General features: G+C 51.1%; 9 protein-coding genes and 3 non-coding genes across 15 annotated transcripts in view; 4 read left to right on the forward strand and 8 right to left on the reverse strand.

Moving 5' to 3' along the window:
- Positions 1 to 5,354: 5,354 nt before the first annotated feature.
- On the reverse strand, positions 5,355 to 7,778 carry LOC115406554 (60S ribosomal protein L13a-like). Its single transcript, XM_030116664.1, is given in 8 exon segments — positions 5,355 to 5,608; positions 5,747 to 5,806; positions 5,979 to 6,064; positions 6,252 to 6,353; positions 6,537 to 6,602; positions 7,011 to 7,083; positions 7,690 to 7,757; positions 7,760 to 7,778. Coding segments are annotated over 8 exon segments (684 nt in total). The 3' UTR covers positions 5,355 to 5,398.
- On the reverse strand, positions 6,138 to 6,211 carry LOC115407349 (small nucleolar RNA SNORD50). Its single transcript, XR_003933621.1, has one exon. It is a non-coding gene; the product is annotated as a small nucleolar RNA SNORD50 (small nucleolar RNA).
- Positions 6,419 to 6,500, reverse strand: LOC115407346 (small nucleolar RNA Z195/SNORD33/SNORD32 family). The gene has a single exon (XR_003933618.1). It is a non-coding gene; the product is annotated as a small nucleolar RNA Z195/SNORD33/SNORD32 family (small nucleolar RNA).
- LOC115407344 (small nucleolar RNA Z195/SNORD33/SNORD32 family) lies at positions 6,670 to 6,750 on the reverse strand. The gene has a single exon (XR_003933616.1). It is a non-coding gene; the product is annotated as a small nucleolar RNA Z195/SNORD33/SNORD32 family (small nucleolar RNA).
- A 9,391-nt stretch (positions 7,779 to 17,169) lies between the features above and the next one.
- Positions 17,170 to 18,924, reverse strand: LOC115406559 (ATPase inhibitor B, mitochondrial-like). The gene is made up of 3 exons (XM_030116669.1): positions 18,750 to 18,924; positions 18,342 to 18,454; positions 17,170 to 17,551 (listed from the first exon to the last, which is right to left on the reverse strand). The coding sequence occupies exons 1-3, from the start codon at positions 18,816 to 18,818 to the stop codon at positions 17,410 to 17,412; spliced, it is 324 nt and encodes a 107-aa protein (XP_029972529.1). The 5' UTR covers positions 18,819 to 18,924; the 3' UTR covers positions 17,170 to 17,409.
- A 996-nt stretch (positions 18,925 to 19,920) lies between these two features.
- LOC115406548 (CAAX prenyl protease 1 homolog) lies at positions 19,921 to 24,647 on the reverse strand. The gene is made up of 9 exons (XM_030116656.1): positions 24,266 to 24,647; positions 23,079 to 23,225; positions 22,620 to 22,823; positions 22,381 to 22,533; positions 22,163 to 22,304; positions 21,891 to 22,066; positions 21,557 to 21,661; positions 21,345 to 21,485; positions 19,921 to 21,242 (listed from the first exon to the last, which is right to left on the reverse strand). Exons 1-9 carry the CDS (start codon positions 24,371 to 24,373, stop codon positions 21,018 to 21,020), a joined length of 1,401 nt encoding a protein of 466 aa, XP_029972516.1. The 5' UTR covers positions 24,374 to 24,647; the 3' UTR covers positions 19,921 to 21,017.
- Positions 24,648 to 28,699: 4,052 nt separating this feature from the next.
- LOC115406542 (zinc finger protein Rlf-like) lies at positions 28,700 to 44,769 on the reverse strand. The gene is made up of 8 exons (XM_030116650.1): positions 44,563 to 44,769; positions 41,794 to 41,948; positions 39,888 to 39,969; positions 39,656 to 39,791; positions 39,367 to 39,569; positions 37,219 to 37,355; positions 34,437 to 34,578; positions 28,700 to 33,663 (listed from the first exon to the last, which is right to left on the reverse strand). Exons 1-8 carry the CDS (start codon positions 44,743 to 44,745, stop codon positions 29,143 to 29,145), a joined length of 5,559 nt encoding a protein of 1,852 aa, XP_029972510.1. The 5' UTR covers positions 44,746 to 44,769; the 3' UTR covers positions 28,700 to 29,142.
- A 4,051-nt stretch (positions 44,770 to 48,820) lies between these two features.
- LOC115406558 (zinc finger protein 593-like) lies at positions 48,821 to 51,252 on the forward strand. 2 transcript variants are annotated; one of them, XM_030116667.1, is made up of 4 exons: positions 48,821 to 48,887; positions 49,082 to 49,296; positions 50,141 to 50,203; positions 51,018 to 51,252. In XM_030116667.1, exons 2-4 carry the CDS (start codon positions 49,097 to 49,099, stop codon positions 51,142 to 51,144), a joined length of 390 nt encoding a protein of 129 aa, XP_029972527.1. In that variant the 5' UTR covers positions 48,821 to 48,887; positions 49,082 to 49,096; the 3' UTR covers positions 51,145 to 51,252. The 2 variants fall into 2 exon arrangements, with proteins under 2 accessions (XP_029972527.1, XP_029972528.1); XM_030116668.1 differs by lacking the exon at positions 48,821 to 48,887 and adding an exon at positions 48,888 to 48,955.
- Positions 51,253 to 53,876: 2,624 nt separating this feature from the next.
- Positions 53,877 to 58,474, forward strand: LOC115406545 (selenoprotein N-like). Its single transcript, XM_030116653.1, has 12 exons — positions 53,877 to 54,270; positions 55,016 to 55,133; positions 55,216 to 55,346; positions 55,721 to 55,933; positions 56,022 to 56,146; positions 56,409 to 56,546; positions 56,657 to 56,738; positions 57,112 to 57,297; positions 57,375 to 57,480; positions 57,575 to 57,687; positions 57,784 to 57,885; positions 57,981 to 58,474. The coding sequence occupies exons 1-12, from the start codon at positions 54,082 to 54,084 to the stop codon at positions 58,149 to 58,151; spliced, it is 1,674 nt and encodes a 557-aa protein (XP_029972513.1). The 5' UTR covers positions 53,877 to 54,081; the 3' UTR covers positions 58,152 to 58,474.
- A 3,495-nt stretch (positions 58,475 to 61,969) lies between these two features.
- Positions 61,970 to 89,701, reverse strand: LOC115406544 (nuclear receptor coactivator 7-like). Its single transcript, XM_030116652.1, has 15 exons — positions 89,672 to 89,701; positions 87,121 to 87,298; positions 86,723 to 86,880; positions 83,220 to 83,287; positions 68,800 to 68,946; positions 66,723 to 66,854; positions 66,442 to 66,626; positions 66,141 to 66,364; positions 65,882 to 66,071; positions 64,426 to 64,582; positions 64,202 to 64,318; positions 63,535 to 63,687; positions 63,363 to 63,458; positions 63,172 to 63,245; positions 61,970 to 62,219 (listed from the first exon to the last, which is right to left on the reverse strand). Exons 2-15 carry the CDS (start codon positions 87,177 to 87,179, stop codon positions 62,084 to 62,086), a joined length of 1,896 nt encoding a protein of 631 aa, XP_029972512.1. The 5' UTR covers positions 87,180 to 87,298; positions 89,672 to 89,701; the 3' UTR covers positions 61,970 to 62,083.
- A 2,809-nt stretch (positions 89,702 to 92,510) lies between these two features.
- On the forward strand, positions 92,511 to 96,920 carry LOC115406553 (mitochondrial fission regulator 1-like). The gene is made up of 8 exons (XM_030116663.1): positions 92,511 to 92,758; positions 93,865 to 93,921; positions 94,123 to 94,230; positions 94,314 to 94,423; positions 95,020 to 95,231; positions 95,762 to 96,170; positions 96,239 to 96,358; positions 96,481 to 96,920. Exons 2-7 carry the CDS (start codon positions 93,886 to 93,888, stop codon positions 96,354 to 96,356), a joined length of 993 nt encoding a protein of 330 aa, XP_029972523.1. The 5' UTR covers positions 92,511 to 92,758; positions 93,865 to 93,885; the 3' UTR covers positions 96,357 to 96,358; positions 96,481 to 96,920.
- Positions 96,921 to 124,956: 28,036 nt separating this feature from the next.
- Positions 124,957 to 136,918, forward strand: part of stac (SH3 and cysteine rich domain) — an 18,574-nt gene continuing 6,612 nt past the window's right edge. Inside the window, exons 1-4 of one of the 3 annotated variants that reach the window (XM_030116659.1) lie at positions 124,957 to 125,074; positions 125,105 to 125,318; positions 128,455 to 128,788; positions 133,346 to 133,479. In XM_030116659.1, the coding sequence (XP_029972519.1) occupies positions 125,205 to 125,318; positions 128,455 to 128,788; positions 133,346 to 133,479 (582 nt within the window). In that variant the 5' untranslated portion in view covers positions 124,957 to 125,074; positions 125,105 to 125,204. Of the gene's footprint in view, positions 125,319 to 126,609; positions 126,643 to 128,454; positions 128,789 to 133,345; positions 133,480 to 136,918 lie in introns of all 3 variants that reach the window. The other 2 variants (XM_030116661.1, XM_030116658.1) reach the window with 2 other exon arrangements.

Here is a 136,918-nt window from a genome sequence, read left to right on the forward strand (position 1 = left end):
GTTGAGCAGCAGCAGAGGGCGGCGGCCGACACCCAGCCGAGTCCAGACCTGCTCCTGGAGCAGACCAGGTCTTCCTTCAGTCTGCCAGCTGGAGGTCCGATGATGGAGGAAGAAGGATGAGGGGGTTCGGGGGTTCGGGGGTTACAGGATGAGGGGGTTCGGGGGTTCGGGGGTTAGGGGGTCAGGGGATTAGGGGGTTAGAGTGAGGGTACGGGTTCCCCTGTGAACCAGATGCTGGACTGGACCAGTCTTGTCCAACCTGGTGCAGTGGGCCTGGTTCTTCAGGTGGGAAAGCTCTGGCTCCTCACTCTGATACAGGCCAAACCAGGGAACTGGTCTGGTTCTCCCTCCCAACAAATCGACCCCTCCCACTCCCCCACAGGCCCCTCCCACTCCCCCACGGGCTGATTGGGTCTGGTCTGGTCTGGTCTGGTCTGGTCTGGTCTGGTCTGGTTGGACTGGATTAGGTCTGATTGGATCTGATTGGATCCCTGATGTGATAGAATGTCTCCCTGGTTGCCATGGTTACAGAACAGGTTTTATGGCTGAAGATGGATTCATTCAGGGGGAACTGGAGCGAACAGAGAGTTCCAGAATAAAGAGTGAAGCCTGAGCAGCCCGATTCCTCCTGGACTCAGTGAGACCCGTCCATCAACCGGAATGAACCAGAGGGACACGAGGCCTCCCGTCCTCACCAGGGAGACGTCAGAGAGGTGAAGGGAAGCGGGGCCCCGGTTCTGGGTCCAGGCTGGATGTGTCTGAACGAGTCTCGTTTCAGGAGAGATCATCTGTACTGAGCGTCTGTCCCTGTCCCTGTCCCTGTCCCTGTCCCTGTCCCTGTCCCTGTCCCTGTCCCTGTCCCTGTCCCTGTCCCTGTGCTGCCGGGTTCATGTCTTCAGCGTGAAGCAGTGAAGGATCCTGGCAGCAGCTCCCAGGCGACGCCGCCGCCGCTCGCCAACGCCGCCGCCGCCTTGAAAGGCTCATTAGAGGCGAGCGCGGCGGCGTGTCCAGACGCGCCGGCCTCTCGCTCTGTGTGAGTCCTCTGAAATCCGCCGAGCGCCGAACCAAAATAAACCCGTTTGAAGCCGGTGAGGCTGCTCTCATTAGAGCTGAGGCAGAGCGCCGCTCCGGAAACCATTCCTGCTGCACCCTGAAGACTCACCCACCTGCTGCAGCTCCGGGTCCAGCTCCAGCTCCAGGTCCAGGTCCAGCTCCAGCTCCAGGTCCAGGTCCAGCTCCAGCTCCAGCTCCAGGTCCAGGTCCAGCTCCAGGTCGAGCTGCAGGTCCAGGTCCAGGTCCAGCTCCAGGTCCAGGTCCAGGTCCAGCTCCAGGTCCAGGTCCAGCTGCAGGTCCAGCTCCAGGTCCAGGTCCAGGTCCAGGTCCAGCTCCAGCTCCAGCTCCAGGTCCAGGTCCAGCTGCAGGTCCAGCTCCAGGTCCAGGTCCAGGTCCAGCTCCAGCTCCAGCTCCAGGTCCAGGTCCAGCTCCAGGTCCAGGTCCAGCTCCAGGTCCAGGTCCAGGTCCAGGTCCAGGTCCAGCTCCAGGTCCAGCTCCAGCACTGCAGATTGACCGGCCTCAGGGTCACGGGTTCAAGTCCCAGAGCCACGCTGTGAGGAGTCCACATGTTCTCCCTGAGGAGAAAGCTCACAGACTGCAGCCTCTCTACAGTTGAAGTGTCGTCTTCTCTTCCAGGCGTTGAAGCTGCAGATGGAGCTGGCTCGGCGCCGGGCGACGCCACCTGAAGCAGCGTTCCTCGACACTCAGGTGTCGGTGAGGCAGCCTCAGGTGTGAGCACCAGTGGAGTGTGTCCGCTGTGCAGTGAGTTGTGTTTCTCCACACTCAACACAACACTCACATATCTCTACAAGCTGAATCAGAGCTGGAAGTCCTGCCTGAGCGCCTGCTGCAGGCCGTCTGTGTCTGGCAGCACAGCGGCGGACTGAAGAAGCCTGCAGGGTCACAAGAACGGCTGAGAGGGTGATGGGCTGTCCACCCCCCCCCCCCCCCCCCCCCCCCCCCCGACACCATCGCCAACTCTCCAGGTGCCTTACCAGGGCCAAGGCCGTCGTGAAGGATTTCCACCACCTGCTCTGCATGCTGGCCTCTGGAGGAGGGCTCAGATCCATCAGACGGGCTCAGAAACAGCTTCTACCTCTGGGCTATGAGAACCTGAACTCAGCATGAACATCTCCTCCACACATCACTGAGACCGTCGCTCACCTGCAGCACTGACACCACCTCCTATGCTCCCATATTACCATGTGCAATACCTGCTGTCTTATTTTCCAACTCTGTATTTTTCTATGTGCAATGTGACATTATTTATTACTCTGCATATCGTCCCTCTCCTCCTCACCATCACCGAATACTCTGTTAACTATTGTCGACTTTTGTCACTCGTTGTGTCTTATTTGCTCGTTATAATGTAGAACTTTAATGAATTTTATGCACTTTAGTGGATCTGCTGCAATTTCGCTGTCCGGGAAACTGACCGATGACAAATAAAGAATCTTGAATCTTGAATCTTGAATCTTGATATCAGCCTCAAATTAAAAAACTTCACTCAGTTTTCTTCTATTTGGTGGAAAACATTTGTTCCTGAATGACTGAACTTCTTCCAACTAAACCGTCAGCGTGTTCAGACTGAGGAGAAACGCAGTGCCACAGCCAATCAGAGCGGAGGGGCTTCAGTCTGTCAGCCAATCAGAGCGGAGGGGCTTCAGTCTGTCAGCCAATCAGAGCGGAGGGGCTTCAGTCTGTCAGCCAATCAGAGCGGAGGGGCTTCAGTCTGTCAGCCAATCAGAGCGGAGGGGCTTCAGTCTGTCAGCCAGTCACGAACAGGCCTGAGCACCCAGGTCTTCCTCAGCTGGACCGTGGTCTCGGGCCTGGGGGGTCAGCAGGTCAGTCCTGGCGGCTGGTCTCCTCGGGCCCCGCCTCGCCGCCGCCTGCCGGGGATCAGGACCCAGACAGCTGGAGCCTCGCTGCCTAAACCACAACGTTCTGAGCAGAGTTCCTTTATGGCACTAAGTGGGCGGAGCCACACCCCTTAACTTCTGGTCCTGTATTTGTGATTGGCTGCGTGGGTTACGTGGTCGGCCTCCTTCAGCTGGAAGCAGCTGTTTTTCAGTTTGGAACTGGTTTTGGGACTCCGTGGCAGTTTGAGCTGTTTGCTCTCTCCGCCCCCCTGCAGTGGTTTTCTCTGCTCAGCTGGACCAGCAGACTCTTCAGAACCGTCTGCTCATCTCTGAGCTGCAGGTCGTCAGTCAGAGTAATCCAAGCTTCCTCTGGTTCGGACTGGGTCCTGCTCTCTGACTGTGAGGAGACCGGGTGAGGGATCAGGACTGGACCAGGTCCTGAACGTGATCAAAGCCTCGACTCCACAGTCGGTCTTCAAACAGCCTGGTCACAGTGTGTGTGCCTCTGTTTGGACGCTTCTATGTAAATCTGCACAGAAAAATCAATAAAGCGAAGCGGCTCCTGGTCCTGGTTTTAAAATAGTCTGCGCTGAGGATCCGGAGGAGCGAGCCGTTCCTGCTCTTTACCCTCCTCAACGGCGTCGGTTACATAAACAGTTCAGCACGAAGGAGAAATCAATGCTGCCAAAACATGAGGGGAAGAGGAGGGCTGCAGAGCTGGATGTGAGCCGACGAGGACGGCGTCTCTGTCTCCGAGGCCCGAGTGGGCGCCGCACGCAGCCTGACCTTCCCTGACCTCCACCGCTGCAGAGGAACCTTCCAGCGCCGACACCGGGCCAGGGGAGCCCGGAGGTCAGGAGCTGCCCCCCCACCCCCCGGCCTCAGTCCAGGACCGGATCCCTGGCCTCCTCCGGCGTGGATGGTGGGCCCCCTGGGCCCCCTGGGGTGTCCCGGTGCGGCTCCCAGGTGGGGGGCCTGATGGCCTGGTGGTGGGCGCCAGTTGGGAGGCTGGTCCCAAAATGCCCGACTCCACATGACAGGAGGGCGTTCATGGGCCCCCCCTCCCCAGGCCCCTCTGAGGGTCTGGAGAGAGAACCGGTCTCTTGGGTAACTTCATGGTCTGACAGCAGAGGGACACCCAGGCTCTGGCCACGCCCCCAATTCTAAAGCACGTTAGTGACACAAAAATGTCAAAACAACCTCAAGACTCACACTGGAGACGCACTGCCTCCTGGTGGAGAGACGCTGCACTGCCTCCTGGTGGAGAGACGCTGCACTGCCTCCTGGTGGAGAGACGCTACACTGCCTCCTGGTGGAGAGACGCTGCACTGCCTCCTGGTGGAGAGACGCTGCACTGCCTCCTGGTGGAGAGACGCTACACTGCCTCCTGGTGGAGAGACGCTACACTGCCTCCTGGTGGATAGACGCTGCACTGCCTCCTGGTGGAGAGACGCTCCACTGCCTCCTGGTGGAGAGACGCTGCACTGCCTCCTGGTGGAGAGACGCTGCACTGCCTCCTGGTGGAGAGACGCTACACTGCCTCCTGGTGGAGAGACGCTACACTGCCTCCTGGTGGAGAGACGCTGCACTGCCTCCTGGTGGAGAGACGCTACACTGCCTCCTGGTGGAGAGACGCTACACTGCCTCCTGGTGGAGAGACGCTACACTGCCTCCTGGTGGAGAGACGCTGCACTGTCCAGTGATGTTAGGAGTTTCCTGTGTCTGGTGGCTAAAGCTTCATAAGGCATTTTATAAACTGAATACAAGACATAAAATATTTTGCTTAAACACTAAACTCTCACCGTGCATGGCCCATCTCTTCTTCTGAGGTTTAGAGGATCAGGGTTACAGATGTGTTACTTTACACAGTGCTCCAGAAATCTTAACTTCAGCTAGTATTAGTTTCAATCTGAACTCAGTCCTGGTGTTAACGCACTGAGCTTATGAAGAGGTTTAAGTTTTGAGTGTTCTTTGTTCTACATGTTCACAATGAAAAGCCTGATCCCTCAGTGTCAGCTCAGTCTGGATGAAGCGATCAGCCTTGTTTCAGTGAAGCGGACGAATTCTGCAGAACTCTGTCAGCATCAAACAGTCAAAGGGAAACTAACCAGGTCATTTGCTGTACTTACATGGCTGCTGTCTCAGGCCGTGGGATCGTTTCTCTGCAGGAGTGACCAGCCCGTTTCCTGTTTCTTAGTTAATGCAGTGTCACTGTGTTCAGAGTCTCATGTCCTTCCTAAACTGCTGACAAACCACGATTCCACTCATATTTCACCTGCTGTTAGGTCAACTCCACCAGTTACAGTCTCAACAACCAAGTTCCTGCGTTTCTGTGGAAGATTCCTTTAAAACCTGAACTTGTTAAAACGACTTTCAGTGACATGAAGGTAAACTCTAGACGACATGAACCTTTCAAATCACGAGCAGCGGAATCAAAGACAGAAACTTTGTATAAACATTTACTCGTTTATTATCAGAAGAGCAGTTCAGACGATGACCCCATATTGTTTCAGGACGTCTGTGTATTTGGAGATCTTGCCCTCCACGTTCTTCTCCGCCTGCTTGGTCAGCTTGACCAGAGTCTTTTTCTTGTTGTAGCGGAGCTTGGACTTCTCCTTCCTCTTCTCCTCCAGGGTGGCCGTGATGGCCTGGTACTTCCAGCCCACCTCGTGAGCCAGACGGCCCAGCAGAGCGAACTGTGGGGGGAGAGCAGCGGGTCAGGAGGCTCTGGGGGGGCCAGGAGGCTCTGGGGGGGTCAGGAGGCTCTGGGGGGGTCAGGAGGCTCTGGGGGGGGGGGGGGTCAAACCGGCCCCGGCCGCAGGACGCTCACTCACCTTACGAGACGGCTTCAGACGCACGATCTTGAGCGCGGCAGGGACGACCATTCGCTTCCTCTGCAAACCAAATGACAGTCAGACAGGAAACCTGCGCGGCGGCGCCTCCTGGAGGAGGACGCGTCTCAGACAAGACGTCTTTTCAGCCACAGTTCAAACAAGGTGGATAAAAGCGTCATCACAGACGGCGGCAGCAGCAGGACACAGCGGGGGGGGGGGGCGGGGGGGTTACCTTGTCGTACGGCGGGGGGATCCCGTCAAACACCTTCAGCCTCTCCAGAGCCGCCTGGCCTCGCTTGGTTTTGTGGGGCAGCATGCCTGGTGGAGAGAATCCCGGTGAGTCAGATGAGAACCGTCGGGGCTGAAGCACCCCCCCTCGGCGGCGCAGCTCGACTCAGCACTCAGATCCGTAATTTTGGTGGCATCAACAGGTTTCAGCTTCGGGATAATTGCTCATCACTGTCGAGCGAAGACCGGCTGCAACCCCGGACCTGCCGGGTCTCACCTCTGACCGTCCTCCAGAAGATCCTGCTGGGGGCTCGGAAGTGGTACGGGCCGCGGGACGGGTTGGTGTTCATCCTCTTCCGCAGGAACGCCAGGTACTTGACTGGAGGGACAGGACAGGGCGGTGAACAGGCTGCAGACGGGGCGGCGGCGCCCTCGGTGGAGGACGCCGTCTCAGATGGGAGTGCATGTAACGTCTTCTCATGGTCAGTCAAACTCAAATTATTGGGGTAAAAACATCACGGACGAGGCTGCAGCACAGACGCTGCTCGCAGGACACACTCACGCTTGTTGCGGTAGAAGTTTCCAGAAATGTTGATGCCCTCACATCTCACCACCACCACTTTGTGCCCTGGAGGAGAGAGGCTGGTTAGAGCTGCAGCCACGGGGGACGGGGACAGTCCGGGCGGGCCGGGCCTCCGGTCTCAGATGGTAGTGCATGTGAGTCTTCTCAGAGTTAACACTCGAACAAGGTGGGTAAAAGAATCATCACCGACCGCGGAGGCAGCGTTCTCTGCTCCACACCCGGACGCTCTCCGAGACTCCTGCCCTAACGGAGCTCTTCAGTCCAGGTGTGGGCTGATTTAACAACTTGTACAAAACTCCATCGTCAGACCTGGCAAGGCTGGATTTAATAATTGGTTGTAGACTTCAGAACATGTTTTCATCGTGTCAGGGCTGTAAACAGCTACAGGCGCTCAGATGGAGCTGGACAAACAGATCATCAGCCGAGACTCCGCTGGTTCCTGCTCAGACTCACCCAGAAGAACCTGCTTGGCCACGATGGCAGCCAGCCTGCCGAGGAGGTGTCCCCTGCCATCCAGCAGCAGAACCTGTCAACACAGCGCAGCGCACATCAAGTCACGTGCTGCAGGTATCAAACCCACCGGACACGGCGCCCCGAGAGCAGTCTGCAGAAATACCCGACGAGTCACGTGACACACGGAGATTAAAGTCCTGTAACGTGGTAATCTCAGATCACTTCATCTGTAAACGTTTCAGATCATCTGATCTTCACTTCATCTGCGGCACATGGACATCGAACCCCACGTCCATGCTAACGTTAGCTTAGCATAATGCTACATTAACGATAACATATTCTACAGATCAAGCACAATGTAGGATTACACAAAGAACGGTGTCGATGCGACAAAAGCTCATTTATAACACCGCCCCATTCCTAGTCCAGAGTACCGGAGTACATTAATCCAGAAGCTAGCCGGCTACCGGAGCTAACGGCTAACCGCGGCGCCTGCCATGATGGAGACACGCTCGCCCGCTTCAAGGATCAAAATCTTCATCTGCAGAGACCAGACGGCCAAACCGCAAACATATACCCACTACCGGCAGCTTCCCCCGCGACACCAGGCGAAGACCGCGCCGCTTCACGCCGCGAAATGAGGAGAAAAGACCAGAAAGAGCGCGCTGCCGGGGATCACCTTATTGAAGCGGTCCGCCATGATGAGCGAAAAGAGAGAGCCACGGGGCTTCCCAGGGTAAAAGGCAGGGCGGCCGGAAGTGACGACATGCTGCACTTCCCGTAGGTTTTTTTTAGCCCAGCCGTTAGAAATAAACTTTATTAACATTTATTCTGAACGGATCTCCTGGAGGCGGACGGTTCCTTTGGTTCTATTGGACAAAAAACTGCAGCTTTAGTCCAGAAAGTTTGACTGAAGCTCCGCTGAGAGAAGAGCTGTTGGATTGGTCCACCTCATTTGCACAGAAACAGCAGTTGTAGTCTATGTTTAACTAAAATCTTTTCAATGTTTTTTTGGCTGGATAAATATTATGAAGGATTTTAAAGGTTATTTCTTTGATTTTATTATTGATGCAGACCTTCTCTCCAGCCTCCAGGCCTGGTTCCAGGCTGTTCCACCGGATCTGGAGCTCCAGCAGGATCTTGTTTCTGATTAATTTGAACATTTATTTATATCCATTCCATTTATTAATATCTGACTTTCAACTTTCTGAGTTTGTGGGTTGAATTTTGATCCTTTTAATAGATGAATCAAGCCTTTTGGAATCCCTGAAACAATAATGTTATATTCTGTTTGTGGAAGTGAGATTTTGTACTTCATGATTAATCTGTTACAGCTGATTATTTCACCTCGTTTGTTTATTATTTGATTTGTCCAGATAATTCCATTATCAAACCAGGTTTTGAAGAATAAAGTTTTGTTTTTGTGTGTGATATTTTCATTGTTCCAGAGAGCAGCTGGTTGGAGATCAGCCTCCAGGAGAGCAGCGCCTGTTTGTGAAAATTAGAGAGCGCAAGATGGGATTTTCTCTATTTTATAATTACATTTAAGCAGGAACTGAATTCTGCCCACCATATTAAATACATATTTTGGGATAGCATTCCACATGGTGAGCTCCTCTTTTATTAATCGGCATAAATAATTTTAAATGCATTATTAAGTGTTTGAAAACTTAATCCTTCCATCCCCCTGTCTGCTTTCTTACTGCACATGACTTCCCTTTTTATATAGTGGACCTTGTTCTTCCAGATGAAATCAAAAAGGATCTTGTCCAGTTTTTTCAGAACATCTGGGCTCATCTCCATCGCTAACGACAGATAAACAGATCTTGATATTCCTTCTGCTTCAGTGAGCAAGGTTCTGCCATGCAGGGTCAAATCTCTCATTAGCCACATTCGAAATGTATTAGTTATTTGGTTCATTATTGGGTCAAAATTTAGAGCACAGCGCTCAACCTGATGTGAATCAATGATCACCCCCAAGTAAGTAACTCTAGTTTTAACAGGAATATCATGGATCTGTTGGTCTTCACCAGTTTTCAGTGGGAGTATCACAGATTTGCTCCAATTCATCCGTCGTCCCGAGACATTTGAAAATTCTTTAATACACTGCACAACCTTCCTTACTTCCCTCCATTCTGCACAAATACAGCAGTATCATCAGCGAACTGAGAGATCTTAAAAGAATTCCCAAATGCTGGAATACCCTTAAAATGATGCTTTTTAACATAAACGTTCATGATTTGTGTTACTAATAAGAACAGAGGAGGACTCCGGGGACAGCCCTGTCTTATTCCTCTGCTGATGGTAAATCGGGGTGAAGTTCCATTTAGTAATTTCACTGAGCTGTTCGTTCCTTTTCATCAGGTTTTGACCATGTTTATGAAGCGTTTGCCAAATCCCAACATTTCCAGAGTTTTAAACATAAACTGATGACTGACTGTGTCGAAAGCTTTGTAGAAATCAACCAGTAACAGCAGGCTGTCCTCTGGAATGTGCTGACTGTAGTCCACCATGTCTAATATTACTCTGATATTATTAATAATGCTCCTCCTTGGCATGAAACCGAATTGTTCTACATCAATAATATTGTCTAACCCTGTTTTTATTCTTTTAGCAAAGACTGTAGAAAATATTTTGGCATCATTGTTGAGCAAACTGATGGGCCTCCAGTTTTCTTTTCAACACCACCTTCCAGAATGGTGTGTGTCTGTCTAAATGTTTTATGTTTGTTTGTACTGTTTAGTCTCTTAATAAATTTAAAAAAAAAAAAAAAAATATATATATATATATATATATATATATATATATATATATATATATATATATATATATATATATATATTCTAAACAGAAATACACGAACACCAATATCATTTAACCTGTGAGATTCTCCTTCAGAGGATTCTATAAATGAGGAACCACAGTGAGTGAAGCACTGGGCTCAGACTGAAGGCAGCTGTTCCTCTGCCGTAAAGACCAAACATCTGAACATTCTGACAGTCAGAGCCTCACGATGCCAAAGAGACGAAATAAACTCAGTCTCCACCACTTATACTGGTCCAGTCTTCACCCTGTCACCAGCTCTGTACTCTTGAGAGTTTTTCCCCTTGTTGCTGCTAAAATGTGTTCAGAGCCAACAGATCTTCATTTCCCCTTTTAACCTGTAACCATGGTGATACTAACACAATGTTTATCATCAATAAAAGTCATATTTCTGTTATTTTATTAATCTTTAAATGTCTTAACGAATTGGCCATACTGGTTTAAATTACTCTCTTGCTAAAATAGAAAAGCATCAAACTGGAACATGTCTGTATTGTGATCAGCCAGAGACAGTTGAGCATGTGCTGCTGCAGCGTGAGCAATATGCAGAGCAAAGAGCGATGCTTAGTGCTGCTGCAGCAAAAGCAAAAAGGCAGTTACAAAAGAGACGCTGCAGGCAGATTCTTCTAGGGAAATACAGAGAGCTTTATTTAGATTTTGACGGGAATCTGAGTTGTATAGTTTAGGTGCCCTTCCATCTGACCTGTCTTAACACTCCAGCCCAGTGGGTGGCGGTAATGCCCCGAGATGGTGGCTAGCCATCGAAAGAAGAAGAAGAAGAACAGCTTCGCTCCTTCTCATTTAGCCTGTTTTTACCATAGATATATATAGAAGCACTAGATGGCTCATGCGCGCTGTAACCCAATGGGGACTAACATCGTCACATGGCGGCCATCTTGGTACAGGGCCGCTCACTCACTCATCACATTAATGTCAATTGAGCGTCAACTTTGAAATAACTACTGATTGCTCAATTTTCAATCGATTTTCAAACGACTTGGTTTGTTATAAACGTCAGACATGTAGGCATTTAACTGCATGCAAAAAGAAAAGTTGTGATATTAAAATTTAGTCTGCATCATAGCAACGTAACGTTAGTAATGAATCAAACTGTCTGTAAATCCATGAAGAAGTCAGTGAGTTGAGTATTTTAATTAGTGTAAATCACTCACCTTCCCTTAGATTACCCAGAGCGCCCCAGAGTGGTCCACTGTCCTAAGATGGCCGCCAGTGAACGACGTTGCTGACTCCGCCTTAAGGCATCTAGTTTTTATATGATATCTATGGTTTTTACGGTATGGACCCTCGGGGCCCTGAGGTCCTCTGGCAGCGGCTCACTGTGCTCCTAAAGCCAGAACCCAGACCCCCGGCGAGGCGGCCTGGAGCCACTCCGGCCCGCCTGTGGAACAGCCTGCTGGAGAACCTCAGGACCGCAGAGACTGTTGATGCTTTTAAAGGGAGGCTAAAGACACACCTTTTTAATCTGGCTTTTAACTGACCTTTTATAGTTCTATTATTCCATCATTATTTATGTATTTTATTGTATTTCATTATGTACTTCTAACTTATTTTGCTTTCTTACTTTATAATCTTATCTTATAACCTTGTATTATCTTTGTACCGCATCCTCTTTAGTTTTTATTTTATTTATTTTTTTTATTTATTATTATTTTTTTAGTTTTATTCAGAGCAAGAACATATATACACATACAAACAAGGCACATGAGTATTATCAAAAACAACAAACTACCATTATAGGTTGAGCAGTCAGTGTAAATCCCAAAAAAAAAATAATAATAATAAAAACAATAATAAAAAATAAAATTTGTGAGGAAGCTTTTAAGTTAAATCAAAATTTTCTAATAAAGAAAACAAGTGAAGGGCTTTTCTATTATCAACCAATTTTAAAGATTTACAAAAAGAGAAGAGAAGAACTCATTCTTCCAGTGAGTAAAACAAGGTCTAGACTTAAAATACCTGCATTTGTGAATAAAAAAAATCCCCAAAAGCAATAAAACATTCAGTAAAAATTCTAGATTCTTGTCGTCTTTAAACACACCAAACATAACAGAATCTTCTGTCAGTGAAAAAAAACACGGTTCAGGTTTTCAACATCCACATCACTGAACACAGTCATTTGCATCAAAATTAAATCTTAGTCTTAGAAACTCATTAGTTGGTTAAATTTCATTCAAAGGTTTGAACTGGAGTTCTTTGGTCTTGGGAGGTAACAGAAATGAAATATAATTTTTTCTTATGCTTTTAATTTTCTCCACGTCAAATTGCTTCAAAATATAAGACCTTTTGATTGGATTTGGGTCGATTTCATCGAGCAACAGTCTTCTGATAGTTTTATTACATGCATGATCACCAAACTCAAGCCCCCCAATGCACAACTGTCTCAGTCTCCGGGAGACTTCAGAATTTCGGATATCTTCTTCTTCTTGTATTGCATTTATTACTTTTGTGTATTCCTTGAAGTTACATTGTATTTGGTATTTTTTTCAGAAGTCTTCCTGTAATAACGGGTTCTTATTTTCATCTAGCAGGTGAGCCACAGCCCAGACTCCTTTTGAATTCCATTCTGCCTTATAAACTGATTTCCTGTGCAACAAAATATATCAGTTATTCCAGATTGGTGTATTGTGTGGAGTAAAATTATGGCAGTATAGTAATTTCCAATAGAGAAGGATTTGTTGATGATAGTCAGAAAGTTTAACCGGCAACGATCTTCATTCAAAGTCACAACGCAACAAAAAGTCTATCCCTCCCACCTTCTGAAAAATCATGTGAGGAATAGTGAACCAAAATGAATCCCTATTTGTGCTGAACGATTTTAGCCATTTTAATTTTAAGACGCCATTCATAATATCAAAATCTATGGCGTTTATACCCCATCTTCATACCCCTTGACCGTATCATTTTTCCTTATGTATTGACATCTGTTTCTCCATATAAATCTAGAGTTAATAGTATTTATCATTTTGATCACTTTATTCTAAATCGGTAAAGAGAAGGCGGGGTAGATGACTTTTGACAGACTATCCATTTTTGCTAATAAAACCCTTCCATAAATAGAGACATCTCTTTGTAAGCAGCACCTTGTCCTTGGAGATAACAATCCCGAAGTATTTGACTGTCTGTTTCACATCTATATTACACACAGATTGTAGTCGACAATCATGTAAAGTCAGAATCTCACATTTTCCCAAACTAAGTTGTAAACCAGAGGCCTTTGAGAAAGAATCAATAGTTTGCAGAGCCAGTGAAATTTGATCAACCTTCTCCAAAAATAAAGTTGTGTCATCTGCGAACTGACTTATCACAATGTCTTTCTCCATTACCTTCAACCCCCGAATCCTACTGGTTTTGATTAAAATAGATAACATTTCAGCAACCGTTATGGACAATAACGGTGAGCTCCCACAACCTTGTCGAACCTGGGAGAAGGACCATGACCTAGACTTACTGAACTATTAATCCCATTATAAAGCATTCCAATAACATCTATGAACTTATTTCCAAAACCAAAATGATCTAAAGTTTTTAAAATAAAGGAGTGCTCCACCGAATCAAGAGCTTTGTAAAAGTCTAAAAACAAGATAAATGCCTTTTCATGAACGACATGCCGATAGTCGAGCAAATCCCATATAAGTCTAATGTTATTGTGAATTGACCGGCCTTTTAAAAAACCAGACTGCGTTTCGCTAATTATTTCAGACAAACCTACTTTTAGTCGTGCAGCAATAGCCCCTGAAAAAACTCTGTAGTCTGTATTCAGCAACGTAATTGGTCTAAGATTATCCAATATCCTTTTGTCTTTGCCAGGTTTAGGAATTAGGAGGATCAGACCTTGTTTCATGGTAGGCATCAATTCTTTTTTCTCTATACATTCCTTGAGTGCATCAAACAGCAAAATTCTGATTTCCTTCCAAAAGTACCGATAAAAATGAGTTGTGAGCCCGTCTGGCCCTGGGGATTTGCTTAAAGCCATCCTGGGAATAACAGAATCTACCTCTTCCACTCTTAAATCTGACTCACTTCACTCTTTACAGGACTCTTCAATGTGAGGAACAGACTTCTTAATCTTGTCAAAAAAAGCATCAGCATCCTCCATAGAATGAAGTGAGGAGTAGAGATCAGAGTAACAAGAGAAAACTTCCTTTTCTATACTCTTCATGTCTTTGTTTTCCCCTCCATTGATAATCAGACTTGAGAGAGAGTTTCTCTGTTGTCTACTTTTTTCCAAATTACTAAAATAAGAAGAATTTTTTCCCCTGCCTCGATCCATTTTGCCCTCGACCTAATAAACGCACCCTGAGCTCTGTTCAGATAAAGATCATCCAAATTAGTTTGCGGCTCTATTGACTTATTCTTTTCCTCTGGACTTCAGGCTGGTTTATTACAAATCAGAGTTACATCTCTGAGCAGCTTCCTTTCATTGTCCCTTATCTTCTTGCTAAGATCTTTGCCAAATTGAATAGAGAACTGTCTAATCTTAAATGTAATAAATTCCCACTTGCCTATTTTGCTTTCAGGTGAGTCATTGCTGCCATTTTCCTTTATCAATTCTCTAATTTTGGTGCAATATTCGTCATTATGCAACATTCTGGCATTAAATTTCCAGTATCCCTTGTTTCTGATTTCCTTTCTGGTGGATTCTGAGATCAAATCAGTGAAACAATGATCTGACAGGGCGGCTTTAGAGATTTTAGATTGTGAAACATTAGTCAAAACACTATCACTTCCTAACCAATAATCAATCCTGGATTTACAATCTCCATTAGGTTTAAACCATGAGTAACTTTTAACATCTGGGTTGAGGTTTCTCCATATATCTGCCATAAAACCATGAACAATGTCATTTTCCTGAGATTTCTCTAACCTTGGAGGCATCCCATCCACCCACTCATCTGGAGACAAGTTCCAGTCGCCTCCCACCAAGACGTATTCAGTAGGATATGAAACCTTAAACTCAGAGATTAGTCACCTTTTGTAAAAGATTCCGATTTTGCCGATCATTGTTATATCCATAGATATTCCTTAAAACAAAAAACAGACTTTCCACTTTTAACACCTCCGTTAACCAATGAGCCTCTCCATCTGCTTCATGTGTAACAATCTCTCCTGGGAATCTGCTGAATGCCACAGCCTCACCTCCTGACCCGTCAGAACCGTGGCTGAATAAAATCCTGTCTCCCCGCTGATTAGTCCAAAACGATGCATCTCCCTCTGCAGAATGAGTCTGCTGTAAAAGTAAACAATTAGACTTTTGCCCTTTACAAAACAAAAAGAGTGCTTTCCTCTTCTCGATGTCCTGAAGGCCCCTCACATTTAATGAACCAAATGAAAGTTTAACATTTTCCATGAACACTAAGGAGGAAAAAACTGAAAGAGAAAAAGAAAAAAGAAAAAAGAAAGTGCAGCTGTAACCTTTATGCAACCTCCTCAGAGAGCGAGCCAACCTAAATTCAACAAAGTTTCCACTGTGTTATCAAGAAAGTTATTCTTTTTCACTTGTTGTCGATTCGGCGTCCCTCGATGAAACCATGTGCTCCCTGGAAAAAGGCCACCTCTCCTTCTTTTCTCGCCTGTTCAGTTTGTGGCCAGAGGCGTCTCCTCTGCTCCCAGTCCTCCCTCAGCAACACTTCTGCAAAGTGGATCTTCTTCTCCTGGCACCTGGGAGTCCTTGGTCCAGCTCCAGATCTCATCTTTGATCCATCTCCAGGCCAACAGCACGATGACCTGCCTGACTCCGTCATCCATCTTCCTTCCAGCTCTATGAACATCAACTGCTTCCTCCATTTTCATCTCCAAGTCTGGGGCAATTTCCCGGAGGATTTCAGCAGCTTGCACTCGGACATCCTCCCCTCTCTCCTCCAGGGCTCAATGCGGAGCGACCTCCTCATTCTGTACCGTTCTTGTTCCTTCACTCTTTCCTTTAGTTCACAGTTGTCTCTTCCAAGCTGGGCGTTTTGCTTTTCCAGATCCTGAACTTTCTTCTCTTTCTTCACTCTTTCAGCTCCTCAGCGCTGAGCGAGCCAGCATCACACTGCTTTGCTTTGTTTGATCACTTAAATCCTTCAGCTGCATCAACTCCACTTTCAAGTGTCCGTGTTGCTTCCAGTATGGCACTGTAACAAACTTCCTCATGCTCCTCACCAGACTTCGCCTTTTTCTCCGCCGGATTCTTCACTGGTGTCTCTGGGCCCGAGACACAGCCGCGGCCCGCTCGTTTACCGCCGCCGTCTCCATGGCGTCGTCGTGCTCCGCTCATCCGCGGTCATCCTTTTGTTCCCCGTTCGGGGAGGATTTTGAACCTCTATCATCCATCTGAAGTTTGGCCGGCTTCATAAACCTCGTCTTGCATTCCGTCACTTCAGTGGATCGTTCAGTTTGACTTCAGGACTTACTGTCACGAGCTACAAACAAACACTGCTGCTCAGTCCGCCATCCTGCCCCCTCTTTGGCTTTTAGCTGTTTAACTCCAGTGTTTCCTGAGGGGGGGGCCTTCACACTGAGGGGGGGGGGGGGGGGGGGGGGGGGGCCTTCACTCTGAGGGGGGGCCTTCACACTGAGGGGGGGCCTTCACACTGAGGGGGGTCCTTCACTCTGAGGGGGGGCCTTCACACTGAGGGGGGTCCTTCACTCTGGGGGGGTCCTTCACACTGAGGGGGGGCCTTCACTCTGAGGGGGGTCCTTCACACTGAGGGGGGTCCTTCACTCTGAGGGGGGTCCTTCACTCTGGGGGGGTCCTTCACTCTGAGGGGGGTCCTTCACTCTGAGGGGGGGTCCTTCACTCTGGGGGGGTCCTTCACTCTGAGGGGGGTCCTTCTCACCGGGAGTTGGTTCCGGTCCTCTGCTGGGGTTGCTGTTCTCGGGTCCTCTGGTCCAGCCTGACCTGGGGGGTCATGACCTTTGACCTCTCTTAGTGTGGGTGGCCCCACTGGTGGTGTTCCCCATGATGCTCAGTGCCATGCCATCGTGTGTGTGTGTGTGTGTGTGAGGATTGTTTGGAGACCTGATGCAGACCCAGCAGGGCCTCTTCTTCTTCTCCCGTTTCTCTGACAGAGTGTTTGAAGCGTCGTCTGAGGCTCACCAGACTCTCCAGGTTTCCTCAAAGTCTGGGTCAGTCACGCTGAACCAGCCTCAGCTGCAGCGGCTCCACGCCGCCTTACCGCCACGTCTTCACAGAGCCTTCTGGTCAGTGTGGGGGATCAATCAAAACGGACTGAAATCCTCCTCCGGTGAAGAACATTCAACAATCCCATCGTTCTCCTGACAGGCTGAATCAGAACAGCTGCTGACTTTCTAAATGAAGCACTTTACAGGAAAATGGTGATCAAAATAATTTAATTTCTGTTCATCAACGGTTTGATACACCACAGAAGCTTCATTGTGATTGGCTCATCACGTCAGAGGTGAACAGCAGCGCTTCAGTGCTTCAACTGCTTCCTGCTGGACTACAACGCAGGAAAGAAAAGGCTAAAAACCGTGCACACATGGGAACAGCATCTTCTCAGAAGTCAGACGCCACAGCAGTCAGGACGGGCGTCGTGCAGCAGCGGCGGGACGCTCAGTCGTCGTGCTTCAGCTTCCTGATCTTCCCCTTGTGACGGTCGATCTCCCGCTGCAGGCGCTCGATCTCCTTCTTATGGTGGTCGATCTCCTCCTGGTGGTGCTGCTTGAGGGCGGCCAGCTGCTCCTGCTCCTTCCGCCTGGTACACACACACACACACACACACACACACACACACACACACACACACACACACACACACACACACACACACACAGTGAGGCGGGCCACCAGGCTCCAGCTGGACCCACACGGCTCCGGTCTTCTCTCCTCGTGTAACCGGTTACACCTGACGTCACAGACTAGCGATCTTTCTCACAGCAGTTGCGCCATGCAGCCACCAGAGGGCTCCGTCTCCACTGAAATACAGTCCCTCATCATCCCGCTAAATCAAAGACATTCCAGTAGTTACTGGACAAAAGGGACAGCATTCCAGCTGTTAGGTTGATGATATGTTCACTGACTATTCTGTCACACTTCTTTGATTTGTTGTATCTAAAATCCCTCATGCTAGCTTGTGAACCTCTAGCGCTAGCTAGCTAGCCAGCGTTAGCAGCAGCGTCTCTCCCTCCAGCTTGTTGGCTGTTTCCATGGAAACTGGTCCCTGCTGTTGTAAACCAGCTTTCCTGACCCAGCCTCCACCCAGCAGGGTTTCCTCTCAGCCTCCCCCCAGCTCCTCGTTAGTCTTTTCTCCGAGTGGACTTGAACGCAGCCCTGACTGTTGTTTTGTCATGGTAACGTCGCTCCGCCTGTCTCTGTTCTGAATGAGAACTGCACTGGAGGGAACTTTACTGTCTGAAGCTTTCAGGAAACACCGTCACCACAATAAACATTTCATATGTTGGTGAAACAAGCGGGAAGGAGGGAAGCGATGTGAAGACGGTTACTGGTTTATCCTCCGTGTAGCCGCCGACACCCCGACTCCCTACCTGAAGTACAGCTCCTCCTCGGCGGCTTCCCTCTTGCCCAGGGCTCCTCCGGCCTCCCGGATGGATCCTCCACCTCCTCCACCTTTCCCCGCTCCCTTTCCCAGCTCGCCCAGCTGAGACACAGAAAGGCTCCAGTTATCATCCTCGTCCCACTGCGGGGTCAGGCGAGTCCAGGAACCCAGATCTGCTGAAGGTCAAAGCCCCGCAGGCCTCTGCTCGGCCACCATGGAGCCAGAGGAAAGGTCCAGAAGGCTTGTTGACAGACAACAGGGCCTGGGGGTCCAGAGGAGGACCTCCAGGAGAACCGTCCTCTCAGACAGGACAGTCCATGGGCCTGGCAGGCACGGCGGACCGGCCTGAACAGGGTCGGCCTGTACCGGTCCCTGTGACTGCCAGCGGCTGTCTTACCTGGTCCGACGACATGTTCCGCTGGCACGTGAGGACAGTCCTGACGCTGGGCCGCAAAACCCGCCACATGTCTGCTCGAACGGGACACCTCACCCGGACTGACCGGCTGGCTGCTGGCTGCGGTGAACGGCCTGGACACCAAAACACACAGCGGACCGTACCACTGCGGGCCGGGGGCCGGGGGGGGGGGACCGCACCACTGCGGGCCGGGGGGGGGGGGGGGGAGGACCGCACCACTGCGGGCCGGGGGCCGGGGGGGGGGGACCGTACCACTGCGGGCCGGGGGGGGGCGAGGGACCGCACCACTGCGGGCCGGGGGCCGGGGGGGGGCGTACCACTGCGGGCCGGGGGCCGGGGGGGACCGTACCACTGCGGGCCGGGGGCCGGGGGGGACCGTACCACTGCGGGCCGGGGGCTGGGGGGGACCGTACCACTGCGGGCCGGGGGGGGGGGGGGGGGGGGCGCACCACTGCGGGCCGGGGGCTGGGGGGGACCGTCCCACTGTAGCTTCGTAAACCCGCCCCGCCCACTCCACATTGTGGAACTGGGACCACCTCAGGATGTGGAGTGGAAGGGGGACGGGTCCTCAGTCCAGTCCAGAATGGACCAGGAAAATACATTTCTCTCAATGTAGCATTCTCACAGGAACAGGTCCCTTCCGTGCTGTTCCTCACTTCTGACCCCCATTGACTTCTTTTATTTATTCTTTCTCTAAACTTGAGAAACCAAAGATCCACATCATATGGCCAAATATAGACAAGTAGTCATAGATGGTACAGTCTCAGGATCTCCGCCATCTTGGATGAGGAGGACCTCTCTTCCGGTTCACGCGAGTCTTTTCCTGGTAAAATCATCAGACCTCACCGAATTTAAAGCACATTGTGGTCCTCTGGTTTAGTCCGTTACAACTGAGGTCACTGACATGGCAGCTCATGTTCATCTTCTACAAACAGTATCAGTACTACACAGGCTGTGTGTGTGTGTGTGTGTGTGTGTGTGTGTAAACTGTGCCTTAATTCATCCAGAAAACCAAAAACAAGACAAACAGGAAACAGAAAATGTGTGACTCAAACCATTCTTGTTTTTACTTTTAACAAGTTGAATGTGTTTTTACGCCATGAAGAAGTTTTGAAACACTAAAGTGCAGAAGAAGCAGGCGGACTGAGATAAATGCTTTAAAGGATTTTAATCGTTGCAAAACAAACAAACCAGACTTCCTCCGCCTGTCAGGCCACAACCGCCCCAAATGAAGAGAAGAAACTAAAACACTGAGTCAACCCAACATTTTAAACCACATTCAATATTTTAACAACTGACTTCATAAGTCTTGAATCGCCAAAGTTCCATATGTACAGGCGTGTCTGGACCCGAGGTGGAAAGCTAGTGCTTTAGAAAAGTGGAAAGAAGGTTCTCCAAACGCACTTCGGAAAATAAAGATCTACGCTAATCTCAAATGAAACTCTGCACTGCTCTGGTCACCAAGTGTCCACTCAGAACAAAAAGAGGGTTGGAGGCACTCGCACGTCGTCACTGTGACTAAACACCCAGAGCTCCTCTAATCACAGCTGGACACTGAGCAACAAACAACCATGCAGCAAATCCCGCCTGTGTCTGCACGAACCCACAGCAAGTCCCCAGAACTCAACCCACCGGCTCCACAATCAAACCAATAAAAGTCATTTCATGGTGTAGAAAACATTGATTAAAACACTTCCAAGATGTCTGAAAAGTCTAGTTTTGCCATTTGTTCACATCAGTCATAAAGAAAAGAATCAAATCTGGGAAAAGTAAAAACGTAGAGGTTGACGCGAACATTCTGAGGACCGATCTCTTCTAAACACACACAGTCTGCAGGCGTCCGGCAGGGGCGTCCGGCAGGGGCGTCCGGCAGGGGCGTCCGGCAGGGGCGTCCGGCAGGGGCGTCCGGCAGGGGCGTCCGGCAGGGGCGTCCGGCAGGGGCGTCCGGCAGGGGCGTCCGGCAGGCGTCCGGCAGGCGGGTCCGGCAGGCGTCCGGGTTCCACTGCTCAGGCTGATATGTTCTGGTTTGGTTAAATTAAAAACTGTACGGGGGAAAGTCCAGTACGGCAAGATGAGAATGGAGGAAGAGGAGAGAAGAGGAGGGAGGAGGACCGAGCAGGAGGCTTCAGGAGGAGGAGGAGGAGGAGGGAGGAGGCGCACCTCGCCGCTCCGCCCTCAGAGGTGGAGCAGCGGCCTCCGGAGGCCCTCAGGAGGACGCCCCCCCCCTCGCCGCTCCTCCTTCCGGCGCCGTCAGTCCTGCTTGACGTGGCCCAGGGCGACCAGGCGCTCCAGCAGGGGGGGGTGGGAGTAGTGCCACATGGAGAAGAGCCAGTCGGCCACGGGGAAGCCCAGGTTGTCCTTGTTGAGCTTGATGAGGGCCGAGTGCAGCTCCGACGCTTTGCCCAACCCACGAGCAAACGCGTCCGCCTGGAACTCGAACCTGCGGCTCAGGACGGTCAGACAGAAGGACAGGAGCTGCGGGGGGGGGGGGGGGGGGGGGAAGAGAGAACCGGGTTTAACGGAGGAGCTGAGAGTGAGTGTGAGAGTGTGTGTGTGTGTGTGTGCGCTCCCCCTCACCTCGTTGTACGGGGAGAAGATGAACTGGAAGATGATCATCAGGCCGATCAGGGTGGGCTGGCTGCTGAAGCCGAACGCCAGGAAGAGCTCGGAGCGTCCGATCAGCACGGCGAACAGCGAGAAGCACAGGAAGGAGTTCATCTGCAGAGAGACAGCAGGACGTCCTCACTGCCACGGCCGGGAGGCGGGGCTTCACGCCGCTTCATGCTCACCTGGCTGATGATGATGTTCTTGACGGTGTGACCCAGCTTCCAGTGGCCCAGCTCATGGCCCAGCACAGCCAGGATCTCCGGGTTGTTGCAGCCTTGCTTCTTGTTCTGTCAAAGTTCACGAAAACATCTCAGTTGAAGGACGAGAAGGACGAACAGGAGCAGTGTGAAAAAACTACACTGGAAATTCTATCGAAGCTGCCCTTTCCCTCAAGCTAAACCCGTCCTGAAGCTAAAGCTAAACCCTTCCTGATTCTAAAGCTAAACCCTTCTAGAGCTAAACCCTCCAGGACTCGGTCCACAGGCGACCCTGAGCCCGGGGTGTCTCTGCTCTGACCTTGGCCTTGACCCTGGACTCGCTGGACGTCTCCTCGGCGTCGGCCGGCTCGGCCGGCGGATCTCCAGACTTGTTGAGTGGAGAGTAATCCTCCAGCAGAGTGTCAAACAGCACGATGCGTTTGTTCTTGAAGAAGCCGTAGAAGTAGGCGTTACTGTGTGAGGAACGCTTGGAACCTGGAAAGATTCAATATTAAGCCCAGGACTCTGCTTCACCCGCCGGGTCCTCACGTCCGTCTGGATTCTGTCCGGCAGACGCTGAACGGCGCTCACCTTCCACCACGTAGACCTTGGTGAGGGGGAAGCTGATGCTCTTGGCCATGGCCTCGATCTGCGTCTTCAGCTCGCCTTCGGGCAGAGGGGTGAACTTGTCAAACAGCGGAGCGATGTAATCCGCATAGATGGTCACCAGAACCTAGAGAACCAGAACCAGAGCACACGTCAGAACCGCTGCCGAGGTTCCCCCAAACCCACCGGGGCGCGGCACCGACCAGAGAGACGGCCAGCGTGAAGAGCCAGGCGTAGATGAAGAAGTAGTCTCCGCCCATCTTGATGATGTAGAGCAGCAGCGAGGTGACGGGCAGCAGGATGCACTGCGTCACCACGAACTTCTTCACCGCGTCTTTCAGGAAGAAGCCCAGCGTCTGAAAGGCGGAGCAGAGACCTTCAGCCAGAGCGTCAGGAGCCGGGCGGCGGCGGCGGCAGCGGCGGCGGCGGTCCCTCCCAGCACCTGCTGGTTGAAGCCGTGCTTCTCCTCGATCACGAAGGTGCTGTACAAACTCCAGGGCAGACCCGTCACGGCGCTGAACAGCGTGGCGAGCGTCAGGAACACCAGCGACTGGCTGATCTCGTACTCCGGACCCAGTCCCAGCCGGGCCGTCAGAGAACCGGCAACGTCCCACAGGAAGGGGATCCCGCCCAGCAGCAGGATCAGCTGAGGGGGGCGGAGACCGGACACCGAGATCAGCACCTCTCAAAGCTCAGATCTACAGAAACTCTATCCCTCTGCAGACGGAGGAGGCGGAGCTTAAGGGACAAAACAGAGGAACCAACGGAGCTATCAAACCCTCGTTTTCCACTTTACATGATTAACCTGCTGAAAAGCATCAAAACTCCCAGAATCACACTGACTTCAGAGGCGTCCCGGAGTCCGACCAGGACAGAACCGCAGGGTTAAAGCTCGTCTTACCGTCCCCTCAGTCTCTGAGTACAGCCCAGACCAGAAGCTGAAGTTGCTCTTGTCCAGCTGGTAGAGACGGGACTTCTCGAACGTTTCCGAGTCCATGATCTTGCTGAGCTCGTGAGGGACATGTCTGGTTGTCCTGTAGATCCTCCTCTTCATGTGGACAGACAGGAGCACAGCGTTAGTTTCATGATTCCACTCATTTCTCTCACACACCGTTTCATTCCTCATCAGTGAGGACACACATGAACACTGACTCCAAACAGCTGGTAAAGAAAGGCTGAACAGCTGATCCAGTAAATTCAGTCTCCTGCAGGCTGACTTTCACTTCAACTGACATATCTGTTTGTAAAGTCCACCCGAGGACTAAATCCAAATAAAGCCCAGTGTCGGGGGAAAACCTTCAGTCTGCCTGCCGAGCGGGAGCCTGACCTGAGGACCCCAGATGTTGGATTCTGGGACTTTCATCCGTCTCCTCCCAGCTCTTTGATTCTTTACTTGGTATAACAAATGCCTCTAGATATTACTGTTAACTGAAGAACAGCCAGATGGACCTAACTGAGGACTGTCCCCCGGGGGTCTCCCCAGAGCGATCCGGAGCCTTCATCTAGCAGAGCTTTGATTCCGTCTTCTTCTGGACAGCCTCCACAGACAGGCTGGACTTCCATCACAATCTGACAGTTCAGTGTTGATGTCCGAGACGCTGGTGTGTGTGTGTGTGTGTGTGTGTGTGTGTGTGTGTGTGTGTGTGTCTGGAACATGTGGTGTGTTTAGTTCCAGCAGAACATCTCATGGTGCACATGAAGCAGAGAGCTGCTGACAGCTGTTCTTCACCTCATCCTGACAGCAGACGAGCTACAGGAAACCACGAGGCCGCTTTAACGCCGCAGCTCCGAGAAACCCGCCAAACCGAAGTAACGCAGCGGGAACGACCGGAAGTGAAGGGAAATCAAAACACTAGATAAAGACAAGGTGTCCATGAAGCGGGAGCTGGTTTTAAAGGTGAACGTGTTCAGCCCGACTTCAGCACACGTGGTGGTTTCTGGAGACTTCCTGGACCAGGTCTGGGTTCAGTAGAGCACATGAAGGAGTCTCCAGTCCCTGTCTCTGGAAGACAAACCGCCCAGCTGAAGCCAGGCTTCATGCCAGCTGGCTGTCCCGGTCCCCGTCCCCGTCCCGGTCCCAGCACTCACCTGGCGGTAGGAGAGGTACGCCTCCCACAGGTACACCGCCCAGGAGAAGCCCAGGACGGCGTAGAAGATGTGTCTGTCCAGCGGGAGGTCGGAGACAGAGTCCAGCATGTCTGGAGCGAGGACGGAGGAGGACAGAGGACAGACAGCAGCAGACCGCACAGTGTGGCTCTGCTGTTAGCTTCAGGCTAACTGCTAGCCCCGCTCTTCACACACACACACACACACTCACACACACCTTCAGCTCAACCCGGCGGACAGCCTGCAGCCTGTCTCACTGTGGACCTCCGAGTCTTTTCGCCATCACCGAGTTAAAGCTGTTAGAATAACACTCCATCCATTCAAGCCAACCGGAACCTGACGCAGCACATCCGTCCCCCGGAAACGTCCGCTGAAATTCGGTTCCGCGTTCAGTTCCGAGCGAGAGAAGTGTGTGCCCGGACCGATATTCCAGATGCACAGTGTCTTCAAACATAAGCCAGACTTCTTAATGTTTAAACTGTAGGAATTTAATTTAATAGACCTTTTACAACAGCATCCGAGTAACCGTAGTTTTAAAGTTTTATTTAAATTTTTGATTGATACTGGTTTAGTCCGCCGAATTTAAGTTTATCTTTCCTTATCCAGATTTAGTTTAGCCGTTCCATGTTCACACTCCTTATCAGTTGGTGGCGGTAGTGCACCTCAAAGTTGTTTGCCAACCGCCAGTAAAACACCACAAGAAGAAGAAGTTTAAACTGTAGTTTTCTTCTTTTGTCTCGTCGAAGGTCCAGCGGCTTCTTCCTCCCAGATTTTCTGGTTTCAGCTGTGAACAGCAAACATCCACAGGACGACTGAGTCCAGGGTTCAGGCCTCTCGGGCTGTCAGGTCCTCTGCAGACACTGAAACACTTTCTTTCATTTAGAAAACCGCTGACACCAAACTGACCGGGGCTGCTTTTGATAGAATCGGTATTATCACTGCACGGCGTCAGTTCAGGCCGGGTGAAGACAGCACTGACCGCAGCTCTGAGCGGGGAACACAACCGCCATGCTGCGCAGGAGGAACCAACACTATAACAAAGTTAATGTGATGATAAATCCTTCAGCAAATCAGTGACTTCTGAAGTACAAACGTTTCTCAGATGAGGGGCTGAGCTGTAGCGATCAGTGTAGAAACTCAGGAAACAGCAGAGCGCTTCAAACCAGAAGAGAGGTTTTCTTTTCAGTCCGTTAAAATAACGTTTTGATACACACAGACCTGCGCATGCGCAGTGCTCCGCGGAAGGATATACCAGAGCACACCAGTAGAGGCCATACAGTACATGTACATGCAGCCAATAACCCTTTTCAAACCCTTTTCAAACTCGAATATTGGCAATAACCCAGTAACGCGTGCAGGGCCGGCTCTAGGCATAGGCGAACTAGACGGCCGCCTAGGGCGGGTGGGGGGGCCACGATCGTACAAGGGGCGCCACGACACTCCGTGTTCCGTGCGCCCCGCACTGCAGCGCTCCGACGCACCGCGCTGCTCGCCACTGCTCGGCATCGTTCGATATCGCTCCTCAGCCCCCTCCCCCCCCTCCCCGCCCACGCCTTTTCAAACTCAAAAGTGCCGCCGTGTAAACAGATATCGAGCAATGAAACATTGTTTTTGGTTCTGCGCATGCTCCATCCGCAATGAATCATGGTCTTTTGAGTCCAGCAACGAGTAGGCGTGAAACTCACCGGAAATATGCAGTTCAACCACACTTTTGTCCGTGTGAGGCTTCCGTAACGCACGATACAAACTGTTATTCTGAGCGCGCACATCACACATGCTTCTTTCTGAAAGTCAGCGATTTGTACGGCCTGCAGAAAAATCATGTACAACAGAACAACCGTTCTGTCTGCGTTCCGTCTACAGAACGGAGTCACCGCAGCAGTCTGCCTCTGCAGTCCAGTGGAGGAGGTTGCCAGATCTGTTGATCCAGCCCGTAAAAGCATCTGAAACTCGTAGAAAGCAGCCCAAACCTCCATCTCCAAATGCACGTTAAAACCGTATTTGTATGATTAAAAAACACGTCATAAACACAATCGTTTAATCAACCCATCCAATGTGTTCAAAAAAGAAGCTTGCTTTGGCGGAAACCCCACCGAATCTGGCAACACAAAGCCGCTCCGGTCAGAGTTGTTTTGTTTTGAGAACACGATGATGTGCGCTGTGGTTTGGAAAGGGATATCCCGATTGAATGCGCTGACTTGTAAACGGGGTAACTCTCTGTCTGTTAAAGCGTGTAAACAGGGTTTTCTGAATGTTTCAGAAACCCAGATATGGACCTGAACCTAGATATTAGCTGCATGTAGACGTAGTCTAAGCCGCTGTGCTCCGGTATATCCTTCCGCGGAGCACTATGCTTGTGCAGATCTGTGTGTATCAAAACGTTATTTTAACAGATTGAAAAGGAAAACACGTCTTTTAAAATGTTTTATAACCATTCGGATTTACTTCACGTGCTAATACGCCGTCCCCTGGACCACTGGAAGGAGGATTTTGTCCACTTTCGTCAGTCCGGCTCTGTCTCCTCTTCACCTCCAGCAGCTGAGCTAAGCTAACTATGATGCTAACAGCTGGGATCCAGCCGCTGGATGCGCAGACACAAAAAGGTATTTATGAGCTTATCTCACTTTGTCAATGATAGGGATAGGGCGTGGGTCCAAAATCTACGGAGTATTCCTTCAAAGATGCATTAAGACGTTTTTCAACTTTAAAAATACTTATTTTCCACAATAAATATGTTACAAATGTTCAATGCTGTGTACAATGTGCCCTGACATATTCATTGTAAGTACCTCTAACAGCGCTAAATTGTCACTTTAAAGTTTCAGTGCCGGTCCGGCTCCAGAATTTTTTGGGGGAGAATTTGAGATGATGTGATGTAATGCACCTCCCGCTGGCCTGATATCCTTAAGTTTCATTTTGTCCGCCATTACTCCGCCAGATGCTTAACGAGCAGCAACCCAGCAGTATGAGGATGGATCTTCCAGAAAGTAAGAAAGGACCGGCTTCTAGCACTGCCACAGCTCCAGCACAGACCAACCAGGCAGAAGAAAGTTAAATTTTACTCGAGCGCTACTAAAGAGCGAGGAAGGAGTTCCCCTCTTCCGTGGACGCGAGCCACAGACACAAGCTTTTTATTAAGCTGCAGTTATGCCTAAGGCCTGCAGGGGCCGGTGTTTCACATAAAACGTGCAAACTCCTTAATGCACCTTTAACACTTCATGGAGCACTCGAGGCTAAACAAAGCCAATTCCAGAGTGCCATGTTACTTACCTCCACCAAGGAGGTTATGTAATCACTTCGGTTTGTTGGTTGGTTGGTTTGTTAGCAACATTACGGAAAAGGTAATGGACGTATTGCAATGAAACTTTGTGGAAAGGTGGGTCTTGGGCTAACTTACAATCCATTAAATTTTGGTGATGATCCGGATCACTATCTGGATCCACAAATTTTTTAAAGGATTCTTTTATCATTGACCGATAGGGTGTACCACCCAGCGGAACTTTAGTTTTAGTTCCTAGTCGGACCTGTTTCAGACGGAACAGTCACGCAGCAGCACGAGAAAATCGTCACAACTTGGCTTCTCTTCAAAACTTGATCAGAGCTTCGTCTGTAAGTGATTTCACCCGATGTTGGACTGTTTGTTTCCTTTGTTCTGCATCTGCATGTCTGTGACTGTGCTGTTTCTTTATTGCTGAGTTACGTTAGGGTGACAAGTTTCATTTGACCAGTGTAGTACTGTATCTATCCAGCAGAGGGCCTCAGTACTACGTCTTAAATTGATGACAGGCTTTGTTTACATCTGCTTAGTTATATTTATACATGGTGTTCTTATTGTTGTTGGTGACTGATTTGAGCTGTGGCGGAGGTCTGCGCTGAGTGCCACATTCTAATTTAAAATATGCACGATTGTGTCACTTATTGCAATAAAATGTATTGATCAGCATCAAAACTGACCACTGCACTTTTTATGTTTGTCTCCATTTGAATTTACAGAAGAGTTAGATCTTCCTCAGTGTTTCATGTTATTTTTCTGTTATCGACAGCCTAGACTTCGCACGGCCTGTTCGTCGTGGACTGAATCCCCTGCTTGATGACAGTCAGAGGGCTCTGGAAAGACTTGATCTGGGTCATGAAGCCTGTTCCTGCAGTCAGTTCACCGTTACAGGCAGAGCGGCCAACACCGACGGAGCACATGTGGCTGCACCTGGACCTGATGGCCCCCCAGTCTGCCCTCAGCGTCTCATTTTAGGGTTTATTCTAACTCAAAAGAACAACGCAAACATGGGGAGACAAAGCTGAGTGCATAATCTGTAGGAAACCAGGGAAAACGCAGGACTGAAATGAAGCCGACTTGAAAAAAGGTGAATGTGGAGTGAAACAGAAACGGAGGGACACAGTTCAGACGGGCTCTGAAATAATTTACATTATTTATTTAGAAAGTGTTACATACACATCTGGCATCAGTCCACTGCATCCCAACACAGACTGAGTATAAACCGAGGTGAAAAAGAATCAGACATACTCAGAACGTTCCGTAGTCAGGAGATATTTCTACAACGGTTTCACTGAAGTGAAAAAGCCATTTGATTCTCTAACGACTTCCAACAAAATGAAAAGCTGTACTTTGACTGGGTCTTAGAGAACTACAATATGTACACATGTGAGTTGAAACCGACGTTTGTGCACCGTTTCAACTGGTTTTAATCCTAAGACTAACTTCTACGACTCTTGATTTTGGCAACTTGGAAGAATAAAAAAAAAAAAAAAAAGCCTGCAAAAAGCAACACCATAAATGTTGGAAGAAAATCGTAATACTGCAGTGTCCAGAGGCGGCCGGCGGCCAGCGGAGCAGCGGCGGCTCAGCTCCCCAGCAGCAGCTTGCTGCCGCTCATGTCGGGGGGGAAGAGGTGGGGCGGCGAGGCGGCGCTGACGGGCCGGCCCAGCACCACCACCGGCCGCAGGTACTGCAGCTGCTTGATGGCCAGGTCTCCGCAGCCGGCCAGCGCCCGGTCCAGGATGGACTTCAGGTTGTGGACCGACGTCAGGTCGCCCGCCGCCGCCGGGGGCTTCAGCGGCGGCGAGCGGGAGCGTCTGCTGCGGGTGAGAGACACGCCCAGCTGGTTGTTCTCCTTGACGGAGCAGCTGCGTCTGAAGGCGTCCCGCCGCCGGGCCGGGGCGGAGCTCTTGTCTTTCGGGGAGGTGTCCTGGATGAACTTCAGGAAGGACGACTCGAAGCCGATGGGTTTGTAGGCTTCGATGTTGAACGGGCGCGGGGACGGGCTGCCAGTCGGAGGGTCTTTGAGGTTGGAAGGCGCCTCGGACAGTTCGTTCTTGCGTTTGAGCGGCTGGCGGAGAGGCGGCGCGGCGAGGGACAGCGAGCCGTTCAGCAGCTTGCCGGACGGGTCGTGGAAACCCTCGCCGGCCGTGAAGCGCAGCGAGCACGGCGGCGACAGGTCCACGGTGAGCGGCCGCAGCAGCGGCGTGATCTGGTCCAGACTCAGGCGCTCCTCCGGTCTGTGGGCGGGCGGGCTCTCCGTGGACTCGCCTGCACTGGCCTCGCCATTCAGCACCTCATCTGCTCCCACCAGGACCCCCTTCCTGTCCACAGGGGGCAGCTGCTCCTGCTGCTCCTCCTCCTGCTCGTCCTCCTGCTGCTCCCCAGGGAACCCTGGAGCAGCGCGACCCTCCTCCTGCTCCTGCTGCTCCTCCTCCTCCTCCTCCTCCTTCACGGCGGCGGTCTTCAGGGTGTGCAGGCTCACGGGGGCCGTCTGGCCTGAGTTGTCCGGCTCGCGGGCCCCGATGGGGGTGACTTCTCCGGCCGCGGTGGGGCGGGCCGACTTCCTCTGGATGAGCTCCTCCAGCTGCTCGGCGTTGAACACCAGCTTGTCCTGGTGCCGGAGCAGCAGGTCGCGGGTCATGCGGTGCACCCTCAGGTAGTGGCGGTTCAGGCTGTGGGTGGAGCTGACCACGGAGTGGCAGTCCTGGACCATGCAGGGGAAGGAGATGCGCGCGCTGCGGTCCTGACACATCTGCAGCGCCTCCTCGTGAGACCGATACTCATAAGAGCTGAAGGTCCTCCGCCGATCTCTCCTTGGTTTCTTGGCCTTGTCGTCGCCGGTTTTCTGCGGCTCCGGGGCGGCCGGGCCAGACTGCGGGGTCTGCGCGGGGGGCGGGGCGGGGTCTTCGGTCTTGGGGGGAACGATCAGCTTCTTCTGGCAGCCGGTGATGGACTTCTTGTGGGTGCTCTGCAGACGCACCACCAGGGAGTCGTAGCACTCGTAGTGGCTGTACAGCGCGTGCTTCTTCAGCGCCTCGTCGTGGCTGAACACCTGCGTGCAGCCGTCGAACGTGCAGCGCACGAGCGCGGGCGGCGGCTGCGAGTGGATCTCCCGGGTGTGGCGCACCAGGCTGCTCCTCAGGTGGTAGGAGGCGCTGCAGTTCAGGAAGTGGCATTTGAACCGGGGCTGAGGCTCGTCGGAGCTCGGAGCGGGCCTCTTCTTGGCCGGCTCCTTGCGGACCTCGGAGGTGCACTGCACGTCCACGTCCTGCTCCAGCAGCAGCTGCGAGCGGTTGTAGTGGTGGACCAGCTGCAGGTGGCGCACCAGGCCCCCCTGGGTGGAGAACGCTGCGTCGCAGTTCTTTGCCACGCAGTGGAAGGGCTTGCTGAACTTGTCCAGGATGTAGCACAGGTTACCTTTGGCTACCAAACGCCTCGCCCTCACCTGGGACGTCTGGTGGTCTTTCTTCCCCTCCTGCTGGCCGTCTTCAGGCCTGCGCTCCTCGTCCTCTCTGGACGCAGGACTCTCAAACTTCTGTCCATTCTCACTGACGGCCTTGACGCTCTTGGCCTTGTGCAGGCGCGGTGCCTTGATGTCTTTCTTCTTCAGCTTCAGGCTGTGCCGTGCCATGGACGCTTGTGTTTTCAGAGACGAGGCTGCTCTGCTGCCCTCCTGCACCGACGTGCAGATCATGGACTCCACGGAGGCGGGGCTGAGCTTATGGACCTGGATGTAATGAGAGCGCAGCACGTTTTTCTGCCGGTGGCTGTTGGAGCAGAGCTGGCAGACGTAAGGCTTGAAGGAGGTGGTTTTCAGGGAGGTCAGTCTCTTGGCCTGCTCCAGCGTGCGGCCGTGCCTGGTGTTGTAGTGACGCTGTAAGCTGTAGCTCTGCGCCGTCCTGAAGCCGCAGCCCTTCGCCTGGCAGACGTACGGCTTGGCGGTGCTCAGCAGCTCCAGGCCGTCTTCTTCTTTGACCGAGACCGTCGCGGCGGACAGATGTGGTCTCTTCTGAAGCAGCACCACTGGAGGCTTGGCCATGATCGCCCGATGAAGAGCCACCTGAGACGAATTTGAGTCGGTGTCGGACGCTGAAGACTCCTTTGGTAAACAGTGAGAAGACGTAGAATTGAGATCCAGGCGACTGAGCCCCATCAGGATTTCTCTGAGAGGGTCATTCTTTGTTGCTTCGGTGCTTTTGGACACAGCGAATGCTTTTCTTTCTTGGTTTGCTTCTCCGGCAGCGGAGGGCAGATTGTGCCCGGGGCCGACGGGGTCCGGCTCGGGTTCGGTCTTGATGGCTTTGGACTTGGAGCCGTGCTCTTTTTCATGCTTGTGTTCTTTGTTCTCCAGCTTCAGGTGTTCTGGGTGAGCACATTTCAGATGCCTCTGCACGTCTCTGGCTCTGGAGAAAGTCATGCCGCACTTCTCAAAGCCGCAGGTGAACTTGCTCCCGTCGAAACACACGGCCACCAGGGTCATTGTTGCTTTAGGTTCCGCGACCTCTGACCTGTGCGGCGGCGCGTCGCAGCCGGCCGGGTGGAGGTCGTCCCCGTTGGTCAGCCCCTCCGGCTCCACGGACCTGAGGCGGGCCGCCGCTTCGGGAAGCGTCTTGAAGAGTTTCCGCTTGGCTCTGCGCTGAGCTTCGAAGTCGGACTCGGAGAAGGTGATGTCGTGCGAGGCTAAGTGCTTGACGAAGTCCTTCTTGGAGAAGTGGTACTGGCGGCAGTCCGGGCCGCTGCAGGTGAACGCCGCGTCCCGGAAGTGCTGCGCCTCGTGGTGGTAGATCTGGCCCAGGTCGGAGTACGTCACGTAGCAGCCCTGCAGCTCGCACTGGTAGTTGAGCAGGTAGCCGTGGGTCTGTTTGTGCGTGACCAGCTCGTTGGACGTGGTGAAGCGAGCGCCGCAGCCCATCACCACGCACATGTAGGGCCGCTCGCCGTAGTGGACCCTGCGGTGTTTGCGGTGATGGTACGCCGAGACGAAGTGGCGTCTGCAGAAGACGCACTTCTCCCTCTTGTCCCTCATCTGGTGGAAATACTTGACGTTGTCGTCGCCGATGTGCTCGGACTTCAGGTGCACGTACAGGTACTTTGAGTGCTTGAAGACTCGGGTGCAGCCGGTCCCCGGACACGGGTACTCGTCTCTGTTCTGCAGCTTGTAGTGCCGGTCGATGTACTCGAAGGTGACGTGCTCGTCGTCGTCCACGTGCTTCTCCGCGGCCGTGCCGACCTGCTCCACGATGTGGTGCAGCACGTCCGGGTCGTGGGTGGACTTGTAGTACAGCATCAACGAGGGGTCCACGGTGATCTCGCCCGGCTCGATGTCGTCGTCGTCGTCCAGGCGCTTCTGCACGTCCTCTTTCTTCACGTCCGCCGCCGTCCTGCCCTCAACGTGTTCTCTCAAGTGAGGAACCAGATCCTTCCTGCTCCTGAACGCGTCCTTGCAGACGGGACACGGGTGGTGGTTTTCCGCCGCGTGTCTCTTGGAGTGGTGGACGATCTGCGAGTCGGACACAGACCTCCTGCAGAGCCGACAGCACAGCTTGGGTTTCTGAGCCTCCGACTCTCCGCTGGGCTCTTTCTGCTCGCCGCTGGGCGGTTTGTGGTGCTGCTCGGGACCGAGTCCTCCGTTTACTACACTGTGCTGTTGGGGTTCTGCTTTGACGGCGGCTCCTTGTGGCTCCGGGCTCTCCCGTCTGTCTGCCGCCTCCTCCTCCTCAGCGTCCGACTCGGGCTTCAGCCCCAGCAGAGACGCGCAGTGGTACTTCAGCGTTTTCCAGTCCCAGAACTCGGGGTCAAAAGGCCAGTAAGCTTTCAGCGCTAGAAGCAACTCGCAGCGCAGCGAGTTGGGAATCGACCCGCTTTCCTGGTCGTACTTTTGGTCCGGGCGTAGGTAGAGCTCCTCCAGACGTCTGAAGGAGTCCTGGCAGGGGCCGAGCAGAAACTCCGTCAGCTGGCAGGCTCGCCACACTTCCAGGTCGTCCTGCAGGAGGCAGGACATCGTCTTACAGATGGAGATCCTCGTTTCGGAGTCGTCTCCCCTTGGAAGTTGCAGAGCTTTGACACAGAGTTCAACCGAAGCAGAAGTCCCAAGTTCCTCTGCCTGAGGGGGGAAAAAAACATTTTTAATATCAAACAGGGACAGAAAGCATTTTGTGTCTCATGAAAACGAGGAGACTTCAAATTCAGTATTGACAACCAGTCCAGGGCAGGTCGGAGCGGAGCGTCCATCTACACACTGCAGCTCGCTGCTAATGAGTGGATCACTTAGACTTTAATCATGGTTAGCATGTAGCATGTAGCATCACTAGTGTGTGAGTCCTGAAGCTCTTTAGCATGTAGCATGTAGCCCGGCTCAGAGCTACGTAGCTGCTCCTGATTGGACAGAATCATCTCGGGCTCTGTCTGCTCCTGGAGGTCAAACTGGACCAAGATGGCGGCTCGGTCACAAACTTTGTCTTTTTTTACTGAAACATGAGGAGAGGAAGCAGCTGCAGCTGGTTCTGGTTCTGCTGCAGCTGCTTTAGACCTTTAACCAAAGGTTCTCCATACGTCACACCTCTGCTATCTGCGACTCAATTGCATAAATTAGCAAGATTCTACTTTATGCAAATGAGCTGAGAGCAGTTCTGGGCGCCGCAGCAGTCCCAGCATGCAGTGCGGTGCGTTTCGCATAGACAGTGAATGGGATGCTGGAAACCGAGGGATCCTGAGGACACTAGCCTCCAGCAGCGTTGACTCCGATCCACATCGATATCGGCACTGGCAACATTCTAAAATATCAGCACGTTGGCACAGAGATTGGGCCATGGTACATGAAACTACAATGCTTTAAACTCCCTGTGACCAGCAGGTGGCGCTAGTGCTCCCACTCACCTCTGTCTGAATGACCCGAACCAGGTAGAGTAAGTGATGGACCGTTTTGGCGATGGCGCCCAGCTGAAGGCATCGCTCCAGGAGGGACAGCAGCGACGGGTCCAGCCTCCTCTGAAGCTTACTCCACAGCAGAGTCAGCTCCCTGCGACGACAGGACAACGGCTCAGCACAGGCCCTGCAGCCGGGCGCCAGCAGGGGGCGCCGCCAGGCCGGCCGGGCGCCAGCAGGGGGCGCCGCCAGGCCGGCCGGGCGCCAGCAGGGGGCGCCGCCAGGCCGGCCGGGCGCCAGCAGGCCAGCCGGGCGTCACTAATGCTGTATATAGTAGAGCTACACACTCACTGCCCCCTGAGAGACGGCAAATCGGAGCTGACTTCCAGTGGTGGCAAGAAGCGGATTCAGAGTGCCAGATCCAGATTCAGATTCCAGATTCAGATCCGCACATTCACTACGCTGTGGAACACCAACAAATAATATTGCAGCATTACGACACTGAAGCAAATACTGGGAACTACTTTTTCTTTTGAGATCACTACGCCCAGACGCCATGTTTAGTAAGTAGTTCCGTCTCAACAATCTTCGCATAAACAACTCAATCTGGTCATTTTGCATTAATATTCCACAGCGTAGTGAATGTGCGGATTATAACATGTCCACCAAAGTGTTTTGGGGTTGTTGGATTGTGTATTTGATGAGTTTGACGAGGGAGAACAAAAATACCATCCACTTCCATTGTGTCCGTCCAGAAAACCTTCCCCGACTCACCACTGAATAAACAACAGCTCGCCTCACAGAAACAGTCAGCATGCTGTTCTAATGACTGAGGAGTTGTGCTAAATGGGCCAATTTGCCAAAATGTTGAAGTATCCCCTTAATTGTTAATGGTTGCTCATTATTTTAATTTAGTACTTTTCTTGTCGTGTGCGGCTATGAAAATGATCGAGGATGGGTTTTTGGCTTTCATAGTGATTTGCAGCCATTCATTGTGAGAATGTTTTCTTCCAGGTATTGTTGAAACAGAGACAAATCTTTTGGAAATTTGCCATGTTAATTCTTTTATCAAATGTTTTAGATCGCAGTGAGGACAACCCAGACCAGCCTGGCAGCAGGGGCATTACACCAGCACTGAGCCTGAACAAGAGCCTGAAGAGGGCAGTCCTGCTGTGAGCGAAGACCATCCATACCGTACAGACAGCGACCACCCGAAGAGGAAATACGACCATCTCACTGTACATCATGACAAGCTGAGGCAGGACTTCAACCATGCCCAGCGTAGAGAGAAGCGCTGCAGACTGACGCTGGAGGCCATGCTATCCAAAAGCAAGGAAAGACAAGAAGCCCTGTCCGATGATGCTCATGCCATGCTTGAAGCACATAAAGGTATTTCTTGTTTAGAAGTACATATGAGTGACATGCAGCCTATTTAAATATAATAATTATGTAACCGCACACCGCCCACCCACACAGTGCACTAGAATCGAGATCTTCATGAGATGATGACTGGTTCACAGATAACTGTCACCTTTTTCACCGACTGTAAATAAACTTCTATTTTTTGTTGCAATTACTGTGTTTCATGCTTACATACATTTTATACTGTAGTTATATTGTAATTATTTTATTATATAGTATATATTTATGGGGATAGCTATATGGTATGTGTGGGTATATATTATGTATTTATATGCATATATATGTCATATTATATGATGTTCTAGGATGTATGATTTTAAAACTTGGTACTAGTTAAAAAAGCGTAGGAATATTAAAGACTTTACTTCTTCCTTCTCCTTTCGAACTATGCTGTGTTATGTTGTTTTTTCTTTTTCTTTGATTTGCATTAACTTTCTTTTATCATTTTTTCTTCTGTATGTACAAATTAGCTACATACCTTATACATGTTCAAAAAATACATTCATTTTTTCCATTTCTTGTCTTCCTTTGGCTGTTTCACTCAGTCAGTTTTAATTATTCTAGAAATGAGTGTCCATTGTATTCAATGAAGCTCTTCTGATTAAATTGACTTCATTTTTTATTACACTACTGACTTTATTTTTTACATTTTATTCTGAAAACCCTCTGTGTATGTTAAGGTATTACATAAATAATGTGCTGTTCTGACTGCAAGAATTGCTCCTCCAGAAACTTTTTATGGCCATTTTAGTGGGAGGAAAAGAGCAACCAGTCCAAGGTCTGTGGGTCTGAGCAGCTGTGAAAGACCTACTGAATCATTTGAATTGGAGAAAAGTTGTTTAAAACATGAACTTTCTTATTTGGCAGTGGTTGAAATATTTTCTCGAGCCCATGCAGTGAAACGCTCCTGCTCCAGAAAGTATGAAACATTTATTATTGACACAGTCACTGCATCAGCATGCAGCAGTGGTGACTGAGCGGTCTCTGTCTGCTGTCGCCTCATGGAGGCAGAACGTGAGACGAGGCTCAATATGAAGGATACTGGAATGGAGGCTCCGGGGTTGTTGTCATATGAGTGTGACTGCTGTAGAAGCAGGCTTTGTTTTTTCCTGTCTGTGAGGGCTAAACAACGCTGTGGTCGCCATGACAACGTGCCTAGGACAGAGATTTACTGTCTGCTAACAGTCAGAGCCATAACATAACACATATTGTCCCATCAGTGATGACCAGCAGCCTTGAAGTCTGTATTTACCCAGGATTCCACAGCGCCCACAGCTTCTGCCACTACCGGGAGTCAGCGCCGGTTTGCCGCTGCTGTCCGCCGAGCAGCGAGCGGTCTACTACTATACACGTCAATGGGCATCACACTCACCAGGAGCTGTACAGGCTCTGCTGCTGCAGCTGCTGGGTGAGGAAGGTGGTGCACAGGATGAAGGCGGTGTTCTCCTCCCCCTCCGTCTCCAGGTTGCAGGTGATCTCCAGCACGTCCTTGCAGTCCAGTCTGGAGATCTGTCAGGCAGGAAATCACAGAGCTGTGTCTGAACAGAGCCCGACAACACGCTGCAGCTCGCCTGCCAGGCCACTAGTGGGAGCTGTGCTGTTTAATACCATGAGCTCCACCGAACAGACCAGGCAGGACCTGCAGGACCCGCAGGAACCCGGTCTCCATGACGACAGTGGCTTAAACAGACAGAACTCTTCTAAAAAGCTGCTCTGAACAAGCAGCTAAAACAAAGCTTCGTCTTCTGAGGGGATGAAAATCTCTGTGGCGTTCCTCAGGGCTCCATCCAGGGCTCCTTTTATTGAACACCAGGAAGAGGTTCTCTCAGTGATCCAGACTCTGAGGTCCTCAGGAAGAGGTCCTGTCAGTCTTCTTCTCTCCTCACCTGTGGACCAGACCTCCTGCTGGCACCAACTTCTTCTACTACAGGTTGTACTTCGTTTCCCACCTCTGTGTGAATAAAGTTAGTATTTTAACTTCCCCATCAGCAGGTTTGCACGCTCAGGCTTCAGATTAATTAACTTCATATCACCAGCTGAACACGCTCTGTGGTAGGCCTGGGCGATTATATGATCGTGATTGGTGATCGTGATTAATTTCCAGTCGATCACGGTGATCAGCTGTGAGTGCATTTACTCGATCAGACATGGCGGAAATGTCCGTGACACAGTCGACTTTTTCCTGCTCAACTTCCGCCTGCAAGTTGTCTGAGAAGTAAACAGAGATGGAGCTGAACGTGGAGCAGCGAAGCAGATGAAGTCAGCCATGTATTGGCGTTATCCTCTGAAGATGAGGCTGCTGCTGACAGGACAGGCTGCTCCACCCGCACCGCTGCTAGCTCACCGCTGCTAGCATACCGATCCGCAAAGAATCTGGTCTTTTGAGTCCAGGAACTACTTGTGATACAGTTTAACTAACGATCGTTCAGTTCTTCTCTTTTACTGAAAATGACGGTGCATCGCATCATTGAACATATCACCACTTCTTGCCGCTAACGCTCTGTTTCTAACAACATGCAGAGAGCCTGCAGGCTGCAGCGCCGGTCTTCTTCTGTGGTGTCTGTGTAAAATAAGGTTGAACATGCAAACAGCACCCCTGGTGGCATGAAGTGCAAATGCAGTCATGGCGTCGCCTGTGGCCGTGGTCTGAATGAGGATCTCCCTGGAGTTACTCCAAATGTTTCAGAAACCAGAATATTTATCTTAACACTAATATTGACTGCACGTAAATGTAGCCAGTGCTGTCTTTTCAGGCCACTGCACCATACGAGCAACATTGTAAGAGGAGAAAAATGATTAATTTTGTCTATTTTTTTATATTATTGTAGTTTTGCACCGTTACATTTTAAATCTAATCTGTCCAATCTAGATTATTTAAATTTTGTACATTTGATGCAAGCATTAATGATGGCAGCAGCATATTTAGCATCATAACTTGAAAATAATGTTTATATTCTAAAGCACCTTCATTATCCCCAGGCGGTTTCTTTAGTTTTTTAATCTTTTATAGCAACAAAAGTCCTCAGGGCTGTAAACTGTCACACTTTAACTAACGATCGTTCAGTTCTTCTCTTTTACTGAAAAAACGGTGCATCGCAAGATTTTATTGTCTTGGTGCTAGATTTTTTTTCCCATTTACTGCACTGTTAAGTGAGATTGTGCTTATAATTTTCTATGTTTATATTATTTAATTTGCATTGCTGTTTGCTTGGTTTGTTAATAAAATGTTAAACTATTCTATAGTTCTAGTTTTCAGTGCAGATGCATTAAAACTGGTTTAAAAAACAATATAGCATATCGTGATTTTAATCGAGATTGAATGATATGAAAAAAAATATCGTGATCATTTTTTTTGCCATATCGCCCAGCCCTACTCTGTGGTTCAGGTTTAAACTCTCAGTATTTCAAGGATCTGAAAGGGAATGAGGGATATAAACTTGAGCATCTTCAGGGTGCGTGTGACCTTTGACCTGCAGTGACCCTGACGGTCTGCAGAGGGCAGCGGACCCGGCCGGGTTACCTCCATGATGGCCTCTTCGTTGGGCAGCAGGTGGCAGAGCAGCGAGATGTAGGTCTGCCGGAACATGGCCTGGTTGGAGATGCAGCTGCACTCCGTGCACGCTTTGGCCAGAACCACGGCTTTGGCAACCTCCCCCATCTTCTCCAGGTGCTTCACCCGCATCTCCATGAAGCCCTCGCCCTCCAGGCTGATGTACGTATTAACTGAAGACACAGTGAAGCAACACGTGAGGCGCCGGCGTGGAGAGCGGCGAGCAGCAGAGCCTGGGCGGGGTCGGAGGTCAGCTCACCCTCCTCGGGGCTGGTGGTCTGTCCGGTCAGCAGCGAGGTCAGGACGGGGTTGCTCCAGGCGCCGCCCTCCCCCGTGATCTGCAGCAAGGCCTGCAGGTCGGTGCTCCCGTAGCGCAGCAGGGTATCATGGGCGATCTGCGAGGAGGAAACCCGGTCAGCTCAGCGAAAAGACTCATCAGGGACCGGGTCCCGGTCCGGGTTGGACCCGGAGCCTCCCCGGGCGGGGCGTACCTGGACGGAGTGGTGGAACTGAACCCAGGCCTCGTACGGGATCTCATTCTCTGGCACCGACAGCAGCAGCTCGAAGCAGCTCCTGGAGGACAGAAACAGCTGATCAGAGCTCCAGACACACACCTGGTGGGCGGGGCCAGGGAGCAGCAGGGCTCTCCTGATTGGTCACATTTATGAGGGAGCAGCAGACGGTGTGGCTGGATGCTGATGGACCAGGGGAACGTGTGAGGAGGGTTCCTCGCCTCCAAACAGAGTGAGGTACCGGAGCAGAACCCGACCGTGAAGCCTGGTCTCAGCCCCGGAGCGGGACGTTTCTGCTTCAGACCCACTGAGCGAAGCGAGCCGTCGCCACGGCGTCAGAGCTGAGGCAACGCCACAAACTGTCCTCTTTCCTGACCCAGGTCCCCGGCTGATCCAGAACCTTCCGACAGGCCGCTCCCCCAGACCAGGGCTCCACGGAGCCACTCCCATGATGCAGCAATGAGAGAGGGGGCGACGGGTCTTCCAGATGTTTGCATTAGCAGCTCACAGTGTGTCACGTCACTAATCAGTCTATTTTCAGCCCGACTCGTCTGCACTTCAATAGAGAGGAGGTAAAAATAGCCTCAGCCTGCTGCATCCTGCAGGCTCCTCCTCAGTCCTGCTTCACATCAGACAGGTGTGAACAGCAGACCTGTGGTTCCTAACACAACACGTTCCGGATCCAGGCAGACCGGTCATCATTACTTCATGTCTGACATTCAAACCAAGAGTCAAATAACATCAGAAAGTCAGGAAACAGCTCAAACGAGGGGTTTCGCCTCCAAACACACAAAACCTGCTGTTTGAAAGCAAGAGACGGGGCTTCATGTCAGAGCCAGGAGAACCCTCACTCCTGGGATGAACGGATGAAAAATCCAGCAAAACCACGTGTGGCTCCACAGACTGCCCTGAGACGGCCCTGGGGGGGGGGAGCCTCCAGCCCCAGAGGACAAGGACCCGACGGTGCACTGTGTGAGGAGACAGCAGAGAAACTGCACCTGAGAGAGCAAACCTCTGAGCCTCCAGCACACCGCAAACACCTGGAGGAGGAGGCCCAGCTCCTGCATCAGCTGGACAGCTGTAGAGCCGCTACAGAGCAGCTGTAGAGCCGCTACAGAGGAGCTGTAGGCCGCTATAGAGGAGCTGTAGAGCCGCTACAGAGGAGCTGTAGAGTCGCTATAGAGGAGCTGTAGAGCCGCTACAGAGGAGCTGTAGAGCCGCTACAGAGGAGCTGTAGAGCCGCTACAGAGCAGCTGTAGAGCCGCTACAGAGCAGCTGTAGAGCCGCTACAGAGGAGCTGTAGGCCGCTACAGAGGAGCTGTAGAGCCGCTATAGAGGAGCTGTAGGCCGCTATAGAGGAGCTGTAGAGCCGCTACAGAGGAGCTGTAGAGTCACTATAGAGGAGCTGTAGAGCCGCTACAGAGGAGCTGTAGAGCCGCTATAGAGGAGCTGTAGAGCCGCTACAGAGGAGCTGTAGAGTCTCTATAGAGGAGCTGTAGAGTCTCTATAGAGTCACTATAGAGGAGCTGTAGAGTCACTACAGAGGAGCTGTAGAGTCTCACAGAGCGAACAGAGGACTGCCGCTGCTCACAGCTGCAGAGTGGAGATAAGGACTGAGGCCTGCAGAGTTCACATCTCTGCAGCTGGAGATAAAGAGTTTCCTCTACAGGCAGTGAAGATTAGTAAAAGCATTTTGACAACCATCAGCTGAATTCTAATTTCACTCAGTTTGCAGTTACTGTTGGAATCAAAGCTGAAATATACACATTAGTGTTTGATGACATTTTGTTGAGAGCTAAAAACTGGTTGGAGATGAACTGATCTGACAGTAGATCCATCTGGTGTTGAGGACCGACAGGGACGCTGTGCTGGCCCCGGTACTCACAGAGCCAGCCTCTTCAGGACCAGGGCCACTCTGTCGGAGTCTGCAGTCAGGTGTGAGCGGGCCGCAGCGAAGCAGTTTATGGACAGGCAGTAGACCTCCAGCAGGGGAAGACCGTGCTCCATGGAGTTCCTGCTCCCGGCATAGTGCATCAGCGCCTGCAAACAACACACACACCGGCATTAGACACTGGGAGGAAGCATGTGATCACACACACCGACATCAGGTGGGAGGAGATGATTAAATGAAGAGCAGGAGGTCTAGCCGAGCGATCCCAGCTGACTCTACGGTGTGAGGCACACCTGATTGGGCCGGGGGGGACTGCGGAGCGTCTGGTCGCCCCAGACCCGCCCCGCAGCACCCGCAGGAGCGCCACGGCTTCCTGACCGAGGTGTGTGAAGCCCGTGTTGGTGGATGACGGGGTGTTTCGGTCCCGGTCACCTGTCTGCAGGTATCACGGGCTGCAGCGCTCCGTCGGACCGAACGTCCCGGGAGTCTCATTTAGCAGACAGCAGGAGCCTGGCAGGGCGGCGGCGTCCACAGAGACGCCAAATTAATCCCCCTCTGCCTCAATATACCAAGCCTGTGGAGGGGAGCAGAGAACGCAGCCCTGGCCCCAGGGACCTATGGCAGGGTGCTAATTACATCTGGACGACTTCCGAGAGGATCGACTGCTGTCTGCGTGTGTTTGGAATCAACCTGAAACAAAGAGACCAGAAACTAAACCCGACCAGACATGAAGCAGTCCTCACTGCAGGGACAACCTGCTGTTCATCCTATAGCGGGGATTTTAACCATCGACTCCAGCGTCAGAGACAGGAGAGGAAACAGACGCGCTTTAACGCCTCAGACAGAGCAAAAGGAGAGAGTCCAGTTTAACTGAGGAAGCCGTCCGTCAGGTTGGACTCCGGCTGCAGGTCGGCTTGTTAAAGACACATCTGAGTGCAGAACAAGCAGGAGGAGCTGCAGGATTCTCTCTTTAAAAACACTTTCATCATAAACAAATTTCACAGGCAGCTTCATTTGTAATTCAAATACCTGCACCGAGGAAACGAACACGACCGTCAGCTTCTATATTCAGGAAGTACCACATCACGGCTATGCTTGAGACCTGCTATTAACGTCACATTTCTCCGTCATCGCTACAACATGTTGATTTGCAGATTCAAAACAGCAGTAAACTGCATTTTAATATGGGTGGGAATGCTAAGTTATGGAGTATTATTAATAATAATGTGTACCTTAACACTAATGTTAACACTGAACACGTTTTGGACAACATGATCAGTAACAATGACTGGAGTTTGAAATGTCAGCGATTTAAGGGAATGGCGTTTAGAAGAAAGAAAAACATGAGCTATGTAAATATAACAGATTCTAAAAGTGCCAGTGTGACGAAGGTTTAATCCAGAACAGAAAGACCGTCCACTGATGGGGTCTGGTCACAGCTTTACATCTGAGCCAACCTGATCTGGTCCATTTCAAGAGTTCATAGCAGGAACTGGTAAAAACCCGAGCTGTGAGCTCAGGGCCGATACAGCGAAGCTTCCCTGCCTTCAGCCTTTAAAGCTACAAGTTACAGAAAACACCTGTGTCTGAAAACTTGTGCCCCAGTGCAGATTTGAGAAAACGGCCTGAGACGGGAGAAGAGTTTAGAGACAGCATGAGACAGAAGCATCATCTGAAACGTGTGCGTTTGCAAGGAAACACGTAACACTGAAACGTGTGTGTTTGCAGTCCTCCAGGATTCTGACCGGCCAGCACCAACCATAACCCCCCCATAGGTGTGGCGTGTTCAGTCGCTCTGAACGAGGTTCAGCTGAGGGACTGTGTTAATGGATCCTCGTCAGAAAATGTAGAAAGGGGAAAAGTCTGCTGTAGTAAACACTGCTGTGTTTTTACGTTTCCTCTGAGGCTCGCTGTCACGATTAAAGGTGAATTCATGTTTGTGGCGCCCGGAATATTTGCTTTTATTGAGTAACGGACCATCCAGCCCTGCTTAACTCTGTGTGTGTGTGTGTGTATGTGTGTGTGTGTGTGTATGTGTGTGTATCATGCCTGTTATCAGATCTGACCCCTGTCACCAGCGTTTAAAGGCTCACTCACACACCCACACCCACACACACACACACACACACACACACACACACACAGAGGAAGGGCCAGGTCTTTACCTGTGTGTGTGTTGCTGAACACAGGTTGAACTTCCTCAGTGGCCTGTCACACACATCCAGACATGGTGAACAGCAGTGTGTGGACTGCAGCTGCAGAGTGTGTGTGTGTGTGTGTGTGTGTGTGTGTGTGTGTGTGTGTGTGTGTGTCGCTGAGCAGGACTGACAGTCATCCTCGGATCAATCACCCCGGATGTCTCCCTCATAAACACTCCGGACACACAGAGGCTCCCGCAGCCCCGCCCAGGTGCATGCAGTCTGACCAGGTGTGTGTGTGTGTGTGTGTGTGTGTGTGTGTCCTGGACATGTGAACGCCATGAAGAGTTGCCGACATGAACTTCAGAGCAGATGAATGAGTGAACGCGGCTCCGTGGGAACTTGTCATTAGCATGGCTCGGCTCGGCTCCGCTCGCCGGCCGGACCCGGGCGGAGCGCACCCTGCGAGCGGGAGCGGGACGCGGCTGGAGCGGGGCTAAAGAGAGGCGGAGAGCCGGCAAACGCCGCGGATCGGAGCCGCGTGGAGGCCGGGGCCGGGGCCCGAGCCCCGGGACCGGCTAACGGTGCTAGCCGAGCCGCGGCGCCCGCCGCTTGGACACACTACCTGGCAGAAGTTGTCGCAGTACTCCGTGGAGGACGCCGTGGACACGTCCTGCTGCCTGAGGACGTCTTCGAAAGCTCTCAGCGTAGCCAGCAGGGTCTCCATCGCCACCAGGGTGTCCTCGGCCGTGTCCAGGGCCCAGTCGCTCCATTCGTGCTCCGCTTCCACATTATTCTCCGCCGCCATCTTCGTCCTCCTGCACGGCGCGTATGCAGCAGCCGGCGGTGCGTTCACGGACCGTGGGAGCTTTTAATGCTGGGCACCTGAGGAGGGGAACGGGGGAGGGGGGAGGGGGGAGGGGGAGGGGACAGGGAGGGAGGGACGGGAGGCAGAGAGACGGGGGACATGAGACAGATGGAGGGAATGGGGGACAAGGGACGACAGGGGAGCAGAGGAGTGGGTTTGAGGTCAGGGGGCAGAGGGGGGACAGGAGGGCAGATGGAGGGACAGGGGAGCAGAGAGGGGAAATGTGGACAAGGGGCAGAGGGGTGAATGGGGAGGTTCAGAGAGGGGACAGGGGGCAGATGGAGGAGGATATAAGAGGACAAGGGAGGACAGAGGGGGGGATAGGGGAGCAGAAGGGGGGAAATGGGGTCAGCAGGGCTGAGAGGTGATGGGGGGGACAGTGAGGTGGATGGAGGAAGACATGGGGGGGTCAAACGAGGACAGGGTGGGGGGGTGGAGCGAGGAAGGTGAGGGTAGACAGGGGTGAAGGAGGTGGGTGGGGGAGCAGGGGGAGGACAGAGGGTGGCTGGGGAGAAGGGGGGTAGATGGGGGGGCAGACACGGTAGAGGGGGTGGGGGGGCAGGGGGGACAGGGGGTGGATGGGGGGACAGTGGAGCAGTGGGGGACACGGATGGCTATCAGGTCCTCGTCTCTCATTCAGCCAGTCATATGGAAACATTTAGTCTTTATTGACTCTTCTGTCCCAGCTGAAGGTCCAACCTGGACACCTCTGTTCTGGAGAGTTAAAATATTTTAAAAGTAATTAATTACGAGGCAAAGTAAGAAATGCATTACTTAAATTCTGTTTAAATATGTCAAAGTATTTGGATCTCCTCTCAATAGAACTTTAAGACACATGTTCAATTTTTGATCATAAAACTTAGAAACAAATGGACACTTGACTTCAATAAAACACGACATTCATCTAAATTATTCAAATGTTACTGTGTGATAATATAAGAAAATGTAAATAAATTTCATTTGTAACTGTAGATAGCATTGTAAAAGAATAATAAAAGAATAGAAATATGCCAATAGATGTCTGTACTTCCATTTAAAAGCTGCCTTGATTTTGGCTGTATCTCTATCACTGTGCTCCAGTGCTGTTCCTTCTTTCTGTATGACGTCATTTAGAACTTTCCTCACTGAGGAATTGCAACAAAGAATCAGTTTAAAGCGACACTAAGGAACTTTTCAACCTTAATAAAACATTTTAATATCTTGTGTGATGATACATCGACTTACAGCCAGTTGAATGAGCCTCTGTCAGCCTGAGGGCGTCAGTGTTGCTTCACTTGGACTGAGCAGCTGTGAGGAGGGTGGTAGGAACCCTGCTCACTAAAACACTCCACATGTGCGGACTGCTTTACGGCATGCGTCACATCATGATAGAACATTGTTTATCCATTAGATTCATTACCTCGTCGCTATCCATCCTTCACACAGCCGCTGGAAACAAATGAAGGCGAGTTCAGTCCGACAGCACGCCACCGGGAGCAGCATTTTACCACGCCACGCGCTAGGCCTCATGGGAACTGTAGTATTCCTTCAGGCAAAACACTACCGCTTTGTCCACTGGCGCCGCCAAAATCAACAAAAACTGACAGTTCCTTGTGTTGCTTTAAATTCCATCATCATCTAATTTGACCCATGCATGCAAATGAGCAGTTATGCAAATGAGCTGATGACATCATTTAGAACTTTCCTGACTAAGGAGTTGAAACAATGTATGGTTTTCACGGCCTTTTGTTTTTTAAAAAAACAGAATAAAGTGCATCATGTCATACAGCAAAGTGTCTGGATCCCCTCCTGCCCTGTCGGTTTGTGGCCATTTCGTCTACTACCTTTTTGGCAAACATTCCCATTTTGTCTACTTTTGTCTACTTCAGTATTACACCACCAAAATGACATTAATTATGAAAGTTATTTAAGAAACATATTTTTTTATGAAAACTGCTACAACAGCTATTTATTTCCCTAACCCTAACCCTAAATCCTAACCCTTTCAATGCCCTAATCCTAAATCTAACCCTTGAAGTTTAGTATTTAAAAGGGTAAGAATAGGTCAAAATATAGTATTACAGCAAAATCTGTGGAAAAGTAGTGAAACGTGGGAAAAATACGCAGTAGACAAAAGTAGACAAAATGGGAATATATGTCAAAAACAGAGTAGACGAAATGGGATGTTACCAGCCTGTCAGACCCCGGGTGTCCTGGAGATCATCAGGTTTAGGTACAGAGGAAAAACAACAGCACATGTATTTTTTTCCTAAAAGGCCACGTGTCCACGGTCTGTGGGTCTGATTGTTTAATTCCACAACATCATTGCTTAAATGTGACTATAGGTCTGGCCAAGAGGCCAGAAAAGGAGCTGTATTACGAAGTACAGTCATTAAATGTGATTTTGAGCATGTTATGTGTGTGTTGCGGCTGTACAGCATTGGGTGTGTGAAGAGCAAACACTGAAGCTGCAGCTTGATGTTCCATGAGGACGCTGCTCTTCTGTGAACAGCTGAGTCTGTTCCTGTTCTCTGGGTTTCGTTGTTTTCCCAGCCAGAACAAGCCAGCCCAGCTTGTTGCATTTGTAAAGGCAGAAACAGGTTCTGCGTGTCTCCGGGGAGGCCGGCTGCATTTTTCAGGGGCAGATGACAAAGTTCAGGACGGTGGGGTGTGATGATCCCTACTGGGATGATAAGTGGAGAGAATAATGGGCGACTGTGTGAATCTGGTTGAATGGATAAGTGCGAGGACGATGTACGTATTTGAATGGAAACTATTTTTTCTGGAGACAACAGCTACTCATTCACATGTGTGACGAACAGACACATTTATTTATTCTACTTTATTCTCATTTATGCCACCAGGAGAGCTGTTCTCTGCAGGATGTGACTGAGATAGGCGCTTTGAGATAGATAGTCTCTGAATGCTCAGAGGGAACTTTGTCATTTCTCAGCCTTGTAAATACAGCTTCTCTCTGATTATTGTTTTATTTTTTCTTTAATAGATGGGAACAAAAGTGTGACTGTTTGTGCTTCTTATTCATGATATTGACTGTTATTGGGCAACACTGGTTCTCACCTCTGCAAATGACCCTCTGGCTCTTCTGCATTTGTTCAAACAACAGAAACTCTGCTCTTCATATTACATCATGTCATAAAAACTCACTGAAACATATTTTTGGGGGAAACTCTTCTCTTTCCCAGTCAGAGGTTCCCTGAAGCTTCATATAAGAGAGAAAAAAAAGTCGATAATTCTGCACCCTCTAATGCAGACTTCAGACAACATGTCCTTAAAACCTTACAAATACATAAACACATTGAAAACACTTTCATTTGTGCTTTAGAATCCCCCACAACAGCATCTCTGAGGTGAAAAAATGATTTGCTCACTTATTTCTTTCTATATTTGGGTTTCATAAGGTTAATAGAACTTCATTGATTCTAAAACTGAATATAGCCTATAATTAATTAAATAAATCGACACTAAACAGAATAAATCAAAATCAGGAAACATTAATCTAAATTATTCAAATGTTGCTGAGTCATAATATGACACAAAACACCTAATGTGATTTGTAGCCGTAGATCCATTAGTACCGTTGAAGAGCTGGATGTCAGTAGATGTCTGTTCTTCCAGTTCTAGCTTCTCTCCAGTGGTTTGGCTCGTTTCTGGAAACAGAAACTACATTCTCAGTTCAGCTCAACACCACAGTTCCATCTCTCTCCAGAGCGGTTCTCTCAGGTTCCACAGCTTCATTTCTCTCCCATATAAACAGTCAGAGCCTCCAGAATGGAAAGATCCTCCTGAACAGACCGGACGTTCTCCGTTCTCCTGGACGGTTCAGCAGAACCACGGTTCTCCTGTCACAGATCAGATTTCTTTCAAACATTTCACTCAGGAGGAAAAACTGCATTTATTTCTCAAACCGTGGCTCTGTGCGGCTCTGACAGTCAGCATGTTCACAGGTTTAGTGGTTGATGGTTCTGATCCAGGATTCCACAGCACTGAAGCTGTCGGCTCGTGGCGCCCTCTGCAGGCCCCCCGCGGTACTGACCCGCTGCTGACCCGGAAGAACACGTGACTTCTCTCGGCTCCACGTGCAGGTGAGTTGTTGTTGTGTCGCTTCGTGCTGACTTTAGAGTCAGATCTGTGATCTGGACTGACAAGTCGGGTGAGCTCCGGGTTCTTGTGGGGTGGGGGGGTGCGGTAGGGGTGGGGTGGGGTCGCTGATAAACCACGAGCACGTGACGGTGGTTCACAGTGTCCCTACTGTCCTGACGGGTCCTGCTTTCTGCAGGGCTGCTGGGAGACCATGGGGAAGTCCAAGCAGACCGGAAACCACAAGAGTGACAAGAAGAAGAACATCTCGAAGACCTGGAAGACCAAGCGCAGGACCAAGGACCTGGACCAGATCCACTGCGACATGCGGCCTGACACTGCAGCCAAGCTGCTGCACCAGGACCTGGACTACGACGTGACCGGATGTGCCCAGCACTACTGTTTACACTGCGCGTAGGTGTTCCAGACCCCAGGCCCGGACCTGAGGGACCAGGTTTTTCTCACTGTGGTTGGTTCTCTTTGAAAGAAACATATTGAGGCAGAAATGGACTTTAATTAGAATTTTTAAAGATCCTAATTTGAATATGTGGTTGAAATGTGCTGGAAAGAACTTTATCCTGTAGAACCTTTCATCTGGTGGTGTCTGTGACCTGCTGAGGCGGGTGGAGGATGATGGAGGCAGGTGGAGGATGATGGAGGATGAAGGAGGATGATGGAGGCTGGTGGAGGATGATGGAGGCTGGTGGAGGATGATGGAGGCTGGTGGAGGATGATGGAGGCTGGTGGAGGATGAAGGAGGATGGTGGAGGCTGGTGGAGGATGATGGAGGCTGGTGGAGGATGATGGAGGCAGGTGGAGGCAGGTGGAGGATGATGGAGGATGATGGAGGTGGGTGGAGGCGGGTGGAGGCTGGTGGGGGTGGGTGGAGGCTGGTGGAGGCAGGTGGAGGATGATGGAGGCAGGTGGAGGATGGTGGAGGCGGGTGGAGGATGGTGGAGGTGGGTGGAGGCGGGTGGAGGCTGATGGAGGCGGGTGGAGGCTGGTGGAGGCCTGCAGGCCGTACCTGGGATCCATGGTGGATTCAGGATGAAAACATCAGTGATGGAACAAAGTGTGTTTTGAAGAGAGGAGAACGTAGAACCTTTACTGGAGACGTCCAGCAGAACTCCAGGAACCAGCTGGCTCTGGTCAGAGTGGTGGAGCGGCGTGAGGAGACGGTGTGAACGTTACAGTTCACACAGCGGGGATTCATCCAGACTGGACCGCTGGTTTCATTCTGTCACTTCATGTCTTACAGGAGATACTTTGTGGACATGAAGGCTTTGAAAGACCACTTTAAAAGTAAAGTGCACAAGAAGCGGTAAGACACTCTGACCCCCTGACCCCCTGACCCTGAACCCCGATGCACATTGGCCGCGGTCCGGCTCCGGTCCGGCTCCGGTCCGGTCCGGCTCCGGAGCCTCTGCGGAGCTCCGGTCTCTTTCCGCAAAGATCCTATTTTTCCGAACGCCGCAGCCCTACCGCGTCAATCCAGACAGAAGCAGGTCGGCGCCGGAAGGAAACGCGATACGTGTTCCAAAATAAGTGACTTCAAAGTAAAATCTGTCGTGTTTTTGCCTTAATATTCTATTTTTTTACTTCTTCTGGTAGAATACAGAACAAACAACGTCATGTAGTCATTATAGCTTTAGAAGAATGAACCGTTTTGCATTTCGTCACTGCAGGAAAGTCAAATGACTCCAAAATGGCTCAAAACAGCTCTGTGACCGGAGCAGCTCCGTGTTGCCAGATTGGGCGGGTTTCTGCCAAGTCAAGCGCCTTTTTTGAACACGTCGGACGGGTTGATGAAATGATTATGTGTTTATGATGTGTTTGTTATCATACAAATACAGTTTTAACGTGCATTTTCAACCCAGACGGCGGTTTGGGCTGCTTTCTATCGAGTTAAACGGGTTTCATACTGTCTACGGGGGATAGCGACAGATCTGGCAACCTCCTCCGGCGGACTGCAGAGACACCGCAGGCAGTGGATCACAGTGCTGCGGTGTACCGGACCGGAGCCGGACTGCAGCCGAACGCAGCCGGACCGCATCCAGTGTGCATGGGGGGTGACCCCTGACCTCTCCAGTGTGTAGTGCTGTGCAGTGTGCCTCACCCTGCTGTGTGCTGTGCAGGCTGAAGCAGCTGAGGGAGGAGCCGTACAGCCAGGCGGAGGCGGAGCGGGCGGCGGGGATGGGCTCCTACGTGGCCCCCAGAGCCGTGGAGGTGAAGACTCAGCCGCTGGACGAAGACATGGACTGACCGAGTCCTGCGCTCACTCTGGACCTTCTGCCGTGTTCATGGTTCTTCAGAACGCCTCCTCCCTCAGGAGGCATGGAACGTGCTGATTGATGTAAATAAAGTGTGAAACTGAAAGACGGTACTTGTGGTCTCAGTGACTGGAGGGAGACGAGCTGCTCAGCTTCCTGTTCCCAGCATTCACTGCAGATTCGTCCTCTCCTGGAGAAGCCTCGGGCTCCTGACTCACGGCCATTTCTGAGTGAAGTGTTTGACTTCATGTGTTTAATGGATCATTTATTACAGGGGTGGCGAACTGCCGTCCTGGAGGGCCGCAGCTCTGCATGTTTCCCATGTCTCCTTGCTTCAACACACCTGAATCCCATGAAGATTCATGGCCGAGTCCAGCAGAAAGGCTGATCACGAGCATCATTACAGTCAGCTGTGTTGAAGCAGGGAGACATGGGAAACATGCAGGGCTGCGGCCTCCAGGACCGGAGTTCACCCCTGATTTATTACCTCAATGAACGACCCCAAAGAAACACCTGGATGTGGCTAAAAATGTGTTGAGTGTCACGGTGTAGCAGTGGTTAGCACTGTTCATGGTTAGATCTCAGTTCAGTCCTCTGTGTGTGTGTGTGTGTGTGTGTGTGTGTGTGTGTGTGTGTGTGTGTGTGTGTGTGTGTGTGTGTGTGTGTGTGTGTGTGTGTTAGTCCGGGGAAACCCGTCCTCCCCTGTCCAGATGGAGCCGTCTCGGTGTCCCAGTCCTGGTCCAGGTGGGCCCGGTGACCCTGGTCAGGATGAAGTGGTTCAGAAGACGACCGGCTGATAGAACCCTTCAGCACTGAGCTGTCACACACTCTTTATGCTTTTCCTCAAATCAATATGAATTATTGGTTTAAACATGCCTCCAAATGTTGACTCTGGTCAAAGTTTGGATGTTTTCCTGCCCTAAAGAGCTCATCCATAAAAGAGTGTAATACTGGTTTATTGAAGGTCCAGAGTGGGGAACAGACCAGCCTCTGGGGCAAAATAGATTTTCATTTAACACAGAATTCAGACTTTGTGAATGAGAACTGCAGGCATGTTCACGTTTTCTGGTTCTGGCGTTCAGAGCAGATCTTCTGTTGGCGGGAGACTCCCTGCTGAGGTTCTGGGCTGGACCGTCCACAGTGGAGCAGAGAGAGAAGGTGTGGGTCTGATTCCAGGCTGGGAGGCTTTCCTGAGGAATCATCCAGTCCTGTGACAGAACCACGACTTCCTGTTCACTCTTCACTACTGAGCAGCTGAGAGGGGAAGAGAGGAAAAGTCAAAACTGTTTCAATAAAACAGCTTTAAAAGGGAAAATGGCCAAATTGTCAAACACCGTGTTGTGACTCCAGATTAAGTGGAAAGTGGTGAAAACTCCTTTTTAAATCTTTCGAAACAGCTTCTTTTTCAGATGAAAACAGTCATGTTTGAATTACTTGATGTACAGCAGGACTATTTGTGTTTGTAATGATGTGGCTGGTGTATTGTGGCCCAGTGTTGCAAGTTTTGGTCCAAAAAATGAACTATTTAGTACATTTTGTTCCAGAATTTCAGCTGGTCTAGAAAAGGATTTGTCTTTTATGTTTTAGTCTTGAAAATGACTGTTTTTTCTGTTTTGGTCCAGAAAATGAGCTATCTTTTTATGTTTTGTACTACAAAAGTAGCTGTTTTGTAATTTTTGGTCTACAATATAGCCTTTTTTTTTATGTTTTGGACCAGAAAAGGAACTTCCTTGTATGATTTGTTCTACAAAAGTAGCTGTATTGTATGTTTTAGTCTAGAAAAGTCTTGAGAAGGAGCTGTTTTTTTAGATTTTGGTCCAGAAAGTGAGCTGTTTTGTATGTTTTGATATACAAAAGAAGTTGTTATGCATGCTTTAGTCTGGAAAAGGAGCTGATTTTTACGTTTTGGTCTTCAAAACAACCTGCTTTTTATGTTTTGGTCCAGAAAAGTAGCTTCTATGCATATTTTGTTCTACAAAAGGAGCTGATTTTATTCTTTGGTCTTAAAATGGGGCTGTTTTTTTTTTTTTTTTTGATTATAGTTGAGAAAGTGAGCAGTTTTGTATGTTTTGGTATACAGAAGGAGCTGTTCTTTAATGTTTTAGTCTTGAAGAGTCCTGGGAAGGAGCTCTTTTGTATGTTTTTAGTCTAGAAAATGAGCTGTTATGTATGTTTTAGTCTGGAAAAGGAGCTGGCTTTTATGTTTTGGTCTCGAAAAGGAACAGTTTTTTTGTTTTGGTCTAGAAAAGTAGAGAACTGGTCTGTTTTGTTTGTTTTGGTCTAAAAAAAGCTGTTCTGTATGCTTTAGTCTGGAAAAGTAGTTGGTTTTTATTTTTTGGTCTAGAAAACAGCTGTTTTTTTTTAATGTTTTTGTCTTGAAAAGTCGAGAAGGAGGAGCAGTTTTTCTATGCTTTAGTCCAGAAAAGAAGCCATTTTTGTATGTTTTAGCGTGTAAAAGGAGCTGGTTTTGTTCTGGAAAATCAACTGTTCTTTCCGTTTTGTTCTGCAGAAGCGGCTGTTTTTTTTTACGTTTTGGCCTCGAAAAGTCTAGAAAAGGGGCTGTTTAGTATGTTTTATTCCAGAAAGGGGGTTGTTTAGTATGTTTTATTCCAGAAAGGGGGCTGTTTTGTGAGACAAACTGGTCCTTTTTCACTGTGTCGCTGGTGTGAATGTGAGCGCTCAGAATTCCGAGCTGTCCCTGAACGTCTCTGGCGGCGGTCGGGCAGCGGTGAGGAGGCTCCGGTCCGGGGAGGAGGCTCCGGTCCGGGGAGGAGGCTCCAGTCCGGGGAGGAGGCTCCAGTCCCGGCCACAGACCAGCCCGGCCTCGGTACATTTTACAGCCCGTTTGCAGAGGAGCCAGCTGGGGACGGTTTCCGGCCGTTGTCTGGCGGCCATGCAGCGGTCTGAGTAGCCGCGGCGGACGTCCAGGATGGCCGCGGACGTGGATCAGAGAGGGACCGATGGGGGGAGCCGCAGCGCGCCGCAGGATGAGCTCCGAGCCCCGGGCGCGGGGTCGTGGATGTCCCGGGGGACGTGGAGCCTGCTGCTGGTCGCCGCTGTGCCTCTGCTGGCCTTCGGGATCAGATCGTATCAGGATGCTCAGCTCGCCAGGCGCCACGTGAGACCCGCTCCGACATCTCTCATATCTGTGGCGTTTGGAGCCTCTTCCTGCGTTTTCGTGTGATTTGACAGGGTGTGTTCCGGGACCGGAGCCAGACATGAGGCTGCTCCCCCCGGGGAGCTGGGAGGAGAGGGGGGGCGGCCCTCTGTCTGTCCTCCCCCCGTCCCGCCCTCCATTATACCCCGGCTGGCACACACGCTCTGCCCCAGAGGGGCCGGAGGGGTCGGGGGGCCGAGGAGGGGGCAGCTGTGGAGCCATGTGGGTCTACGGCTCTGCAGTGGCTCCACTGCTGGAGCCTCAGCTGGCAGTCTGCCTTCAGAGGTCCAGGAGTGAATCCAGTCCAGGAATGGATCCAGTAATGAATCCAGTCCAGGAATGGATCCAGTAATGAATCCAGTCCAGGAATGGATCCAGTAATGAATCCAGTCCAGGAATGGATCCAGTAATGAATCCAGTCCAGGAATGGATCCAGTCAGCGGAACGCTGAGAGGATTCCTCAGTGAAGGAGAACCTGGAGCTCTGAGCAGCAGAACCAGGGGAACAGCCCAAACAAACACGAGACAACTGAAACTGAGTGAGGTTAAAGTGACAGAGCTCGCTGCTCAATAGGTGGCTCCTGATGTCTGGAGGGGTCGCTGAGAGGTCATCAGGCACTGAGCCCGATCCCCATGGAGTCCTTCTCCTGCAGAGCCCGATCAGAGCCTCGTCGCCGTGGTAACGCTCTTCCTCTGGTGTCCCACAGGAGGAGAGCGTCCGCACCCTGGGACCCGAGGGCGTCCTCCTCTTCTCGTCCCTGGACAGCGACCAGGACTGCTTCCTGAGCCCCGAGGAGTTCCGGCCCATCGCCCAAAGGCTGACCGGTAGGCCCCGCCTCCCGCCCGGCCCCGCCCCGCCCCGGGGCTGACCCCCCCCGCTGACCCCGCCCGCTCTGCTTCCCCGCAGGGGTCACGGCTCCCGCGGACCCGGAGGAGGACCTGGTCCACGACCCCGACGGAGAGACGCTGATGGTGGAGGCCCACATGCAGCCGCTGCTGCTGGACTCCATGACCAAGAGCCGGGACGGCTTCCTGGGGGTGAGGGGGGGCAGGGGGCTTCCTGGGGGGGCAGGGGGCTTCCTGGGGGGGCAGGGGGGCTTCCTGGGGGGGCAGGGGGCTTCCTGGGGGTGAGGGGGGGCAGGGGGCTTCCTGGGGGGGCAGGGGGGCTTCCTGGGGGGGCAGGGGGCTTCCTGGGGGGGCAGGGGGCTTCCTGGAGGCCAGGCGGGGGTCTGTGGGTCCTGGTTTAGCCCCGGGGGTCTGTGGGTCCTGGTTTAACCCCGGGGGTCTGTGGGTCCTGGTTTAGCCCCGGGGGTCTGTGGGTCCTGGTTTAACCCCGGGGGTCTGTGGGTCCTGGTTTAACCCCGGGGGTCTGTGGGTCCTGGTTTAACCCCGGGGGTCTGTGGGTCCTGCAGGTGTCTCACAGCTCTCTCAGTGGTCTTCGGTCCTGGAGGTCTCCGGCGGTTCCGTCCTCCTCGTTCCCCGCCTCTCGGTTCCGGGCCTTCCTGCCGCCGGGTTCCGGGCTGGCGGTGGGAGACACGTGGTGGCTGATCCCCAGCGAGCTCAGCGTCTTCACCGGGTACCTGCCCAACAACCGCTACCACCCCCCCCCTCCCCGGGGCAAGGAGGTGAGTGGAGGGGCGGCCGGGGTCCGGGGGGAGACCGTCCCCCCGTCCCTGTCCCCCCCCGACTCACGCCCCTCCCCTCCGCCCGCAGGTCCTCATCCACGCCCTGCTCAGCATGCTCCACCCGCGGCCCTTCGTCAAGTCGCGCTTCGCCCCCCAGGGGGCCGTGGCCTGCCTCCGCGCCGCCAGCGACGCCTACTACGACATCGTGTTCCGGTGAGCCTGGTACTGGTACTGACCCTGGTCCTGGTCCCGGTGCTGACCCCGGTACTGGCCCTGGTCCTGGTCCCGGTACTGGTCCTGGTCCCGGTCCTGGTACTGGTCCTGGTCCTGGTCCCGGTCCTGGTCCTGGTCCCAGTCCTGGTCCTGGTCCTGGTCCTGGCCAGGCTGTGGCAGTGTGTGTGTTCAGGAGCTGCATGTTCTCCCTCAGTCCGCCTCCTGTGACCTGGACTGACTGACGGTTCGATTCCCGCTGCAGGATCCACGCTGAGTTCCAGCTGAACGAGGTGCCAGACTTCCCGTTCTGGTTCACGCCGGGCCAGTTCACCGGGAACATCGTCCTCTCCAGAGACGCCTCGCACGTCCGCCACTTCCACCTCTACGTCCCCAACGACCGGTGTGTGTGTGTGTGTGTCTGTGTCTGTGTGTGTGTCTGTGTCTGTGTCTGTGTGTGTGTCTGTGTCTGTGTCTGTGTCTGTGTGTGTCTCACCCTGTCCTCTGCCTCAGGTCTCTCAACGTGGACATGGAGTGGCTCTATGGAGCCAGTGAGAGCAGCAACATGGAGGTGGACATCGGATACCTGCCGCAGGTACGCTGTCCGCCGCCGCGGTGTCTCCTCGGGTTGCCGTCGGGACGCCTCCGCGGTGTCTCCTCGGGTTGCCGTCGGGACGCCGCCGCGGTGTCTCCTCGGGTTGCCGTCGGGACGCCGCCGCGGCGTCTCCTCGGGTTGCCGTCGGGACGCCGCCGCGGTGTCTCCTCGGGTTGCCGTCGGGACGCCGCCGCAGTGTCTCCTCGGGTTGCCGTCGGGACGCCGCCGCGGTGTCTCCTGGGGTTGCCGTCGGGACGCCGCCGCGGTGTCTCCTCGGGTTGCCGTCGGGACGCCGCCGCGGTGTCTCCTCGGGTTGCCGTCGGGACGCCACCCGCCGGGCTCGTCCGTTACAGTGTGTTTGTCCCGGTTCCAGATGGAGCTGCGGTCCTCCGGTCCGTCCTTGCCCTCCGTCATCACGGACGAGCGGGGGGACGTGGTGGACGTCCGGGACGCCGCCGAGCCCGTCCACTTCGTCTTCGAGGACATCGTGTGGAGCGCGGAGCTGAGCCGGCAGGAAGCGGCGCGGCGCCTGGAGCTGGCCCTCTACCCTTTCAAGAAGGTGGAGCCGTCTGACCCCCGGGCCGTGTGGCTCCCCCCCCTGGAGGACTCACCCTGTCCCCTGTCCCCCGTCCTCAGGTGTCCTACCTGCCCTTCTCCCAGGCCTTCCAGCGAGCCGAGGCGGAGAAGAAGCTGGTGCACTCCATCCTGCTGTGGGGGGCGCTGGACGACCAGTCCTGCTGAGGTGAGGCTCCGCCGGGGGGAGGGGGGCTCCGGGTGGAGGGGGGGGGGCTCCGGGTGTCCTCCAGTGTCTCAGTCCTCTCTTGTCCCTGCTGCAGGTTCGGGGCGGACTCTCCGGGAGACGGTCCTGGAAAGTTCGCCCGTCTTGACGCTGCTGAACCAGAGCTTCATCAGCAGCTGGTCTCTGGTCCGAGAGCTGGAGGGCCTGCAGGTGGGCTGGGTGGAGGGAGGGGGGTTTCTCTGGTCGGGTGGGGTTCTCGGTGGGTGGGGTTCTCGGTGCCTGGTGTGACCTGTGCGTCTCCTGCAGGCTGATGAGCAGAACCCGGCTCTGGCAGAGAAAGCCGGCCTCCACCTGGCGGACTACACCTTCCCCGTGGAGATGATGGTGGCTCTGCCCAACGGGACCATCGTGAGTCCTCCTCCTCCTCCTCCTCCTCCTCCTCCTCCTCCTCCTCCTCTTCCTGAAGCCTCCGGTTCTCCTCCGGTTCTCCTCTGGTGTTTCAGCTCCACCACATCAACGCCAACGTCTTCCTGGACCAGACGGCCATGAGGCCGGAGGACGAGGCGTCCTTCAGCTTCTCCGCCGGCTTCGAGGACCCGTCCACCTCCACCTACATCCGCTTCCTGAGGGAAGGGCTGGAGCGGGCCCGGGCCCACCGGACCCCCCCCGAGTGAGACGGCGCCTCCTGCTGCTCCCCGCTGGTGGTGAAGGCTCCACCTGAAGCTCCGTCTGAGTGGGTGGAGCCTGATGTCCAGCCGGGGCTGCTGCAGGACCTCGTCCTCGTCCTGGTCCTCCTCCAGGCTCCTCTGTGGTTCTGACTGGAGGTTTCGAATCAGATCCCATCATGATCCTCATCCCGACTCTTCCTTTTGCCTATTTCCTTATTTTTATGTCCGAAGCTTTGTTCGGTTATCGATCCTGTGCTCCTGGTACCTTTTGTTTATTTCTATCTTCAGATGTTGGAGTATTTTGGAATAATTAAACTCTGGGAACTCGGTGTGTTCGGGTCTCCGTCATGTTTGCACCTTGAGGGGAATCTTCAGGTTAACCAGACGACCGGCTGGCGTCTCGGCAGTAGATCTGCTGAGGTGCTTCGTCTCCTCGCAGAACGCCTCCGGGTCAGAGGTGACCAGGAGTAGAGCCTGTTCAGTGGGCGTGGCTTAATGCGTGACCTCTACCACACGTACACACCACTCTACAGAGACTGCTCTACTGAACGAGTCCAGCGACATCCTGATGTCTGCCGCTCGGGGGGACGGACAGTGCTGGTCCTGGTGGACCTGTCCTCAGCCTTTGACACAGTTGGACAGCAGATCCTGATAAACAGGCTGCAGGACCTGGTTGGTCTGGCGGGTCCAGAGCTCCAGTGGTTCTCCTACCTGGCTGCTAGGAGCTTCAGTGTCGGCAGCCTGCAGTGCGGTGTGCCTCAGGGCTCAGTCCTGGGACCCCTCCTGTTCCTGCTGCATCTCCTTCCTCTGGGCCAGATAATCCAGCAGTTCAGGGTCTCCTACCACCTGTTTGCCGACGACCTGCAGCTGTTCTGCTCATTCAAGCCCTCGGAAACCCACAACCCGAGCTCCTTAATGACCTGCTGGTCCCAAACCAGCAGTGTTTCAGTGGCAACAGCCTCCAACTCAACTCAGGAAAAACCGAGTCCCTCACCATCGGCCCGGACAGAACCATCCCCACTATCAGCAGCACCTCGGGGACCCGAGCCCCTCAACCAAAACCGAACTGAGGAACCCTGCGGTGATTTGACAGCACCATGTCACTGGACCACCACTCAAGGCAGCTGGTTAGAACCTGTTTGTTCCAGCTGGTTAGAACCTGTTTCTTCCACCTGGTTAGAACCTGTTTCTTCCACCTGGTTAGAACCTGTTTCTTCCAGCTGGTTAGAACCTGTTTCTTCCAGCTGGTTAGAACCTGTTTCTTCCAGCTGGTTAGAACCTGTTTCTTCCAGCTGGTTAGAACCTGTTTCTTCCACCTGGTTAGAACCTGTTTGTTCCAGCTGGTTAGAACCTGTTTGTTCCAGCTGGTTAGAACCTGTTTGTTCCAGCTGGTTAGAACCTGTTTCTTCCAGCTGCGCAACATCGCTCAGCTCAGACCCATGGTGTCAAAGAATGAGCTGGAAATGATCCTTCATGCATTCATACCCTCACAGCTGGACGACTGCAGCAGCCTGTTCACTGCCTCACCAGAAAGAGCTGCTGGTCTCAGAACATCCAGAACTCAGCTGCCAGGCTGCTGACCAGCGCCACCTGGAGGTCCCACTTCACTCCTGTGTTAAAATCCCTCCACCGGCTCCCTGTTCTGCTCCGTGTCCGGTTTAAAAACCTTCCGAGCCCTACATGGCTCCCATGTACATCAGAGACCTAATCAACCCATACAGCTAGGCCCGGAGCCTGAGGTCCGCTCACCAGAGCCTGCTGGGAGTCCCCCGGACTCACTTTAAACCAGGGGGGACCGCCTCTGGAACCTGTATGATTTCTATCACCCTGCTTTTATGTCAGAGCAGTGTTTTACGATCTCCTGTCTATATCTTACATGATCTTTTCAATGTTCTTTTGTCTTCATATTTTGCTTTTTTGGCTGTGAAGCACTTTGTGACTCCGGTCTGTAAAAAGCGCTGTAGAAATACATTTTACTAACTTAACAGCTCCAACCAATCAAGCTGGAAGCAGTTAACCTGGTCGGTGGAGGCTCCACCGGGCCGGGCTGAGCCCCAGAGCCCACCCGCCTCTCAGGCAGCGGGCCCTGACCATGCCCAGGAGAACCGGCCCCACGGACACCGCTCTGCGCCGCGTCGACGCAACTCTCAGCACCGCATGGAAACCCGTGTGGAATACATCCCAGCCCTGCAGGGATCCGGGTCTTTCCAGAGCGGTTCAGGCTAGGCCTCGTTCACACATCCGTGGCTGTGCGGCGCGGACCTGTCCGGTTTGCACGGTGGCTGCGTAGAAAAGTCAGAACGTCATGCAAACAGATCAGTCCTTTCACACTCCACGTGCGTGGCCCGTTCAAATCCGCGCCGCGGTTTCTAAATAGAGATCAGGTCTATTTCTCTGCGCGGACTTGAGCGGGCTGTGCGCGGCGTCCCGTTGAAACCAACGGCATAAACACACACCTCGTGTCAGCTCGGCTTTCTATGCAGCACTGAGCTCATGTCTGCCACAAACCGGTCTCACCAGAGGCCTCCAGGGTTCTGCTCCGTCTGTTTTTCCGCGGCTTGGAGCGAGTCCCACTGGAAACAACGACAAAGTTCATGAAGGTGACAGAAATGAAACTTAACTGGAAGGGTGCATCTATAAACTCAAAACACTTGAGGTCACCACAACTTTATTTATTTCAACCGATATGCATCCTAAAGACAGGGCCCAGCAGCCCGTTGCCGCGGACAACCCGCTCACGCAGACCAGGGACGCCTGAACACGCCGCTCCAGCGCCGCGGTGACCGCGGACCTGGGACTGAGACGTGAAAGGGACTCAGAGAAATGAGCAGTCTGAGGTTTAACTGCCCACTGTGGGATTTTTATTAGTGGAGGGTTTCCTCCTCAGCAGCACACACACACACACACACACACACCTGAGGGAGCAAATGCTTTGAGGAGTTGGGAGAAAGAAGGAGCTGATGAGGCCAGAGGTTCCAGGAACTGAAGACCAGCGCTGGAGAGGGGGACAGAGGGGGACGGACGCAGCGTAGACCTGCTGTCAGCCACAGTCAGTCTCTAAACTCTGAACGAGGAAACGAGGCCACAGCAGGTCCAGGAGGTCCAGGAGGTCCAGAGGTCCAGGAGGTCCAGGAGGTCCAGGAGGTCCAGGAGGTCCAGAGGTCCAGGAGGTCCAGAGGTCCAGGAGGTCCAGAGGTCCAGAGGTCCAGGAGGTCCAGAGGTCCAGGAGGCCCAAACTATCCAGTTTCTTCTTCACTTGCCAAAAATCCACGGTAAGGAGACCCCATGGACCCCCCATGGACCCCCCCATGGACCCACTGTGGAGCCCCTATGAACGCACTGAGCCCCCCCAGGTAACCCCCCTCCTGTAACAGCCCCAGGCTGAGGCTGGACCGGCTGCAGGTCTCTGGTGGGTCTGGTTGGTGCTGAGATGAGAGGTCCTGCTCTGAGCTGAATGTGAGACGAAGAGCGACTGGAGGAGAGGGGGAGAGAGGGGGTGGAGAGGAGGAGGAAGAGGAGAGGTGGAGGAGAGGAGAGGTGGAGGAAGAGGAGGAGGAGGAGAGGAGGAGAGGTGGAGGAGAGAGGGGGTGGAGAGGAGGAGGAAGAGGAGAGGTGGAGGAGAGGAGAGGTGGAGGAAGAGGAGGAGGAGGAGAGGAGGAGAGGTGGAGGAAGAGGAGGAGAGAGGGGGTGGAGAGGAGGAGGAAGAGGAGAGGTGGAGGAGAGGAGAGGTGGAGGAAGAGGAGGAGGAGGAGAGGAGGAGAGGTGGAGGAGAGGAGGAGGAGAGGTGGAGGAGAGGTGGAGGAAGAGGAGGAGTAGGAGAGGAGAGGAGGAGGAGAGGAGAGGAGGAGAGGAGGAGAGGAGGAGGAGAGGAGAGGACGAGGAGAGGACGAGGAGAGGAGGAGGAGAGGAGGAGGAGAGGAGGAGAGGTGGCGCTCCCCTCAGCTGAACGTCCACACCTCCAGCTCCGTCACCCGGAAGTCGCTGGTCTCCGACAGGCAGCAGTTGTTGAAGGTGTAGCAGGGACTGCTGTGGCCCAGGTACAGGTCCTCGTCCAGCCACAGGCCGAAGTGTCCACTGCACACAGGACAGGACGCTGAGGACAGGACGCTGAGGACAGGATGCTGAGGACAGGATGCTGAGGGACAGGACACTGAGGGCCAGGATGCTGAGGACAGGACACTGAGGGACAGGACACTGAGGGACAGGACACTGAGGACAGGACGCTGAGGGACAGGACACTGAGGGACAGGATGCTGAGGACAGGATGCTGAGGACAGGATGCTGAGGGACAGGACACTGAGGACAGGACGCTGAGGGACAGGACACTGAGGGACAGGACGCTGAGGGACAGGACACTGAGGACAGGACGCTGAGGGACAGGACACTGAGGGACAGGATGCTGAGGACAGGATGCTGAGGACAGGATGCTGAGGGACAGGACACTGAGGACAGGACGCTGAGGGACAGGACACTGAGGGACAGGACGCTGAGGGACAGGACGCTGAGGACAGGACACTGAGGACAGGACACTGAGGGACAGGATGCTGAGGACAGGGGGAGGACAGGCTCTGCAGGGACAGGGGGGACGGGCTCTGCAGGGACAGGGGGGACGAGCTCTGCAGGGACAGGGGGGGACGGGCTCTGCAGGGACAGCGGGGGACGGGCTCTGCAGGGACAGGGGGGACGGGCTCTGCAGGGACAGGGGGGACGAGCTCTGCAGGGACAGGGGGGGACGGGCTCTGCAGGGACAGGGGGGACGGGCTCTGCAGGGACAGGGGGGACGGGCTCTGCAGTGACAGCGGGGGACGGGCTCTGCAGGGACAGGGGGGACGGGCTCTGCAGGGACAGGGGGGACGGGCTCTGCAGGGACAGCGGGGGACGGGCTCTGCAGGGACAGGGGGGACGGGCTCTGCAGGGACAGGGGGGACGGGCTCTGCAGGGCCAGCGGGGGACGGGCCCTGCAGGGACAGGGGGGACGGGCTCTGCAGGGACAGGGGGGACGGGCTCTGCAGGGCAGCAGACTCACCTGCCCCCCCCGATGGCGAAGGCGTCCCGGTAGCCTTTGATGAAGAAGCAGTTGTCTCCGGTCCACCTGAAGCACTGGAAGACAAACGCAGAGACAGTCTGATCAACACCGTCAGCACCGCCGCCAGGACGGAGCGGCAGGACGCCGGCCGCCGTGACAGCAGCAGGGGTCAGAGGTCAGAGGTCAGGGACCTTGAAGCGAGGGTGCAGCATGAAGAGGAAGGTCTCTCCGGTGCCGTAGAACTCCTCGCTGGGCCTCAGAGGGTGAGACAGGAAGGCTCCGAAGACCTGCGGACAGCCAGGTGCAGTCAGACACGGCGGGGCGGCGCCCGGGGCCGCCGCCGCCGCCGCCGCCGGTCCGTACCTCATCCAGGGCGTCTCTGATGACCAGCAGCACCGGGGAGTCGGCGGCCCGGAGCCTCCGGTACAGGGACTGCAGGCTGGCGCCGTGCCGGGACGTGCTGTAGGACAGCGTCCACGCCCGGCCCTCCGTCCACGCAGGGAGCTCCCGGGACAGCTGAGGACGGAGACCCACAGGCCGTGAGGGCCGGGACCCGGGACGGACACCGGGACACACAGTGGGACACACAGTGGGACACACCCCGGGACACACAGTGGGACACACAGTGGGACACACCCCGGGACACACAGTGGGACACACAGTGGGACACACCCCGGGACACACAGTGGGACACACAGCTGCTCCACAGACAGAATCCGTCCTCGGGAACAGGCCTGGTGAGCCTTGTGTCCAGTGTGTCCGCCATCTTGGATGAGGACACACTTCCTCATGTTGAGTGTGTGTGTGTGTGTGTGTGTGTGTGTGTGTGTGTGTGTGTGTGTGTGTGTGTGTGTGTGTGTCTGAGGTTTGCATGCTGATGAGCCCTCAGGTCCGGGGTGTGGCTCTCCAGATGGAAGAACCATCGAGTGTGACGGAGAGAAAACCTGGAGTGAGGCTTCCAGCAGCCAAATACACACACACACACACACACACACACACACACACACACACACACACACTCACAGCTCACCTCTCGGACGTGTTCAGCCTGGAGGATGTGGCTGGTCTCCAGGACCTGCTGGAGTCCCTCAGGGTCTGGCTCGGGGCCCTGCGCCGGTCTGTCCCCGCTGTCCTCCATGGACACCATCTGTAAGGCGGAGAGGGCGGAGCCGGCCGTCAGGCTGCTGTGATTCAAATGAAGGCGTGCGGCCGCGGGACAGGACGGCTGATTTGACTGCGCCCGGCCAGACTCGCCTCCCAGTCGTCTCCCGAGCCGCCGGGCTTCTGGGACGCGTCCTCCGCCTCCCTGTCCTCCAGCAGGACGAAGTCCTCGTGGTCGGGGTCGGCGTCCCCCTGCAGGGTGTCCAGGTGGGGCCGGCAGAGCTGGAGGTGGGCCTGCAGCCGCTCGGCGCTGCAGCGGAGAGCAGGAAGCAGGAAGCAGCCTCATTAGTCTCAGGACCGGCGCCCGGTTAGGCAGTAACTCCAGCATCAATGAGTGACCAGCTCACTCTGAGTGGGAGTGAGGAACAGGACACACACCGACCAGCTCACTCTGAGTGGGAGTGAGGAACAGGACACACACCGACCAGCTCACTCTGAGTGGGAGTGAGGAACAGGACACACACCGACCAGCTCACTCTGAGTGGGAGTGAGGAACAGGACACACACCGACCAGCTCACTCTGAGTGGGAGTGAGGAACAGGACACACACCGACCAGCTCACTCTGAGTGGGAGTGAGGAACAGGACACACACCGACCAGCTCACTCTGAGTGGGAGTGAGGAACAGGACACACACCGACCAGCTCACTCTGAGTGGGAGTGAGGAACAGGACACACACCGACCAGCTCACTCTGAGTGGGAGTGAGGAACAGGACACACACCGGAGCAGCTCACTCTGAGTGGGAGTGAGGAACAGGACACACACCGACCAGCTCACTCTGAGTGGGAGTGAGGAACAGGACACACACCGGAGCAGCTCACTCTGAGTGGGAGTGAGGAACAGGACACACACCGACCAGCTCACTCTGAGTGGGAGTGAGGAACAGGACACACACCGGAGCAGCTCACTCTGAGTGGGAGTGAGGAACAGGACACACACCGGAGCAGCTCACTCTCACTCACTGAGCTCTACCACACTGGAATCTCTCAGTCCTCAGGCTTCTCTGGAGACATCGCCAGAGAACATCACAGAAATATCTGATGGGACTAGATACTATTTTGAAACGCATAAAATTAAATATGTGACTTTGAATGAAAGCGGCTGTCACTCACTGCTGAGGACTGGCTGCTCCTCCTTTTAAGAATACCAGTAACAAAGTGTGAGACAGCTCCTCTTCCCAGCCCGCTCTCTGGGGAGTTTGCATGCGCGGGTTTTCCTATCCTTGTGGGGACCAAATGTCCCCACAAGGATAGGAAAACCAGCCCGATGTGCCTTGTGGGACCTTCTTCCGGTCCTAATGAGGGAAACAGTGTTTTCTTGACCATGTTGTTGTTACTGGAAAAAGTCAAAGGTCAAAAACATTTCTTTAGGGTTAGGCTGTGTTGTGGTCTGGGTCAGGGTCAGGGTCAGGGTCAGGGTCAGGGTCAGGGTCAGGGTCAGGGGCTAGTAAATGCATTATGTCAATGAGTGTCCTCACAAGGATAGAAATACAAACCTGTGCGTTTTCCCTGTGTGTGTGTTCCCTCAAGCCTGATCTGAAGTGGTTACCTCTCCTGGGACAGCGCCAGCCAGGCGTCCCTCCTGGAGCAGTGCTGGTCCGGGCCCAAGTGAAGACCTGCTCCGGGCCGCCCCCTTCCCGAGCCGGGCCGAACCCGCAGACGCACAAACCTGAGCGCCGCCGGTCCGCCCGCCGCCGGTCCGCCCGCCGCCGGTCCGCCCGCCGCCGGCCTCGGAGGAGCTGTGGAGTCAAACGGACCCCCGTTAACAGCAGGAAGCCTGACAGCAGCCTGCAGGAGCTGGTCTCCACCTGGGCCCTCTGGCTGGCCGGCCTGCTGCAGCTCCGCCTGCACTGCACCGCCAGCGTCTGGACCGCCACAGCAGAAGGCCAGAGGACTGCGCTCCAGCTCCACCTCCACCTCCACCTCCCGCTCCAGCTCCGCCTCCTCCTGCTTCAGGCTCCGCCCAGCTGGGATTGTACTGCTGCTGCTTCTGGGAGATTTCAACCTCTGGAAAAGGTTCCTGTGTCTTCTCCTGAAGTCAAAGGCAGAGAGTGTGTGTGCATCAGGGTCGGACGGAGTGTGTGCTGTGTGAAGGGGAGCTGCGCTGACCTCTGCTGGCAGGGGTTGAAGTGGACATGAGAGATGTCCGAGAAGAAGCAGACGGACTGCAGACTGTCCACAGAGCAGGACAGCAGGTAGTCCTCACAGCCGTGCTCCCTCACCAGAGGATGAGTCTTACACGGGTCAAAGAAGAGCTTATTAGAGGTCACCAGCAGGATCCCTGAAATGACACCCTGACACACACACACACACACACAGACACACACACACAGTGTGTGGTGAGTACCGCGGCCGGACAGGGTGGAGTTGTGTGTTATGCTGAGCTCCACCTTGCGGTCGGTGATGTAGCTGCAGAACAGCTTCAGGTAGGGTGTGGCCTCTGGCCCCTCCCCCTGGCAGCACTCGGGTGGGAGGGCCAATAAGCACAGCTGTCCATCAGGCATGGGCACCGCCTCCACGTCCTGTCCACAATAAAATGTGTGTGTGATTAAAACACACACACATCTCACACTGGTGTGTGAATGTGAGTGTGAATGGGTGAATGTGATATTGCAGTGTAAAGCGCTTTGGGCTCTGTCAGTGCAGGGTAGAAAGGGCGATATAAGTGTAGTCCATTTACCATTTAAGAGTGATATGAAATGTTCTGATGGTTCTCAATTTGGTAAAAGCATCGAGATTTAGATTCAAGGACTTGTTTTTATGTAAGACAGGGGTCTGCAGCATCCGGCTGCGACATGATAACCCCTCTATAGTGGCTCTACAGCTCCTCTATAGCGACTACAGCTGCTCTATAGTGGCTCTACATCTCTATAGTGACTCTACAGCTCCTCTATAGTGGCTCTACAGCTCCTCTATAGTGGCTCTACATCTCTATAGTGGCTCTACAGCTCCTCTATAGTGACTCTACATCTCTATAGTGGCTCTACAGCTCCTCTATAGTGGCTCTACAGCTCCTCTATAGTGGCTCTACATCTCTATAGTGGCTCTACAGCTCCTCTATAGTGGCTCTACATCTCTATAGTGGCTCTACAGCTCCTCTATAGTGGCTCTACAGCTCCTCTATAGTGGCTCTACATCTCTATAGTGGCTCTACAGCTCCTCTATAGTGGCTCTACATCTCTATAGTGGCTCTACATCTCTATAGTGGCTCTACAGCTCCTCTATAGTGGCTCTACAGCTCCTCTATAGTGGCTCTACATCTCTATGGTGGCTCTACAGCTCCTCTATAGTGGCTCTACATCTCTATAGTGGCTCTACAGCTCCTCTATAGTGGCTCTACATCTCTATAGTGGCTCTACATCTCTATAGTGGCTCTACAGCTCCTCTATAGTGGCTCTACAGCTCCTCTATAGTGGCTCTACATCTCTATAGTGGCTCTACAGCTCCTCTATAGTGGCTCTACATCTCTATAGTGGCTCTACAGCTCCTCTATAGTGGCTCTACATCTCTATAGTGGCTCTACATCTCTATAGTGGCTCTACATCTCTATAGTGGCTCTACATCTCTATAGTGGCTCTACAGCTCCTCTATAGTGGCTCTACAGCTCCTCTATAGTAGCTCTACAGCTCCTCTATAGTGGCTCTACAGCTCCTCTATAGTGACTCTACAGCTCCTCTATAGTGGCTCTACATCTCTATAGTGGCTCTACAGCTCCTCTATAGTGACTCTACAGCTCCTCTATAGTGACTCTACAGCTCCTCTATAGTGGCTCTACATCTCTATAGTGACTCTACAGCTCCTCTATAGTGACTCTATAGCTCCTCTATAGTGGCTCTACAGCTGCTCTATAGTGACTCTACATCTCTATAGTGACTCTACAGCTCCTCTATAGTGACTCTACAGCTCCTCTATAGCGGCTCTACATCTCTATAGTGACTCTACAGCTCCTCTATAGTGACTCTATAGCTCCTCTATAGTGGCTCTACAGCTGCTCTATAGTGACTCTACATCTCTATAGTGGCTCTACGGCTCCTCTATAGTGGCTCTACATCTCTACAGTGGCTCTACAGCTCCTCTATATCAGCTCTACATGTCCTGTGAATTATGTGTAAGTGAACTTGGTCCTGCCCTCCTCTCAGGTTGAGGTGATCAGTGCGACTCTGGAATCAAAGCATTCATCCACACAGCAAACAGTCTGAACGTGCTAAATGAAAAAACCATCTGCAGGGGCGAAGTGACTTCAACAGGACGGACTAAACCTGTCCTGTAGACGACCTGCAGCTGTGACACCATCTGAATCAGCCAGAGCTGCAGCTGAAGACACAGCAGTGTGTTCTACAGTGTGTGAGGCTCTCAGCCACAGGCTGGATCTGATGTCTGCAGACGAAGAGGAAGTCAAACAGCTTCTCTGAGATGTGAGCTGAGGTGAGCTCTCCACTGAGCGAGGCACAGCGAGGCTCTTCTTACCAGCAGTTTGTCATATTCTGCCTCTGGTGAAGACGCCTGATCCGCCTCCGCCTGCTGCTCCGCCTGCTGCTCCGCCTGCTGCTCCACCTTCGAGTCCAGATCCAGCTCCGGGTCTGCTGCAGTGCTTTCCTCTGTGTGGACGAGCAGCTGCTCCAGAGAGGACGCCATGATAGGGACAGTCACACACAACCACACACAACCACACACACACACACACACACACACACACACACACACACACACACACACACACACACACACACACACACACACACACACACAGTACCTCAGAGATCAGTTCCTCTTTACGCAGGCCTGTGTTTGTGGTCACATCTCAGACCCACAGCACACATGAGGGCTGGACCCGACACCTGACACACACTGCTTCAGCAGCTCTCATCAGGCCCTGAAGGTCCTGAATGACTCGGCATTCTGTTTCTACAGGTTTCTCACAGGAACCGTGTCCTCATTTCCTCAATGAGGCTCCAGTGAAGTCCAGCCTCATTCAGTGACGTGAGGAACATCTCTCCTCCCTCACTGGATCCCTTTACTGAATCTGAGCTCAAACAGGAGATTCAGAGAAACTCCCTTCATGACATCATGAGGGGAGATAGCCCCTCCCTCTGGAGATAGCCCCTCCCCCTGGAGATAACCCCTCCCCCTGGAGATAGCCCCTCCCCCTGGTAGTGGATACTGACTTTAACCTTTGTTTTTTCCACATGGAAACGCCGCATCTGGAAATCCCACAGACGGGTGTGTAGCATGTGGTGTCCTGATGTAGCATGTAGCATCACTAGTGTGTGAGTCCCGAAGCTCTTTAGCATGTAGCATGTAGCCCGGCTCAGAGTTACGTAGCTGCTCCTGATTGGCAGACTCATCTCGGGGTCTGTCTGCTCCTGGAATTCAAACTGGACCAAGACCTGAATCTGTTCTGGTTTTGGTTCCACCACAGTGAGTTCAGACCTTCGAGTTGTGCGATGAGCCGGAGCACGGCTCCCTGAGCCTCATTTGGCGGGAAAAAAAATCAATGCTATGCAAATGAGCTGTGAGCCACACAGAGATAAATCCACTGGAAGACTCCTGACTGGGATCTGAAAGGAAGCTGCATCTTCTCCCTGAGACGGTTCTGCAGGAGAACCAGGGACAGACGCAGAACCAGAACCAGCCTGTTCTCAGCAGAACTCTAGAGCGTCTCTAAGAACGGCTGATTCAGGACCAAGGCTGACCATGTGACAGGAGAGTCCAGCTCTGCTGAGGGGGACACGCTGAGGACTGTCCCCACTGAGACGCTGTCCCTCCACTGAGACGCTGTCCCCCCACTGACACGCTGTCCCCCCACTGAGACGCTGTCCCTCCACTGAGACGCTGTCCCTCCACTGAGACGCTGTCCCCCCACTGACACACTGTCCTCCCACTGAGACGCCGTCCCTCCACTGAGACGCTGTCCCCCCACTGAGACGCTGTCCCCCCCGAGACGCTGTCCCCCCACTGACACACTGTCCCCCCACTGAGACGCTGTCCCTCCACTGAGACGCTGTCCCTCCACTGAGACGCTGTCCCCCCACTGAGACGCTGTCCCTCCACTGAGACGCTGTCCCCCCACTGAGACGCTGTCCCCCCACTGAGACGCTGTCCCTCCACTGAGACGCTGTCCCCCCACTGACACGCTGTCCCCCCACTGAGACGCTGTCCCTCCACTGAGACGCTGTCCCCCCACTGACACACTGTCCTCCCACTGAGACGCCGTCCCCCCACTGAGACGCTGTCCCCCCACTGAGACGCTGTCCCCCCCGAGACGCTGTCCCCCCACTGACACACTGTCCTCCCACTGAGACGCTGTCCCCCCACTGAGACGCTGTCCCCCCACTGAGACGCTGTCCCCCCCGAGACGCTGTCCCCCCACTGACACACTGTCCTCCCACTGAGACGCTGTCCCCCCACTGACACACTGTCCTCCCACTGAGACGCCGTCCCTCCACTGAGACGCTGTCCCCCCACTGAGACGCTGTCCCCCCCGAGACGCTGTCCCCCCACTGACACACTGTCCTCCCACTGAGACGCTGTCCCTCCACTGAGACGCTGTCCCCCCACTGAGACGCTGTCCCCCCCGAGACGCTGTCCCCCCACTGACACACTGTCCTCCCACTGAGACGCTGTCCCCCCACTGACACACTGTCCTCCCACTGAGACGCTGTCCCCCCACTGACACACTGTCCTCCCACTGAGACGCTGTCCCCCCACTGAGACGCTGTCCCCCCACTGAGACGCTGTCCCCCCACTGAGACGCTGTGTCCCGGAGCTCTTTCAACAACTGGCTGTTGTGCGATCTGCGGCCATGTCTCCTCTCCAGGGTTTATTCTCTCTGGGTTTTTATTAAAAGTGATTCTCAAACATCGTCCAGTTCTTCTGCTTGACTTTGACTGTCCCGCTTCCTGCTTCCTGTTTCCTGTCACGTCATCACGTCACTACGTACAAGGGAACGCATGGCGGAACCAATAATCGGCTATTTAATCCAATCGGCTGTCAGGCGGCGTTCATATGAGACATAGAGCAGATTATTGATGGGTGTAGACCACCTCCAACAATCGGATCAAAATACAATCGCCTCTGAGCGAAGCCGATCCTCTCAGTGTTTATATGAGCCTTTACAGGCCGCTGCTCCTACAGTCCGTCACCCGGCGCCGTGGAAACCAGGCCGGTGCTGCTTGTGATCAGTCACAGCGACAGCGGCTGTCAGAAGAGTTAGAAAACTCAGCTGGTGACATTTTAACTGATTCTCCACTGAAAGACTTTAGAGGAGAAGCTATCTGGAGCTCTTCTGATTGGACAGAGTTCAGACTGGGCGGAGCCTCAGGGTCAAAGGTTAATGGTGTTTTGTAGAAGTGTGCTTGTTGTGCTGTCGGTGCAAAGACTGCTGAGCTCTGGCTGATGACTGGCGCCTGACAGACCGCAACAATACACTGCTGTGTGTGTGTGTGTGTGTGTGTACGGGTTTTTCTATCCTTGTGGGGACCAAATGTCCCCACAAGGATAGGAAAACCTGGAACGATGTGCATCGTGGGGACATTTTTTGGGTCCCCATGGGGGGAAACAGTGTTTTCTTGACCATGTTGTTGTTACTGAAAAAAGTAAAAGTGCAAAAACATTTCTTTAGGGTTAGGCTTTGTTTTGGTGTGGGTTAGGGTTAGGGTAAGGGTTAGGGGACACCGTCGATTTGATAGGAATCTGGAATTCCAGAACGGAAGAATCCGGATCCGGAATTTGCAATTCTGGAATCTGGAATCTGGAATCTGGAATCCAGAACTGAAAATTCCGTTTCCGGTTTTTTCAATTCCGGAATCTCAATTCCGGATTTTGACCACTATGTTTTGAGCGCTAGAGAGCCATCAAAAGTTAGAAAACCATTTTAAAATTCAGTTTTCAAGTGGCTAACCCATGTTTTTCACCAAAATGACTCTAAATAAATCAGAGAACCCGGCCATGTGGGATTTTCACCCGAAATGCCAAAAATGTTGGGACGAGCCCCAAAACACACAAAACAGACAGTCACACCCCCACAAACGCGTGGGTGGGGGTCCCGCCGGTCCCCGAGGGGTCAAAAATTTCACGTTGGAAATTGACCCGACCGACCCTGAGGACAAAGAAAGCTCATCAGCCCGGATCAACGCTAGAGAGCGGGGGCCGATTGGTGAAGTCAAACATTTCTAGAGGTCCTGGAGAGATGACACCCCACCACACCTGTCAGGGACCTCCCCAGCTGTCAGTGGAAGCCAATCTCAGTCCTCTAGCTACTTCCTGGGCGGAGTTATCATTGCTTGACCGCATCTGGAATCCCATTCCAATCTGGAATCTGGAATCTGGAATCTGGAATCCCAACCTGGAATCTGGAATCTGGAATCTGGAATCTGGAATCCCAACCTGGAATCTGGAATCTGGAATCCCAACCTGGAATCTGGAATCCCAATCTGGAATCTGGAATCCCCTTCCAGATTGCGTCTTTGAAGCTCAAAGTGCTTGGATCAGCCCAAAAACACCCAAAACAGACAGTCACCGCCCCGAGAGACACGTGTGCGGGGTCGTTGCCAGTCCCCGAGGGGTCCCAAATTTCATGGTGGAAATTGACCCGACTGACCCTCAGGACACCCAAGGCTCATCCCCACCGATCCAACCACATAGACTATGGGCTGATTCATGAGGTCAAATTTTTATCCAGGGGGTAGAGAGATGACACCCCACCACACCTGTCAGGGACCTCCCCAGCTGTCAGTAGAAGCCAATCCCAGTCCTCTAGCTACTTCCTGGGCAGAGTTAGAGCAGATTCCAGATTTGGTCATTGGTTGACCTAATCTGGAATCCCCTTCCAGAATGTGACATCGATTTTTAAAAAGTGCAGGTAGACACTTGAAACTACAACCATTGCACTGCTGAGGCCCTAAGCTTTCATTTGATGCCAATCTCAGCCCTCTAGCTCCTTCCTGAGAGGAGTTATCATTGCTTGACCGAATCTGGAATCCCCTTCCAGATTGCGTTTTTGACCCTTAAGATTGCAGGTAGACACGTGAAACCACCACCATTGCGCTGCTGAGGCCCTCAGCTGTCATCTGAAGCCCAGCCCAGTCCTCTAGCTCCTTCCTGGGCGGAGTTATCATTGCTTGACCAAATCTGGAATCTGGAATCTGGAATCTGGAATCTGGAATCCCAATCTGGAATCTGGAATCCCCTTCCAGATTGCGTCTCGGAAGCTCTGAGTGCCTGGATCAGCCCAAAAACACCCAAAACAGACAGTCACCAGCCCAAGAAATACGTGTATGGGGTTGTTGTCGGTCCCCGAGAGGTCAAAAATTTCATGGTGGAAATTGACAAAACTGACCCTCAGGACACCCAAGGCTCATCCCCACCGATCCAACCACATAGACTATGGGCTGATTCATGAGGTCAAATTTTTATCCAGGGGGTAGAAAGATGACATCACAACACACCTGTCAGGGACCCCCCAGCTGTCATCTGATGTCACTCCCAGCCCTCCAGCTCTTTCCTGGGCCGAGTTAGAGCAGATTCCAGAAGCGGTCATTGGTTGACCAAATCTGGAATCCCCTTCCAGAATAAGTCCTTGACCCTTAAATGTGGAGTTAAACACTTGAAACCACCACCATTGCACTGCTGAGGCTCTCAGCTATCATCTGAAGTCAATCCCAGCCCTCTAGCTCCTTCCCGGGCAAAGTTATAGCTGATTCCAGATTTGGTCATTGGTTGACGAAATCTGGAATTGCCTTCCAGAATGTGACATCGTTTTTTAAAAAGTTGCATTTAGACACTTGAAACCACCACCATTGCATTGCTGAGGTCCTAAGCTTTAATTTGACACCAATCTTACCACTGTAGCTCCTTCCTGAGCTGAGTTATAGCTGATTCCAGAAGCGGTCATTGGTTGACCGAATCTGGAATCCTTAGCCATGTTAGCTCCACATGCTAGGATGAGCCCAAAAACACCCAAAACAGACAGTCAGCAGCCCAAGAAATACGTGTATGGGGTTGTTGCCGGTCCCCGAGAGGTCCGAAATTTCACGGTGGAAATTGACCGAACCGACCCTCAGGACACCCAAGGCTCATCGCGTATCAACACATATCCAACTCCCAACATATCCAACCCTAATGTTGATGGAATTAGGGTTAGATTACCGTTGACCGCTAGGGTTACGAGGTTCCCAGAGGGCTGAAAATGCTCCTCATCAGCCTCCCAATCCATCCATATAGACTATGTGCTGATTCGTGAGGTCAAATTTTTACGCTAGGGTTAGAGATATGAAACCTCAACAGACCTGTCAGGGACCCCCCGGGGAGACGCATATCAAATTTGCATAACCCTAACCCTAATCGTTTGCGAACTAGGGCTCGATGACCTTTGACCCCTAGGGTCAAGTTGGTCCCAGAGGGCTGAAAATCCACACAGCGGCTCTCCCAGCACCCCCGATCAACCTCCCCGAGTTTCGTGCCAATCGGGCAAAGCGTTAATTTTCACCCCCTATGACAGACTACAGATCCTCTAGGGTTACTATGCCATCAGCCTCCCAATCCTCTCTGAAATGAGATTTCGCTGAAAAAAGTGAAAAAACATGATTTGAAGGAGATCCAAAGGTCCGATCGGGATGCCATTCCACACAGGTGTCGGGGACCCCCCTGGGCCTCACCTGTCAAAGCCACACCCTCCTAGCCCCTCCCCTTCCAGAGTTATTCAATTAAACGCGCTCTGGAGGTTAAAGGTCACTGGGCGGGGCTAGGAGGGCAGCAGAGGGATGACCTTCCACAAACAGGTCAGGGACCCCCCTGGGGGTCACCTGACAAAGCCACACCCTCCTAGCCCCTCCCCTTCCAGAGTTATTCAACTCCAAAGTCGTTAGCGGCGGCTAATGCTAAACGCGTTAACCACGCGGCTTGTGCACGCGCTGGAGGGATATCCTTTTACACACCCATCAGGGACCCTCCCGGGAGTCATGCATCCAAATCCCATCCTCCTAACCCTAATCGTTTAGGAGTTATTAAAGCTCAAAGTTAGGGTTAGCAGCTAACGGCTAATTTAAGCTCCTTCTCAATTTGCGCAGTAATTCTACGCGGTGGGCAGGGCTGCCCCATATCAAAGGGTGCCTAAGGTCACCACGCACCCTGTGTGCGAGTTTGAGCCGGCTAGCTATCACCGTTTGGGAGCTATTAACGAAAATAGCTAAATTAGCTCGTTTTTTAGCCGCAAAACGTTAGCATTTGCCTATTTAACATACTTCTACATGTCCCGGGAGGCTGAAAATTTTACCACAGGTGCAGAAGGGGACCCCGAGGCAACCCTGAAAGTCTCAGCCCTCCAGCTATTACCGTTGATTTTTAAAAAATAAAAACGTGAAAACGCGAAATGCAGAAAGTAGCTTTTTTCGGGTATTTCCGTTTCAGCTACAACCACCGCAGCCGGCACACATCAGCGGGGTGTAGAGACGGTCATTTTGATGCCACTTTGACCTCGTTTGCTCCAGTATTTCAAAAATGGCGCACAAAATATGTTCGGTTAAGGCGTTTTTGAAAACGAGTGCCTTCAGCTCTCCCGAAAGACTTCCGGGTGGCCTAGAGGGCTGAAATCGCACAGATTGGATGTGCTGCCAGCCCCGATGCATGACCCCGAATTTGAGCTCCCTGGCTCAAGGCCTTATGGGAAAGGTCACCCCGTTGACCTTTGACCGATAGGGTCAGGAAGGTCGCTCAGGGCTGAAACTTCTCACAATGGATACCCTGGCTCCCCTGATGCAGGTTCCCGAGTTTCGTGCCGATCGGTCAAAGCGTTGAGGGATTTTGCTATGATTCATGCTTTATTTCGGGCCTTCTGCAGGGCAAGTGAAAACGGATGGATTTTTTTGGAAAAAAGTATTCTAGAGAGCTGAAACTTCACAGGATGGATGCCCTGGAAGCCCCGATGCAGGATCTAGTGTTTTTTTGTCTCTAGCTCAATGCGTTGTTTTCACCCTCTGGGGGAATCCCTTAGAGTGATGAGGGGATCCCTGACCTCACATGAGGTATGTGTGCGGGGGTCCTGCCGGTCCCCGAGGGTCCCAAATTTCATGGTGGAAATTGACCCAACCGACCCTCAGGACACCCAAGGCTCATCCCCACGGATCCAACCATATAGATTATGTGCTGATTCATGAGGTCAAATTTTTCTGCTAGGGTTACAGAAATGACACCACAACACACCTGTCAGGCACCCCCCAGTGAGACACATATCCAACTTTCATAACCCTAGCCCTAATGGTCTGCGATCTAGGGTTAGATGACCTTTGACCCCTAGGGTCAAGATGGTCCCAGAGGGCTGAAAATCAACACAGCGGCTCTCCTGGCACCCCCGATGAACCCACCCGAGTTTCGTGCCAATCGGGCAAAGCGTTAATTTTCACCCCCTATGACAGACTACAGATCCTCTAGGGTTACTATGCCATCAGCCTCCCAATCCTCTCTGAAATGAGATTTCGCTGAAAAAAGTGAAAAAACATGATTTGAAGGAGATCCAAAGGTCCGATCGGGATGCCATCGCACACAAGTGTCGGGGACCCCACTGGAAGTCAACTGTTCAAGCCACACCCTCCTAGCCCCTCCCCTTCCTGAGTTATTCAATTAAACGCGCTCCTGTGGTTAAAGGTCATTGGGCGGGGCTAGGAGGGCAGCAGAGGGATGAGGTCCCACAGACAGGTCAGGGACCCCCCAGGGAGTCAGCTGTTAAAGCCACACCCTCCTAGCCCCTCCCCTTCCAGAGTTATTCAACTCCGAAATCGTTAGCGGCGGCTAATGCTAAATGCAACAACCACGCGGCTTCCTTATGCGCTGGAGGGATCCCCTTCCACACAACTGTCAGGGACCCCCCCGGGAGTCATGCCTCCAACCCCCATCCTCCTAACCCTAATCGTTTAGGAGTTATTCAAGCTGGAAGTTAGAGTTAGCAGCTAACGGCTAATTTCAGCTCCCGCCCACTTTGTGCAGTAATTCCACGCGGTGGGCGGGGCTGCCCCATATCGATGGGTGCCTAAGGTCACCACACACCTTGTGTGCGAGTTTGAGCCGGCTAGCTGTCATCGTTTGGGAGCTATTAATGTAAATAGCGAAATTAGCTCCTATTTTAGCCACAAAACGTTAGCATTTGCCTATTTCACATACTTCTACATGTCCCGGAGGGCTGAAAATTTTATCACAGGTGTGGGATGGGACCCCGAGGACACCCTGAAAGTCTCAGCCCCCTGGCTATAACCGTTGATTTTTAAAAAATAAAAACGTGAAACGGCGAAATACAGAAACGTGCTTTTTTCGGGTATTTCCGTTTCAGCTACAACCACCACTGTCGGCACACATCAGCGGGGTGTAGAGACGGTCATTTTGATGCCACTTTGAGCTCGTTTGCTCAAGTATTTCAAAAATGGCGCACAAAATATGTTCGGTTAAGGCGTTTTTGAAAACGAGTGCCTTCAGCTCTCCTGAAAGACTTCCGGGTGGCCTAGAGGGCTGAGATCGCACACCGTGGATGTGCTGCCAGCCCCGATGCATGACAGCGAATTTCAGCTCCCTGGCTCAAGGCCTTATGGGAAAGGTCACCCCGTTGACCTTTGACCGATAGGGTCAGGAGGGTCGCACAGGGCTGAAACTTCTCACAGTGGATGTCCTGGCACCCCCGATGAACATACGTGAGCCTCGTGTCGATCGGTCAACGTTTAAATTTTGACCCCTGGGAGAGCTTGCAAATCCCCCAGACTCAGTGGGGCATCAGCCTCCCAATCCAACCATATAGATTATACGCTGATTCACGAGGTCAAATTTTTCTGCTAGGGTTAGAGAAATGACACCACAACACACCTGTCAGGCACCCCCCAGGGAGACACATATCAATTTTTCATCACCGTAACCCTAATAGTCAGCAAACTAGGGTTAGATTACCTCTACCCCCTCGGGCTAGGAGGGTCATTATCCCAGCCCCCCTCCACACAAAGCTTAAAAAATAAGTACAAGTTCCAAACGCGAAAAATTCATAGCACTGAGTGGCCGAGTGGTCTAATGCTATGGCTTGCAACCAGTAGGTTGTGGGATCAAACCCCACGGGGGACATGCTTATTGTGGTGCATCTTGAGCAGTGGAGACTTAGTGTTACTGAGGCAAAGTGTTTTATTAAACTAACTTAGCCTAACCTTTCAGATTCCAGAATCTGACATTGGATGACTAAATCTGGAATCCCCTTCCAGAATGTGACATCGTTTTTTAAAAAGTGCAGGTACACACCTGAAAGGAACACCATTACACTCTTAAGGCCCTAAGCTGTCATTGGAAGCCAATAAAAACCCTGACTGGAGTTAGGGTCAAGGCTTAGGGCTTAGGGTTGCAAATAGGGTTGACCAAAGACCCCTTACCATTTAAGTTAGACACTTGAAACCACTACCATTGTACTGCCAAGGCCCTAAGCTTTCATTTGATGCCAATCCCACACTTCTAGGGCCTTCCTGGACAAAGTTAGAGATTGTCACCAGAATGAAGCAAGCTGGCATTGCATTCCAGAAAGAGACATTGAAACCCAAAGTGTTTGGATCAGCCCAAAAACACCCAAAAACACCCAAAACCGACAGCCACCTTTCATAACCCTAGCCCTAATTGTTTGGAAACTAGGGTTAAATGACCTCTGACCCCAAGGGTTAGGAGGGTCATTATCCCAGCCCCCCTCCACACAAAGCTTAAAAAATAAGTACAAGTTCCAAACGCGAAAAATTCATGGCACTGAGTGGCTGAGTGGTCTTATGCTATGGCTTTCAACCCAACTTTTGTGGGATCAAATCCCACAGGGAACATGCTTATTGTGGTGAACGTCAAAGTTTTTCTTTAGGGGTCAGAGAGATGTCATCACAACATACCTGCTTTTTTGAGTATAGGGTTACAGTTAGGGTGTAGGGTTACCGAGTTAGGGTTACACATAGGGTTGACCATATAACCCTTAACATTGAAGTTAGACACTTGAAACTACCACCATTACACTCACAGGACGCTCAGCTTTCATTTGAAGCCAGTCCCACGCCTCTTGCTCCTTCCTGAGAGGAGTTATAGCAGATTCCAGAATGTGTCATTTGATGTCTAAATCTGGAATCCCCTTCCAGAAAATGACATCGATTTTTAAAAAGTGCAGGTAGACACTTGAAACTACAACCATTGCACTGCTCAGGTCCTAAGCTTTCATTTGATGCTAATCCCAGCCCTCTAGCTCCTTCCTGAGAGGAGTTATAGCAGATTCCAGAATCGGTCATTTGATGTCTAAATCTGGAATCCCCTTCCAGAAAATGACATCGATTTTTAAAAAGTGCAGGTAGACACTTAAAACTATAACCATTGCATTGCTGAGGCCCTAAGCTTTCATTTGATGCCAATCTCAGCCTTCTAGCTCCTTCCTGACAGGAGTTATCATTACTTGACCGAATCTTACCAAGACCACAACAGACCTGTCAGGGACCCCCGAGGGAGACACATATCAAACTTTCATAACCCTAGCCCTCATTGTTTGGGATTGTTAGGGTTACAGTTAGGGAGTAGGGTTACCGAGTTAGGGTTACACATAGGGTTGACCAAAAAACCCTTAACATTTAAGTTAGACACTTGAAACTACCACCATTACACTCGGAGGGCCCTCAGCTTTCATTTGAAGCCAGTCCCACGCCTCTAGCTCCTTCCTGAGAGGAGTTAAGGCAGATTCCAGAATGTGTCATTTGATGTCTAAATCTGGAATCCCCTTCCAGAAAATGACATCGATTTCTAAAAAGTGACTTGAGACTTGACACTGCAACCATTGCACTGCTGAGGTCCTAAGCTTTCATTTGATGCTAATCCCAGCCATCTAGCTCCTTCCTGAGAGGAGTTATAGCAGATTCCAGAATCGGTCATTTGATGTCTAAATCTGGAATCCCCTTCCAGAAAATGACATCGATTTTTAAGAAGTGACTTGAGACTTGACACTGCAACCATTACACTGCTGAGGTCCTAAGCTTTCATTTGATGCTAATCCCAGCCCTCTAGCTCCTTCCTGAGAGGAGTTAGGGTTGAGAATTCCAGAATCGGTCATTGGATGACACTTTCTGGAATCCCCTTCCAGAAAGTGTCATTGAAACTTAAACGTGGAGTTAGACACTTGAAAGTACCACCGTTACACTCGCAAGGCCCTCAGCTTTCATTTGAAGCCAAGCCCACACTTCTACCTCCTTCCTGAGAGGAGTTACAGAGGATTCCAGAATTGGTCATTGAATGACGAAATCTGGAATCCCCTTCCAGATTGCGTTTCTGAAGCTCAGGGTGTTTGGATCAGCCCAAAAACACCCAAAACAGACAGTCACTGCCCCAAGAGACACGTGTGCGGGGTCGTTGCCAGTCCCCGAAGGGTTCCACATTTCATGGTGGAAATTGACCGAACCGACCCTCAGGACACCCAAGGCTCATCCCCACGGGTCCAACCATATACATTATGGGGTGATTCATGAGGTCAAATTTTTCTGCTAGGGTTACAGAGACGACACCACAACCCACCTGTCAGGGACCCCCGAGGGAGACACATATCAAACTTTCATAACCCTAGCCCTCATTGTTTGGGATTGTTAGGGTTACAGTTAGGGAGTAGGGTTACCGAGTTAGGGTTACACATAGGGTTGACCATAAAACCCTTAACATTGAAGTTACACACTTGAAATTACTACCATTACACTCGGAGGGCCCTCAGCTTTCATTTGAAGCCAGTCCCACGCATCTAGCTCCTTCCTGAGAGGAGTTATAGCAGATTCCAGAATCGGTCATTTGATGTCTAAATCTGGAATCCCCTTCCAGAAAATGACATCGATTTTTAAAAAGTGACTTGAGACTTGACACTGCAACCATTACACTGCTGAGGTCCTAAGCTTTCATTTGATGCTAATCCCAGCCCTCTAGCTCCTTCCTGAGAGGAGTTATAGCAGATTCCAGAATCGGTCATTTGATGTCTAAATCTGGAATCCCCTTCCAGAAAATGACATTGATTTTTAAGAAGTGACTTGAGACTTGACACTGCAACCATTACACTGCTGAGGTCCTAAGCTTTCATTTGATGCTAATCCCAGCCATCTAGCTCCTTCCTGAGAGGAGTTATCATTGCTTGACCGAATCTGGAATCCCAATCTGGAATCTGGAATCTGGAATCTGGAATCTGGAATCCCAATCTGGAATCTGGAATCTGGAATCTGGAATCTGGAATCCTAATCTGGAATCTGGAATCTGGAATCTGGAATCCCCTTCCAGATTGCATCTTTGAAGCTCAAAGTGTTTGGATCAGCCCAAAAACACCCAAAACAGACAGTCACCACCCCAACAGTTGTGTGTTTGGGGTTGTTGCCACTCCCCAAGGGGTCGCAAAATTCATGGTGGAAATTGACCCAACTGACCCTCAGGACACATAAGGCTCATGCCCCTGTATCCCACCATACAGTCTATGGGCTGATTCATGAGGTGAAATTTTTATGCAGGTTTACAGAGATGACATCATACCACACCTGTCAGGGACCCCCCCAGCTTTCATTTGAAGTAAATCCCACACCTCTAGCTCTTTCCTGAGCTCAGTTACAGCACCTTCCAGAATCGGTCAAGGCTTGACCAATCTGGAATCCCTATTCAAAATCTACAGTGTTGTAGTTGGACACTTGAAACCACTTCCATTGCACTGCTGAGGCCCTCAGCTTTCATTTGCAGTCATTGCCAGAGCTCTCGGTCCTTCCTGAGCGGAGTTGGAGCTCGTTTTCAGAATGTTCAGTTCCGGAAACGGAATCTTCAGTTCCGGAAACGGAATCTTCAGTTCTGGAAACGGAATCTTCAGTTCTGGAATCTTTGGTAGAAAGGTCCTAGGCACTCAGAAACGGTGGCCAAGGGAGCCCGAGTCCCCTAACAGCAGTTTAAACCAACTCCCAGCTCTCTAGCATGTTCCTACGGCTCACAGTGGTAGATTGAACCAATTGTGGAACTATATTCCAGAAAACGACAGACAAATTGCTCCCCCTAGTGGTAAAATGGTGGTACTGCAACAAAAAAAAATAGGTGCTAGAGAGTCAAAAGACACATCACCGGACTGTAAAAAATCCCCCGAATTCACCTAGACGTCCCGTTTTTGTCTAGGACCCATGGTTAGGGAAATAAATGCCACATACACTTTCCGGGTATAAAATGGCAATGCCAGATATGTTGTAGAGCTCGCCGAGGCGATTCCAACGGTCCTACTCCCGTCGCTCAGAGACCCTCAGAACAAGACCTGGAATCCCCTAATTAGGGTCAGGAGTTAGACATGAATGGGAGTCAATGGAAGGTCCCCACAAGGATAGAAATACAAATGTGTGTGTGTGTGTGTGTGTGTGTGTGTGTGTGTGTGTGTGTGTGTGTGTGTGTGTGTGTGTGTGTGTGTGTGTGTGTGTTCTTGTATTTCTATCCTTATCGGGGCCAAATGTCCCCACAAGGATAGCAAAACGTGGAACGACGTGCTTTTGGGGACCTTTTTCCGGTCCTAAGTAGGAGAAACAGTGTTTTCTTGACCATGTTGTTGTTATTGAAAAAAGTAAAAGTGCAAAAACATTTCTTTAGGGTTAGGCTTTGTTGTGGTGTGGGTTAGGGTTAGGGTAAGGGTCAGGGTTAGGGGCTGGACATGAATGGGAGTCAATGGACGGTCCCCACAAGGATAGAAATACAAGACTGTGTGTGTGTGTGTGTGTGTGTGTGTGTGTGTGTGTGTGTGTGTGTTATTCATCAACAGCCTCAGTCTGTCTGTCTCTCATTTCCGATAGAAACCTGAGGCTCCCCCTGCAGCCTCTCACTGCCACGCCCACCCTCCCACTGCACGGCCCGGAATCAAACCAGGGACTCACCGGGCTGCTGGGGCCGCCAACCGAAGACACGTCTGTCAGCAGCGTCCTGCTGAGGTCCCAAGACGTCCCTGAGGACGGACAACACCGCTCTGTCAGTCATGGAGCCCAGTGGGAGGGGCTGAAGCACACACACACACACACACAGAAACACACACACACACACACACACACACACACACACACACACACATACACTGAGAGACACACTGAGAGACACACACTCAGTGTGTTCACATGGGATTTTTTATTTCTACTTCCTCTTGAAAGGATAAGTACAGTTTAAACAGTTATCATGTTTCACGGGAGAAATTTAGATCCAAAGTCGAGCGGTGGACATCCGTACAGGTCTAGCAGACGGGGCATCGGTAACGCCGCTCCTAAAACGGCTTTAATCGTCCAAAAACTCATTCGTTTCACCAATATTTCATCATGGTATTTCATCACACACACACACCAACACCGTGGCTTCCATAGCTCTCGTCACACTACCGCCTGGACATATAGATATCTAGATGTAGGTGTCTAGATACGCGTGGATGCCACGTAGTACATTCAAATCGAACATATATCTGCATATATGACATATCTGGACCCCGGGCTGTGGAGGAGAGGCTGAGGGACCAGGAGGAAATGTTGGTGAAACTAATGAGTTTTTGGATGATTAAAGCCGTTTTAGGAGCGGCGTTACCGATGCCCCGTCTGCTAGACCTATACGGATGTCCGCCGCTCGATCTTGGATCTAAATTTCTCCCGAAGCTCTGTTGGGATCAGAAAAGCCTTCTGTAGCTCTGGCGTGTTGCTCTGGTGTGTTGCTCTGGTGTGTTGCTCTGGTGTGTAGCTCTGGCGTGTTGCTCTGGCGTGTTGCTCTGGCGTGTTGCTCTGGCGTGTTGCTCTGGCGTGTAGCTCTGGTGTGTTGCTCTGGTGTGTTGCTCTGGCGTGTAGCTCTGGTGTGTTGCTCTGGCGTGTTGATCTGGTGTGTAGCTCTGGTGTGTAGCTCTGGCGTGTAGCTCTGGTGTGTAGCTCTGGCGTGTAGCTCTGGCGTGTAGCTCTGGCGTGTTGCTCTGGTGTGTAGCTCTGGCGTGTTGCTCTGGCGTGTAGCTCTGGTGTGTAGCTCTGGCGTGTAGCTCTGGCGTGTTGCTCTGGCGTGTAGCTCTGGCGTGTTGCTCTGGCGTGTAGCTCTGGTGTGTAGCTCTGGCGTGTTGCTCTGGTGTGTAGCTCTGGCGTGTAGCTCTGGTGTGTAGCTCTGGTGTGTAGCTCTGGTGTGTTGCTCTGGTGTGTAGCTCTGGTGTGTTGCTCTGGTGTGTAGCTCTGGTGTGTTGCTCTGGTGTGTTGCTCTGGCGTGTAGCTCTGGCGTGTAGCTCTGGTGTGTAGCTCTGGCGTGTAGCTCTGGCGTGTAGCTCTGGCGTGTTGCTCTGGTGTGTTGCTCTGGTGTGTAGCTCTGGGGTGTTGCTCTGGTGTGTAGCTCTGGCGTGTTGCTCTGGCGTGTAGCTCTGGCGTGTTGCTCTGGCGTGTAGCTCTGGCGTGTTGCTCTGGCGTGTTGCTCTGGCGTGTAGCTCTGGCGTGTAGCTCTGGCGTGTTGCTCTGGCGTGTAGCTCTGGCGTGTTGCTCTGGCGTGTTGCTCTGGCGTGTAGCTCTGGCGTGTAGCTCTGGCGTGTTGCTCTGGTGTGTTGCTCTGGTGTGTAGCTCTGGTGTGTTGCTCTGGCGTGTTGCTCTGGCGTGTTGCTCTGGCGTGTTGCTCTGGCGTGTAGCTCTGGTGTGTTGCTCTGGCGTGTTGCTCTGGCGTGTAGCTCTGGTGTGTTGCTCTGGCGTGTTGCTCTGGTGTGTAGCTCTGGCGTGTAGCTCTGGCGTGTTGTTCTGGCGTGTAGCTCTGGTGTGTTGCTCTGGCGTGTTGCTCTGGCGTGTAGCTCTGGTGTGTTGCTCTGGCGTGTAGCTCTGGTGTGTAGCTCTGGTGTGTTGCTCTGGTGTGTTGCTCTGGCGTGTAGCTCTGGTGTGTTGCTCTGGCGTGTTGATCTGGTGTGTAGCTCTGGTGTGTAGCTCTGGTGTGTAGCTCTGGTGTGTTGCTCTGGTGTGTTGCTCTGGTGTGTAGCTCTGGTGTGTTGCTCTGGCGTGTTGATCTGGTGTGTTGTTCTGGCGTGTAGCTCTGGTGTGTTGCTCTGGCGTGTAGCTCTGGTGTGTTGCTCTGGCGTGTTGCTCTGGCGTGTTGCTCTGGCGTGTAGCTCTGGCGTGTTGCTCTGGCGTGTTGCTCTGGCGTGTTGCTCTGGCGTGTAGCTCTGGTGTGTAGCTCTGGTGTGTTGCTCTGGTGTGTTGCTCTGGCGTGTTGATCTGGTGTGTAGCTCTGGTGTGTAGCTCTGGTGTGTAGCTCTGGTGTGTTGCTCTGGTGTGTTGCTCTGGTGTGTAGCTCTGGTGTGTTGCTCTGGTGTGTTGCTCTGGTGTGTTGCTCTGGCGTGTTGCTCTGGTGTGTTGCTCTGGCGTGTAGCTCTGGCGTGTTGCTCTGGTGTGTTGCTCTGGTGTGTTGCTCTGGCGTGTTGCTCTGGCGTGTTGCTCTGGCGTGTTGCTCTGGTGTGTTGCTCTGGTGTGTTGCTCTGGCGTGTTGCTCTGGCGTGTAGCTCTGGTGTGTTGCTCTGGCGTGTAGCTCTGGTGTGTTGCTCTGGCGTGTAGCTCTGGTGTGTAGCTCTGGTGTGTTGCTCTGGCGTGTTGTTCTGGCGTGTAGCTCTGGTGTGTTGCTCTGGCGTGTTGCTCTGGCGTGTTGCTCTGGTGTGTTGCTCTGGTGTGTTGCTCTGGCGTGTTGCTCTGGCGTGTAGCTCTGGTGTGTTGCTCTGGCGTGTTGTTCTGGCGTGTAGCTCTGGTGTGTTGCTCTGGCGTGTTGCTCTGGCGTGTTGCTCTGGTGTGTTGCTCTGGTGTGTTGCTCTGGTGTGTTGCTCTGGTGTGTAGCTCTGGTGTGTAGCTCTGTTGTGTTGCTCTGGCGTGTTGCTCTGGTGTGTTGCTCTGGCGTGTTGCTCTGGCGTGTAGCTCTGGTGTGTTGCTCTGGCGTGTAGCTCTGGTGTGTAGCTCTGGTGTGTTGCTCTGGCGTGTTGTTCTGGCGTGTAGCTCTGGTGTGTAGCTCTGGTGTGTTGCTCTGGCGTGTAGCTCTGGTGTGTTGCTCTGGCGTGTTGCTCTGGCGTGTTGCTCTGGCGTGTTGCTCTGGTGTGTTGCTCTGGTGTGTTGCTCTGGCGTGTAGCTCTGGCGTGTAGCTCTGGTGTGTTGCTCTGGCGTGTAGCTCTGGTGTGTAGCTCTGGTGTGTTGCTCTGGTGTGTTGCTCTGGTGTGTTGCTCTGGTGTGTAGCTCTGGTGTGTAGCTCTGGTGTGTTGCTCTGGTGTGTTGCTCTGGCGTGTTGCTCTGGTGTGTTGCTCTGGCGTGTTGATCTGGTGTGTAGCTCTGGTGTGTAGCTCTGGTGTGTAGCTCTGGTGTGTTGCTCTGGTGTGTTGCTCTGGCGTGTTGATCTGGTGTGTTGCCCTCAGCAGTACCTTGCAGGTAGTACTGCCTCAGCTGGGGGTTTCTGATGTGGGGGGCGTGGCTCCCGGCGGCCCCCCCCTGCGGCTCCGGGGCCAGCGGTGGTCTCTCCCAGGGCCGCTGGGCAAAGCGTGGAGGCTGAGAGACCCCGGGGGGCAGCCTGGACCCCCACCTTCAACACACAGCAGCACAGACTCAAGCAGGTGACGGACGCACTGCCCCCTGCTGGCTGGACGGGGGAACCGTCGCTTCAGGCACTAGAACACCATGCTGATTCCAGAACAGTCTGATCCAGATCAGGGTTCATTCAGGATGGAACCACACACACACACACACACACACACACACACACACACACACACACACACACACACACACACACACACACACACACACTCTCTGAAGGGCTGACCTGGCGTTCATCTGACTGAAGTAGCCACTCGTCTTGCTTCTCTGCGACGCTCCGTCCATGACTGCTCAACTCACTGCTCCATGAAGACCAGCAGGAAGGGGGGTGTTGGGGGGGCTCAGCTTGCATCCTTCCTCCTCCTCTTACTCCCCACGCCACCCTCCATCCTCTGCTCCATCACCTGAAAGAGGAAGAGGAGCGGTTAGGGTGTTTGGAGACCAGGTGTCACATGACGCCGCGGCGCTGCCGACTGTGAGTCTTTGTGGTGAAGCAGGACTTCTTCTTCCTCTGTCACATCGCTGAACTTCCTGTCAGCTGATTCCAGCTCTCTGCTCTCACCCTCCCATCTGAAGGACAGCTGTTACTCACTCAGACACAATTCCCAGCCAATCAGAGAATTAATGTGATGCTGAAACTGATGACTTCTGACTCATTTTCAGTACTTTTAGACATTTGTATTCCACAGGAGGGTCTTTATTCACACTTTAAATCTCAGTGTTTAGAACCATCTGTTAATCACACTGAGTAACTTTCACCTCCACTATTTTAATGAGCGGACAATAAAACGAACTTATCTCAGTTTCAGGACCACACAGGTCAACCTGAGCCCCAGTGAAGGGACAGCATGCTGCTCCTCGCTTCCTGACACAAACAGGAAGGAGGACGTTTTCACCAGGTGGTACTGCAGGCTTCAGGCTTACTACTGCCTCCTGGTGGCTGCAGGTGGTACTGCAGGCTTCAGGCTCACTACTGCCTCCTGGAGCCTCCAGGCGGTACTGCAGGCTTCAGGCTCACCACTGCCTCCTGGTGGCTGCAGGTGGTACTGCAGGCTTCAGGCTCACCAGTTCAAGTTTTGTATGAGCAGGGGTGCAAATAAAATTTTTTTGTCTGGTTCTCAGGGGAGAACCTTGGGTTGTTGCTTGGTCCTCACATTTTTAAATACATTTTTTTCCCCACGCCCTACAGGAAGAACAAAATAGAGGGATGTGTGGACGATGTTACATAGCTGCTTTAAAGCTCGTGTCCGGAGTTTCCGTTCGTTTCCACTGTATGTATCATTTTTCAACAGAGCTTAAATGTGTCAGTCTGGTTCATACTACAATATAATATTAGCATAACGCAATATAAAAATTTATTCATGAGCCCCGCCTTCGTCTCATAGACCCCCATGTTATCCGAAAAAGCACCGGTCAGCTTCAGCCAATAGATTTCGAGCTTCCGCATTCTCGTGTTGTCAATCAAAGTGTGGAGCAGCCAGAGAGCACGGCCGCTCGCCCAGCAGAGGAGAGTTAGCAACGCAGCAGATATATCCACTGTCTGCTGAACATCCACCGTAAACAGCTCAACATGGAGGATGCTGTAGGACTCAGAGGCTCTCATTTTCACCCGACAAATAATTCGCGTGCACAATTAAGGGGCGTGGCTTGGTCGCTCATGAAAGCAGAGGGAGGGGGGACCTCGAGACATTGGATTAAAAAAAACCTCTCTCTTTCAAAACTCCGGACAGGAGCTTTAATTTCAACTGAACATGAAGAGAAGCAGCAACAGAATGTCTGAAACCTTCTAACTTTCACAAAATATAATGGTGTTTAAAGCTCTGAAAAATAAAAGTTCTGATACAGTATCTGCTTTTTATCACTTAAACCAGCGGTTTTCAAAGTCTGAGGCGCGCCTCCCCTAGGGGGCGCCAGAGAGCTTCATTGGAGGCGCAGCGAGCTTTTTGTCCCTGTGCGGCTGCTGTACTCCATGCACAGGACTAAACAGGACAGTCTGAAGTATTGTGCACGTCATTTTACTCCCAACAGCAGAACATTACACCTGAACAGAAAGCTCTGAGTGAGCCCCGCCCACTCTGTTGTCTCCAGAAAAGAGCTTCAGAATGCTGCTGCATGTCCTTTAACCGAGCATTTTATGGTCTGTGTGTGTGTGTGTGCGTGTGTGTGTTCCATTGCTAAAACCTCTGATAAAGCCGTCAATACGGTGTTTCAAATTCACTGGTTTCCTTGTTACCTGGTGACTGACTTCCTTTAGCACTTCCTGCTGCTGCTAGTAGCAGCGGATGTTGAAAGCAGACTCATTAAAGGCCTGAACGGCTTTTTGTCTGGTTTTTAACATCTATCAGCAACAAGGGACGTGAAAGAAATCCAGTCACCAATTAAGGGAAACTAGTTCTTCCAAAACACCGGCTCCTCTCCGGGTTCTGGACTCTTCTCCTCCGCTAGCTCGCTGCTGCGTTCAGGTGACTGGAGCGAGCCGCGGAAAACCGAAACTCGGTCGTTCACATGAAAGCAGCGGAGACAGCTGGACTCAGGAGACACTCAGGAGACACGAGAAGGAAGCGTGGACAATTTGCATCAAGGAACGGCTCTCAGACAGCTGTGAACCGGCTCTCGTCGTTCACTTAAAAGAGCCGTTCAAACGAACGGCTCGTTCATTAAACGTCACAGCACTAATGCGCACCTTGCTATCCCCAAATCTTGGTACGCAAATGAGCGTTACAATGTTTCATCAGGTATGCATTTTTTAATTTGGTAGCACATGCGCACCAACGCACCGCTTATGTGCACCCCTGTGTATAAGTCACCCTATCACAGCGCCTCCTCTGTCCATGTGATGCGGTCATGTGACAGGCTGGACCAATCACATTTACATCCAGTTTGAAATCCTCATTATGGAGACGTCCTACTCAAATCCTCAAGACGGGATTTCCAAATGCTATGGAGGACGCAATGGTAGTTTCTTCCATCTTTATGAGCAGTCAATGGGCTGATCTCAACTCAGTGGTACTGCAGGCTCCACCTCAGCACTGGCTCCTGGTGGCTCCAGGTGGTACTGCAGGCTCCACCTGAGCACTGGCTCCTGGTGGCTCCAGGTGGTACTGCAGGCTCCACCTCAGCACTGGCTCCTGGTGGCTCCAGGTGGTACTGCAGGCTCCACCTCAGCACTGGCTCCTGGTGGCTCCAGGTGGTACTGCAGGCTCCACCTCAGCACTGGCTCCTGGTGGCTCCAGGTGGTACTGCAGGCTCCACCTCAGCACTGGCTCCTGGTGGCTCCAGGTGGTACTGCAGTTCATCATCTGGCAGTCGGATGAGTCTGGTCCTCCTGTCTTCAAGAATAAAGGCACCTTTATTCAAGGACTGAACTTTATGTGGCCACACGGTGGCGCAGTGATTAGCACTCTTGTCTCACAGCAAGAAGGTCCTGGGTTCAAATACTGGCCGGGCCTCGGGGCCTTTCTGTGTGGAGTTTGCATGTTCTCCCCGAGTGTGCGTGTCTTCCTTCCACAGTCCACAAACATGATGTGCTCCAGCCTCCACGACCCAGAAAAGGACAAGCGGCTGGAGGATGGATGAACTTCGTGTTGTTGGCTGAATGCTCTCTGGTCAGCGGGCCTCATGTTGGACATCCTGACAGACTGTGAGATCATAATGAAGCATCTATTTATTTCCTGACTCAAAGCTGCACTGGCTGGAGCACCTGACCATGCAGCTGTGTGTGTGTGTGTGTGTGAGTGTGTGTGTGTGTGTGTGAGTGTGTGTGTGTGTGTGTGTGCGCGCGCGCGCGCTCACGCGCCAGTCGAGAACTGAGGTTATCTTAGCTCAAACATGCACATCCTCTCAGCACCAGTCACACTGCAGGGAGCTTCCCGTGTCTCCATCAGTGTCTCCCTGTCTCCACCCTGTCTCCACCACCCTGTCTTCATCACGGTGTCTCCCTGTCTCCACCACCCTGTCTCCACCCTGTCTCCATCACAGTGTCTCGCTGTCTCCACCACCCTGTCCCTGTGGACGCACGGTGTGTTTGTCCCTCCCTCTAGACTGATGGAGACAGCAGGTGTGAGGACATGAAGCGGCCCGGACGGGACAGAGACAGGTAGACTGACCTGTGTGTGTCCGGGGTGGAGCAGAGAGCGGTGTGTGTCCGGGGTGGAGCAGAGAGCGGTGTGTGTCCGGGGTGGAGGCAGGCTGCGGTCCCGTTAGCTCCTCAGGGCGCCGTGCTGTTGATCTGGCTGCAGGCTGCAGGCCCCGCCCCCCAAGATGATTCCGGTGTCGCACAGCGAAGCATGCAGACAGAGGGGGGAATCATCCGGATAAGACCGGAGACACGACCGCAAGTTGATGAGAAGACTGGTCCTGCAGGACTTCACAGGGTCCACACAGTGCCTGTGTTTGTCCTGGATCTGTTCAACCTGCAGGACTCTTTGGACCGTCTGTCGCGGCTTCCTGAGGTTTGGTCTAAAGTTATACCTAATTAGTTTTCTGATTTCCAGCTTACTGTTAACGCCTTATTTTCAGTTTTGACTGTAAGGACGCTGAACTGCAGGGGCTCGTGCTTGCTCCCGTGGATCTGGTGGGTTTTGTTTGTAGCTGTGCCTGTTAATGACTGTGTTGTAATTGGTGCAATATAAATAAAGTTGGAGTGAAATTAACTCTGGGCTAAAAAGGGCGTTAAACATCATCAACAACAACAACAACAACAACAACAACAACAACAACAACACAATGACCAAAAAGGGGGGAAAGAACACCTCAAGACCATCATAAATGAGGGAAATGCTTCATGCTTATGAAGCTTGATAGAAATAAAAACAAACGTGAAAAAACACATCGGCACACATGATAAGAGTCCTACGATGTGAATCCAGTCTTTTTGATTCTTGAGTTTCTGGTCGGATCATCACTCTCAGCGATTTGAATGCAGAAGTACTCAGAAATGCAATGGAGCGTGGTTTTCTCAACACACGTCCTGCAGCACAAGAAACAGGCTGCATCAACAACCTGAGGAACAGGGTTTTCATTGGAGTGGCTCTTTAATGTGTCTGCTCATTTATGTGTCTATACATAGAATAGAATAGAATAGAATAGAATAGACTTTATTAATCGCACCGTGGATACATTTACAGTCACACAAGCTTGTGCGACACAGGGGGGTGCAAAAAGTGATGAAAGGTGCGAATAAAGAATAAGAATTGTCCGCTGAACTCTGTGTGTGTGTGTGTGTGTGTGTGTGTGTGTGTGTGTGTGTGTGTGTGTGTGTGTGTGTGTGTGTGTGTGTGTGTGTGTGTGTGTGTGTGAGTGTGTGTGTGTGTGTGTGTGAGTGTGTGTATGCGTGCGAGTGTGTGTGTTAGTGTGTGTATGCGTTCTCGTATTTCTATCCTTGTCGGGGCCAAATGTCCCCACAAGGATAGCAAAACGTGGAACGACGTGCCTTGTGGGGACCTTTTTCCGGTCCTAAGTAGGAGAAACACTGTTTTCTTGACCATGTTGTTGTTACTGAAAAAAGTAAAAGTGCAAAAACATTTCTTTAGGGTTAGGCTTTGTTGTGGTGTGGGTTAGGGTTAGGGTAAGGGTCAGGGTTAGGGGCTAGACATGAATGGGAGTCAATGGATGGTCCCCACAAGGATAGAAATACAAGACTGGGCGTGCGTGCGTGTGTGTGTGTGTGTGTGTGGACTCCTGGCTGCTGCAGCCTGCAGTTCCCCGCCCCTCCTGCGGTGTCGCTGTGGTCAGCGGTCAGACGGCGGCAGTCAGCAGGGAGGAGCAGGCTTCCGGCCTAAACCTGGACAAAAGGAGCTGAAAGTCTGTAAGAGGAGAAACTTCTGCATGCAGATCCAGTCTAATCCGTCACACCTCCAGCTCCTGTAAGTCTTTATCTTCGGCCGCTGCGTGGAGTCCGTGAGGACGGTCAGAGCTGAGGTTTAGAGTGAGGGTCAGCCGGTAGCTGCTAATGCTAACTGATGCTAACTGATGAGCGAAGGTTAAAGCCTCCTAAACTGCAGAAATAAACATGATATTAACCGTTATTTGTCCAGCTCATCGTCTGTTTCCAGCTAAATCCAACCCAACCACAGCACCGTGCTGTCTCTTACTGGAGAATGTTGCTCCGTGTTGGTTTTTGTCATTTGGCTGTAAGTTGACTCTCAGTGCAGCATAAACTGTAATTCTTCTGATTCAGCACTGAGACAGACACGATGGACATTTCAGGTATTGTGATTCAAACATTTCATGACAAAAACATGAAGCTGGTCATTAAAACGCTGAGCCTGCTTTAGTTTGAGTGAATTTAAAACATGAATCATTCCCACTGAGCCTTCATCAAACAGAAACTACACAGAGATGTTTCCCCCCTGTCCAGACAGCAAGCACAAGACCGTCTTGGTTGATTTAGCAATTACAGTGTTTCATATTAAATATTTCAAAGTGTAGCTGATGAAGTGTTATTTTAGAAAACTAGCCCTGAAACAGATGGAACTGTAAGAATAAGTCTTTTTAAATATGCCGATTAATGCGCTGACATTTGGTTCCAATAGAGTGAGAGGATGAACTTATTCATCCTCAGTAAAATCCCTCCTTGGCTCTGATCGCTCTTTCTAATCTGAGCTGGTTGTGTGGAGCTCTTTGTCACATGTTTGTGTTTTCTTCCCTTATCGTGTGTTTGGACATGTGCTGCTCGTGTCACTATTTTAAAATGTCAGGAAGCGTTTCCACAGTTTGAATCGGCTGAGTCCTCATTCAGGATCGATCAGCTGTGTGAATCCCTCACTCACCAGCCGCTCACCGCATGCTGCTGACCTCGTTTGGAGCTCAGACATCAGGCCTACCGAGGAGGCTCGGTTTGGAAAAGCGGCGCCGTCCTGCGTTGACCTCGGAGCAGATGCTCTGACTAATCGCAGATTTCCACGCCAGCCGTTGGCGGTGGCTCTGGCGTGACCTGTGATCACTGACCTGCTCCGTCTCCACGCTCCAGCAGCCCGACGGCCCTCCGCGGATGAGCCCGGCTCGCGGCAGCATGGACACCGAGACGGTAGGTCTGGAGGCAGCCAGCGGTCTGCCCGTCCTCTCTGCAGGGTCGGACTGTATGGACCGCCTCATTTAGTGTGTCAGCCTGCTTTATTTAACACCGTGTGTGTGTGTGTGTGTGTGTGTGTGTGTGTGTGTGTGTGTGTGTGTGTGTGTGTGTGTGTGTGTGTGTGTGTCTGTGTGTGTGTCTGTGTGTGTGTGTCAGGACGTCATTCCGATCTGGCAGAACAAGCCTCATGGCTCTACGCGCAGCGTGGTGCGGCGGATCGGCTCCACGCTCCCCCTCAAGCCGCCGCAGCGGGCCCGTTTCCAGGTATCCTGCCGGCCGTGAGGGCGCCGTGCGCCGCCGCTCCCGGAGAGTTCCTGACGCTGTCTGTCCCTGTCCCGGTGTCCCAGGAGCTGCCGGGGCTGCCGGCCCTCCGGCCCGGGGACGGCCCCGCGGTCCCCACCCTGGCGGACATCGCCTGGATCGTGGCCGATGAGGAGGAGACGTACGCCAGAGTGAGGTACGGAGCGGACGCCGTCGCAGCGCCTCAGGCTTCAGCTCCAGCTCAGCTGGCAGGGTCCACCTCACACTGCCAGCTGGTTTATTCCTGATTTCATCAGTTTATCCTTCTTTTCCTGTATTTATCTTATCTAATGGAACGACTTTATTAATCCTTTAAGCTCCACTAATAAAACGTAGAAAGCTGAATTTTGGATAACACAGGATGAACGTTAGATACATGAATTTTATATGTGAGAGTCTTAGCGGTGGCTGAAATATAGACCAAGGATGAAGTGAGTAAAAACCCTGGTAACAGGGAGGAGGAGTTGTGATGAGGGAAGGGTGTGAAGCTTCTCTCTGCTCTGAGCAGCTCTGCACGTTGTTTCCTTGTTAATCCAAGAGATGAAGTTCATTCTGAACCCCCTGCTGTGTGGATCAGATCAAATGTTGGTGCTGAAAGCTCCCAGGAGCCGGAGAGCCTCGTGTGGGCCCAGAGCCTCAGGTTGAACACCTCCAGACCGGAGAGAGCTCGTCGTACTGCGGCGTCGTGACAGTGAGCACTAGGTGGCGCTCTCAGCCCGGCGGACTGACCCTGCTGGTGTTTCTCGTCCCCAGAAGCGACTCGCGGCCGCTGAAGCACGAGTGGCGGCCCACGCCGCTGCTGGTGCTGCACCGCAACTCCTCCGTGCCCAACTTCCGCCGCGAGGGCAAACGGATGGAGGGGCTGAGGAAGCCGGGCGTGACGGCGCTGAACCGGACCACCGCCCTGCAGGACGAGCTCAGCCGGCTGCGCGCCCAGATCGCCAAGATCGTGGCCAGCGACACGGGTAGGAGGGGCAGCGGGCGGGGGGGGGCACGTGTTCAGGCAGGGGTGGGTCCGGACGGGGGTGGGCCCAGCCGGGGGTGGGCCCAGCCGGGGGCGGGTCCAGGCGGGGGCGGGTCCGGGCGGGCGTGGATCCAGGCAGGGGTGGGCGGGGGCGGGGACAGGTCCGGGCGGGGGCGGGTCCAGGCGGGGGTGGGCCCAGCCGGGGGCGTGTCCGGGTGGGGGCAGGGACAGGTCCGGGCGGGGGCGGGTCCAGCCGGGGAGCCGCTGGGCTCCGTCTTTCTGAACCGTGGTCAGATAAAGCTTGGGGCATTATCTGCTGTGATGGAGGATTGGCGTCCTCCTCTCTCTGACTGCAGCTCAGTCTCTTTCCAGACCGTCGGTGATCTGGTCAGTGATTGGCTGAGAGGGAATCATTTGGACCAATGAGGATCCTGGTTCCAGTTGGTCTCAGTCGGACATATCGAGCTCGGCTTGCTGGATCTCACAGTTCAGTGTCTCCTCTTCCTCCTGACCCCCCCTCCTCTTCATCAGGCTCCAACCCCCTGACCCCCGACCTGCTGTCCCCCGATGACACCAGCATGAGCTTCTCCATGGCGCCGTTCGAGACGGCGTCCTTCCAGCCCGCCGCCGCGGCGCCGGCCTCCTTCGTCATCAGCGACGTGACGGAGGAGGAGGAGGAGGAGGAGGAGGAGGACGAAGAGCAGCCGGTGGAGGAGGAGGACGAGGACGAGAAGGACGCCGTGTCCATGGTGTCGGAGCTGCTCCCGGACCCCCTGCCCCCGGTCTCCATGACGGCCTCGGCCACCTTCGACCTGGACCGGCCCAGCATGGACTTCCGGGAGGCGGAGGAGGACACGGTGTCCCTGTCCAAGTCCACCAGCTTCGCCGACGTCATGGACATCCTGAAGGACATGAACCGCATGAAGATGAGCAAGGACCGGTGAGGGCCGCCGCACTGCATGCTGGGAGAGCGCTGTGTGTGTGTGTGCTGACGCGGTGTGTGTGCAGGTACAGCCGCGGCTGCACGTCGCTGCGGGAGGAGGACTCCGCCACGCTGATCTCCGAAGCCCTGAAGAAGAAGTTCGTCCTGAGGGAGGAGGACACGGCGGGAGGGAACAGGAAGTAGCTGTAAGGGGGGGCGGGGCTCGCTGCTGCCCCCTGTGGGGCAGCGGGGGGGCGGGGCTCGCTGCTGCCCCCTGTGGGGCGGGGGGGCAGGACTGCTCTGACGTTCTGCTCCTGCTGGTTCTCAGGCCGGGTTCTGTGGATCCTCTGCCTCCAGCCGGCTGCCTGGGAGAACATGAACCCCGGAGCTGCGTCAGACTGAACCCAGACCTGGGGGGCCGCGGGAGATCCCGGACTGGAGAGCCCTGCCGGTTCTGGACTGTCCCCCCTCACACTGACACCCCCCCCCCCCATTTCCTTTAGTTGTTTTTAACGTTAAACTGAAACCTGGTGTCAACAAGCTCAGCAAGATACTTGAAATGAGTTTCTGTACAGGTGTGTGTGTGTGTGTGTGTGTGTGTGTGTGTGTGTGTGTGTGTGTGTGTTGGGGGTGGAGCTGGGCGGCGCCCCCCAGTGGGGAATCTGAAGCCTTACTGTTGAACTGTTGATCATTTTTCTCCCGTGTTTCTTCAGAGTGCCGTGTGTTCTGCCCCCCCCCGTTCATGTATGTTCAGTTATAACACACACACCGCCCCTCCCCCCCACAGGACAGAGAGGAGGTCACTGTTTGAAGATATATCATTATTGTGTGTTGGGTTGCGTTTCCCATCAACCCCTCTGCTCGTGTGTGGATTTGTAAATAAAGACTGTGCCGATGTTTTCCAGAAAGTCTCCTTCTGCTGTGTGGGGTGCAGAGCTGGTGGGGGCGGGGCGGGGTGCAGAGCTGGTGGGGGCGGGGCGGGGGGCGGGGTGCAGAGCTGGTGGGGGCGGGGCGGGGTGCAGTCTGGGGTTCAAGCCAGTTACAGTTAAAGCTGTCACACTTTGATTTAAAAAAAGAACGTTGTGACATGTTCTTACACTGCAGCTTCAATTCAATTCAGCTTCATTTATAAAGTGCCAATTACAACATGGCGTTTCCAGACACTTGACAGAGAAACCCAACAGATCCACATGAGCAGCATGAGCCACTGCGGAAAGGAAAAACTCCCTTTTAACAGGAAGAACCCTGCAGAACCAGGCTCAGAGGAGGAGAACCCTGCAGAACCAGGCTCAGAGGAGGAGAACCCTGCAGAACCAGGCTCAGAGGAGGAGAACCCTGCAGAACCAGACTCAGAGGAGGAGAACCCTGCAGAACCAGGCTCAGAGGAGGAGAACCCTGCAGAACCAGGCTCAGAGGAGGAGAACCCTGCAGAACCAGGCTCAGAGGAAGAGAACCCTGCAGAACCAGGCTCAGAGGAAGAGAACCCTGCAGAACCAGGCTCAGAGGAAGAGAACCCTGCAGAACCAGGCTCAGAGGAAGAGAACCCTGCAGAACCAGGCTCAGAGGAAGAGAACCCTGCAGAACCAGGCTCAGAGGAAGAGAACCCTGCAGAACCAGGCTCAGAGGAAGAGAACCCTGCAGAACCAGGCTCAGAGGAAGAGAACCCTGCAGAACCAGGCTCAGAGGAAGAGAACCCTGCAGAACCAGGCTCAGAGGAGAACCCTGCAGAACCAGGCTCAGAGGTGGTCTTCCTGCTGTCCCGGTTGGGGTGAGGGGACAGAGAGAGAAGGAGACAGGACAGACAGGTTCTTGTGTCCACATACAGTTTATATATGAACTCAGGGTCCAGAGGCTACAGGAGGAACCATCATCAGTCACATGTAGCAATACAATGAAATTAGATTGAAACGAGAGAAGGAGCAGAGCTGGGAGCCGGTTCCACATGGTAGAACCCGGGGTTCAGTAAACCTTCCACCCACTGGGTCCGGGTTCCTCCATTAATCAGTGGAGCAGCTGTTATGTTTAATGCCAAATTAGAATTACACCCATTGGAACCAGGCTGTCTCAGTGGATCAGCTGATTGATGTTCTGTCTGTGATCCCTCATGGCTCTCGTCCACCTCAGAGACAGCCTCTTGGTCCAGGGTTCTGGTGTTCTGACTTTTCGGTCTCCCACAGTGGAAAGAGAGAGAGAGAGAGAGGGGGGGAGAGATCATTTTATTTCCATTGAAGTGGACACAGGTTCACAGATTTATACAATAAATCCACGACTCATTTTCCCAACATCACCTTACAGAACAGTTACATAATAGTTGAGAGAGAGAGAGAGAGAGAGAGAGAGAGAGAGAGAGAGAGAGAGAGAGAGAGAGAGAGAGAGAGAGAGAGAGAGAGTGACCCCTAACTGTCAGCTTTATTGAACAGAAAGGTCTTCATCCTGGTCTTAAAGCAGAGACTGAGTCAGCCTCCCTTCCAGACTCTGGGAGCTGGTTCCACATAACAGGAGCCTGATAGCTAAAGGCTCTACCTCCTGTTCTACTGTTAGAGAACCAGGAACCTCCAGCAGACCAGCACTCTGAGAAGGAAGCCTTCTCCCGGGGCAGTCTGGGACTAACAGCTGTTTAAGATATGATGGTTCCTGGTAGTGATGGCAATCTGAAGCTTTCTGAAGCAACAAAGCTTTCAACACAATTGTATCGAAAAAAGGTTCAGTACTCGAAGCTTTTCAAATCAGAGCCCAACAAGGACCCCTGGTGGTGAAAGTCAAGGAAAGCATGTCATGTGTCAGCTGAATGAATGAATGTGATGTATGAGTAATTACATTTTTTAAATTATTGAATGATTTGTCCACATCACTAAAACCCTAGTATAGCTAATATTTTGATGTCAGCATTTCTCTTGTTCATAGGCCAACTTGAATAAAGATGGGGATGAAAAAGCAGAGTGTTCATATGTATGACTGAATGTGTTTGAAGTGACCAGTACATTTGCTGTGTCTCACATAACAAGTCAGCAGCAAGCTTACTTATTTGAGACGCAGTAATTATTAAGGTATCATGAGAGATGGTGGAAGTGAATTGACGTTGGCAGATGCAGGCCACAAACTAAACACTGGACCGAGAAAAATAAATTACAAATGAGGGATGTTTTTTAAAGAAGGGATTTGGTCTGACAAAACAAGACTTTACATATGGCATATTGTTGCAACTGGCAACCAACCACCCCAAATGTATTTCAAAGTCTAACATTAACAATGAACAAAATGTAGGCATGGCACATTTGCTCATAACACCATTGTTGGGTGAAATTAAATCAAATCAAAGTCTTCCCAAACTTCAGAACGTCCTCTTTTTGCCACAGGCTCCATATCAAATCTATATTCACTGTCTCTCCCTCTCTCTCGACTCACAAACCGCCTCCACAACCCACAAACAGCTGCAGCGCGTTTTAAACCTGTGAAGCAGCGGCTGAAGCGTCACGTGGGTGTGCGCAAATGAAGCTTCACACGTCACGGATCACGTGATTATCAGGAAACGAATCAAGCTCCGATACAAAGCTCCAGTGAGAAGAGGTTCATTTTTTCAACACATGCTTCGAAGCTTCGGTGTCACGGTTAACATCACTAGTTCCTGGTTGTTCAGGGCTTCATAGGTTAAGAGGAGGATTTTGAATTCTTCAAATTAAAAGATCCTTAAAAGTTCCTTTGAAATACTCCAGAGTTCAGTTTTTTTATACATAGATGTCCTTTTTTGGGTGTGTTGACTAAATGACTCTTCAACTGATCAATGAAAACTCTGAACATGTTTCATGAAGTATTTTAGAGCTGAGTATTTATACTCTGCAGTAACACAGGTCGCCACACGGGGGCAGCACAACATAACGAGCTGCTGGCTCACTTCTTTTTGAAGGCCCTTTCTTTCTTCCCCCGTCCTTTTCCTGAAAGTTCTGGATTAACTTTCAGACGCTCTTTAGTTCAAAGTGAGATCTGACTTCAGGCTTTACTCACTTTCACTGCACTGAACGATAAAGTCTGGAGCAGCGGTGTGTTCTCCACGGGATTCATGGACTCCAGTTTCCATTTCTGCACATATTTAAATCTGTGTCTCTCCAGACGCTTCAGCTGACTCTAAGGTTCTATGTTCTATATTCCTCTTGACAGGTTGGCCTCTTGTGTTGCCTATTTACCCCAATGTGTTTCTGCCACCAGGGGGCGCTACTGTCACTAAAAAGCCCCAGTTTGGCTCTAAACTGGTGTTTGTGCTGTATGTTCTTATACTGGGGTTGAAGTTATTAATATTAGTGTTAAATAATTCCTGACTCCTCAGATCTGACTGAAATTAATTGAAATGAATCACATAATATGTGAACTTCTAATTAACACAAAAAACCCACCAATTTAATGCATAATATTTTTAAATCTTTTAATCGTAAACAGTTTCACATCAAAAAACCTAAATGTGTGATTTGAACCATCCAACATTTGTTAACCACTGACAGTAAATACGTCTCCCACAGCGTCCCGAAGTCCCATTCTGAGGAGTCCAGCGCGTCCAGCAGGACGTCTCCATACTGAACGTTTGAAACCAGATGTAATGTGATTGGTCCAGCCTGTCATGTGACCGCATCACGGGGACAGAGGAGGAGCTGTAATTGGGCGATTCATGCAAAACTTTAACTCGTAAAATAAAATCAGCAGATAATTGGTGTGAAAATCAGAGTCTGGTCCAGACGACTCGTGATGAAACTGGAGACAGAGACCAGAACCTGTTCTGGAACCGGGAGCTTTATATGTTTATTTACACTCTGAAAATCAGCATTTCTGAATGGGTCCACTGAGACCCGGGCTCTTTTTGAAACCAACATCATCGCCCCCTGCTGGCATTTCCCCGCAATTACAGCTTGTTTGCACTTCAGCATTATCTTCATGTTTTAAGAACGGAGCTGGCGCTTGAGTCTAACTGTCCGTTATGACTGTCAACAGTTATTTAATCAACTGAAATAACTTCTGTCACTTAAAGGTCCTTTAAGGAGTTTGCACGTTTTATGCGAAACAGCGCCCCCTGCAGGCCTTGGGTGTAATGCAGCTTAGTGAAACACTCGTCCCTGTGGCTCGCGTACACGGAAGAGAGGAACTCCTTCCTCGTTCTTTTAGTAGCGCTCGAGTGAAATGTAAGTTTCTTTTCCCTGGTGGAGTCTGTGTGGAGCTGTGGCAGTGCTAGAAGCCAGTCTGTTCTCACTTCCTGGAAGATCCTGCTCAGTTGTTGCTCACTAAGCATCTGGCGGAGTAATGGCGGACAAAACGAAACTTAACTAAATCAGGCCAGCCAGAGCGCGCATTACGTCATTCCTTTTACATTCTCCCCAAAAAAACTCTGGTGCCGGACCGGCACTGCAGCTTTCAAATGACAATTTAGCGCTGTTAGAGGTACTTGTAATGAATATGTCAGGGCACATTGTACACAGCATTAAAATGTGTAACATATTTATGGTGGAAAATAAGTATTTTTAAAGTTGAATAACTCCTTAATGCACCTTTAACTAAAGTAATGGTGAATATTTGAACCTTAAACCAGTCCGTCCTCACAGCGGCTGCTGGAGTCGCTGCTCTTCACTTCACTTCAGCTCTGCAAAGCGCTCACACCACGGTGTTCTCCAGCAGAGAGCCGTCCTCTGGACCGGCCATTTCCTCGCTCTTCTCCATCACTAGCTTGCGTGCGGCAGCCCTAGCGTTAGCCACAGGAAGCAGAAATGGCGCCTGGTCTGCCTGTCACATTCAGCTAACCAGCACTATTTATTTACATGCAAAATAAAGATTTTTTGCAACTTTAGACTCTCGAAGACTAACCCCGTGATCTCGGGCGCCCCCTTGGGGGTGTGGGGGGCAGACCCCAGACACCACTGCTTTAAGGGATGAGTCAACTGTCATTTATGACAATAGCTGAAAAAAAACTACATAAAAAACAAAAAAGAAATAGTCTGGTCCTCATATTTCAGCTCTGCTAACAGGCGCTAACAGGTTAGCATCAGCTGGAGGAACTGGGGCAGTGTTGCCAGGTGTACGATAATTATCGTATTTGTACGATAATTTTGCCCTCTGTACGATGTACGATCAATAATCCCAAAAAAGGCCAAATATACGATAATTTGACCATTCCGTGAAAGTTTGGTTGTAATTGGTTGTAATCAGCCTGTCGCAACTGTCTGTCGGATTTTTTTGTGAACCCTGAAGGCATCTCTTTCCACTGACAGGTTTCAAGCCAATCGTGCTTTTCTAAATGTGAGCTGGCCTCAGAACAACGGTAATGATTGGCTGAATAGTCCGCTGCCCCATGAGTGAGGAAAGGAAAAAAAAATAGAAGAAGAAACGGAGCCGGTCCGCGGACAGCTGAAAAGCCTGCTTCTCTGACTCTGCAGCAGTCTCCATAGCTCAAACAAGTTTGTTTATGAACATCGAACGATGTTTATATGTGTTTGCATTTGATAGACTCCTGTACGTCCAGTTGCCTTGTTCTATGTGTGTTTTTTTTTCTGCACCAAAATTACTAGATCACTCAACAGAGTGATTTGATCCCAGGCAGTGCTTTGTACGGTTTGAAAATTCAGTAAAGGGACATTATGTGAAAATCAGCTTATTTTGCCTGCCTAAAACAGATTCATGCCTCTGGGATTGTATATAGAGGGATATTTTGCCCCAAAATTTTTTAATATAACACAGCAGAGTCAGATTTACAACACTTGAACACAACCAATACTTTATACCACTTGAAAAATGAGTAAAGACATCACAATGTCAAAATCAGCTTATTTTGCTTGACAAAAACCGATTCCACCAACTGGAAATCACTTTCTGGAAAAATCAAGTTTTTGCACGAAACAGGCGCTTTTAAGTTTGCATAAGTGCAGTTTTTGTTTATTTTATGAAGTGTTTTCATTGTGAGGACAGAGACAATGTTGTTTCACTGAAAATAAAATTTCATACTTGAAGCCAGACCTTTATTTCCTTGTCAGTTACAATGAAAACTATTTACCTTTTAAACCTGGTGCTATGTCTATTTCCTGACATTAGGTGGCCTCCAGGCCTCATGGTTTGGCTCATTAGTTCCCACCCGTCATTGTTTATGGGGGGCACATTTGCCTTACGCCACTGTGGAGCTGCTGATGAATCCATTCGGACGTTCTTTGATCCATTCCGTATTGGCGCAAAGCCGTGAGTGCCTGTTAGACGCTTTTCAACACGAGAGTGACTATAGCGCATCAATAGACTTTTTTAGTTTGATTATGACGGGTGTACAATAATTTTCCTCAAAATACGATAAATTTATGTCTCTGGTACGATAATCCTACATTTCCCACCTGGCAACACTGAGCTGGGGGGTCCACTGGGGGCCGACCCGGGGGTCGTATCGGGGGTTTGGTGTCAGACAGAAGGACAGAGTCTCCCCAGCAGCCAGTAGAGGAGGAAGACCAGCCTTCAGGACCCGCCCCCCCCCCCAGCCTCCATTCAGCTAATGCAGCTAGCAGCTAGCAGCTAGCAGCTAGCAGCTCCCTCAGAGTCCTTGGCCCAGTTGGTCCCTCCACACCTCCTCCACACACTTCGTCCTATTTTCGATTGGTCTGTGGAGAGCTCTGCTAATGGAGCGTCAGCCCAAACCCATTAACGCCGGCCGTCACTCCAAAGTCACGCTGACACATTTTCTTCACTCTGACAGCTTTTCAAAACTTTACACCTCCACTGAATCAGAATTAAAACCTCCTGACACATTTACCGCACAACTTGAACTTCTTCCAAACAGGATGAAAAAAACTCATGGCAAAAAAATCTCTGGTAACAAACCCAGAAACCTGTTGAAAGAAATTATATGAATGAACACTCAGTCTTTCTTCTCTCCAGGTTACAGTGTTTCTCTGCAGGGTACAGTGTTTCTCTCCAGGTTACAGTGTTTCTCTGCAGGTTACAGTGTTTCTCTGCAGGTTACAGTGTCTCTTCTCTGCAGGTTACAGTGTTTCTTCTCTCCAGGTTACAGTGTTTCTCTGCAGGTTACAGTGTTTCTTCTCTCCAGGTTACAGTGTTTCTCTGCAGGGTACAGTGTTTCTCTCCAGGTTACAGTGTTTCTCTGCAGGTTACAGTGTTTCTCTCCAGGTTACAGTGTTTCTTCTCTGCAGGTTACAGTGTTTCTTCTCTGCATGTTACAGTGTTTCTCTCCAGGTTACAGTGTTTCTCTGCAGGTTACAGTGTTTCTCTGCAGGTTACAGTGTTTCTCTCCAGGTTACAGTGTTTCTTCTCTCCAGGTTACAGTGTTTCTCTGCAGGTAACAGTGTTTCTTCTCTGCAGGTTACAGTGTTTCTTCTCTCCAGGTTACAGTGTTTCTCTGCAGGTTACAGTGTTTCTCTGCAGGTTACAGTGTTTCTCTCCAGGTTAGTGTTTCTCTGCAGGTTACAGTGTTTCTCTCCAGGTTACAGTGTTTCTTCTCTCCAGGTTACAGTGTTTCTTCTCTCCAGGTTACAGTGTTTCTCTGCAGGTTACAGTGTTTATCTCCAGGTTACAGTGTTTCTCTGCAGGTTAGAGTGTTTCTCTCCAGGTTACAGTGTTTCTCTGCAGGTTACAGTGTTTCTCTGCAGGTTACAGTGTTTCTCTCCAGGTTACAGTGTTTCTTCTCTCCAGGTTACAGTGTTTCTTCTCTCCAGGTTACAGTGTTTCTTCTGTCCAGGTTACAGTGTTTCTCTGCAGGTTACAGTGTTTCTTCTCTTCAGGTTACAGTGTTTCTCTGCAGGTTACAGTGTTTCTCTCCAGGTTACAGTGTTTCTTCTCTCCAGGTTACAGTGTTTCTTCTCTGCAGGTTACAGTGTTTCTCTCCAGGTTACAGTGTTTCTCTGCAGGTTACAGTGTTTCTCTCCAGGTTACAGTGTTTCTCTGCAGGTTACAGTGTTTCTCTCCAGGTTACAGTGTTTCTTCTCTGCAGGTTACAGTGTTTCTTCTCTGCAGGTTACAGTGTTTCTCTCCAGGTTACAGTGTTTCTCTGCAGGTTACAGTGTTTCTCTCCAGGTTACAGTGTTTCTCTCCAGGTTACAGTGTTTCTTCTCTCCAGGTTACAGTGTTTCTCTCCAGGTTACAGTGTTTCTTCTCTCCAGGTTACAGTGTTTCTCTGCAGGTTACAGTGTTTCTCTGCAGGTTACAGTGTTTTTTCTCTCCAGGTTACAGTGTTTCTCTCCAGATTACAGTGTTTCTTCTCTCCATGTTACAGTGTTTCTTCTCTCCAGGTTACACTGTTTCCCTCCAGGTTACAGTGTTTCTTCTCTGCAGGTTACAGTGTTTCTTCTCTGCAGGTTACAGTGTTTCTTCTCTGCAGGTTACAGTGTTTCTCTGCAGGTTACAGTGTTTCTCTGCAGGTTACAGTGTTTCTCTCCAGGTTACAGTGTTTCTTCTCTCCAGGTTACAGTGTTTCTCTGCAGGTTACAGTGTTTCTTCTCTGCAGGGTACAGTGTTTCTCTGCAGGGTACAGTGTTTCTCTCCAGGTTACAGTGTTTCTCTGCAGGTTACAGTGTTTCTCTCCAGGTTACAGTGTTTCTTCTCTGCAGGTTACAGTGTTTCTTCTCTGCATGTTACAGTGTTTCTCTCCAGGTTACAGTGTTTCTCTGCAGGTTACAGTGTTTCTCTGCAGGTTACAGTGTTTCTCTCCAGGTTACAGTGTTTCTTCTCTCCAGGTTACAGTGTTTCTCTGCAGGTAACAGTGTTTCTTCTCTGCAGGTTACAGTGTTTCTTCTCTCCAGGTTACAGTGTTTCTCTGCAGGTTACAGTGTTTCTCTGCAGGTTACAGTGTTTCTCTCCAGGTTAGTGTTTCTCTGCAGGTTACAGTGTTTCTCTCCAGGTTACAGTGTTTCTTCTCTCCAGGTTACAGTGTTTCTTCTCTCCAGGTTACAGTGTTTCTCTGCAGGTTACAGTGTTTATCTCCAGGTTACAGTGTTTCTCTGCAGGTTACAGTGTTTCTCTCCAGGTTACAGTGTTTCTCTGCAGGTTACAGTGTTTCTCTGCAGGTTACAGTGTTTCTCTCCAGGTTACAGTGTTTCTTCTCTCCAGGTTACAGTGTTCTTCTCTCCAGGTTACAGTGTTTCTTCTGTCCAGGTTACAGTGTTTCTCTGCAGGTTACAGTGTTTCTTCTCTCCAGGTTACAGTGTTTCTCTGCAGGTTACAGTGTTTCTCTGCAGGTTACAGTGTTTCTCTCCAGGTTACAGTGTTTCTTCTCTCCAGGTTACAGTGTTTCTTCTCTGCAGGTTACAGTGTTTCTCTCCAGGTTACAGTGTTTCTCTGCAGGTTACAGTGTTTCTCTCCAGGTTACAGTGTTTCTCTGCAGGTTACAGTGTTTCTCTCCAGGTTACAGTGTTTCTTCTCTGCAGGTTACAGTGTTTCTTCTCTGCAGGTTACAGTGTTTCTCTCCAGGTTACAGTGTTTCTCTGCAGGTTACAGTGTTTCTCTCCAGGTTACAGTGTTTCTCTCCAGGTTACAGTGTTTCTTCTCTCCAGGTTACAGTGTTTCTCTCCAGGTTACAGTGTTTCTTCTCTCCAGGTTACAGTGTTTCTCTGCAGGTTACAGTGTTTCTCTGCAGGTTACAGTGTTTTTTCTCTCCAGGTTACAGTGTTTCTCTCCAGATTACAGTGTTTCTTCTCTCCATGTTACAGTGTTTCTTCTCTCCAGGTTACACTGTTTCCCTCCAGGTTACAGTGTTTCTTCTCTGCAGGTTACAGTGTTTCTTCTCTGCAGGTTACAGTGTTTCTCTGCAGGTTACAGTGTTTCTCTGCAGGTTACAGTGTTTCTCTCCAGGTTACAGTGTTTCTTCTCTCCAGGTTACAGTGTTTCTCTGCAGGTTACAGTGTTTCTCTCCAGGTTACACTGTTTCTTCTCTCCAGGTTACAGTTTTTCTCTGCAGGTTACAGTGTTTCTCTGCAGGGTACAGTGTTTCTTCTCTGAAGGTTACAGTGTTTCTTCTCTGCAGGTTACAGTGTTTCTCTCCAGGTTACAGTGTTTCTCTGCAGGTTACAGTGTTTCTCTCCAGGTTACAGTGTTTCTCTCCAGGTTACAGTGTTTCTCTCCAGGTTACAGTGTTTCTTCTCTCCAGGTTACAGTGTTTCTCTGCAGGTTACAGTGTTTCTTCTCTCCAGGTTACAGTGTTTCTCTCCAGGTTACAGTGTTTCTTCTCTCCAGGTTACAGTGTTTCTCTGCAGGTTAGTGTTTCTCTCCAGGTTACAGTGTTTCTCTGCAGGTTACAGTGTTTCTCTGCAGGTAACAGTGTTTCTCTCCAGGTTACAGTGTTTCTCTCCAGGTGACAGTGTTTCTTCTCTCCAGGTTACAGTGTTTCTCTGCAGGTTACAGTGTTTCATCTCTCCAGGTTACAGTGTTTCTCTCCAGGTTACAGTGTTTCTTCTCTCCAGGTTACAGTGTTTCTTCTCTCCAGGTTACAGTGTTTCTCTGCAGGTTACAGTGTTTCTCTCCAGGTTACAGTGTTTCTCTGCAGGTTACAGTGTTTCTCTGCAGGTTATAGTGTTTCTTCTCTCCAGGTTACAGTGTTTCTCTCCAGGTTACAGTGTTTCTTCTCTCCAGGTTACAGTGTTTCTTCTCTCCAGGTTACAGTGTTTCTCTGCAGGTTACAGTGTTTCTCTCCAGGTTACAGTGTTTCTTCTCTCCAGGTTACAGTGTTTCTCTGCAGGTTACAGTGTTTCTCTGCAGGTTACAGTGTTTTTTCTCTCCAGGTTACAGTGTTTCTCTCCAGGTTACAGTGTTTCTTCTCTGCAGGTTACAGTGTTTCTTCTCTCCAGGTTACAGTGTTTCTCTCCAGGTTACAGTGTTTCTTCTCTCCAGGTTACAGTGTTTCTTCTCTCCAGGTTACAGTGTTTCTCTGCAGGTTACAGTGTTTCTCTGCAGGTTACAGTGTTTCTCTGCAGGTTACAGTGTTTCTTCTCTCCAGGTTACAGTGTTTCTCTCCAGGTTACAGTGTTTCTTCTCTCCAGGTTACAGTGTTTCTCTGCAGGTTACAGTGTTTCTCTGCAGGTTAAAGTGTTTCTTCTCTCCAGGTTACAGTGTTTCTTCTCTCCAGGTTACAGTGTTTCTCTGCAGGTCACAGTGTTTCTTCTCTCCAGGTTACAGTGTTTCTCTGCAGGTTACAGTGTTTCTTCTCTCCAGGTTACAGTGTTTCTCTCCAGGTTACAGTGTTTCTCTGCAGGTTACAGTGTTTTTTCCCTCCAGGTTACAGTGTTTCTCTCCAGGTTACAGTGTTTCTTGTCTCCATGTTACAGTGTTTCTTCTCTCCAGGTTACAGTGTTTCTTCTCTGCAGGTTACAGTGTTTCTTCTCTGCAGGTTACAGTGTTTCTTCTCTGCAGGTTACAGTGTTTCTCTGCAGGTTACAGTGTTTCTTCTCTCCAGGTTACAGTGTTTCTCTGCAGGTTACAGTGTTTTTCTCTCCAGGTTACAGTGTTTCTTCTCTCCAGGTTACAGTGTTTCTCTGCAGGTTACAGTGTTTCTCTGCAGGTAACAGTGTTTCTCTCCAGGTTACAGTGTTTCTCTCCAGGTTACAGTGTTTCTTCTCTCCAGGTTACAGTGTTTCTCTGCAGGTGACAGTGTTTCATCTCTCCAGGTTACAGTGTTTCTCTCCAGGTTACAGTGTTTCTTCTCTCCAGGTTACAGTGTTTCTTCTCTCCAGGTTACAGTGTTTCTTCTCTCCAGGTTACAGTGTTTCTCTGCAGGTTACAGTGTTTCTCTCCAGGTTACAGTGTTTCTCTGCAGGTTACAGTGTTTCTCTGCAGGTTATAGTGTTTCTTCTCTCCAGGTTACAGTGTTTCTCTCCAGGTTACAGTGTTTCTTCTCTCCAGGTTACAGTGTTTCTTCTCTCCAGGTTACAGTGTTTCTCTGCAGGTTACAGTGTTTCTCTCCAGGTTACAGTGTTTCTTCTCTCCAGGTTACAGTGTTTCTCTGCAGGTTACAGTGTTTCTCTGCAGGTTACAGTGTTTTTTCTCTCCAGGTTACAGTGTTTCTCTCCAGGTTACAGTGTTTCTTCTCTGCAGGTTACAGTGTTTCTTCTCTCCAGGTTACAGTGTTTCTCTCCAGGTTACAGTGTTTCTTCTCTCCAGGTTACAGTGTTTCTTCTCTCCAGGTTACAGTGTTTCTCTGCAGGTTACAGTGTTTCTCTCGAGGTTACAGTGTTTCTCTGCAGGTTACAGTGTTTCTCTGCAGGTTACAGTGTTTCTTCTCTCCAGGTTACAGTGTTTCTCTCCAGGTTACAGTGTTTCTTCTCTCCAGGTTACAGTGTTTCTCTGCAGGTTACAGTGTTTCTCTGCAGGTTACAGTGTTTCTTCTCTCCAGGTTACAGTGTTTCTTCTCTCCAGGTTACAGTGTTTCTTCTCTCCAGGTTACAGTGTTTCTCTGCAGGTTACAGTGTTTCTTCTCTCCAGGTTACAGTGTTTCTCTCCAGGTTACAGTGTTTCTCTGCAGGTTACAGTGTTTTTTCCCTCCAGGTTACAGTGTTTCTCTCCAGGTTACAGTGTTTCTTGTCTCCATGTTACAGTGTTCTTCTCTCCAGGTTACAGTGTTTCTTCTCTGCAGGTACAGTGTTTCTTCTCTGCAGGTTACAGTGTTTCTTCTCTGCAGGTACAGTGTTCTCTGCAGGTTACAGTGTTTCTTCTCTCCAGGTTACAGTGTTTCTTCTCTCAGGTTACAGTGTTTCTTCTCTCCAGGTTACAGGTTTTCTGCCAGGTTACAGTGTTTTCTCTCCAGGTTACAGTGTTTCTGCAGGTTACAGTGTTTCTCTGCAGGTTACAGTGTTTTCTCCAGAGACGTGTTTTCTCTCCATGTTACAGTGTTCTTCTCTCCAGGTACAGTTTTTCTTCTCTGCAGGTTCAGTGTTTATCTCCAGGTTACAGTGTTCCTTCTCTCCAGGTTACAGTGTTTCTTCTCTCCAGGTTACAGTGTTCTGCAGGTTACAGTGTTTCTTCTCTCCAGGTTACAGTGTTTCTCTGCAGGTCACAGTGTTTTTCTCTCCAGGTTACAGTGTTTCTTCTCTCCAGGTACAGGTTTTTCTCTCCAGGTTACAGTGTTTCTTTCCCAGGTTACAGTGTTCTCTCCAGGTTACAGTGTTTTCTCCAGGTTACAGTGTTTCTCTGCAGATTACAGTGTTTCTTCTTTGCAGGTGACAGTGTTTCTCTCCAGGTGACAGTGTTTCTCTGCAGGTTACAGTGTTTCTTCTCTGCAGGTTACAGTGTTTCTTCTCTCCAGGTGACAGTGTTTCTTCTCTGCAGGTTACAGTGTTTTTTCTCTGCAGGTTACAGTGTTTCTTCTCTCCATATTACAGTGTTTCTCTGCAGGTTACAGTGTTTTTCCTCCAGGTTACAGTGTTTCTCTCCAGGTTACAGTGTTTCTCAGCAGGTTACAGTGTTTCTTCTCTCCAGGTTACAGTGTTTCTCTGCAGGGTACAGTGTTTCTTCTCTCCAGGTTACAGTGTTTCTCTCCAGGTTACAGTGTTTCTCTGCAGGTTACAGTGTTTTTCCTCAGGTTACAGGTTTTCTGCAGGTTACAGTGTTTCTCTCCAGGTTACAGTGTTTCTTCTCTCCAGGTTACAGTGTTTCTTCTCTCCAGGTTACAGTGTTTCTCTGCAGGTTACAGTGTTTCTCTGCAGGTTACAGTGTTTCTTCTCTCCAGGTTACAGTGTTTCTTCTCTCCAGGTTACCATGTTTCTCTGCTGGTTACAGTATTTCTTCTGTCCAGGTTACAGTGTTTCTTCTCTCCAGGTTACAGTGTTTCTCTGCAGGTTACAGTGTTTCTCTGCAGGTTACAGTGTTTTTTCTCTCCAGGTTACAGTGTTTCTCTCCAGGTTACAGTGTTTCTTCTCTGCAGGTTACAGTGTTTCTTCTCTCCAGGTTACAGTGTTTCTCTCCAGGTTACAGTGTTTCTTCTCTCCAGGTTACAGTGTTTCTTCTCTCCAGGTTACAGTGTTTCTCTGCAGGTTACAGTGTTTCTGTCCAGGTAACAGTGTTTCTCTGCAGGTTACAGTGTTTCTCTGCAGGTTACAGTGTTTCTTCTCTCCAGGTTACAGTGTTTCTCTCCAGGTTACAGTGTTTCTTCTCTCCAGGTTACAGTGTTTCTCTGCAGGTTACAGTGTTTCTCTGCAGGTTAAAGTGTTTCTTCTCTCCAGGTTACAGTGTTTCTTCTCTCCAGGTTACAGTGTTTCTCTGCAGGTCACAGTGTTTCTTCTCTCCAGGTTACAGTGTTTCTCTGCAGGTTACAGTGTTTCTTCTCTCCAGGTTACAGTGTTTCTCTCCAGGTTACAGTGTTTCTCTGCAGGTTACAGTGTTTTTTCCCTCCAGGTTACAGTGTTTCTCTCCAGGTTACAGTGTTTCTTGTCTCCATGTTACAGTGTTTCTTCTCTCCAGGTTACAGTGTTTCTCTCCAGGTTACAGTGTTTCTCTGCAGGTTACAGTGTTTTTTCCCTCCAGGTTACAGTGTTTCTCTCCAGGTTACAGTGTTTCTTCTCTCCATGTTACAGTGTTTCTTCTCTCCCGGTTACAGTGTTTCTCTCCAGGTTACAGTGTTTCTCTCCAGGTTGCAGTGTTTCTCTGCAGGTTACAGTGTTTCTCTCCAGGTTACAGTGTTTCTCTCCAGGTTACAGTGTTTCTCTGCAGGTTACAGTGTTTCTCTGCAGGTTACAGTGTTTCTCTCCAGGTTACAGTGTTTCTTCTCTCCAGGTTACAGTGTTTCTTCTCTCCAGGTTACAGTGTTTCTCTGCAGGTTACAGTGTTTCTCTGCAGGTTACAGTGTTTCTTCTCTCTAGGTTACAGTGTTTCTTCTCTCCAGGTTAACATGTTTCTCTGCAGGTTACAGTATTTCTTCTGTCCAGGTTACAGTGTTTCTCTCCAGGTTACAGTGTTTCTTCTCTCCAGGTTACAGTGTTTCTCTCCAGGTTACAGTGTTTCTCTGCAGGTTACAGTGTTTCTCTCCAGGTTGCAGTGTTTCTCTCCAGGTTACAGTGTTTCTTCTCTCCAGGTTACAGTGTTTCTCTCCAGGTTACAGTGTTGCTCTGCAGGTTGCAGTATTTCTTCTGTCCAGGTTACAGTGTTTCTCTCCAGGTTACAGTGTTTCTCTCCAGGTTAAAGTGTTTCTCTCCAGGTTACAGTGTTTCTTCTCTCCAGGTTACAGTGTTTCTTCTCTCCCGGTTACAGTGTTTCTCTCCAGGTTACAGTGTTTCTCTCCAGGTTACAGTGTTTCTCTGCAGGTTACAGTGTTTCTCTCCAGGTTACAGTGTTTCTCTGCAGGTTACAGTGTTTCTTCTCTCCAGGTTACAGTGTTTCTCTGCAGGTTACAGTGTTTCTCTCCAGGTTACAGTGTTTCTTCTCTCCAGGTTACAGTGTTTCTTCTCTCCAGGTTACAGTGTTTCTCTGCAGGTTACAGTGTTTCTCTGCAGGTTACAGTGTTTCTTCTCTCCAGGTTACAGTGTTTCTTCTCTCCAGGTTACAGTGTTTCTCTGCAGGTTACAGTGTTTCTCTCCAGGTTACAGTGTTTCTTCTCTCCAGGTTACAGTGTTTCTCTGCAGGTTACAGTGTTTCTCTCCAGGTTACAGTGTTTCTTCTCTCCAGGTTACAGTGTTTCTCTGCAGGTTACAGTACTTCTCTCCAGGTTACAGTATTTCTTCTCTCCAGGTTACCGTGTTTCTCTCCAGGTTACAGTGTTTCTCTCCAGGTTACAGTGTTTCTCTCCAGGTTACAGTGTTTCTTCTCTCCAGGTTACAGTGTTTCTCTGCAGGTTACAGTGTTTCTCTGCAGGTTACAGTCTTTCTCTGCAGGTTACAGTGTTTCTCTCCAGGTTACAGTGTTTCTTCTCTCCAGGTTACAGTGTTTCTCTCCAGGTTACAGTGTTTCTTCTCTCCAGGTTACAGTGTTTCTCTGAAGGTTACAGTGTTTCTTCTCTCCAGGTTACAGTGTTTCTCTCCAGGTTACAGTGTTTCTCTCCAGGTTACAGTGTTTCTCTGCAGGTTACAGTGGGTCTTCTCTCCAGGTTACAGTGTTTCTCTCCAGGTGACAGTGTTTCTCTGCAGGTTACAGTGTTTCTTCTCTCCAGGTTACAGTGTTTCGCTGCAGGTTACAGTGTTTCTTCTCTCCAGGTTACAGTGTTTCTCTGCAGGTTACAGTGTTTCTCTGCAGGTTACAGTGTTTCTGTCCAGGTTACAGTGTTTCTCTCCAGGTTACAGTGTTTCTTCTCTCCAGGTTACAGTGTTTCTCTGCAGGTTACAGTGTTTCTCTGCAGGTTACAGTCTTTCTCTGCAGGTTACAGTGTTTCTCTCCAGGTTACAGTGTTTTCTCTCCAGGTTACAGTGTTTCTCTCCAGGTTACAGTTTTTCTTCTCTCCAGGTTACAGTGTTTCTCTGCAGGTTACAGTGTTTCTTCTCTCCAGGTTACAGTGTTTCTCTGCAGGTTACAGTGTTTCTCTGCAGGTTACAGTGTTTCTCTCCAGGTTACAGTGTTTCTCTCCAGATTACAGTGTTTCTTCTCTCCATGTTACAGTGTTTCTTCTCTCCAGGTTACAGTGTTTCTTCTCTGCAGGTTACAGTGTTTATCTCCAGGTTACAGTGTTCCTTCTCTCCAGGTTACAGTGTTTCTTCTCTCCAGGTTACAGTGTTTCTCTGCAGGTTACAGTGTTTCTTCTCTCCAGGTTACAGTGTTTCTCTGCAGGTCACAGTGTTTCTTCTCTCCAGGTTACAGTGTTTCTTCTCTCCAGGTTACAGTGTTTTTTCTCTCCAGGTTACAGTGTTTCTTCTCTCCAGGTTACAGTGTTTCTCTCCAGGTTACAGTGTTTCTCTCCAGGTTACAGGGTTTCTCTGCAGATTACAGTGTTTCTTCTTTGCAGGTGACAGTGTTTCTCTCCAGGTGACAGTGTTTCTCTGCAGGTTACAGTGTTTCTTCTCTGCAGGTTACAGTGTTTCTTCTCTCCAGGTGACAGTGTTTCTTCTCTGCAGGTTACAGTGTTTGTCTGCAGGTTACAGTGTTTCTTCTCTCCATATTACAGTGTTTCTCTGCAGGTTACAGTGTTTCTTCTCTCCAGGTTACAGTGTTTCTCTCCAGGTTACAGTGTTTCTCAGCAGGTTACAGTGTTTCTTCTCTCCAGGTTACAGTGTTTCTCTGCAGGTTACAGTGTTTCTCTCCCGGTTACATTGTTTCGTCTCTCCAGGTTACAGTGTTTTTCTGCAGGTTACAGTGTTTCTCTGCAGGTTACAGTGTTTCTTCTCTCCAGGTTACAGTGTTTCTCTCCAGGTTACAGTGTTTCTTCTCTCCAGGTTACAGTGTTTCTTCTCTCCAGGTTACAGTGTTTCTCTGCAGGTTACAGTGTTTATCTCCAGGTTACAGTGTTCCTTCTCTCCAGGTTACAGTGTTTCTTCTCTCCAGGTTACAGTGTTTCTCTGCAGGTTACAGTGTTTCTTCTCTCCAGGTTACAGTGTTTCTCTGCAGGTCACAGTGTTTCTTCTCTCCAGGTTACAGTGTTTCTTCTCTCCAGGTTACAGTGTTTTTTCTCTCCAGGTTACAGTGTTTCTTCTCTCCAGGTTACAGTGTTTCTTCTCTCCAGGTTAGAGTCTTTCTCTCCAGGTTACAGTGTTTCTCTGCAGGTTACAGTGTTTCTCTGCAGGTTACAGTGTTTCTCTGCAGGTTACAGTGTTTCTTCTCTCCAGGTTACAGTGTTTCTCTCCAGGTTACAGTGTTTCTTCTCTCCAGGTTACAGTGTTTCTTCTCTCCAGGTTACAGTGTTTCTCTGCAGGTTACAGTGTTTCTCTGCAGGTTACAGTGTTTCTTCTCTCCAGGTTACAGTGTTTCTTCTCTCCAGGTTACAGTGTTTCTCTGCAGGTTACAGTGTTTCTTCTCTCCAGGTTACAGTGTTTCTCTGCAGGTCACAGTGTTTCTTCTCTCCAGGTTACAGTGTTTCTTCTCTCCAGGTTACAGTGTTTCTTCTCTCCAGGTTACAGTGTTTTTTCTCTCCAGGTTACAGTGTTTCTTCTCTCCAGGTTACAGTGTTTCTTCTCTCCAGGTTACAGTGTTTCTCTGCAGGTTACAGTGTTTATCTCCAGGTTACAGTGTTTCTTCTCTCCAGGTTACAGTGTTTCTCTGCAGGTTACAGTGTTTCTCTGCAGGTTACAGTGTTTCTTCTCTCCAGGTTACAGTGTTTCTCTGCAGGTTACAGTGTTTCTCTCCAGGTTACAGTGTTTCTTCTCTCCAGGTTACAGTGTTTCTCTGCAGGTTACAGTGTTTCTCTGCAGGTTACAGTGTTTCTTCTCTCCAGGTTACAGTGTTTCTCTGCAGGTTACAGTGTTTCTCTCCAGGTTACAGTGTTTCTTCTCTCCAGGTTACAGTGTTTCTCTCCAGGTTACAGTGTTTCTCTGCAGGTTACAGTGTTTCTCTCCAGGTTACAGTGTTTCTTCTCTCCAGGTTACAGTGTTTCTATGCAGGTTACAGTGTTTCTCTGCAGGTTACAGTGTTTCTTCTCTCCAGGTTACAGTGTTTCTCTGCAGGTTACAGTGTTTCTCTCCAGGTTACAGTGTTTCTTCTCTCCAGGTTACAGTGTTTCTCTGCAGGTTACAGTGTTTCTCTCCAGGTTACAGTGTTTCTTCTCTCCAGGTTACAGTGTTTCTCTGCAGGTTACAGTATTTCTCTCCAGGTTACAGTATTTCTTCTCTCCAGGTTACCGTGTTTCTCTCCAGGTTACAGTGTTTCTCTCCAGGTTACAGTGTTTCTCTCCAGGTTACAGTGTTTCTTCTCTCCAGGTTACAGTGTTTCTCTGCAGGTTACAGTGTTTCTCTCCAGGTTACAGTCTTTCTCTGCACGTTACAGTGTTTCTCTCCAGGTTACAGTGTTTCTCTGCAGGTTACAGTGTTTCTCTCCAGGTTACAGTGTTTCTTCTCTCCAGGTTACAGTGTTTCTCTCCAGGTTACAGTTTTTCGTCTTTCCAGGTTACAGTGTTTCTCTCCAGGTTGCAGTATTTCTTCTCTCCAGGTTACAGTGTTTCTTCTCTGCAGGTTACAGTGTTTCTCTCCAGGTTACAGTGTTTCTCTCCAGGTTACAGTGTTTCTTCTCTCCAGGTTAGAGTGTTTCTTCTCTCCAGGTTAGAGTCTTTCTCTCCAGGTTACATTGTTTCTCTGCAGGTTACAGTGTTTCTATGCAGGTTACAGTGTTTCTCTCCAGGTTACAGTGTTCCTTCTCTCCAGGTTACAGTGTTTCTTCTCTCCAGGTTACAGTGTTTCGTCTCTCCAGGTTACAGTGTTTTTCTGCAGGTTACAGTGTTTCTCTGCAGGTTACAGTGTTTCTTCTCTCCAGGTTACAGTGTTTCTCTCCAGGTTACAGTGTTTCTTCTCTCCAGGTTACAGTGTTTCTTCTCTCCAGGTTACAGTGTTTCTCTGCAGGTTACAGTGTTTATCTCCAGGTTACAGTGTTCCTTCTCTCCAGGTTACAGTGTTTCTTCTCTCCAGGTTACAGTGTTTCTCTGCAGGTTACAGTGTTTCTTCTCTCCAGGTTACAGTGTTTCTCTGCAGGTCACAGTGTTTCTTCTCTCCAGGTTACAGTGTTTCTTCTCTCCAGGTTACAGTGTTTTTTCTCTCCAGGTTACAGTGTTTCTTCTCTCCAGGTTACAGTGTTTCTTCTCTCCAGGTTAGAGTCTTTCTCTCCAGGTTACAGTGTTTCTCTGCAGGTTACAGTGTTTCTCTGCAGGTTACAGTGTTTCTCTGCAGGTTACAGTGTTTCTTCTCTCCAGGTTACAGTGTTTCTCTCCAGGTTACAGTGTTTCTTCTCTCCAGGTTACAGTGTTTCTTCTCTCCAGGTTACAGTGTTTCTCTGCAGGTTACAGTGTTTATCTGCAGGTTACAGTGTTCCTTCTCTCCAGGTTACAGTGTTTCTTCTCTCCAGGTTACAGTGTTTCTCTGCAGGTTACAGTGTTTCTTCTCTCCAGGTTACAGTGTTTCTCTGCAGGTCACAGTGTTTCTTCTCTCCAGGTTACAGTGTTTCTTCTCTCCAGGTTACAGTGTTTTTTCTCTCCAGGTTACAGTGTTTCTTCTCTCCAGGTTACAGTGTTTCTTCTCTCCAGGTCACAGTGTTTCTCTGCAGGTTACAGTGTTTATCTCCAGGTTACAGTGTTTCTTCTCTCCAGGTTACAGTGTTTCTCTGCAGGGTACAGTGTTTATCTGCAGTTTACAGTGTTCCTTCTCTCCAGGTTACAGTGTTTCTTCTCTCCAGGTTACAGTGTTTCCTTGCAGGTCACAGTGTTTCTTCTCTCCAGGTTACAGTGTTTCTTCTCTCCAGGTTACAGTGTTTTTTCTCTCCAGGTTACAGTGTTTCTTCTCTCCAGGTTACAGTGTTTCTTCTCTCCAGGTTACAGTGTTTCTCTGCAGGTTACAGTGTTTATCTCCAGGTTACAGTGTTTCTTCTCTCCAGGTTACAGTGTTTCTCTGCAGGTTACAGTGTTTCTCTGCAGGTTACAGTGTTTCTTCTCTCCAGGTTACAGTGTTTCTCTGCAGGTTACAGTGTTTCTCTCCAGGTTACAGTGTTTCTTCTCTCCAGGTTACAGTGTTTCTCTGCAGGTTACAGTGTTTCTCTGCAGGTTACAGTGTTTCTTCTCTCCAGGTTACAGTGTTTCTCTGCAGGTTACAGTGTTTCTCTCCAGGTTACAGTGTTTCTTCTCTCCAGGTTACAGTGTTTCTCTCCAGGTTACAGTGTTTCTCTGCAGGTTACAGTGTTTCTCTCCAGGTTACAGTGTTTCTTCTCTCCAGGTTACAGTGTTTCTATGCAGGTTACAGTGTTTCTCTGCAGGTTACAGTGTTTCTTCTCTCCAGGTTACAGTGTTTCTCTGCAGGTTACAGTGTTTCTTCTCTCCAGGTTACAGTGTTTCTCTGCAGGTTACAGTGTTTCTCTCCAGGTTACAGTGTTTCTTCTCTCCAGGTTACAGTGTTTCTCTGCAGGTTACAGTATTTCTCTCCAGGTTACAGTATTTCTTCTCTCCAGGTTACCGTGTTTCTCTCCAGGTTACAGTGTTTCTCTCCAGGTTACAGTGTTTCTTCTCTCCAGGTTACAGTGTTTCTCTGCAGGTTACAGTGTTTCTCTGCAGGTTACAGTCTTTCTCTGCACGTTACAGTGTTTCTCTCCAGGTTACAGTGTTTCTCTGCAGGTTACAGTGTTTCTCTCCAGGTTACAGTGTTTCTTCTCTCCAGGTTACAGTGTTTCTCTCCAGGTTACAGTTTTTCGTCTTTCCAGGTTACAGTGTTTCTCTCCAGGTTGCAGTATTTCTTCTCTCCAGGTTACAGTGTTTCTTCTCTCCAGGTTACAGTGTTTCTCTCCAGGTTACAGTGTTTCTCTGCAGGTTACAGTGTTTCTCTCCAGGTTACAGTGTTTCTCTGCAGGTTACAGTGTTTCTTCTCTCCAGGTTACAGTGTTTCTCTGCAGGTTACAGTGTTTCTCTCCAGGTTACAGTGTTTCTTCTCTCCAGGTTACAGTGTTTCTCTGCAGGTGACAGTGTTTCTCAGCAGGTTACAGTGTTTCTCTGCAGGTTACAGTGTTTCTTCTCTGCAGGTTACAGTGTTTCTTCTCTCCAGGTTACAGTGTTTCTTCTCTCCAGGTTACAGTGTTTCTCTGGAGGTTACAGTGCATCCAGGGCCGAGACGACGACTCGCAGTGTTGAGCTGATGAAATACGAAGGCTCCAACTCCTCTTCATTAAACTCTTCTGTCCTCACTGTTCAGAGCTTCATGGAGCCTTTAAGCACCAGATGAGCCTGGAAGGAAAAGGAGCTCGAATCCTGGAGACCTCTGTGAAGCTGGGTTTTTATTGAGCTGGGAGAGATGCAGTGATCTGCTGAGCCTCAGCACTGTAAAACAACTACATGTTGAGCAGAGTGTTCAGTTCTGTCAGCAGAGCCTCTGCAGGCGCTTCTTATTAGCATCACAAAGCGGCGGGGGGCCAGAAACGCTCCACGGCCACAAATAGCAGGAGGACGAGGCTTCAGCGCCGCCTCGGCTCGCCAGGGCTGCTTCACGTCTGCGTTACGTCTCTGATGTGTGGGCGACTGTTGGGCGATGGAGGGGTGGAGGGCTGGATGGAGGGGTGGATGGAGGGGTGGAGGGCTGGATGGAGGGGTGGATGGAGGGGTGGAGGGCTGGATGGAGGGGTGGATGGAGGGGTGGAGGGCTGGATGGAGGGCTGGAGGGGCAGCAGATGCTTTGCTTGTATTCCCCCACAGCCCCCACCACCCCCACCACCGCCAGCTGGCCGTTGCTACGAGACCAACGAGGACAACTCTCCAGCCAAACGCCCATGAAGACATGAAGACGGTTTCACATTTCCCAGAATTCCTCTCTTCAATTCGATTCAATTCAGCTTTATTGATAAAGCACCAATTACAACACAGAGAAAACCCAACAGATCCACCGGAGCAGGAAGAGACCGAGGGAAGGAAGAACCCTGCAGAACCAGGCTCAGAGGAGAACCCTGCAGAACCAGGCTCAGAGGAGGAGAACCCTGCAGAACCAGGCTCAGAGGTGGCGGCTTTCTGTTTCAGAGACAGACTCTGGAAGCTCCGCCCACACCTGACCAGCGCTGAGCTCATCCTGACGAGACGGCATCGGTGTCTGGAACCGCTCATCATGAAGGAACAGGGTCTTCTGTCCCTGGTGTGTCCTCCAGGTCCTCCAGGTTCTCATTGGGACATAAACACACATTTCATTGTCAGATGAGGAACCAGGTGAAAGCAGGAACCCTGTCCAGCAGATCCAGGTCCTCCTGACGCTCCCGTCACTCCGGTCTCACCGTGTTCCTGTCATGGTTCCGTCTGGCAGATTCAGCCGCTTCTTCATTCTTCCTCAGCTTCTGTCTGTCTGGGTTTTTTTGACTGAGATGCAGATTTGAGCTGAAACTCACTGCTGAGAGCCTGATGGCTCAGCTGGTCTGAAGCCACGACTCCCGTTTGCTGAGAGAACCTGAGAGAACCCGTTTGCTGATGGAAGCAGTTCATTGGTGACAGCAGCAGCTGATCTGAGGTCTTGTCTTCCCGTCCTCGCAGGGTGAATCCATGGTGATGATCCGCGTCGCTTCCAGAACATGCTGTGACGCTCAGGTGTGTTTTTTCTGGACTGTAAGTGGAGTGAGGGAGGAGGAGAGAAGAGAGGGAGTGAAAACAGAGCCGGTGATCAGGGTGACAGCAGGAGTGCTGCTGTTTTTAGCCTCTGCGGTCTCATTAGTCTGACTGACACACTGCAGGACGCAGAGGAGAGCAGCTGGCGGTCCTGGGGGTCCTGGGGGTCCTGGGGGTCCTGGAGTGAGGGTCCTGGGGGTCCTGGGGGTCCTGGATCCCCCACAGTGAGCCGCAGTGAGGACAGAGAGAAGGGAGCACGGCGCCGGTCTGACGCCTCCACAGTGTGAGAGGCTCACAGCTGCTCGGCGCTCCAACCGGCTCGCTCTGAAGGAAGCAGCCGACGCTGCTGATGAGGTCCGACGGCCTCTGCTGGTCTGGGGGTGCACTCAGTCTGCCTCCCCCTGGAGAGAACATGCAAACTCCACACAGAAAGACCCGCTGTGGATTCCAGCCCACAGCAGGCTGAGTGGTGAGGCAGGCCGCTGCCCACTACTCCACCGCACACAGCACGGATGGTTCAAATTAAGGGTTTTTTAAATTGTTTTCCAAAGCCTGTTCCAGTCTGGTCCCATAAAGCTCTTCATTCTTTGTCAGTAGAGTGAGAATCTCAAGCATCAAAAACATGAAGACGGGGAAATATTACAGGTTTTCATCACTTCAACACATTGGGACATGAGTGACTTTCAGTCCCTTCAAATATCTTCAAATCATTTACTGAGTTATCTTTAAATGTTCAGCGTTCAGAACACGACACACAGTCCCTCAGACCTGATGTGTTGTGGAGAGAAACTGTTATTTCAGCAGTTCGTGGTTAAACCTTTTCCAGAACAGTCTAATCTTTCAAATGTATTTCTGTTTGAAAATCAATTTACTCAGTGTGAAACAGTTTTTAGTCTTTAAAGGATCAAAGCCATCCAACATCTCTGTCACCACACACACACACACACACACACACACACACACACTGCCACCTCTCATTACTGTTCGTACCCTGCAGAGACTTTTCCAGGGTGGCTCATTATAATGTGGGCTAATTAGCTTTGGATCTTGGGGAGTCCATCTACCTATTACTGTAACACATGCTGGGTCACTGAGTCTGTGTGTGTGTGTGTGTGTGTGTGTGTGTGTGTGTGTGTGTGTGTGTGTGTGTGTGTGTGTGTGTGTGTGTGTGTGTTGGCTGGTTGGATCATTGCACTGATGAACACCAATGGCCCATTGGAAAAATAATAATAATAATAATAATAATAATTTGATGCTTTACGCTGATTTTCCCAGTTTGACTTGACAGTGCCTCTTGGGGCAAAAACCCAGTTTTGGCGAACAAAACACTAATCTAAATATTTTGTTCTGGGCTCCAAATCCCAGCTTTACCCCAGAATCTATAGTGACTCTACAGCTCCTCTATAGTGGCTCTACAGCTGCTCTATAGTGACTCTACAGCTCCTCTATAGTGACTCTACAGCTGCTCTATAGTGACTCTACAGCTGCTCTATAGTGACTCTACAGCTCCTCTATAGTGACTCTACAGCTCCTCTATAGCGGCTCTACAGCTGCTCTATAGTGACTCTACAGCTCCTCTATAGTGACTCTACAGCTCCTCTATAGTGACTCTACAGCTGCTCTATAGTGACTCTACAGCTGCTCTATAGTGACTCTACAGCTCCTCTATAGTGACTCTACAGCTCCTCTATAGCGGCTCTACAGCTCCTCTATAGTGACTCTACAGCTCCTCTATAGTGACTCTACAGCTGCTCTATAGTGACTCTACAGCTCCTCTATAGTGACTCTACAGCTCCTCTATAGTGGCTCTACAGCTCCTCTATAGTGACTCTACAGCTCCTCTATAGTGACTCTACAGCTCCTCTATAGTGACTCTACAGCTCCTCTATAGTGACTCTACAGCTCCTTTATAGTGACTCTACAGCTCCTCTATAGTGGCTCTACAGCTCCTCTATAGTGACTCTACAGCTCCTCTATAGTGACTCTACAGCTCCTCTATAGTGGCTCTACAGCTCCTCTATAGTGACTCTACAGCTCCTCTATAGTGACTCTACAACTCCTCTATAGTGACTCTACAGCTCCTCTATAGTGGCTCTACAGCTGCTCTATAGTGGCTCTACAGCTCCTCTATAGCGGCTCTACAGCTGCTCTATAGCGGCCCTACAGCTCCTCTATAGCGGCTCTACAGCTGCTCTATAGCGGCTCTACAGCTCCTCTATAGCGGCTCTACAGCTGCTCTATAGCGGCTCTACAGCTCCTCTATAGCGGCTCTACAGCTCCTCTATAGTGACTCTACAGCTCCTCTATAGTGACTCTACAGCTCCTCTATAGTGGCTCTACAGCTCCTCTATAGTGACTCTACAGCTCCTCTATAGTGACTCTACAGCTCCTCTATAGTGGCTCTACAGCTCCTCTATAGCGGCTCTACAGCTCCTCTATAGCGGCTCTACAGCTCCTCTACAGCTCCTCTATAGTGACTCTACAACTCCTCTATAGTGACTCTACAGCTCCTCTATAGCGGCTCTACAGCTGCTCTATAGCGGCTCTACAGCTCCTCTATAGCGGCTCTACAGCTCCTCTATAGCGGCTCTACAGCTCCTCTACAGCTCCTCTATAGTGACTCTACAACTCCTCTATAGTGACTCTACAGCTCCTCTATAGCGGCTCTACAGCTGCTCTATAGCGGCTCTACAGCTCCTCTATAGCGGCTCTACAGCTCCTCTATAGCGGCTCTACAGCTCCTCTATAGCGGCTCTACAGCTCCTCTACAGCTCCTCTATAGTGACTCTACAACTCCTCTATAGTGACTCTACAGCTCCTCTATAGCGGCTCTACAGCTGCTCTATAGCGGCTCTACAACTCCTCTATAGTGACTCTACAGCTCCTCTATAGCGGCTCTACAGCTGCTCTATAGCGGCTCTACAGCTCCTCTATAGTGACTCTACAGCTCCTCTGTAGTGGTTCTACAGCTCTCCTCTATAGTGACTCTACAGCTCCTCTATAGTGACTCTACAGCTCCTCTATAGTGACTCTACAGCTCCTCTATAGTGGCTCTACAGCTCCTCTATAGCGGCTCTACAGCTCCTCTATAGCGGCTCTACAGCTGCTCTATAGTGGCTCTACAGGTGTTGTTGTGTTAGGACTATCTCTCTTATGAATCATTTTATAAACATGTTTATTTCTAGAGAATTGGTTGAAAAATGATTAAGTTACTGTTTATTTTGAGCTGAACTCTGATGTTCCACTCCACATGAACTAATAATGAATCAAAAGAGGAAGCCTCTTGGCTGATCTTTGACATATTGATGAGTTATTTGTGAACATGTGTCATGTGGAAAACAGTCTTTATATCACAAAAACAACAAAACAACAACATCCTGAAAGTAGCTGGACTGACTGACAGATAAATCACTACAGCAGCATTAAATCCGTCTGCCAGACGGACACAGTCTGATCTGTGGAGATGAAGAGCGCTGATCGTACTGTCCCTTCAGTCGATCAGCTGAGCAGGAATGCACGGAGTCAGCTGATCAGCAGGAAGAAAAACAATCAGCACATCACTCATGAAGCGTCTGGCAGGGGAGCTTCAAACAGCAGACTGGGAGGAAGCTGATGGTCTGCTGATTCACTTTACTGCTGGCAGGTACAGGTCTCACACACACACACACACACACACACACACACACACACACACACACACACAGTGTGTATCAGGGTATTTCTCTGCAGTTTGTGGTTTGACAGAAGCTGCAGTTTGAGCGTCTTGTTGGAGCGTGGCGTTTGTGGAGAGTCAGCCTTCCCGGCCGAGCCGCTCCACTCCGGACTCTCCGGGTTTGTTTGGGGTGAAGTTGTTGTTCCAGCAGCAGAACCGAGCCAGACGTTCTCCGGTCTGACGCAGTTCCTCTCTGGAGTCACGGCCAAACTGAAACTTCAGTCTGGCTTTGATGGTTTTACGTCTCTACATTCATGTCAGATCTTCCATTTTTGTTTTTAAGTTTGTTTGATTGTTATTTTAAAATTTTCTTTTTGTTTAATTTCTTCATTCTTCATTCATTCATCCTTCACAATTACCTTTCTTAGTCTTCATCTCTGCTATGATTTACTGTGGTACTTTGGATATTCATATCGCCTGTTCATGTATTCCAGTCCTATAGGGAGGTCACTGGGGGTCACTGGGGGTCACCGGAGGACCAGAAAAAAAGCTCCTTATTGATTCATGGAAGGACTGTTCAAAAAGTTCATGTAGTTCATTAAACGGTTTTCTGCTCCAGCTGAAAGAATCCAGTCTGATCCAGGAGTGTGTGAGCAGTGTGTGAGCAGATGTTGATGAAACACACCGTGTTTTACCCAGCAGGCCTTGCCAGCCTGGTTCTGCAGATGTGATTCTGTCTGAGTGAGTTTCTAGCGGTGGAGCTGTGAGTGAGTGTGTGATGGACGGAGCTCCTGCAGACCGGGAGGACTCGACAGGACTCGTGAGGCCGGTCCAGAGACTGTCCGGTCCGGACCGTGCAGAGGAGGCGGTTGGTGAGACGGTGTGTCTGCGGCCGTCTGATCCTCTGATGTGTTTTCCTCAGCGTGTCCGGTTGGTGTGTGAGTTTTTGGCTGTGTTCCTCCCCCCCGCCCCCTCCCCTCTGCCTCGGCTCGGAGGAGCGGGCGGCACTGCGCGGCTCGGTGGCGCGCGGCGCGCAGCAGACTGGAACGCGTCTTTACGCACGAAGCCTCAATATAGGAAGCGCGAGGAGCTTCAGCAGGCTGAGCAGACTGACCCCGACCGGCGAGGAGCGGAGCAGGTCCCCCTCCGGTCCCCCTCCGGTCCCCCTCCGGTCCTCCTCCGGTCCTCCTCCGGATCTCTGGATGTCTCCTCCGACGCGACGGCACCAGGCACAGCCGGAGACTGAGCGCCCAGCGGCCGCTCTGTAGAGAGGATGATCCCGCCAGCCGCCATGCTCCAGGACGGCAGCGGCGACCGGGAGCACGAGCAGGACCGGGATGACACCCCCAGATCCCCCACGGCCAGCGCCGGCCAGCAGGAGACCAAGGTAGGACCCGACCTGCCGACACGAACTTCTCTGTCCTGCACACACACACACACACACACACACACACACACACACACACACACACACACACACACACACACACACGCTCAGTCTTGTATTTCTATCCTTGTGGGGACCGTCCATTGACTCCCATTCATGTCTAGCCCCTAACCCTGACCCTTACCCTAACCCTAACCCACACCACAACAAAGCCTAACCCTAAAGAAATGTTTTTGCACTTTTACTTTTTTCAGTAACAACAACATGGTCAAGAAAACACTGTTTCTCCTACTGAGGACCGGAAAAAGGTCCCACAAGGCACGTCGTTCCACGTTTTGCTATCCTTGTGGGGACATTTGGCCCCGACAAGGATAGAAATACGAGAACACACACACACACACACACACACACACACACACACACACACACACACACACACACACACACACACACACACACACACGGCTCAGATCAGTCTAACTCAGATGACTTCCTCTGTTTGTTTGTCGGAGAGGGATCCGGCGGCGGACTGAACTGCCCCGGGCCTCCATCCTGCATGTGGGTCACATGTACTCAGATTACTCCACTTCTCCGTTACTCTCTCCTGCTGTCTAATCCAGGTTCTTCACTCCGCCGCCTAACATTCACAAAACTCTTCAGATGAAGAAATCACAGCCGTTAACTTTGACTAAACAGGAAAAACTCGTCTTCTGTCGAGTTTCGGACCTTGTGTAACGACAGTTTAGAACTGCAGATATTTATTCAAGTTTCAGCTGCTTTAACTTCCCCCTTGGTTTCAGCTGCTTGGCCCTTTGACCTGAGTGTAATATTTACCTGTTTCAGTGCTTTACCTATCTGTTTATTCATCACGGTTTCAGCCCTTTCGCCATGTTGGGAGTCGTAGCCTGTCCTCTGGTTTATCTGCTGATCTGTCCTCCCCGGAGACCGCCCTTCATGTGGATTTCTCCGCTCCCCGGATCAGCTTCAGCGTAGCGAAGCCTTTCAGCCTTCAGCTGCAGAGAAGAGTCGGTGGGAAGGCAGTTTGACGTGTGTGGAGTAAAAGATGTTTGTTTAGAATCCAGTGGATGCTGGATGTGTCGGTGCAGCCACATGGGGAGCTGCTGGGGGTCAGGGGTCATGCTCAGGGTCAGGGACCATGGCAGTGACCTGCAGGCCTCCGCTGGCCCGGTACAGGGATCGCTCTCAGAACTTGAACTGTTCCCTGGTGGTTCCGGACACTCCTGGTTGATCGGCTCAGTGAAGCTGTGTCTGTTTGTGTTCCCTCCTGAAGAGCGCTGAGAGGCCGGAGCAGCAGAAGAGGAAGGTGAGCCTCCGGTCTCATGTGGACTCAGCAGGCTCTGGTCCTTCATGAGGCTGAACTGCATGAACACCAGGGCAAAGTTGTTGGAGAGACAACTTTCACTGCTTTAGAGATAAGTCAGGACTGCTGAGCCGCCTCCGGCCTGGAGGACCGGTTTGTCCAGGAGCGTCCATCAGCTGGTCCTCTGCTTCTCCATCAGTCCACGTCTCATCTCACTCCTGTCTCACCGCCCGTCTGTCCTCAACGCCTCATGACACAACGTCCGTCTCCAGAGCCGCAGCCGCATGAGCCCTCTGCATGAACACTACTGCCCCCTGCAGGGCCGGGGGAGGGGGGGAGAGAGAGAGAGAGAGAGAGAGAGAGAGAGAGAGGGAGAGAGGGAGGGAGAGGGAGAGAGAGACAGAGGGAGAGAGAGAGAGAGAGAGAGACAGAGAGAGAGGGAGAGAGAGGGGGGATGCTAATGTGGAGAAAGGGTTCAGATTGATTTTTCCCAGTATGATCCATAGAATTGATTCATCTTCACCAGCTTATGCTCTGTTTACACAGATTCTCTGTAATCATGGCTTTATTTAATGGAGTTTAGAACAGGTTCAATCTGGTTTCATGGAGTTTAGAACAGGTTCAATCTGGTTTCATGGAGTTTAGAACAGGTTCAATCTGGTTTCATGTAGTTTAAAACAGGTTCAATCTGGTTTCGTGTAGTTTTTGACTAAGTTAAAATGTTTTATTTTCTGTGTAGACTGGATGTAAAGGCTTTCCTCCAGTTTTCCAGGTTTTCCTGAGATCAGATCATGTCTGGACGGAGTGAAACCTGGTTTTCTGTAAAGCGATCGGCTGTAGAAAAAAGTTTGCTCACTAAAATGATGAGTACAGTAACTGCTAGTGCCCATGTTCACCTGTATTCACCTGGTTTAGTCTCAGTCTCTCTCTCAGTGTGTGTGTGTGTGTGTGTGTGTGTGTGTGTGTGTGTGTGTGTGTGTGTGTGTGTGTGTGTGTGAGCAGGAGTGCATCCCCCTGGAGTTCTCCTCTCGGTTCCAGCTGTGAAGCAGACCTGCTGTCTGATCAGCATCATTCGGCGCTCGGCTGCGCTCCTCAGAGTCCGTCAGCCAGAACGTCGGTGTAATCAGATTACAGTGGTAAACACTGAGGTGCGACGCGGAGCTGTCAGCGTGCCAGCGTTATGAACAGTGTTACTGTGGAGGACAGGCAGCAGCCAGCTCCGCAGCACCGTGTGAGAAACAGTGTTACTGGGATGAATGGCCTCACCTCCACATCACAGCAGGGAGCCGCACACACACCGGAGTATCACACTCTGAAGGTCACATGGCGCAGAGGTCACATGGTGCAGAGGTCACATGGTGCAGAGGTCACATGGCGCAGAGGTGAAACCTGCTGTTTTCATTCAGGTCCCACAGTATGAAGAATTCCCTTTCTGAAGGGGAACAGTGATCGGTTCATAGTCTGAGTATGAAGAGAAGAACATCTCTGGATCCTGTTTCTGCTGAATCTGAGCTCAAACAGGAGATTCAGAGGAACTCCCTTCATGACATCATGAGGGGAGATAGCCCCTCCCTCTTTAGATTGCCCCTCCCCCGGGTGATAACTCTCCCTCTAGAGATAACCCCTCCCCTGGAGACAGCCCCTCCTCTGGAGATAGCCCCTCCCCCTGGATATAGCTCCTCCCTCTGGATATGAGCCCTTAACGTTCTGGCCTTTACCAGAGGGGTTTTTGCTGTCCCCCAGTTGTCCCCCAGCTGTCCCCCAGCTGTCCCCCAGCTGTCCCTCACAGCTGTGTCTCTCTTTGACTCCTTCCAGCTGCAGAGACTCAAACGCTCGCTGTCCTTCAAGACGAAGAGCATCCGCAGCAAGAGCGCCGACAACTTCTTCCGATCGAGCAACGAGACCAAGACGGAGCTGCTGTCGGACGTGAGCAGCAGCACGGGACACCTGTGCAGCATCGGCCTGGCCCCGCCCCTCTCCACCGGCCTGCCCATCCCCCCGGTGCCTCCGGCCATCCCCTGCGCCCCTCCGCCCACCTCCCGCTCGCAGGCCCGGAACCCCCTGCAGGTGGACTCGGCGGGACACTGCTTCATGGAGCACATCTTCAAGAAGCCCACCTTCTGCGACGTCTGCAACCACATGATCGTAGGTAGGCTGAAACCCCGCCCACCTCTAGGGGGCAGCAGACCCGGTCGGTCCAGCAGCAGGGAAACATGCAAACTCACTGCACAGCGATCACTTTGATCAAACATAGAACATCACAGAGAACATGTTCAGGACGGTGTGGCCTGAGGCCGACGCCTGATCAGAGATTCATGTCTTCCTGCAGCTGAAGTCAGAGACGAGCTGTCTGTCGTCTTCTGAAGGTGGGACTGTCCCACATGACCTAGGTCATGAACCGCTCAGATCCCCATGACCAGCTTCCTCCAGCAGACACCGGACGGACACGAGGTTCAGGAAGAGACAGGATAGACCAGGTCCCAGAGCAGGGACAGGAAAAGACCAGGTCCTAGAGCAGGACAGGACAGACCAGGGCCCAGAGCAGGACAGGACAGACCAGGGCCCAGAGCAGGACAGGACAGACCAGGGACAGGACAGACCAGGTCCCAGACCAGGGACGGGACAAATTCCAGGTCCCACTGCTTGACTACAAAACCTGAACCCTGTAAACTGGTGCAGTACTGAAGGTAACGAGGCTGAGAGTCCTGAGGGACCTGCTGCTCCGTCAGCCTCCTCCACACACCCAGTCCCTCCATCAGTCCCACACCCAGTCCCTCCATCAGGCCTACACCCAGTCCCTCCATCAGTCCCACATCCAGTCCCTCCATCAGTCCCACACCCTGTCCCTCCATCAGTCCCACATCCAGTCCCTCCATCAGGCCTACACCCAGTCCCTCCATCAGTTCCACACCCAGTCCCTCCATCAGGCCTACACCCAGTCCCTCCATCAGGCCTACACCCAGTCCCTCCATCAGGCCTACACCCAGTCCCTCCATCAGTTCCACACCCAGTCCCTCCATCAGGCCTACACCCAGTCCCTCCATCAGTCCCACACCCAGTCCCTCCATCAGGCCTACACCCAGTCCCTCCATCAGTCCCACACCCAGTCCCTCCATCAGTCCCACACCCAGTCCCTCCATCAGTCCCACACCCAGTCCCTCCATCAGTCCTGGAGCTGGCAGTCAGAGCGAGCGGCGCTCGTCCAGGATCAGTCCGGTGTGTGGACGAGGATCACAGTGCTCTTTCTCTCGGCCCTGTTTGCTGCCGCTGTGGCTGGACGGAGTTCAGAGGAGTGAAGTGCTCCGTGAACTCCCTGTCCTCCGTCCACTCAGAGGAAATCAGCTGTTAATCACAGTTTCTGCGAAGTGAAGCACATTCCTCCAGATATTGATCCCTCCACATCCGTTCCTGTAAGTTTCAGCTTCATGAGTTTGAACAGAAGGGATTTTTTCTCATATGAGAAGAGGCAGTGGGAGTTTCAGAGGTCTCCAGATGTCAGATTCAAGGAGCTCCACTCAGTCTCAGTGGCGTCAGAAGAAAGTCAGGCCAGCCCATTGGTCTGTTTCAGACCAGCACTTCCTGTTTTCTGCTCCTGACTGCGATTTCAGAAAACGCCATCCTGATCTGAAATCCCCATAACTCCAGAAGAGGAGCGAAGGGCTTCAGTCCTAAAGAAGAGCAGCATGGCAGTCATACGGGGGGGCTTCAGGAAACGTTAGCATCTGCCTTCACCAATGCTAATGCTAAGCTAAGCTAGTGGAAGAAAAAAGGCTTAAGTGATTGATCCTTTCTGGTATCGCTGCCCCAGGAACATCGACTGGTCACTGTAGAGCCACTGTAGTGGAGCTATAGAGTCAGGAGCTGTCGAGCCACAGATTGCAGGGCTCCTGGTTAGCCTGTGGTGTGAAGGAATGCTGCCCTGTGCTCTCGTTCATCTTCGCCCCAGCTGAGGCCGTCGCTCTGGAGAAACAGCAGTGGAACATGTGCGATCTTCATTGTGTGGAGAAAGATGTGCGTCAGCTGGTTGTGTCCCTGCTGAAACCAGCAGCCTGCTGCTCTTCTGAGGAAACATCAAGGTGCTTTGTTTTTGCCTCTTGTTGGATGATTCAGTCAGGAGGAGCTTCACTGGCTTCCTGTCCGTCCCCACAGACCAAAACAGTCTCAGTGACTTCAAGAGGCGGAGGGAAAGTTAGAAGCAGGACTTGTTTCCAGCTGGAGGCCCTGAAGCCAGAGCAGGCCTCCTCTGTGATCTGTGGCTCGGATCGCCTTCCCTCTGTTTCCGTCACACAGGAACAAACTGAGCCAGCTGTGTCAGACGAGCGTCAGGAGCTGTAAGTGAGAGATGCAGGTCACGGTTTACAGCCACACCGAGTTTCAGGTTCTTCACCTGAAGCAGTTTCCGCCCGTGCACGGCCGGTGCTGTTCCGGGATCAGGTGATCCGCTGGGATCATCTTTACGGGACAGGATTACGCCTCCTCCGCCTGCCGGTCACACTGCAGCTCTCTCAGGATGGCGTGTCCTGGAGCGCCGGCGTGGCGAGCTGGCCACAGCGGTCACCGCACACTTAGCAGAATCCATACTCATCGAGCTGTCATGTGCAGAGCGGGATGAGACGGTCGTCTGTGGCCTCGCCGTGTCTCCATCACCGACCAATGGCCGCTCCGCTTCCATGTGTCCGCACACACACACACACACACACACACACACACACACACACACACACACACACACACACACACACACACACACACACGCATCAAATGCTGCGGCCTGCACAGTGCACGTGACCATTGATTTATTGAAGAACATGCCAGAGGTGCACAGCTGCCAGACTACCACTAATAAAAGCACTGCCAGTCGATAACACTGTCCTGTCCTGTTAATGTGGACTCACGTCCAAAATCCAGAGTCTGAGCTGTCAGCAGGGCCGGTCCTGATGGGATCGGGGCCGTGGGGCGGGGCGGGGCGGGGTCGCCTCACATCAGGCCTTCTCCTCTGGTCTCATCCTGGGTCCCACAGTTTCCATGGTCATCAGGCTGTGACCCAGTTTTATAGAATTCCACCAACCGATCAGATAGCTGCTGAAGACACAGATCTACACGTTTTTGAAGCGTAAAGGTATTTACTTCCCTGTGCAACTTGCTTCACTGTTGATAAGAGTTTGAGAGTGAGGTGACAGACTGAGCCTCTCTCGGGTCATGTTCAGGGTCCAGCGGTTTCTCTGCTCCGACTCCGTCTGGATGGAGGTGAAGGAAACACTTCCACTCAGATAGCCTGGGTGGATGCTGGGAAGGCTGACCTGCAGGAGATGGAGAGTGATGGATCCTCGGCCATCACATCCCTGCAGCTGAACCAGATCTCTCTGTCAGCTGAGTGCTCTGAGCAGACGTTTTCACACAGATTTTGTCTTCACACTGAGATTAAAGGGGTTCATCACTTTGATGAGGTTTGTTGAAGCTTCATCAAGCACAGTAGTGATTCCCACACAGTAGTCCCAGCCGAGGCCCAAAAACAAGTCTGGGGCGTTCAGCAGGTCCCCTGCCTTTGTCGTGGTAGGGAGATGCCTCCTGCAGAGCACGCTTCCACATGCCTGGTGTGAACCAGTAACCTGGCATGTCAGCAGTGTTTGTGGATCCGTCCATCTGTCAGGCGGAGTCAGGGTTCGGCTGGATGCTTGCTGTGGTCTTGTTTTGCCACCAGATACCTCTTCAGTCCACCCAGCTCTCATCCTCTGACACTGGAGTGGTTGATATGGTACTGGACAGTGGAATGAGTGGAGGAGTTCTCACGGAGTCGTCTCTATGGTATACTGGATTCTGGAAACAGTCTGAAAAATCAAAGAAGTTTGAATTTCCTGCGACTCCCCAGAGGTCCAGCTGGTCTCCAGGAGACGTCACAGAGACGTCTCCTGGAGACCAGCGGAGGCTGGAGTCGCCACCAGGTGTCCACCTAGTGAGAAAAGGCCTTTAACAGAAACTTAAGAACATCAATCCAGCTATAGCAGCCATGATAGACTACTGCATGTTCTGACACAGGCCTGTCAAAATATGTTTTTTCAAAATGAAATATTACCTATTTATTAACAGGTCCACCAACATAGAATCAGTGCCGACCCTTAACCTCTGAAAGAAACGTCACTGTGAGGCAGGAGAGCGAACCACTACGCCACATGCTAAATGCTGAATGCATTAGCAGCATTGCATAATGTTGCTCTCTGCTCAGTCTTCTTTCCCTCCTGGACTGTGAGTCACATGTGAATAAGTGAGAAGAAGCTGCAGCAGTTCGGAGGCTGTCACATGCCGTGGTTGCTCACACACACTCACACTCACACACACACACACACACACACACACACACACACACACACACACTCACACACTCCGTATTTACGGTGCTTTTATAGGAGTGTGCATCATCTGTTGAAGTTGGTCAGTTTTGTCCTTGTTAAAATGTTCCACATGTCACTTCACAGGTTTTTACCAGTGCAAGCTGGGAAGCGCTCCAGTGACTCTGGCTGGGAATCCGAGTGTAAAGACAATGAATAAATGACTAACACTGTTCTGAGCAGTCTTTTCCATTTCCTGCACCTCTCGGTGCAATCCGCTGCTCGCTTAGCAACCTCATTTATTTGTGGTTTTCCACATGAGGGATTGAATCTCTCTCTCTCTCTGTGTGTGTGTGCGTGCGTGTGTGTGTCTTTTACAGGTACAACAGCCAAGCACGTGGTGTTTCTGGCAGGGAACACTGCAAAGCATGGCCTCCGCTGCAAAGCCTGCAAGATGAGCCTCCACCACAAGTGTGAGAATGGAGTTGGCCAGCAGCGTTGCATGGGCAAACTGGTAATGTGGCGCAAACAGACACGATGGAGACCACAGATCAGCAGCTCCTCTATAGTGACTCTACAGCTCCTCTATAGTGACTCTACAGCTCCTCTATAGTGACTCTACAGCTCCTCTATAGTGGCTCTACAGCTCCTCTATAGTGACTCTACAGCTCCTCTATAGTGACTCTACAGCTCCTCTATAGTGGCTCTACAGCTCCTCTATAGTGACTCTACAGCTCCTCTATAGTGGCTCTACAGCTCCTCTATAGTGACTCTACAGCTCCTCTATAGTGGCTCTACAGCTCCTCTATAGTGGCTCTACAGCTCCTCTATAGTGACTCTACAGCTGCTCTATAATGGCTCTACAGCTCCTCTATAGTAACTCTACAGCTCCTCTATAGTGACTCTACAGCTCCTCTATAGTGACTCTACAGCTGCTCTATAGTGACTCTACAGCTCCTCTATAGTGGCTCTACAGCTCCTCTATAGTGACTCTACAGCTCCTCTATAGTAACTCTACAGCTCCTCTATAGTGACTCTACAGCTGCTCTATAGTGACTCTACAGCTGCTCTATAGTGGCTCTACAGCTCCTCTATAGTGACTCTACAGCTGCTCTATAGTGACTCTACAGCTCCTCTATAGTGGCTCTACAGCTCCTCTATAGTGACTCTACAGCTCCTCTATAGTAACTCTACAGCTCCTCTATAGTGACTCTACAGCTCCTCTATAGTGACTCTACAGCTCCTCTATAGTGGCTCTACAGCTCCTCTATAGTGACTCTACAGCTGCTCTATAGTGACTCTACAGCTCCTCTATAGTGACTCTACAGCTGCTCTATAGTGACTCTACAGCTCCTCTATAGTGGCTCTACAGCTCCTCTATAGTGACTCTACAGCTGCTCTATAGTGACTCTATAGCTCCTCTATAGTGACTCTACAGCTTCTCTATAGTGGCTCTACAGCTCCTCTGCAGTGGCTCCATAAAGCATAGATTTTATTTTGTTTACAGTCAGCTGTAGGAAATCCTCTGGACTCAGAACACTGACTGGTTTGGTTGATGTGGAGAGAAACTCTCTGATTAAGATACTAAAAACTGATACGACTTCATTTGTTGAAGTTATTTTGTCACCATGATGGCTTTTATTAATGTTCATTGATATCAGATGATTTTCTGGAAAAATTGAATTCATCCATAGTTGAGCCAGTCATGTGTTTTTTACCTTCAGAGGTCAAAGTTCAGCTTCAGGTTATGCCACTTCAGTTTTAATTCACAATGTCAGACATTCCGTCCATGGAGGCGAGCGGTGATATAGAACCTTATAATAAATGTTCTGGTCATTCTCAAGGGTCAGCCGGCCCCAGGGCTTCAGCGGACCCAGGGATCGTCGTCCCCACAGAGTCTGATCAGAAGTGTGTGTCTGACCATTCCCCAGCAGAATGTGCTTATTGAGAAATCACACTCCATGTGTGAGTGTCCCGGTACATCTGTGATCGCCATCCGCCCGTCCCCGTCAGCGCGCTCATCATCGTTATATCACCGCTCCGCCGGTGTTAGATAACACCTGAGCCGGTGCTGCCGTCAGCAGAAACCGTGAGACCAGGATGAATCCAGAGCCTGACAGCAGGCAGCAGACCTGGTGCCTCTCTTTCACTCAGGGACTCCAAGGTTTACAGGAAGCAGATTCATCACCACATTATGAGTAGTGATGGTCCGAATTCGGAACTTTTATCGGTACCGGCTGGATTCTGTCAGTACTACACCGCTGCACTGATGCACATAAAGTCAAACGGTACCATGTTTCGGTACCTGAACGCCGGACCTGAATGCAGCATGACTTGGACATGTGTGTAATGATGTCAACAAAGCAAACACAACCAGAGAGCGCTCCAAAGTACGGCTCCACTTGTGAAAATCGCATGCAGATCACGCTCGCTGCGGCGGGAAAACTTCTGATCCAGGAAGCTCCTGGTTAAGAAGGTTTTTGTCAAAGCTGAGGAGAGACCAGCCTCAGATCTGCAGCCACACTCCTGCATTCCGCACGTCAGCACGTTAGCATCCGTTAGCACACTAGCATCGATTAGCATGCTAGCACCCCTTAGCCCACTAGTCCATTAGCAACTCGTCTGCCGCCAGCAGCAGCAAATTAGCATTTATTAACACATAAACACACAAAAGTACCGAAAGCTGGAACCGCTGAGTCCCGGATCGGTTCTAGTGTGAACCGAACCGTCCCTGCTGAAGAGTGAGCTGCTTCAGCTGAGACTGCCGACACTGCCCAGAATCAGTTAATCTGAGTTAATTAATTAATCTCACTAAGATGAGCTGGCTTCAGGCGTTGGTTTTCTGGAAACCAGAGTAAATAGAAGAGACATGGCGGAGGAGGAGAGTGTCCTGGAGACGGAGGGATGAGGCCTGGAGATATGATCGGCCTCAGAGTGGAAAATGAGGTTGAGAGGTCGAGTATAAAACGGGAACTTTTCCCAGTGGAGTACAGCTCTATTTTCATCTCACTCTAAACTTGGGCTCTTGTGTCGTCGGGCTTGTTTCTCTTGGCTTTCACCGTCTTCAGAAAGAAAGCTCGTTACCTCAAGCTTCAGCAGGCACTAGTCCACAACCATCGGTGTTTCAGCACACTCCCGCGGCCGAGCGTCCCTCCAGGTGTCAGCCTGACTGAATGTCCCTGTTTGGTCTCCACAGGACAGGCAGACTGGGACATTTATCACATACAGGTGGTTCAGTTTGTTCTGACAGCCAACAACACAACAACCGTACAATACTAAATGCCACAAGATGCTCAGCGATATGGAATGTTACAGTGAGACACATTATGGTGCAAACTGACACCGTATAGTGGAATACAGTACAATATGAAGCTAAACGATACCACACAATGAGGCACAGCATGGTGAACGATCGGTCTGAGTACTTTTAACTTCTGTCTGTTTCCACTTTAACCACGCCCACTTCAAATATCAGACCAATCAGAATCACTGTTGGAGATGCACCAAAACAGAAAGACCGCAGTGTTTCTCTGAGCCCAGCTTCCTCTGCGCTCACAGCGTGGAGTTTGGAGGAAGTCTGACCTCTGACCTCTTCAGCTCACAGTTTCTTCTCGCTAATGGAGCATTAATCAGGGCTCATTAGCAACGCAGATTTCACCACCTGCATCTTGAACTGTCAAATGGAAACAAACATCCAGAACAAAGTGAGGTCAGAGGTATGAGGGAAGATTAATCCTGTGGAGAAACACAGCTGAGTCATGTTCAGGGGGTTGAAGGTCATTAGTAATGAAACTAGAAGAATGTGCTCAGGATCTGTTCGACTTCTGAAGGATCAGAAAGTGGGGCAGCATTGATGGGACAGTATGTGGGCAGGTGTGACTGACAGGAAGGAAATGAACAAGTGAATCTGCTGCATTCGTGTCACAAACACTGATGGAGGTTCTGAACAGCGA

This window comes from Salarias fasciatus, chromosome 19 (assembly GCF_902148845.1).
Source record: "Salarias fasciatus chromosome 19, fSalaFa1.1, whole genome shotgun sequence".
NCBI classification, from domain to species: Eukaryota; Metazoa; Chordata; class Actinopteri; order Blenniiformes; family Blenniidae; genus Salarias; species Salarias fasciatus.

Bases quoted from the DNA above. Each gene is read 5' to 3' on its own strand.
- LOC115406548 (XM_030116656.1), bottom strand. From the start codon at position 24,373: ATGCTGGACTCTGTCTCCGACCTCCCGCTGGACAGACACATCTTCTAC. The intron at 22,824-23,078 runs GTAAGACGAGCT...CGCCCCCCTCAG, and splicing joins ACTCAGAGACTGAGGGGACG to CTGATCCTGCTGCTGGGCGG. The intron at 22,534-22,619 runs GTGCTGGGAGGG...TCCGCCTTTCAG, and splicing joins AGCACGGCTTCAACCAGCAG to ACGCTGGGCTTCTTCCTGAA.
- LOC115406558 (XM_030116667.1), top strand. From the start codon at position 49,097: ATGGGGAAGTCCAAGCAGACCGGAAACCACAAGAGTGACAAGAAGAAG. The intron at 49,297-50,140 runs GTAGGTGTTCCA...CATGTCTTACAG, and splicing joins CACTACTGTTTACACTGCGC to GAGATACTTTGTGGACATGA. The intron at 50,204-51,017 runs GTAAGACACTCT...TGTGCTGTGCAG, and splicing joins AGTAAAGTGCACAAGAAGCG to GCTGAAGCAGCTGAGGGAGG.
- LOC115406542 (XM_030116650.1), bottom strand. From the start codon at position 44,745: ATGGCGGCGGAGAATAATGTGGAAGCGGAGCACGAATGGAGCGACTGG. The intron at 39,792-39,887 runs GTACGCCCCGCC...TCCTCCTCGCAG, and splicing joins AGTTCCACCACTCCGTCCAG to ATCGCCCATGATACCCTGCT. The intron at 34,579-37,218 runs GTGAGTGTGATG...CTGTCGTCGCAG, and splicing joins CAGAGCCTGTACAGCTCCTG to GGAGCTGACTCTGCTGTGGA.
- LOC115406544 (XM_030116652.1), bottom strand. From the start codon at position 87,179: ATGGACGGAGCGTCGCAGAGAAGCAAGACGAGTGGCTACTTCAGTCAG. The intron at 66,365-66,441 runs GTCAGCGCAGCT...CTTTGACTTCAG, and splicing joins TTCAACCCCTGCCAGCAGAG to GAGAAGACACAGGAACCTTT. The intron at 64,583-65,881 runs GTAACCACTTCA...TCTCCGCTGCAG, and splicing joins CTGGCGCTGTCCCAGGAGAG to CGCCGAGCGGCTGCAGGCCC.
- LOC115406553 (XM_030116663.1), top strand. From the start codon at position 93,886: ATGAGCCCGGCTCGCGGCAGCATGGACACCGAGACG. The intron at 93,922-94,122 runs GTAGGTCTGGAG...TGTGTGTGTCAG, and splicing joins GCAGCATGGACACCGAGACG to GACGTCATTCCGATCTGGCA. The intron at 94,424-95,019 runs GTACGGAGCGGA...TCTCGTCCCCAG, and splicing joins GAGACGTACGCCAGAGTGAG to AAGCGACTCGCGGCCGCTGA.
- LOC115406559 (XM_030116669.1), bottom strand. From the start codon at position 18,818: ATGTGGCGGGTTTTGCGGCCCAGCGTCAGGACTGTCCTCACGTGCCAG. The intron at 18,455-18,749 runs GTAAGACAGCCG...TCTGTGTCTCAG, and splicing joins GGAACATGTCGTCGGACCAG to CTGGGCGAGCTGGGAAAGGG. The intron at 17,552-18,341 runs GTAGGGAGTCGG...TGTGTGTACCAG, and splicing joins GAGGAGGAGCTGTACTTCAG to GCGGAAGGAGCAGGAGCAGC.